General features: G+C 36.9%; 8 protein-coding genes and 1 long non-coding RNA gene across 18 annotated transcripts; 3 read left to right on the plus strand and 6 right to left on the minus strand.

Moving 5' to 3' along the window:
• Positions 1–6,949: 6,949 nt before the first annotated feature.
• LOC147759749 (uncharacterized) lies at positions 6,950–20,175 on the plus strand. 5 transcript variants are annotated; one of them, XM_086995223.1, is made up of 4 exons: positions 6,950–7,872; positions 16,507–17,313; positions 17,620–17,731; positions 18,773–20,175. In XM_086995223.1, exons 2-4 carry the CDS (start codon positions 16,960–16,962, stop codon positions 19,855–19,857), a joined length of 1,551 nt encoding a protein of 516 aa, XP_086851349.1. In that variant the 5' UTR covers positions 6,950–7,872; positions 16,507–16,959; the 3' UTR covers positions 19,858–20,175. The 5 variants fall into 5 exon arrangements, with proteins under 5 accessions (XP_086851349.1, XP_086851350.1, XP_086851353.1 ...); XM_086995224.1 differs by having other exon boundaries at positions 6,950–7,669; XM_086995227.1 differs by having other exon boundaries at positions 6,950–7,568.
• Positions 12,441–28,897, minus strand: LOC106171869 (DNA damage-binding protein 2). Its single transcript, XM_013552364.2, has 10 exons — positions 28,730–28,897; positions 27,850–28,448; positions 27,313–27,504; positions 26,849–26,997; positions 26,597–26,696; positions 26,175–26,352; positions 25,659–25,801; positions 25,192–25,356; positions 14,083–14,128; positions 12,441–13,290 (listed from the first exon to the last, which is right to left on the minus strand). Exons 2-10 carry the CDS (start codon positions 28,444–28,446, stop codon positions 13,067–13,069), a joined length of 1,794 nt encoding a protein of 597 aa, XP_013407818.2. The 5' UTR covers positions 28,447–28,448; positions 28,730–28,897; the 3' UTR covers positions 12,441–13,066.
• Positions 28,898–28,982: 85 nt separating this feature from the next.
• LOC106171872 (triosephosphate isomerase-like) lies at positions 28,983–31,996 on the plus strand. The gene is made up of 6 exons (XM_013552368.2): positions 28,983–29,259; positions 29,791–29,914; positions 30,182–30,266; positions 30,448–30,580; positions 30,975–31,148; positions 31,559–31,996. Exons 1-6 carry the CDS (start codon positions 29,145–29,147, stop codon positions 31,675–31,677), a joined length of 750 nt encoding a protein of 249 aa, XP_013407822.2. The 5' UTR covers positions 28,983–29,144; the 3' UTR covers positions 31,678–31,996.
• A 2,926-nt stretch (positions 31,997–34,922) lies between these two features.
• LOC106171871 (D-aspartate oxidase) lies at positions 34,923–40,319 on the minus strand. The gene is made up of 11 exons (XM_013552367.2): positions 40,179–40,319; positions 39,408–39,615; positions 39,082–39,196; positions 38,723–38,799; positions 38,343–38,408; positions 37,888–37,945; positions 37,210–37,311; positions 36,796–36,863; positions 36,263–36,380; positions 35,593–35,691; positions 34,923–35,152 (listed from the first exon to the last, which is right to left on the minus strand). The coding sequence occupies exons 2-11, from the start codon at positions 39,611–39,613 to the stop codon at positions 35,033–35,035; spliced, it is 1,029 nt and encodes a 342-aa protein (XP_013407821.1). The 5' UTR covers positions 39,614–39,615; positions 40,179–40,319; the 3' UTR covers positions 34,923–35,032.
• Positions 40,320–42,601: 2,282 nt separating this feature from the next.
• LOC106169727 (malignant fibrous histiocytoma-amplified sequence 1 homolog) lies at positions 42,602–50,112 on the plus strand. The gene is made up of 6 exons (XM_013549328.2): positions 42,602–45,418; positions 45,775–45,861; positions 46,257–46,499; positions 47,187–47,319; positions 47,774–47,836; positions 48,128–50,112. The coding sequence occupies exons 1-6, from the start codon at positions 43,037–43,039 to the stop codon at positions 48,367–48,369; spliced, it is 3,150 nt and encodes a 1,049-aa protein (XP_013404782.2). The 5' UTR covers positions 42,602–43,036; the 3' UTR covers positions 48,370–50,112.
• Positions 50,113–50,562: 450 nt separating this feature from the next.
• LOC106171850 (uncharacterized) lies at positions 50,563–59,227 on the minus strand. Of its 2 annotated transcripts, none has more exons than XM_086995504.1 (7): positions 59,056–59,227; positions 55,279–55,727; positions 54,145–54,762; positions 53,347–53,674; positions 52,828–53,012; positions 52,416–52,481; positions 50,563–51,989 (listed from the first exon to the last, which is right to left on the minus strand). In XM_086995504.1, the coding sequence occupies exons 2-7, from the start codon at positions 55,445–55,447 to the stop codon at positions 51,940–51,942; spliced, it is 1,416 nt and encodes a 471-aa protein (XP_086851630.1). In that variant the 5' UTR covers positions 55,448–55,727; positions 59,056–59,227; the 3' UTR covers positions 50,563–51,939. The 2 variants fall into 2 exon arrangements, with proteins under 2 accessions (XP_086851630.1, XP_086851631.1); XM_086995505.1 differs by lacking the exon at positions 59,056–59,227 and adding an exon at positions 57,219–57,380.
• A 3,227-nt stretch (positions 59,228–62,454) lies between these two features.
• Positions 62,455–94,054, minus strand: LOC147759750 (uncharacterized). Of its 2 annotated transcripts, none has more exons than XM_086994786.1 (11): positions 93,985–94,054; positions 90,292–90,740; positions 87,876–88,493; positions 87,050–87,353; positions 86,501–86,685; positions 86,099–86,155; positions 84,708–85,014; positions 63,448–63,611; positions 63,053–63,112; positions 62,757–62,816; positions 62,455–62,587 (listed from the first exon to the last, which is right to left on the minus strand). In XM_086994786.1, exons 2-11 carry the CDS (start codon positions 90,632–90,634, stop codon positions 62,538–62,540), a joined length of 2,148 nt encoding a protein of 715 aa, XP_086850912.1. In that variant the 5' UTR covers positions 90,635–90,740; positions 93,985–94,054; the 3' UTR covers positions 62,455–62,537. The 2 variants fall into 2 exon arrangements, with proteins under 2 accessions (XP_086850912.1, XP_086850910.1); XM_086994784.1 differs by lacking the exons at positions 62,455–62,587; positions 62,757–62,816; positions 63,053–63,112; positions 63,448–63,611 and adding exons at positions 83,091–83,230; positions 83,400–83,459; positions 83,682–83,741; positions 84,059–84,222.
• An 842-nt stretch (positions 94,055–94,896) lies between these two features.
• LOC147759751 (uncharacterized) lies at positions 94,897–96,422 on the minus strand. The gene is made up of 2 exons (XR_015330970.1): positions 95,071–96,422; positions 94,897–95,034 (listed from the first exon to the last, which is right to left on the minus strand). It is a non-coding gene; the product is annotated as an uncharacterized LOC147759751 (long non-coding RNA).
• Positions 96,423–96,473: 51 nt separating this feature from the next.
• On the minus strand, positions 96,474–105,815 carry LOC106171853 (malignant fibrous histiocytoma-amplified sequence 1 homolog). Of its 4 annotated transcripts, XM_086995968.1 has the most exons (7): positions 105,638–105,815; positions 105,358–105,410; positions 101,327–104,174; positions 100,608–100,823; positions 99,529–99,760; positions 99,066–99,125; positions 96,474–98,143 (listed from the first exon to the last, which is right to left on the minus strand). In XM_086995968.1, the coding sequence occupies exons 3-7, from the start codon at positions 103,733–103,735 to the stop codon at positions 97,956–97,958; spliced, it is 3,105 nt and encodes a 1,034-aa protein (XP_086852094.1). In that variant the 5' UTR covers positions 103,736–104,174; positions 105,358–105,410; positions 105,638–105,815; the 3' UTR covers positions 96,474–97,955. The 4 variants fall into 4 exon arrangements, with proteins under 4 accessions (XP_086852094.1, XP_086852093.1, XP_086852095.1 ...); XM_086995967.1 differs by lacking the exon at positions 105,358–105,410; XM_086995969.1 differs by lacking the exon at positions 105,358–105,410 and having other exon boundaries at positions 105,660–105,788.
• Between the last annotated feature and the right edge of the window lie 281 nt (positions 105,816–106,096).

The raw sequence follows: 106,096 nt of genomic DNA on the forward strand, positions 1-106,096 counted from the left end.
TCACGCAATATGTGACCTCATACGACATCAGGAAAAATTGAAGTACAGAACCTGCTTTAAGTGGGTTAATGCACAAGTGCTGCGGATGATGCGCTGGAAATGTAGTTTTAAAAGAGATACAAAAGTGACACGCAAACCATGGTAAATCCATACTGTTGTGCCGTACTGGTAGACCGCAAATCCATTGATTTCATGTCCCATGTTTTCTTCAGGCAGGTGCATACAGCAATTTTAAGCAAATTGCATCAAATTGTTTCTTCGCAAACAAACGTTAAAATGTTTGTGTGCACGTTGACTGCGAATTATTTTCAAAACTAGCCTAATCCACGCTTTTCACCGAAGGACAACACTATTCGCCATTAAACATGTAATGCACATACATTTATTGGCCACAAAATACAGGCAAATATCTAATATGCTTAATGCTAAGATGTAAAGGAGTTCCAGCAAACATTTTATTTCTAAACTTATGTAGTTGCCAAACAATTATGTATTGATCTGACTTTGGAATTTTCAAAACTGCTAATTCGATTTATTTTGTACAACGATAGCGTTAACCAAATGTGCAACTTACTTTTAACAAGTGCATGTATGCATTGGTACACATTTTTCCCGCTCTTATATTTAGTCGGATGTATTTCAGGTCTTTTCGTAATCTTTTGGAAAAAATAATGATAAGATACATTATTTTCTAATATTTAATGCGCGCCATTTTGGTTGCCACAATGTCCATGTTGATACATGTATATGTATAAGGTCGTCTTGCTGGTTACGATATGTCTTTTACCCTCTTTATCTCTTTGTCCTGCGTTTTACACTCAGGGACACAAAAAAATGATTACTATGTTTGTGGGTATTTACAAATGCGTGGATTTCTCTGGTTTTCCACTGGATGTGCCGTTTCAGAGCTTTCACATCTAACGCATTCTGTGACGCATGACCTGCGCTCTGACTTGCCAACCGTTTCAGTAAATCACCTGCCAAATTTCGCGTATATTTCTCGTACTTATGAGTACCTCATCATTTTTTCTCGGTCAGCAGCTATAAACTCCAAATTGCGAAGATTCTCGATTACTTTGGCTTTGGAATATCTAGCGTATAAATTTGCGAAAGTGACACATTAGCTAAAGTCTGTGTTTTGAGTGACTCAAAGGCCAAGAAATTTCAATTAGAAGTTAATGTGAAGTGTTTTGGATGTGAAGGTACATGAGTACCCAGTGTGATTAAGAGAAAGGTGTTAAAGTTTCCAGGAACAAGTCACGTCACTGTGAGCATCTCATTATATCAAAATCGATTACAGTGACTTATGACTGCACATTAATCGGGAAGTGTGGCGTGTAAACTCCTTTGCGGACACCTGCTCAAATAATTTTTGTTGATTTTGTGTATCAGATATCCTTTCCTGGTTGCTGTTCATCGACTACGAGCAGTTCCAACATCTGACCGCAAAGGTTTGTAAGAAGAGAGGGGGGGGCACATCTTTGGGAAAGGCACGAGATGCCTGTATATTCTCCTTTGTAACTTCAATATATTTACCGTACAAGATAAGATATCATCTACCAGAGGCCAGCTGGTTGACGGCGTCCTCTTGTACTTCAAGAAGTTCGCTTAGGCCGCTTTCACAACCAAAGTTGATCCGCTAACTACATGTAACAAATCCGTGGATCAAATATGGCCGACCCACTTGAAAGCTTGCCGCGAAAATTGCCGCAGGATGTCTATTCAGAGTCCATTACGGGATTATGCGACAAGTTTCCAAGTGGGTCGGCCATATTTGATCCTCGGACCTGTAAGTTCGAGGATCAACTTTTTCTGAATGCCCCCTTAGAATGAGCCAGAGATATACCTGTATCTGTAAATGTCTGGTAGGACACTTTGTAATCCTCGTAGAAGGTGACGAGAAAGGGTCAGAGGTATAACAACAACGAGGGCTCCATGTGCATGCAATATGTTACTGGGACAGTGAAACACGATTCGGTTTGGATTTCCACGACCGGAAGTTGCGCAAACTTTCGTCCGGTGACATGTTTGGGATCACTCTGAGAACTAGCAAAGCGCCACCGGTATCGCCAAATGGGAGAAGGTAAGAGATTTTTTTTTTGTACTTGCGAAAAAAAAATTGCAAGTATATTGGTCTGTTCGTTTGTTTGTTATTTGCGGAAAAAATCGCAAAAGTCTTTTGGTCTGCTTGTATGTTTGTGTACGCGGTCGCTTTTTTGTTTCACGATAGAGGCCATAATTTCAGACACTTTTATTTGAATAAAATGTATATTTATAATAGGTTTAGAATGAACCCTATTGATTTCCATTAAGATAATTTTTACTGTCTATATTTTAAAAAATCCTGAAGGTTTGAAAAATTAACATGGCAAAGTCCATTGAAAATTTTCGAGGAATATTTGTAAATTTAAATCTTGGATGCCCCAATCTAATCTTTTTTTTTCCACCTGTTTGTTTCACAGTAGAGGCTACAACTTAAGAGATTTTTGTTTAAATTTTCTTTGTAATTTACTGTGAGATCTACATGCGAATGCCCCCTATTCATTTTCATAAGGATCATGTTCATTGTCTACATGTAAAAAAGAAAAAAAAAACTGAAGATTTGCAACAAAAACGAGGCAAAGTCCATTGACATATTACAAAAAAAATTCATTTTTAATTTCGGATGTAATGTCATCAAATCGTGTGAAATGATACTTAGTGACGACTTTTGCTGCTTGGCCAGGTTTAATGGAAACCTGGCTATTAAGAAGATTCTTGAAAATTGGCCAATTAACACAATGAATATAATGTGTATTCTAAGAATCGGCCAATAAACATACAATAAAGACAATCTCAACACACTGAATATAATGAGTTTTGAAGGAATTAGCCAATCAACAAATTGGATGTAACGAGTATTGGAAGAATTGCCCATCAACACTTTGGTTATAATGAGTATTCGAAAAATTGGCCAATCAACACATTGGTTATAATGAGTATTCGAAAAATTGGCCAATCAACACATTGGTTACAATGAGTATTCGAAAAATTGGCCAATCAACACAGGATAAACACGCAATCAACACGCTGGGCCCTGAGGAAGATTGGATTACTCTTAGCACCTCTGTAGACTACTTTGTTGACTGAGACGCTCCACTTGTATCCTGCCGTGCTGGGGTTTTAGGTTTGTTAGTTCTTACGCACTTAGACCCCATTCCCATACCTAGATCGATCTAACAGGATCGATTAATCTCAGAGGGGTTTCTCGCTTAATTTCTTTCAGCATAAGCAGATTAGATGTCTGGCACGCCTGCTGAAGATGCTAAGCCATAGCTAATTTAGCCCCTTACAGCTTCAGTCGGCGTGCCGGACATCAAAGCCGCAGAAGCTGAAAGCACTTTTCGCGAGAAAACCCTCGGAGATGGGTCGATCCTGCTAGATCGATGTAGGTATGGAAACGGGGTCTTAGTCTAGTCCCAAACTAATTTAACACCACGCACTGTTATGAAACTGCACGGCCTCTTGACTTCCTTTCTTCACTGAGCCCCAGCCAGTTTCTAGGAAAGCCTGGGTCAAAACAGTGAAGACAGATAAACACTTATTTACTCATTTATTTCTGACTTGTTTCAACATCAAAAACATTTTTTGTAGTTAGTAATGATTTTATTGTCAATTATCCATGACATGTAGGATTTGAAGTTACAGGAACAAAAACAATACAGTGTCAGTGATGCAATTTATTTGTTGTGATAAGTCACCTATACTTACAGTAACATATACTGTACAAAATATTGAACCTTCAGGATTAAGGTATCTAGGTATCTCTTTTATGTATTGCAGTAAGAATGCCTTCTTACTTGCAGTTACATAAATGTTTGTTATATCTACTATATTATGGTTCGCAAGTACTCTCTCTGTTGAGAAATTTAATTAATTAATTATCTATCTATTTATTTGTTTGTTTATTTATTATTTATTCATCTAAAACGACAAGTTGATGCGTGATGTACACTGTATGCACCTGACATAAACCGTCAATATTTCTGTAAGTGTTTCTCAACAGTTTCTAATATCGCCTGAGGAAATCCGAAGCTCGTGGCGTGGTGACAGTTTTAAATTGCAACATGACTGGAGAGCAGTTGCCATGTGCTGGATTATATAGCGTCAATCTCGTGATGGAGACAGATCGGTATGTTGCACTCGTAAAGGTAGAAATTTACAGTAGAACTAAAGAAAATGGCTTATAAGATCCCCATCAGTTTTGCATACCATATAGCTGTAAATCATATACAAGTATACCCCACGACCACTGTTAAAATGTTATGTTTCCAATCTTTTCCAGGTACTCCTCCTTTTCGGCGAGAGTATTTTGTCAGTACCATTTGAGAAAATATGAAGATTTTTGATCCCTTGTCAGCTCAGGTTTAATATAGAGGCCCCATTTCCTGTCGTCAAAGAAAAATCCTGCGATCTAGAAATACCTGCTGTTAAATCATCGTGACAGAATATCAAATAATAATCGTAGTTCTAAAACAGGAAATTGTAAAAAGAAATTCTAGAGTTTTTTTCAAAGGTGGCCTCTGTTTCGTGTGCTCTGACGTTGTTGGCGTAAGCGAGAGTCGACGGATGTAGATAATGAGCCAACAAGGCAAGGTAATGATGAAGGTAAATTATGACCCTCTACCGGGGCCGCTGATTCATTATACGTGCATTTTTCTTCAGTGCCACAGCAAATAATCGTGCCGTCATTTAACCAGAGACATATCTCTGAATATCTAGTGAAAAAAAATCAATTTGTGACCCTGGTAGAGGGTAAGAAAAAGGAGTGGAGGTATACTGGGGAACAATGAGAAACATTTCTAGAACATCTTGACATTCACGTGGGGATCGCCGGGTTTCACAGAAGTACGCTAAAGGGCGTATGTAGGACAATTTAGAAAGATCAACACGTTAGATGGATAGATGGATCGAGAGCCTAGCAAAAGAAATTCCGAGAACTATACAAAATAGACGTTGAGAGTGACACAAATACATAGCTGAAAAATAAAAATTAAGCAACACAGAAAGGTAAGTAGCTAGAGAGAAAGGGATGAGTCACTCACTTCAACAACAGGTATGGCTTTTCTTTTTAAAAATTGCGTTGCGTTTCACTGTGCACGTTATATCACGTACTTTCCCCAACAATCGATGTAATTGAAGGTGTCTGCACATCTTCCGTTTTATCAAATTGTTTACCAATGCAGCATGAATCACCAACTTTATAAAACGATCATTGTCGTTCGTGACTTGGGGCTGCAAATTAGACGTTCGCAATCTAACAGACTACTAGTATTATATCCACGTATCAAATACGGCCGACCCACTTAAAAGCTTACCGCGTAATCCCCGCTGGGAATCTTTCCAGTATCTATTAGGGGATTATGCGACAGGTTTTCAAAGGTGGGTCAGCCAAATTTGATCGGTGGATCTATTAGTCCGCGGATCAGCTTGTTCTGAATGTTCCATTATAGTGATTACGACCACCGAATTTATGGCTTGAAGGGCGGGGTGAATGAAGAAGTTAACTGCAACCATCGCGTTCTTGGCGTTGTTGAACAGTTTGTGGTGTTTTTGTCGGCTTTCTTTCATGTCCCTGGTTTGTTCTTCCAAACTGCGAACTTTTTTATTGTTTCGGAAAATACGAGGAACTATACCATAGTGCTTTTGGAGATTCAAAGTCGAAAAAGAGTTACACATTTTTTCTTTCCTTGAAAAGACAAGCTTCTAGACAAACGTCTCCACCACGTTCCAGAAAAGTGGCTTGAGCGTTTTGGACAGAATTTGAGGGAAGGGGATATAAGTTGCTCACTCAATGCTTGGACTATGAAACATATTGAGGGAAGTGTGCAAAATGCGTGTACGGACTGTGCCAAACGAGCAGGGGGGGGGGGGGGGTGCGGTTCGCAGTTAATGACGCGGTGCTTTAAGTCAGTATCTTTAAAATCGAAGCATGAAGTCAAGATCAAAGTATTAATCAAATCAAAAAGATAAAAGCACGGTCAGCTCTTACTTATCTACCCGGTCTCCTGACATTAAATATGAATACTTGGCAACTGAAGTCAAGTGTTAGCACTGGTTTATTCAGAATTTTGCTGGGTGTGTGTGTGTTGGAGGGGGAGGGGGGCTGGAGGGGATCAAGGCTAAAAATCGGAGATCAACACAATTCTCCTCGTTCACTATTTATAGATTCTTATACCCTTTGTACCCCCGAGCAAAATCCTGAACCCGACATTCTGGGTAGAAATATATTGCTGTAAAGGTCATGGCTTGCGTCTTCACTAATTTCAAGTAATAATTACAAATAGAATTAATTAAGTAAAAGCCCATGCAGCGAATTATTGAATTATTGCGTGCGTGTTTAATTTCGTGTTAGGAGAATGTCAAAGTCGCATACAGTTTAATTTGATTGGTTAATTTTAGGATCATGTTGTACTTTTCTGCCACGTGTATAACGCATGCAAACTAGGCTTTGGGTGCGATCCAAGAATGATGTACTAGCAATACAAATTACAGTTTGGATCTATAATTAAAACCTGTAAGGCTCACAAAAATTGCCTAATAAGGAGATATTGATTGCTGAAATGACAAAATAGAACAGAAAATTCTGGAACCACACAAAAGACAATTAAAGTAACGAAAACAAGTCAATGTGTGACCGGTACGGAGAATTAAGGTATAGGGTACATATAGGGCAGAGGCGGATTTAAGGGGGCGTCAGAGGGGTCCTGACCCCCCCCCCCCTCCCCCTTCGATTTCTGAAAAGAAAAATCACACCAATTTTCCCTTCTTCAAATTAGAATTTTGACTATCTGAATCATAGTTCTAAAAGGCACCGCTCATCCTCTAAAATACCAAAAAATTTTCGGGGCTTTGCATCCGTGGACCCCCCCCCTTTCAAATAATCCTGGACCCGCCCCTGTAGGGAAGATGTGCAGTGGAAAGCACGCGGACTAAGACCCCATTCCCAGAGATTAGATCGATCCAACTAGATCGACCTAACTCCCTGGGGGTTCACGCTAAATAGCTGTCAGCCGAGCGGGCAGGAAAGTTAATTACCCCCTTACAGCTTGTAGTAGGCGGGACGGACATTTAAGCCGGATTATCTGACAGTATTCTAGTGAGACTCCCCACGGGGATAGATCGATTTAAAATCTATGGGAATGCGCCCTTATTTGATAAGGGAATCCCCACATGACCTCAATTAAACCTTAGCACGGTCTTAGCACATGCACAGTGCAAATGTACCAGAACTGTTTAGTCGCACTGCAACACCTGCGTCATCCAAGGGCAGACTTTATTAACACCTGACGTTTTGGTCAAAAACAAATGTAGAAACCCCACTTGCAGAATGGAGACGAAAAATGCTTCAAGTCGATTTCATCAGATATTGGTGACATTCTAGAGCGAGATCTTAGTAGGCCTACGTGCTACACGGCAGTTCCTACAGCTCAAGCGACAGAATTGCCATGTAAACACGCCAACCTCGGCAGCGGTGTCGAGTGGTTAACACATCAACAGCGTTGCCACCAAGAAAAACACCTTCGCAGGTACACTCGCGACGTCTTTAATGATCGCATGACATACAGATTAAGAAGGCTTCCTGCGGACGACTTCAGTTGGGGGAATTTTATTAATCACCTAATCTGCCGTATGTAGCAAGTATAGATTGCCTTCGGGCTTAAACTGTGATCGTTTTTTTTCTCTCAGAGCCTTATCTCCAAGACCTTAAATCTTTGACAATCAGCGGGACTGAGGTTGTATTAAATGTAAGAGTAACAATCACGGGCGTCACTGTCGATAGATGATGCAGTAATAGGATGTATTTGTTGTTTACCTGAGGGTTTTTTTAAGGTAAGTCAAATAAGTCAGCCAGACAGATCAAACACACGGGAAGATCCAGCTAAGGCATTGACCTTCCGGCACCTGCGTCTACTCCCCGTGGTCAATGTGCGCGAGGGATTAAGTCGTGGTATTCGGCCTCTTGCTGTGCGCAAAGGATAACTAGAGGATCAGAGAGGCGATACCGCCTCCGAATATTGTACCACCAGCTGGAGCAAGCGCATTCGTATAGACCCCCACATATACAAAATAAGAAACAGCCACCAGTCTTGTGCTTGACAAGCTGTAAAAATGCAATCAACAAGAATTTTCAAAATATGCAAAATATATATATATAACTAAAAATGGTACAATCAAAGTTAAGTTCATCGTAAGGTAGGTCAAAGGTCAATTCCAAGGTCACAGTAAATTGCCAGTATATGACTTCCTATTCAACTTCAATAGTAACTATGGGCCTATCTCTGCCAGGTTTGGAGTTCAAAGAGAAAGAAATTAGCAGAGTTCAGTTCATGATAATAAGTAAGTCAAAGGTCAATTTCAAGGTCACACTTAGATTGCCAGTATATGACTTCCTATTCACGTTCAATAGAAACTATGGACCTATCTCTGCCAGTTTTGGAGATAAAGGGGAAGCAAAATATGCAAAGTTCAGTTCATGGTGAAAAGTAGGTCAAAGGTCAATTTTAAGGTCACTTTTTGATTGCCAGTATATGACTTCCTATTCACGTTCAATAGTAACTATGGACCTATCTCTGCCAGTTTTGGAGATATAAGGAACTAATTGGTATAATTTTGGAGTTACCATAATGTGCCATAAATTTCCTACAGAAAAAATTAATTAAAATAAAGAAAAGGTCATTTTGGTCAAAATCCTTGAAATGGGAGGTGCTCTGAAGTTCCAGATGCTCAAATTTGATGAAATAATGTCATTTTTGACCACAAGTTGTCTGCTTTGCCAAGCCTTATGTTTTATATTTCCAGAGTTCATAATTTATTATCCATTACCGTACTGCACATTTTGCTTTCACCACCAATATGTACTTTTTGATACAGCGTAACTTTGGAGATAAAAGGGAATCACAATTTGCAAAATTCAGTTCATGGTGAAAAGTAGGTCAAAGGTCAATTTTAAGGTCACATGTAGATTGCCAGTATATGACTTCCTATTCAAGTTCAATAGAGACTATGGACCTATCTCTGCCAGTTTTGGAGATAAAAGGGAAGCAAAATTTGCAAAGTTCAGTTCATGGTGAAAAGTAGGTCAAAGGTCAATTTCAAGGTCACATGTAGATTGCCAGTATATGACTTCCTATTCACGTTCAATAGTAACTATGGACCTATCTCTGCCAGTTTTGGAGATAAAGGGGAAGCAAAATATGCAAAGTTCAGTTCATGGTGAAAAGTACGTCAAAGGTCAATTTTAAGGTCATTTTTAGATTGCCAGTATATGACTTCCTATTCAATTTCAATAGAGACTATGGACCTATCTCTGCCAGTTTTGGAGATAAAAGGGAAGCAAAATTTGCAAAGTTCAGTTCATGGTGAAAAGTAGGTCAAAGGTCAATTTTAAGGTCACATTTAGATTGCCAGTATATAACTTCCTATTCAACTTCAATAGTAACTATGGACCTATCTCTGCCAGTTTTGGAGATATAAGGGACTAAATGTTATAATTTTGGAGTTACCATAATGTGCCATAAATTTCCTACAGAAAAAATTAATTAAAATAAAGAAAAGGTCATTTTGGTCAAAATTCTTGAAATGGGAGGTGCTCTGAAGTTCCAGATGTTCAAATTTGATGAAATAATGTCATTTTTGACCACAAGTTGTCTGCTTTGCCAAGCCTTATGTTTTATTTTTCCGGAGTTCATAATTTATTATCCATTACAGTACTGCACATTTTGCTTTCACCACCAATATGTACTTTTTGATACAGCGTAACTTTGGAGATAAAAGGGAATCACAATTTGCAAAATTCAGTTCATGGTGAAAAGTAGGTCAAAGGTCAATTTTAAGGTCACATGTAGATTGCCAGTATATGACTTCCTATTCAAGTTCAATAGAGACTATGGACCTATCTCTGCCAGTTTTGGAGATAAAAGGGAAGCAAAATTTGCAAAGTTCAGTTCATGGTGAAAAGTAGGTCAAAGGTCAATTTTAAGGTCACATGTAGATTGCCAGTATATGACTTCCTATTCAAGTTCAATAGAAACTATGGACCTATCTCTGCCAGTTTTGGAGATAAAAGGGAAGCAAAATTTGCAAAGTTCAGTTCAAGGTGAAAAGTAGGTCAAAGGTCAATTTTAAGGTCACATGTAGATTGCCAGTATATGACTTCCTATTCAAGTTCAATAGAGACTATGGACCTATCTCTGCCAGTTTTGGAGATAAAAGGGAAGCAAAATTTGCAAAGTTCAGTTCATGGTGAAAAGTAGGTCAAAGGTCAATTTTAAGGTCACATTTAGATTGCCAGTATATGACTTCCTATTCACGTTCAATAGTAACTATGGACCTATCTCTGCCAGTTTTGGAGATAAAAGGGAAGCAAAATTTGCAAAGTTCAGTTCATGGTGAAAAGTAGGTCAAAGGTCAATTTTAAGGTCACATTTAGATTGCCAGTATATGACTTCCTATTCAACTTCAATAGTAACTATGGACCTATCTCTGCCAGTTTTGGAGATAAAGGGGAAGCAAAATTTGCAAAGTTCAGTTCATGGTGAAAAGTAGGTCAAAGGTCAACTTTAAGGTCACATTTAGATTGCCAGTATATGACTTCCTATTCAAGTTCAATAGTAACTATGGACCTATCTCTGCCAGTTTTGGAGATAAAAGGGAAGCAAAATATGCAAAGTTCAGTTCATGGTGAAAAGTAGGTCAAAGGTCAATTTTAAGGTCACATTTAGATTGCCAGTATATGACTTCCTATTCAACTTCAATAGTAACTATGGACCTATCTCTGCCAGTTTTGGAGATATAAGGGACTAAATGTTATAATTTTTGAGATACCATAATGTGCCATAAATTTCCTACAGAAAAAATTAATTAAAATAAAGAAAAGGTCATTTTGGTCAAAATTCTTGAAATGGGAGGTGCTCTGAAGTTCTAGATGTTCAAATTTGATGAAATAATGTCATTTTTGACCACAAGTTGTCTGCTTTGCCAAGCCTTATGTTTTATTTTTCCGGAGTTCAAAATTTATTATCCATTACCGTACTGCACATTTTGCTTTCACCACCAATATGTACTTTTTGATACAGCGTAACTCGAAAACCGTATGGAATACAAAAAAACGGAGACCAACCCCAGTGTTGGGCTTTACATGCTCTACAAAATGCAAAAAAGAATGGGTGTCTAGCATTAACGGTTCCCGAATTAGAGACAGTTTTCAGTTTCGATATCTTATGGCCGCTACTCCCGTGAAAATGCACCGATTGACCCCAAATTCACGGAGATGAAAGATGACCCGAAGGGTAACACTTTCCATTAATATTATTAGTTAAGTCTGTGTGGTGTCTGAATAAGACCGCAAATAATTTTTTTTTCGGCAAAAATTTTGTTTTTTTGAAAATTTTGGCCCGTTTGACCTTGAAATAAAGGTCAAGGGTCAAATCCAAGGGCATATTTGAAATCTACACATATGACTTTTGGAAAGCTGTCTGTAGAAATTTTTCCCATAATTCCTTCCGTAGGGGAGATAATTAGCATTTAATTTTGCCATTTTTGGACAAGGGTGCATTGCAATGAGTGCCACACCTAGACCCCAATACCGACAAAGCCCAAATTTTACGTGGAACGAGTTGAGATTATAGGTGACCTAAATACAAGAGATGGGTATGGAGGCCCTTACCGTCTAGGAGGAGAAGCGGTAACGGTGACTTGGCGGCGGAGCCGCAGGAGCCGGCGGAGCCGGCGGAGCCGGCGGAACATACGGGTCGGGACTAAAACCATGTGTACCGCCAGCGCCTACGCTGGTGGTACAATAACCTAACAGGCCTCTTGCAGCCAGATCACAAGATGTTGACTTCAAGCTGGAAATTATATCGTCTACGATATAATTCCCTGCTTCAATCAAGCTCTTGACTTCAGTAAGCAAAAGAAGTCAACATATATGTATTCATCTGCCTGCAAAAGGCCTCTTAAGCTCAATCATCCCTTAACACATTTAGCTCACGTATATTTTTATGTACCCTGTATGTTTGTGTGAGTGTGTCTATGTTCTGAAACGCCTGATAATTATTGTACTTTGGCAGTATTCCCCACCCCACCGATCGAAGTTTTAAAGTCACTCACTGACTAATTTTTGTCATTTTGATAAAAGTCTGTGCTATTCAAATACATTAATTTAGAAACTTACTATTATCTTTTTTATTTGAATGGGGGGGGGGGGGAGGAGAAATACTGCAAAACAGCCCGTTTTTCTTTGTGTGTGTGTTGTGAAATACCTGTATGCGCGTTGTAAAATACGTGATAATTTTACCAACGGAGATTCATTAACCTTCACCATTAGTTGATGTTATAAATCACATTGACAGACAAATTTCTCAGAAGAAATCCTGCCAACAGCAACATGGTTTTGGACATTAGTTCTTCAAAGCCTTTATTGTATCAGCATCAGATAATAGGGCAGCAACTGCCTTCCTCATAGGATTTTTTTTTTCATTATTCTCCATGTTAAGTCTTGGATTTTTGGAAGACATATAAAAGAAATGGGTTTCTTTGACTTATTAATTATCTTTATCTCTTGCTTCTACAACAGACTGTGGTTTATATTATTATATGGGACTGAATTTTACTTTGACCAACAAGGCATTATACTTATAGTTTCATAAGAGTGTAGAGCCACTCAGTTTCTTTAGGGACTTTCCATTATATATATATATATATATATATATATATATATATATATATATATATTCTTTATCTATACTTTATGTGGCCAGTGAGTATCTGATAATCTTGTTTCACAGTCTTTTTCTGTTATAATACAGGTACATCCATGTATCATATGTACACAGGTATATAACCTCATACACTGATTAAACTTGCATATACAATTGACTAATGAAACGTGGTTACATCTTTTTGTTTGATTTCAGTGGTTTGGCTTCCAACATCAATATGACTAAAAAATTCTGTTTCAATTGCAGGTGCCTTTTTCCTCAAATCCAATGTTTCATTCCTGATGTCAAGGTATTAACTGAACTCCTCACTTCTTTGAATTCTTCATTTTCAGCTTTACCTTCTGTGCTGAAGTTTTATCCTTGCTTTCTTTTTTGGCCTTAGTGGAGTTTGATGGCCTTGACCTATTTGTTGATGACCTTGAACTTGGGTCATTTGCCTGACCAAGGGCATTCTTTTTCATATCAGTCATCAAGAAATCTTGTTTGCTAGCAATGATGTGTTTGTCTGTCCATATTAGAATGCTTCTGCCTGAAATGAAGAAAAACATGGATATTATTTCTGCTCCACTTCCAATAGGAAAAAACTTCACATACTTGTTCTTGGCTCAAGGTCAAAATAATAATATTGTTGTGAAGGCTTACCATCTTGTCTAAGTAGTTTTTGTTCATTGTCAATGGCACTGCACATCCTTTACAACAATGATAAATGAACTTCACACCAAACAACAAGTAAAGAATGTCAGTGACTGAAAATCTAACATTATATTTGTTTTAAAAATATAAGCCCACTCAGTCTGTAAAGTCTGACCCAGCCCTGTAAGAAATATTCAGCTATTCCCCCATACAGTTCTCACCCATACCCTGTACTACTACCCCCCCCTTTCCTAGAACAAAAACTAATCTGTTCCTGTCACAGATTCATGGACTTGCCCAGCTAATTTACAGATACTAACACATTCCTTTCACATTTACTAAACCATTCCAATCCTGTATATTCACCAATGCCTACCACAAATACTCACCCAACCCTATCACAAATACTCACCCATTCCTACCACATATACTCACCCATTCCTATCATATATACTCACCCATTCCTATTACATATACTCACCCATTCCTACAACATATACTCACCCATTCCTATCACATATACTCACCCATTCCTATCACATATACTCACCCATTCCTACAACATATACTCACCCATTCCTATAACATATAGTCACCCATTCCTACAACATATACTCACCCATTCCTATCACATATACTCACCCATTCCTACCACATATACTCACCCATTCCTATAACATATACTCACCCATTCCTGAGCACAGAACATCCCCCTGGGAGTTGAACTTATTGAGCTGAAAATTTGAAGACGAGAATGTTCCTATTACCACCATATTATGTAAAAAACATTGGGGGGGGGGGATTAACAATTTGATCATTAACTGAAGCACATACACAGAGAAATAAATAATTCTGTGATTTTTCATTAAATTTCATGCTTGATACACAACAGTTGTTGCTTATAGTCTGAATACAGAAAGATATTCTATAATTTTGGGATAGGGAATGATTAATGAATACTTAATCTGAAAGAAATAATAACAAGCTGCACCTTATCTGACCTTACAATCTGTTTACCAAACCTCATTTGTCAGCTGACCTGAATTGCGGAACTGACCTTTAGTTGGGGCCGTGTTTCATAGAGATACAATGACATCTTGTGTCAGCTTAGATAAACGATGCAGAGACGAACAGCAATCAGAGACTGAGCATCAGAGGATGTTTTTTTCATGAAAAATTGACAGAGCTGCCTTAGTTTCATATTTTTTAAAAAAACCTCCTAGTATTTTGAGAAGGTGGATGACAATGTATTAGTAACAGTGTGAGTATTGACCGACTGAAGTCTGTAATGTACATGTAGCAAATATGTCATATGACAGTACCTGTCTGCAGTTCTTAACACAAACCTAAGAGGATTAAGGTAACATTACATGAAATCAGAGATTCAAAACCACTTTGGGTGGCTGGGGCAAAAGATCCAGGCATGGCCAATCTTGCATGCATTTATTTTTGGCACAAACATATGATTTGTTGCATTTGGGGCTTTAAATTTATTTTCCAGATCCACTGTGACATATGTCATACGCACTGACCATCAATGCGGTCCATGTGACAGGCACTCTTGCTTGGTACTTGTGCATGTGACATCTCCCTCGTTTATTCAGTGTATATGCAAGGGTGAATCCAGGATTATTTGAAGTGGGAGGGGGGGGGGGTCTGCAGATGCCAAGCCGACCCCCCCCCCTTTGGCATGACCCACTAAAGGGACCCAAAAAAAATTGGTACTTAAGAGGGCAATCAGTGCCATTTGGTATGATTTAGAGCTATGATTCATCTAGTCAAAATTCTATTTTCAAGAGTGGACCATAGGTGTGATTTTTTTCAGACATCGAAAGAGGGGGGGGGGGGGTCAGGACCACCTTGACATCCCCCTTAATCTACCACTGGTATGTTATGTTTAAAAACATCCAGTTCACATTATTGTCAAGACAACAGTCACTGCACATGTTAAAATTAATCAGCCTTTATATTCAGCTGAATGTCCTTATTACTCTCACTCAGTATTGATCAATCTACAGTTTGTAATAAGTCTTACTGTGTAAAATCTTTTCCCAGTGGTATTCTTTTATTATCTGAGTGAGACCAGTAAAAGGATACATGTAGTGTGCCAGGCCCTTCCAACTTTTGTCACCTAATAACAATTAATTATCAAACACACATAAAAAGGAAAGGGTAGAGGACAAAAAGAAAGAAAAAACAATCCAGGCAGTCTTATTTCAATTTACACCTAGCTGATGACAGGAAACATATTTTCCATCAATCAACACACCTCACCACTCAGGTGATTAAGTGAGCTCTTTGGTTACTTTCAGGATTAATAGAAGTAAGGAAAACCTTTTATTATATATGCTTGATTGGTTAACCTAAAACCACCTTAGGATAAAGCAAAGATTAATGAAAAATTATATCAGCAGTAATCAGAAATGACAGAGCAGGGGTGTCCTGGTTACATCCCTATACATCCCCGCACTGATACTCCTCCACAGCATCGATGCGGGGAAGCAATGATGTGGGGGAATATCCGTGTGGTGGAGTAACGGTGCACCTACTTCGGCAATTTTACAGGGGATGTATCAATGCAGGGATCTATTGGTGTGGAGTTGTATCGATGTGGTTCGGGGGAGTAACGGTGAGGGGGAGTAACGGTGCGGGGGAGTATCAACATTACCCTGGTTTCCTCAGGACCTGATGTAGTACAGGGAGACAGTACAATATATGTGAACCTGTCATTTCATCACCAATTTACAGGGAGTACAACCCAATCAAGTCAAGTCCTCAACCCATCATTTTCCTAAAACTTGGTAAGCTGTATAACTGTCTTTAAAATAGGCCTTCTTTAAGGCCAGTTGCTGTCAAAATAATGGCTGGATGGCTCTCTGGGAAAAACCTTGTGACTGAACCATGTTGTCAGTTGTCAGGTGATTTTCTAAATTATAATCAGCTATGAAACTCTGGGTCTTCAGTAGATTAGTATAAAAAGAAAGTATATTATCTTTTATAACACTTTTTAATACCAGAAGTAAACTTGATGTGGCACTCGTATAAAAAAATTCACACGGCCTCATTGATTTTACAGTGGTAAGATTCCTCATCTATTGATTTTTAATTGCAGGCTGAAGCACAGTAGCAGCATCTGTCATTCCCAAGTCATCAGCAGGCAAAGTGAAAACTCAGTGGCCTAATTAATCTGAGAAATATATCGGAAAAGGAAAGATCACACATTGGAATCTGACTCCCAACTTTATCATGCACTTTGTGAACACAGTGATTAAAGAAGAAAAAATTTCCAGACCTCTAAAAGTTATTTGGTGGTCTTGACAATGACTTTATATCTATTAGGCAGGCAGTGAATGCCCTCTTCTATCGGATGAAAGACAATCAGACAGCTGATTTTTGTGACACTGTTTAGTGATTCTTTTGTAAAGGTCACAATTTACACAAAACGGAAGACACCATGTTGACCTCAAGAATGTCATAAAGTGACTTAAGGAAGTCATCTAACTTTGACCGAAGTCAATCACCCATCTGTCTCAAAAGGCACGCACTGCCGTCCAATCATAACAATATGAACCCAAAGGAAGAAGACCAACCAACAACATCAGTGCTTGACATCAATCTAGACATAGTGGTACAAATTCTCTCCTATCTTCCCTGGGCGGACAAAATAGTTGCCACCAGGGCAATCCCTAGTTGGAAATCATGCCTCTTCACTACAATAGCTTGGAAGACCTTTGTCAAAAAGCCCACAGAGACATACAGCTTCACAAGCAAGCAGCCTGTTGGCAGGTGCTCTGTTGAGAACGATGACGAGGAGAGCGTGAGGATGACCGTGCAGAATTTCGGGCCATACTTTCAGGAGGTTGAGATGAACTACCTGGAGAGTCACGAGTTACAAGACATGCAAGGAATACTGGAGCAGGTGATTGAATGATTGAGAATGAGATATTGGTTAATTGCAAGTGAATGAGAGACCTATCACATAGTACTCAAAAATTACAAGACTTATATATTGATTGACCTTTTTTATGATGAATTTTTCAAATAACCTGTTTTTTTTAAATCTTATATAGTAATACTTCATAGCATATATTTTCCTGGAGTCTGTTGGATCAAACAGAAATCTTTTCAGTGATAAATTACACTTTTTATGTAATCCAACCTGATTTACATTGTGCCATATGTAACTGTTGTCTTAAACCTTTTTCATGCAATTTTTTATCATCAGGTTGCAAAAAGTTGCACCCGTATGAAGAAATTCTCCCAGAAAGTCTCCAATAAACTTCACCACGTAGTCCAGACTAGACAACACGAGGTCGTGCACTCTTTGGCTGACATAGGTAAGACTGAGAGTTGTGACACTGCCACGACTTAGTTCCTTCCAAAATGTGGCTTTTTTTTATCAAGAAAGCACCTCTAATGCCACCCAGAACCTCTGCCATGTGTAAGGTACAGTGGAGCGAGTTTTATTTGAAGGATGAGGTCCACGGAAGCAAAGCAGACCCTCCCCGCCCCCCTTGGCTTGGGGTTGGGGGCCAGCTAAAGGGCCCAAAAAACTTTTTGGTATTTTAAAGGGCGAACAGTGCCATTTGGTATGGTTTAGAACTATGATTCAGCTGATCAAAATTCTAATTTCAAGAGGGGACCACTGGTGTGATTTTTTTCAGAATCAAAAGGGGTGGTCAGGGACTCCCTTACCCCCCCCCCCCCCCCCCCCCCCCCTCTACATCCTCCAGTGGTTGTAACATCATGTTTCTATTAAAAATGTTTCTGAGTAACAAGTTTTCCTGGCTAGGGAACTGTTGGCTTGTCTTTCTGCACTTTCACCCATGTTCATAGTCTTTCCAAGTTCCAGCAATTACCACACATTATGCATTGTGTTATGTAGAAATGCATCAATAAATTTGCCCTGGGCAAATTGGTGGAATATGTAATGCATAATTGTATGAATTGTGCAAAATGGAACTGTTATCACTTGATTATCAGGGGAACTGGCACTCACAACTTTCACAAATTTTCCAAAAACTGGAAAAAATAAATCCCTGTTTGTTGTGCTAGCGTGGGGTTACTATATATACATGTAGATGCATGCAGTCCCAAAAATTATCCAAATGATACTTCATTAATGAAGGCTTGAAGTGGCAACAAAATAAACTATATATAATTGTTTTGAACTTTCTCATTTGCTTCATCTCATTTGATAACAAGTTTACAATCGTTAGTGGTGCTAATAATGTGCAAATTGACATTTATCTCATTTGTCATTATGTTTTATAAGCTACCTGACATTATTGTACTCATAAATACAGATGGCATTGCTTGTAACACTATGGGTTAAAATATTTCACAATCAATTTTTCATTTTTTTTTTATATCTTTAGGTAGGAAGACTAATGCCAGCATTAAAGTTTCCTTCCCCAAATTCATCGAGTTTCAAGATCCCATTTCTCACACACTCAACAAAGATAACGCGCCTGTAACCCTTCTTAATATGCTAGAGATGGACGGACCAATCGAAAACATTTCCCAACTCGAATGTTACTTCCCAAAATCGTGCACGAATTCCATGCAAAGACTTGGCAACTTTGATGTAGAAAATCTCAGTGTTTCGGCACATATCCTCAACACAGATATCATCTGTAAACTGGCCAGGAAGAAACTGTCCACCCTCTGTCTACTTGATGACACACACAGTATCGAAGTGACCACTCCCACTATCAACTGGACAGGGGTCCACCAGGTCAAGCCAGACCTTAAAGTGCACTATAGGTTCCAAGACCGTCCATTGTTCCCAGAATGCATTACAGACAATCCGCTCATGTTCAGTCTTGTCTTGGACACTTTGTGGACTCCAATTACACAAGAACTGATGGAGGCAATGGTGAAGCACTATCATTCATCATTGCACATTTTTGCCATCTTCTTCTGCCAGATGGACGACTGCCTACTTTCACGAACGGAGGTCTTCAGGATTTTAATCCAAGGGTTCAATCACATGAAATCACTTGTAATAAGCATGCCAATTGAAGCACCAGTGCTGCTTATGATCGCCAGATGGCAGCATGGTCTTCAGCACCTCATGGTGGCTTCATGTGACATCATCATGAAACCAAGTGTCCAAATTTTGACCTCTGATCACGTAAATGGCAATAATGGGAACAGCCTCCCAACAACTGATCATTTAATTAATACGCAAAACAGGAGATACAGTGATAGTAATTGTGGCAATATTTTAGAATTGAAAAGCATACCCCTAAATGATGTTCCTAAAGAGGAGGACTTTTCTTACCTCATTTCATCTTTGCCATTAGATATACAGGAGTGGGTGGAACACAGTTGCAAAGATTTAGATTCGTTAGAGGACGCCATTAGCCAGTGTCTGGGATATCACTGGAGTGCTATGTCTGAGAAGGAATTCAGCGCAAATACGGCTTTTCTTCAGAAAGTAACTTATGGATCGTTGTAGGTTTGAAATTTGAAGTTGCTGTAGTGATATCACTTATCAGGACTAAGATTTCTTTTGGCCTTCTGGTTGCCTGCACCTAAAATATTGTTTATTATAAGACTTAGTGCTTTTCTAAGAAACATTATTAAGTGATAACCCGTTTTATGCAGAATTGAAGAAAATTAGCACTGTTGTACTATGCACAGGAGAGAGACAATATGGCATGTCTGGTAGGCAGGAAGATGCACAGATTTTTTTTTTTTATTGTTTAAGAACTCAAAGGAAATACATCAGACTAATGATTGTTCATAAAAACAAAAAAAAATGATAATAATAAATAAATAAAATAAATTTTAAAATCAGAGAGAGCTTGAGTTAAGTTATAAGGCCTGTCACTGTTTCTGGTTCTGTTAGTCTGTCAGTTTTTTGGCAACATTTTGCTGAAAGTTAAAAACGGATTTTGATGAAACTTTAAAGAAAACATCAGAAATGGGTTAACTTTAAAGTGACAAAACTATTTCAATATTTTACTATATTTTAAAATATTTAAAAAGGTTAATTGTCTGCTCATGGTGAGATCCTCTTGATGAAAATTTAAATATCTACATCCTCAGTTGTCCAAACCACTGCCAATGGGCTGTTCAGAACATGTTGACCTAGTTAGGTTGATTGCACTCTACAGGGGTCTTCTGCCCAATGCAATCAGTTAAACAGATTAACACTGAAATACTAATTTATCTCTTTGCAGAAAGCAATCAGATTAACAGATTAACATGACATGCTTCCCAGTATCAAGGGGTTATAAACCTTCTATTGGTGTGAGCTCAGAGGCTCCTTAACAGTTTTGCATCTTTCTAAATGACTCTAAGACCCCATTTCCAGAGATTAGATCGATCTACTTTAGATCGTCCTAACTCCCTGGGGGTTCACGCTAAATAGCCGTCAGCCGGGCGGACATGAAAGTTAATTACCCCCTTACAGCTTGTAGTGGGCCGGACGGACATTTAAGTAAGCCAGATTATCTGACAGTAATCTAGTGAGACTCCCCGCGGGGACAGATCGATCTAAAAGCTCTGGGAATACAGCTTAAGCTTTAGATTTTAAAAATAAAATAAAATCCAGCCTGAATGATTTACCGTTTGACTGGGACTGTAGCAGAAAGTAAGACCCCATTCCCAGAGATTAGATCGATCTACTTTAGATCGACCTAACTCCCTGGGGGTTCATGCTAAATAGCTGTCAGCTGAGCAGGCACGAAAGTTAATTACCCCCTTACAGCTTGTAGTAGGCGGGACGGACATTTAAGCCGGATTATCTGACAGTAATCTAGTGAGACTCCCCGCAGGGATAGATCGATCTAAACCTCTGGGAATACGCCCTAAGAAAGAGTTTTTTAAAAATCCTTTCTGCAAACATCATATACTGTATTAAGTATCAAGACTGTTTGTAGAAAAGATGTAAAAAAAAAAAAGAAGCCAAAACAAGTATTTCCAATTCCTCTTCTTTTGACCTTTAATTCTAATAAAACTATCAAGGCAAAATCTTTTGAGTTTTATATCCATTCTGTAGACATTTCATTTTCTGAACAACATTAAAATAATCAGCTTGTTATCTTTCTTTTTTCTTTTTTTTTTCTTTTAATATTGCACATCTCATAAAAAAACAAAGTTTGGCTGAATTTGAATAGTATCTTCGGCTTCAAAAATGTCTCTTCACGTGCAATATTTATGGTAATGCCAATTCAATCTCCTTGTTTTCAGAAATTCTACTAAGTATTGTGTTACAACCGCAGGGATTGCCTGTGTAATCTGTAAAAGGTCACTCACAAACAAATACCGTGTAGCAAACATATTTATGAAAATGGCTGTATCATGATCCATGGCTGCAACTTTCAAGTTCTTCCCTTATGAACCAGGGCATGCTGGGTATTATATGAACCAGGGCATGCTGGGTATTATATGAACCAGGGCATGCTGGGTATTATATTCTCTGTTTAGTCACTTATTAAAAGATAATGATCTACCTGTGAATAACAGTAAATTTCATATCAAAACATGATATCTTCCACTAAACTAGATGATAAAGCCTAGCATATAAACAGACATAATACAACTAGTAAATCTGAAATAAATTTCATTTTGCAATTATGGGATTATGGTTCCATCAAGCTGATTTTCAAACCCGAGCTATATTTTATGAATATTCATCAGTTCTGTAAGTTTGAAGGCAAGAGGTCAAATGACCTTCCACTAATTGCGCTATCTCTGAAAGTGCATGGAAACTGCATTGCCGACAGAAACACGGGTGATGGCTTTATGTTATAATAAAGTAATAACATCTCTCCATATGAGGTAGTAAATACATTGTTAACTACTCATAAAATAATGATAAATTCTATTTTTTCCACAAAAACAGCAGTTATCACAATTATTTTGGAATATGTGCTTGCTGTCGGACCACGTGACCTCCATAGATGGCTACCTTCTGTTAAAAACCTTTTAAGAGATTATTAAAAAAAAAACTTTTCAGAAAATAAAACAAGGACTAACTTTGGATGTCTCCCATTTTTTTATTGGCAGTGTGAGAAGACAGAAAATTCCAATTACATTTGAAAAAAAAAAATATAAATTAATGTAAATTTTTTTTAAAAAATCATATTTTGTTAATGCTTCTTTTAAATGTTCATTCAATAGTCTTAAAAAGTAAGCTTGCTCCCTACTATTAGATTTTTATAACTAACTAGAAAATAAATCATAACCCTATTTTGAGCTTGAAGTTGGTTTTTGAGTCACCCATAATGGAGATTGAAACTGATGAAGTGCTGATTAGGGGATAACTACCTTAACTGCAATGAGAAATGAGAAATTGTTATTGTTTTGTGCCAAAGTAAACATTGTATGTTGCGATTATATATACCTTGAAGTCATTACAGTGTAAATGTCATGACAAAATGTGGTCTGACTGAGCTGGCTTACAGAGCAATCTTACATGTTTGTCAAAGCAAAAGTCACATGTACTGACCACACTTTCATAACGACCACACATTTCTGCAGTTCCTGATCTCATGTCTGACTGCTGCATTAAGTGCATCTATAATGAGACTAGCGTTAACACTAAACCAAACAACTCAGCTATGCAAGTAACACTTACAGAAATCATGAAATTTTTCTTCTAATTTCAGACATTTTTAATCCATTATTTATTTATTTATTTATTTATTTATTTAGTTTTGTTAATCATTTTTATTCTGCAAAAAGAGAATCCCACAAGAGCACAGACTTCTAGACTTCTAGACTCTCAAAGCTCTAACATAAAATTTTATGAATATAATTTCAATTAACACTTTTAGAAAAAAATTAATTATTTATTACATGATACTTCTCTGTCAATCAATCACAACTGAATTTATTTGCTTTACATGTGATCTTGCTTTGCTAGTTCTCTTGCTGGCTATATATCTAAGTTCCCACGCTATTTTTTTTTAATATTTTGAGGAATAGTAAAAATCAAAATCAAAATCTTTCACTTGCAAATTTAAAGAATACAAGCTTCCTGAAACAGGCCCCAGATTTCACCTGAAATAACTGAATCTTTACAATCACAAAGTAATGAAAGCTGACAATATATGTACAGTAAAGATAAAGGTTCATAACCTCTGCACACACACACACACATAGGGTGCATTCCCAGAGATTAAGATCAATCCAGAGATTTAGATTTAGATCGACCTAACTCCCTGGGGGTTCACGTTAAATTGCACGCACCATAGTTAATTACCCCCTTACAGCTTTTAGTAGGCGGGACAGACGCTTAAACTGGCTAAGCTAACAGTAATCTGTTGAGATGGATAGATCGATCTAAAATCTACGGGAATGGGGTCATAGAGAAAGCCTACCAATGAAGTTACGTAACTGTCTGCATATTCAGAACCATGTGCCATGCAAGAACTCAATGGCCGCATTCACAACAGTGGACTAGCTAGTCCAAAGGTCAAATATGGCAACCCACTAAAAACCTTGCCATCTAATCCCCTATTAGAGACTGAATAGATTCCCTGTGGGGAAGTATTCAATTGGGTTGGCCATATTTGACCCACAGACTAGTTAGTCCTCTGTTCTGAATGCAGCCAATGACTGACTGTATTCTCAGAAATCAATGCTCCACTGGTTCTCAGAAATCACGTTCCCAAACACATGCACTTGCCATCATGTCAAATTTTCAATAACGCAAATACAGGAAAAAAAAACTCTCAGGCAAAAATCAAATTAAAGTCTATTTGACACGAACATAAAGAGGATTCCTGAAATGTCATGAATCATTTACAAAGAGTTATTACCAACAGGAAAATATAGGCATTCAAAAATTGCTGGTTGCATTTTAAAGGAAATATCCTGAAAAACTGCAAGTACTTAAATTTCCTTCTGCTCAACCACCTTTCAACAAGCCCACAATTGTGGCTTGTGGCAAAAAATTGGAATGAAAAATTAAAAAAAACTCATTCCCACATTGTAAGGCATGTGACATACAAGTCTACCTGTTCCTAAAAAAGTCTCAGACCAATGGTACAATGTCAACATTCTGCATTTGTCACAGAAGTCTAACTGTTCAAAACAAAAATTTCAGACTAATGGTGCAAGGAAACTTTCTACAGGCTATCTGATTATAGCATTCGAAGATTTTATTCTTCTTGTGAAATGGATCCAGGGGTTTGGGGAAAAGCAAAAAAAAAAATGAAATTGTAAAAAAAACTTGCAAAAAATAATAAAAAATACATAAAAATTCAATTACTTCCACAAAAAAATTCAACCATGTAGATATTCAGTAGAATCCCATATTTTTAACATATGAAACCACTCAGAAAATGGGCTGTTAAATAAAATGCAGGTAGGCGGTTGCAGGGTGTACAACAGATGTGCAACAAAATAATATGATTGCCCAGACACAGTGCCCAGAATAACTGCAGACACATACAGGTTTGGAGAGCAATCACAGCCTACTTTAATGGGAAAGGGGCTTTGTACAGTTGTTGACAGAAATGCAGCACTGTACAAGTCACCAGCGTTTCTTTTTGCACATTATTATTTTTGTTATTTGTATTATTATTAGAATGTTGAAGGTTAGAGAACTGCTCATTATCACATTAAACTGCAAGGGGTCAGTACTGCAAGAGCTCAGTAAAGCATTATAAATTATATTAATAATAATAATAATACTTGTTATTTATTACATACAATTAAAAATATTAAAAAATAAAAAAAAAAATAAAAACCTTTTGTCAGTTTGTCAAATATATATGTGGAATTGTCCAACTTAATCCAAGACACTTGGCAAATTAAAATTTAATATTTCACTTACAGAAACTATGCCAGGTGCTGCAGGATCATACAACTGGTAAACCAATTTTCCCGTAGAGGCCTCGAAGAAATCGATGGACCTTGGTTCCCTGGTGGTAAATCCTGGGAAATAAGGGTCTGGGTATCTTCCAACTACTATCAAATCTTGCAGTGGGTGCCAATGTGCCTAAGAGATTGAAAAAATAGTGAAGTAATAATAATAATAATAATTTTTATGTTTATTATAATTAAAAAAGGACTAATTGCAACTAAAAGTTGGACCTAAATACATGGGGAAAATGCATCTTCTTAAAATGTTTCAGACAAAAGTTCATTACAAAGACTATGCCACACTATGTAAATACCAAACATTTATGGATATATTTTATAACAATTCTACACAAAATCTTTTCAGTCAAATAAAAGTGATCAGAAAAGGGCAAATTGTGTTAGCTGCATGGCTTAAATTGTTTCCTGCTGTGAAAATACCTTGATAGGAGTTAAGTGTTGGAACTGACGGTGTGGGTGCACTATGGTGGTCTCCAACTCCCACAATGGCGCAGAGAAAACCTTGATGGCGCTGTGCTGATCTGTCGTAAGCAAGCGGCAACTGTCAGTTAAACTGAAGTAGGCTAAGAGATGAAAAATTTTCTCATCAAAAGAGTATGGATAATTAGTAGTAAATTGTTTATGAAAAATAGCACCAATCTAAAAACTATTATTATCTTTTGGAGAACTGACAAATTTTTTTTTAATTTTCTTTTTTTTTCATGTGTGAGAAATAATAATAATAATTTTACATTATAATGTTTTACTGAGCTTGTGCAGTACCATGCTATAATGAGCAGTTCTTAACACTTCAAAAGTCTATATTTATAATACAAATAACAATGATTATAATAATATACAAAAAGAAAAGCTGATTACTTGTACAGTGCTGCATTTCTGTCAACAACTGTACAAAGCCCCTTTCACATTAAAGCAGGCCGTGAAAACTTTTCTTACCCGAATTCACCCCCTTCTCATGGTTTAGTGTCTGCAAAGTGCTCTTTCTGTCTTTGAGCATCCTCAGGTCCCAGAACTGTACTGTGTGGTCTATGGAGGCAGTGCACAGCAGCCAGTCTTCTCGCGGGCTGAACTCACAGTGCGTGATCTTACCTTTGTGAAGACGAGCTTCAAACACCTGGGCAATAAAGAAAATAGATATGTGTATTTTAGAAAAATGAAAGATGGGTATATTAATATAAGCTTAAAATTCAGGAGCACCTCCACACAGAGGCTGGGTTCAACTTGGGGGAGGGTTGGGGGGTAAGGATACACCTGAGCAAATGACCTATAGAGATCTGACCAATGATACTGTAAAACTGAAAAAGAGAGTGAATATACCACATATTTATAAAATATATAAGGTTTTATTTCAAACTGACCTTTTTTCCTTCCAGTGAAGTCAAGGCCAGTTTTCCACTATTCTCTCCTGCTACTAACAAATTTCTTCTCTTGTTCACGTCTAAGCTACAGTACCAGAAGCTGCAAAAGCACATTACACTATTTGCTCAAATAGTTCAAATAAAAGTGATATATTATGCTTTCTAAAACAATGTTTTGTTGAAAATACTTGGAAACAATAGTCACAGCTTTTGACATACAAGTAAAAATTTGTGTCTAAGGACATCACTTACTCATGACAGTTCATGGTGTCCAGTATAATCTGTCTGTGCTTTCCCTCAAAGTCCTGCAAGGTGACAGTACCGTCAATGGAGGCTGTCACCACACGTCTATCGTCATGCGGCCAGAACTTCATTGCCTGGATGGAGCCTCCAGGACCCATCTGAGAGAGAAAAAAATTCACCAAATTAACCTGTGTATATATATATATATATTGAAAATATGCAAGATCAAATTGTTCCTTACATTTTTTACAGTATTTTTCAATAATTTTGTTCAAAGCAGCCAAAGGCTGGTCGGTCAGATGTTCAAAGTGGTTTTTTGCCAATATTTGTGTTTAAAAACTGAGGTTGTCTGTAACTATTTTCGTCAATTTTTGTTTTCCCTGATAGGTTGTCCGTAAGCATATAAATTAAGAAAGATTGAACTTTATTCACTTAAGAAATGTGACCCACTTTCATCAGCCATATACACTTACTCCTGGAATGAAATAATCATTGCTGACATTATTAATATCCCACAGTATAATCTCCCCTCCTTTGTCTCCAACAGCTACGATGTGCGGCCATGATGGATGCCATTCAATGGCGGTCACACGTCGTTCAAATGGACTTCCTGTACGGTAAAGTTCCAGATCAGTCACTCTGTCAATGATCTGCTGGTGTACACTCTGAAAATTTTTAATTATCTCTTTACTTTATGTATAAGTTTTCTGTGGATTTTTCTATACCAAAAACTTCTCCTTTCACTTGTCAAACATGACAAATAAAATACATTTCCTAAATATATATTTTGGCTACAGAAGTCAAAATGGTTTTAGTCATTTTTTTAACCAATTAATTATTATCATTTTTGGGAAATCATTTTTGGCATGATTAGATCAATTACTATAACTATTATTATTATTATTATTATTATTATTATTATTATTATTATTATTATTATTTCTATGTCCAAGTGACAAAACGCAAAGAATGCATGCATTTATAATCTTATTCCTGGATTTATTATGTACCTTTTTCACTGATGAATTATTTCCCAAGGACCTTTGTAGAATGTGGTTGATAAAGTTATTTGTATTTGTAAAATGAGGGACTGATGGCTGAAAAAGTGGAAATTTAGTCCTCTCATTGAAGTTTGGGAAAAATGGCATCAACGTGGATGAAATATGATCTGATTCTAGTTTATTTTGCAATTGATCAGATTGATCAAGCAGATGTTTTTCTTGATTGTTTTGAATCTGATCCTCATCTGAAGATTTCATACATCTTTTTCTGTCTATCTCTGCAGCAGTCTCTGTTTGATTTGTAACTTTCAACTTCTCATCTTTCACTGTTGAGGAGTTTTTGCTCTTTCTCTCTTTTTTCTTGGAAGTATTTTCTTCAACTTTTCTAACTTTTTTAGTCTTCAAATTGTGCACAGTTTCTCCAATATCTGTTTCACTGATTGCTTGCAATTTGGTTGTTGAGATGTTTTCATTATAGTCAATGTCCTTCCTTTGGCGCAGCGTCCTGATTTGGCTGCCGGACTGATGATCAGTTGAGGGTGGACAGGGGTCAGGTCCATCTTGCTTTCTTTTCCTTTTTCCTTTTGAGGTGGACTTAGAAGACATGACTATCAAAGTAAAATAAGGGTATTAAAAAGAATGCAATGCATCAGATAAAAGATGTACAATAGAGGGAGAAACAAAGGAAAAGGTGATTACACAAAAAGCCAATGTATCATTGTATGTTTGGGTTTAATTTCAAGTACAGCGTACAGTACAACAAACCCATCATGATCATCTATAATGACCTTGTAATAGTATAGTCTGCTTTAGTTCTGTATTTATGCAGATGTTCAGTATTAACTGAAACCAAAAATTTATCTTCCATAAAGTGTCAATGCTCACTTACCTCAAAATGCTAACAATTAACTTGATTGCTTTTTTTGTGATGTAAACAAATCCACGTGTGTCTTTAGGTCACTTATGTAAACTTTCGCGGCACCCCATTGCATGTCGGGAAACCAATTTCCGCTTCCGTGCCGACAAACAGACAACGCTCATTTTAAAGGTTTTGTTGTATAGTAATTCTGATAGGTATTGGATCATCCCATAACTCTATTTACACCGAAAATTGACATATTAGTATTTTTAATTTTATTTTATATTTAAATATACCACTAAAAACATACGCGTCATAAAAAGTGGTCCTTAAAAAGACCGAAACTGTGGGCTCTACCTCTTCCAACCTCGGCTGCAAGGTCACAGACATAAAAGGGCATAAGTGACTTCCAATTTTTTATCACTGCTCGACAATAACGACAAAAATGGCTGGTAACAGAAAATTTATAGTTGGCGGCAACTGGAAAATGAATGGAAACAAGGCAAGCATTGATGGAATCATTCAGTTTTTACACGAGGGAGAACTCGACCCAAGCACCGGTAGGTTGCCTTGCTTTGAACTGAAGTACTGTACTTAGGGTGCTTTCCCAGAGATTTAGATCGATCTAAAGATTAAGATTTAGATCGACCTAACTCCCTGGGGGTTGACACTAAATTGCAGTCAGCCTTGCGGGCACCATAGTTAATTACCCCCTTACAGCTTTTAGTAGGCGGGACAGACGCTTAAGCTAGCCAAGCTGACAGTAATCTAGTGAGACTCCCCACAGGGATAGATCGACCTAAAAAATCTATGGAAATGGGGTGTTAGGTTCTGGTTGCCATCATTAAAACTGTTTGTGGCACGGACTGGATTGGTCATCTATGTCAAAATCTCACATTTTTGGACGACGGAAGAACAGTTACAAAGCTGAATAATTTACATTATTATAATGACTTCCTCTTCCTCGCATGTGAACATCATGTAGTCGTAGATACTGTAGAATTACACTGTAACAGAAATGTCAGACTAGCTCATTTTAAAGGTCACTTTAACTGTTTGTACTTCTCAGTGTATGTTAATCCAAATTTCAGAGGTAGTTGTGGCCCCTCCAGCTGTTTATCTGGATTATGTACGATCAAACTTGGACAAAAAGATTGGTGTCGCAGCACAGAATTGCTACAAAGTGGAAAAAGGTGCTTTTACAGGTGATATAAGGTAAGTGATTTTTTTAACATTCGAGTAAAATTCTACCTGATGAAAAATACTTATTAATGAGTATTTGTTAATTTGACCAGAAAACTTCATTTCATATGATTTAATTATCTAATATTTTGTACATGTATAAGGTAGCTTAATTTATTTACAATGGACTTGCAATGTAGAAAAAATGTCAGCTGTTTGTGCTACTCCAGTATACATTTTATTTCCCTTAATTTACTTACTTATTCTAAATTAGTAAAGTTTCAACTGTTTTGATTCCAGTCCTGCAATGATAAAAAATGTGGAGTGTGAGTGGGTGATCCTTGGCCATTCAGAGAGAAGACACGTGTTTGGAGAATCAGACCAGGTAAAACATTTTGATTTCAGTAATTATTATAGTTACAAGAAATTTTTATTCTCATATTTAAATTTATCAAATTAGTATTCTGGTTATTGAATTGAACGATAGTTCAAGAAAATATTATTTTTATATAATTTTTATAAAATATTAGTGAAAAAGTTGGACATTCCAAAATTTTCTGTTCCAGCTGATAGGAGAGAAGGTGAAGCATGCCCTGGAGTCTGGACTGAAGGTGATAGCTTGTGTTGGGGAGAAACTGGATGAAAGAGAAGCTGGTCTCACTGAGGAGGTGGTGTTTAGACAGACTAAAGCCATTGCTGGTATGTAGGCTGGGACCTGGCCCCTGGTTTCACACACAAAAAAAACTAAGAACTTAATTAACAAGGTTACATGGCCACACGGGAACATCTTACCCTATCAGAAACAGTGTAACAGCACTCTCATGGAAATCCTAGTCAACTAAGCCAGGGAACTGACTTAAGTTTTTTTGTGAAACTTGGGCCAGTTTAACTAAAGGACTTTAGCCCTAAAATTGGTCTAAAATATTAGACCAAAATGTTAGTCTACTTTTACTTGAGGTTATAAGTCAGAGGTAGACCAACATTAGAAATGAAATGTTTATAACCTAGAAAGACAATTTATATTTTCAAACTCAGTGCTATGAGAACAAGAGAAGATTATAATTTTAAAGAAAATTTATTTTCTGTGTTACAGATAATGTCTCTGACTGGGACAAAGTGGTAATTGCATATGAACCAGTTTGGGCAATTGGTACAGGCAAAACAGCCACACCTGATCAAGCTCAGGAAGTTCACGCCAGACTACGCCAGTGGTTATTGGAGAATGTTTCTCCAGCCGTGGCTAGCAGTGTTAGGATTCAGTATGGAGGTATGTTTATTTGAAAGGCACAATTTCCTAGCTGTGTAACACAGTGACCTGCATGAAATGCCAGTAAAGTTTAAGCCAGACATAAAATTCTGCAAATTTATTTAATATGCTGCCAACTGTTTGGGTCTGTAGATTCTTCTACCCTGGTCACCCCACAAAGGTAAAAAGTTCAACACAAGCTTGCTATAGTATGTATTATGTATGTTACTTTTGGGTTTTTAAATTTTATATGCTGTGATTTTCAGGAAAATAAATCATAACTTTTTTGTAGCATTTCATAAATTGATCTTGCTGCCTTGTGTGTATTCTTTGTAAATGAAATATTCGTAGCTTAAAGTTTCTTGGAATACACAGTCAATCTTGTTGTCATGCTGGAATTTGTAGTAAAGTTCACTGTGGTTGTTTTTCAGGCTCGGTAAATGCAAAGAACTGCAGGGAATTAGCTGAAAAAGAGGATGTGGACGGCTTTCTTGTTGGCGGTGCTTCTCTAAAACCAGAATTTGTCACTATTGTAAATGCAAGGAAGTAAATGGACAAGACAATTCACAATGTTGCGAATTAAAATTAACAATTTTTACTGACATCTCCTCTTTAAATGGGATTCTTTTTACATGCTTATTATTGAATGCTGTGCACTTTTCTCAAAATTATTTGATATTGACCCCCAATTTTACTCTCAATATTATTAACTTTTTGTGACAGTTTATTGTCAATTGCCAGTGCATTGTACAGGTTTTATGTTCCTGTGAAAAAAATGTTCTTGTGAAAAATGATCATTTATATCATAACAATATTCTTGTAAAGAATGGTCAGTTATATAATAATAAAATGCATAATATTACAATTCACCATATATGTGGCTCTCAGTTAAAAAGAATCGTAGGTTTTCTAACAGATTGTAAAATAAATCAGTCTTCAACAGAACTTTTTGAAAAAGGTAAACTTTTCATGAGGTGGTACTCTCAACCATAAAGTTTTCTTTGAAATATGCCTCAGATATTTTTAGGGCAAGAATAATCAATATTTTTCCACAAACTAGAAATCCCCAGTATTTGCTTCTTCAGTAAACAAAGTTGAAAGTGATAATGCTTAGTTTAGTGATACATAATATGATCCTAGATCATTTGGTGCTAGAACAATTGTGACATATAGAATATATGGTTTGTGCGTATTCTAAATTCTTAGTCATAGACTATAATTATTAATTTCACCAGCTATACTGATAAACCTGATTTATTTTTCAAGGAATGCTCTGCTGTTATTTATTTCAGAATCTGTGCATGTAAAACATGTTTTATACATATACCTCTTTTACCTTTCACCAAATTCTAAAATATTTGTGCCAGAACCTATTGAAAATGAGATGATTTGTTTTTTTCATTTGGGCTTAACCCAAATATCTCCAATCAAGCCAGTATAGAATACTATCATTATGATAATTTTTCATTGATATGATATTACATGATTTAAACTTTACAACTTTGGGAAGGGGCATAAATGTTAGAAAAAAAGGGGGTATGGACAGTTACCAATTTCACATGAAAAATTTGTTTTAGAAGGAAAATGCACAACAAGTCAGTCAGTAGGGAATGGTTTGGGGGTTGTTCATATTTTTGTGTCTTTTCATCGTCCTGTTGAGTCCTAATGAGGCCAGCTTGCACTGCCAGAGAAGTTGAGGCTGGAAATGTAGTAGTAAGGTAGACTGTTAACTGAAGTGGTAATTGTGGAAAAGTACATGTGTGGTTTCCTTTTTTTGTACATGTAACTAGTGTTGAAGCATCTACTTGCAGTCTGCTGAAGTATTGAGGTCAGAGGTCAAAGGTTAAATGTGAATGACCTTGAAGCTGAAATTTCAGAAATTGACCATATAGAAAATCTGTTAAAATCCTGTACTATGGCTCCCCCATTTCTTCCTGTTAGAAAACAGAAAAAAAGAATTTGTTGAATAAACCAGTTATCATCAAGACTTAAGTTTTTATTTGTTCCTTCCGTTTAGATATTTCTCTGCATTTGCTGAAAATAAGCGCAAAAATTTCACAATGTATTAAAATTTTATTTCTGATATAATACTTATTATATAAATTTGAAAAAAAAAACGCTTAATATTTATATATTTTAAATCATCCCTTTAAAAGAGCTGACAGTGTAACAACAAGTATACATCTATCAGAAACATTATAATTATTATAAGAATTTTTCATATATATGCACACATTACATTGCAGCTGACATAATCGAATTTGCTTACAATTATTGCACCCAATCATTAATTAAATAAGTGTAAATTATTAAAGCTAAAACATACAACTGTTTTATCACCATTTTACTGTTGCCTGGGGATTCTGACACTAACATAAGACCAGTCCGATACCCCCATCACCACTGCATATGTATATTTTTCACACAAGCATTACTAAAGTACCTTTTTTATTGCAAAATGTTATGAGACTGCATTATGGAAATCCCACCACCTCCCACAAAGCCTGTTAGTTACACCATATTCAGAACAACAGACAATATAACACTATATAAACCCACTTATAAAATACAAGTTTCTAATTTGAATCACTCTAAATTAATGGAGAAGCAAATAACACTGGCCACTGAATTTTAAAATTATGAACTGAAAAACCAGTTTTAAGATCGAAATTGTCTCAATAAATTTTGATAGGATATAACTTTAAAGTTGCTGATTAAGAGGAAATTGCTGAATCTACCATGAAAAGTATTTATTTCCACCTTCTATTGTGTATTATGTGCCTTTTGTCTCATTATTCTTGAAAGGGAAGACAATTACTTCACAATTGGTTGGGCAATATGTTGTCTTAATGTACTTGTATAATATAAAAATATAATGAAATTGAAAAAATGTCCCTGTCTGATCATCCTGAGGCAGACAAATAATATGTGCCACCTTTAACCATTAAAAACTTCATTGCATTATCTGGAACTTTCATGTATTATTATTTTAATTATTATTATTATTATAAGTGCTATCACCATATTACATATGGCAGTATTATTATTATTATCAAAGGCATAACAGTCACGCACTTTATTCAGACAAAAATTCACAAGGGGGGGAGAGGCTTTATCTGAAAAAAAAAAACAGACCCTTTTATTTGACCCAACTTATATAAAAATGGCACAGAACCTAGATCCAATATTGTCTTGGAGTGAAGTTTCTCCGGTCAAAAGTTTGGCTTGTTCACCCCCCCCCCCTCACCCCACCCCCAAAACTACAGGCCCAACACCTGTGTCTGTAAACTATAAACTAGCTATCCTATTCTTGTCAAAAATTCAATCAATGCATTACACTTTAATAAAAGCTGTGATATGCTTAAAGCTGTTTCCTTTTTAATATCTTAGCCTTCTACTAGCACTGTATACTATGGCTAATGTAGAAGGCTTTAACACACAAAACACTTCATACCATTCCCACTCCCCTTACCTGGCTTCCCTTGTTTTTTTTTCTCTTTCTTTTCTTTTTGGTGCTTATACTGTAGAAGCAAAGTATTTTGCTTTCTCTACCCCTGTGTATATCCAATGCCATATCCAAGCAGGGACATAGTGGATCACATGCCTTTCTCCATTAGATTCAGGAGTATCCCCTCCTCCCCTCCTCCCCTCCTCCCCCCAAAAAAAGGCAATTCAACATGCTAAGCAAGACAAAGCATTTTTTAATCCATGTGCCTTGCATATTACAGACAATGGTATGCTTACCTATCCCCCCCCCCCCCCCCCGTCTGAACCCCCATTGCCCCCCCCCCCCCGAATTCATATGCCACTTATTATAACTGGCAAGTTTATGTGTTTGACACCAAGTACTTCTCTGAAAATTAATCACATCTCACAGACTGCTAACATTGATCTAGGTCATCAAATCAATATTTTGACTTCAGCGCAAGTCGCCTCATTGCATCCTCAACCAACTGTGCCGCGTCCACTGCACATCCCCAGTGGAGTGTGACACCTGCACCTCCGTGTCCGTAATTATGCACAATCTGTAATTTAGAGAATATGAGACTAAATTCACCTGCAGTGTATAGATAAAACAAATATACAATGAGTGTATAACCTTTGCCAAGTCAATAGTAACACAAATAAATAAATCTTATTAAAAAAAGAGAGTTAAAAAAAGTTCATTTAAGTTTGTTGGACTCATAATTAACATGGTGTAAAAATCACTGTAGTGTCCACCCTGAGTTTGAATCTACTTATTATCCAAATAAAAAACTAACTTTTTCAGCTTATAGGCACCCAATAAGATGTTGAGTTCATCTCAGCCATTTTAGATAACACCTTCCTGAAGTTTGTGATTAAGGGTAAATTGCTGAAATTTTCATGATTTTTTTTCTTGCTTTGTTAGTAATAATGTATAACCTGTGCTTGGCTTTCAGTGCTCAGAAAGTCTGGTTTAAGCGCTAATTATATTATCACGTACCGTCAGTTTCCCTCTCCCAGAATTCACGTCCTCCAGCTCCAGTCTTACACTGGGCCTGCTGGGACGTAAACCAACAAAGTCATTCTCTATCTTTGCACCCTGAAGATCAAACAGAATTATGTTCAAGCTTGTTTTTTTTTTTTTTTTTCTTCAAATCCAATACAACAAAAAAAAAATCTTTGTGCTGCAAACCACATTACAGTATAAACTTATTAGCTTAAAATTTAGTTTAAAATCTGATTTAAAACTTATTAATAAGTCATTGAGAATAAAATCACAGCTGTTCAATTAAAGATATATAATAATCATACAAACTAAGGTAAATTCCAAGAAAAAATCAGATTTCTGATCTAAATTGAAAAAAAAAAAAAAAAACACGCTCAAAAAAATTAAATTCCAATAGTTCTGATGATCTAACCAAGCAACAGATTTCATCAGCTGTATTATATTATATTATATTATATTATATTATATTATATTATATTATATTATACACTCAAAGGGTGCATTCAGAAAAAAACTATCAAAACAATAATCATCCAACTCTGCAGGGACTCTTGTGGAATGCAAACAAATAAACTGGATGACACATCTCTTCCAAGTTAATCACCCCTTAGCTGCTTGAGGAGACAGTCAGAAGTTGATCTCTACTAACTATTCGTTCACCCACCCTGAGGCTAGGTATAAACTTGCAGACGCCTTCCCAGATGCGTTTCTTGTCTTCCTCACTAGGCTGAAGATCCCATGAGCTGACCTGGTGGGTACCGCCAACCACAACGCTGTCAACTCTACAATATGACCAACATGACAGATTGTGTTAAATGTAATGACTTTAAATTTGTTACTACATATAGGCTAATGAGGTGAAGTCATCATCATTATATCAATTGTCATCTTTGTCCTTGCTTTCTCTCCTTTATTTATAAATATAAACATACATTAAATAAAAAAGTAAGTTTTTTTTTTTCAAATCTCCAAGTATATGGTCAATTATATCACATTAATTATTTATCATTGACAAGAAATATTTTTCTCACTTAAAGTATCTGATCAATTTGTAAGAACATGTACACTTGCACACCAGCACCACTGTTTTTCATTAGGGGCTTTTTACTGAAAATCCATAAAAAACTTTAAGAGTGACCCCTTATTACTAGACTAGGACTGTTTGTCTAAAACGTTAAAATTTCCCAGAGGTCTTACACTGGGAGCAGGTAGATGTCACTGAGGTCCTCGTTGTTGAAGAAATACTTGATCCATGGTGCTTTCACCTGAAAAATTAGTCAAATATTTTCTTTCCTGAAAGTTTGAAAGTATAAAATGCAAGGTAATCTTTCTTAAAAATTCTTAAATATCATTTTCCCTAAAGAGATTTATATGATGCTGTGATTTCTCAGTTCTGAAACTGTTAAACTTACAGTCAGACTGAAAATGTAAGCTACAATAAATTTCATTAAATACATTATTCTCAATAACCTAAAATATTGAGCTTGAAAATTTTAAAATGGGGAAAACAACGATCATAAAAATATTTTTCTTGAAGATTTAAATTTGGTGAACTGTCAACATTCTCATTTTTATAAACTAATTTCTGATTGGCTAACGCATCCAGCCTACCCTCATAACCTGTCCTCTGATTGGCTGAACCTGACGGTCATTCACCAGTTCTCTTGCTCCGAGTCCAGTGCAGTTGACCACAATGTCATACTCTCCGGCTAACTAACCCAGGTCAAAACAAGACATAAACAAAACGCCATAAAACTATACTACTAGTACCGGGGGTATAACAGAGATAAAAAAAAAATTGATTTTATCTGGGGCAGTACAATCTTAATGCCACTCTTTTTTAAAACCCTGACAGCCAAAGTTGCTGCATTGTCACAGAAAATTAAAAAATTGTGATGCACATTGTATTTTGTTAATGGAGTTTTAACTTATTATCATGCATTTAAGAACAGCTGAAAACAAGCAGAAATAGTAGGCAAAATAGAATTTATTTAGTAGTCAAAACAACACAGTACTATATATTTGACAATTCATGTAATAATTGGCAACCTGCAAATGACTTATGATAATAATATAATAAGTTATTATGTAATAATTTTTAGTTTATTAATATATAAAGCAACCAAAAGGTTGAAGTTGTACATAAACTGGATTACAATTTCATTACAAATAAAAACATTTACATAATAAAATAAAGCACATACAATAAAAATAACTTCAGACTACATGTATATCAGTGAAATTAAAAATCATAAAATGCTAAATACTGCATGCATAAGCAGTGTGCACCTCAGACAAGCTGTTCAGTTTTCTGTTGAATACTTTGACATCTGGGAAATCTTTCAACCTGGAAATAATTTTTAAAAAATATCATCTTTACTCAGTATGGTAATATATCACTTTCAGCCATTTTAAACTGGTGGCTTTTCTCTTTACGAATATTTTCCTTTTTTAATTTTGTAGCTCCACCAGCTGAAATAGCCAATTCAATGAAATTATAGGGGGCTCCATCCTACATTACAGCCAGGGTCTTAATGAAAAGTTGTCAATCAACCAAAATTGTGAAAAACCAGAAATTTCATAGCAGCATGTGAAAAGGTCTTACACTGAGCTAATAATAATCATACAACACACTGTTATCGACAGGAGTAAGAGTCAGGTGAACTCATCTCCAGTAAATACAGGCCTAGATAACACCACCTCAGAGCTCCTTGGAGAATGCTTGCTAAATTGTTATTACTCACTTTCTCATTATCCAAGGCAAGTAATATTTGCTCTCAGCACCATATGTTGTGAAAAACCATCCATGTCTGAAACACACGTTTCTTGATTTTTAGCAAATTCATTGTGTAAAATCCCTGATTACAATGTGTGTTAAAAAAATGAAATTAATTTTAAATTTATTCACTGTATCTTGTAATATAAAACAAAACAGTGGTTTGTTTGTTTTGTTCTACGATTGTCATTTTATAGAGACAAATGAATATTTGTAAGAAAGAAAATGGTTTGTTTTACTTAATTCACGTGTTTGTATGTATTGCACACTGCTTATGCATGCAGTATATGTGTGCATGCTTGAGTAATGTATGTGCATGTGTGCATGTTTGTATAGGGATCATCTTACGTCTGTCCTTCAAACTGAGCTACTTCTTCCTCTGTCATGTGACGGAACCCTAGCACGATATCTTTCCAGTATGGATCCTGAAATAATAAAACATCCCAATTTCTTAATCAAACTTTAAAATATTACCGTTACATGAGAGAAATGATTTGATACCTTTTTGTGTTGTGCAAAGAAAAAAAAAGGTAGAACAGTTTTTGTTATGGGTGAAAATGAAAGGTACTTCTATCTTTTATACTCAATGTGAAAAGCATAAATAATTTACAACAATATAGAGCAGAAGACTAAGTGTTACACAAAATGACAAATCTCCCTCAAAAAGTACTGAATATAATACTAATATATAATAAGTTCCTCACTACCTCTACCCTTTCCTTGAAGGTGACGTAACCAGATATCATTTGGACGCCTGCGTCAGATGTGTCAGCCATACGGTGGACCTTCATCATATGGACAAAGGTGTCCTTGCTCCATTTTCTAAAAAAAATTAACATTTTTATATCTAAACTAATTTTAATAGTAATTGTAATTTTAGTAATAGTGATTTTAATTTTAATGATAATTTACTAGTACACAACATTTTCGATAAACTACTAGTGTTTTTTCTCACATCTAATCATATTTGTTTATTAACACAGATGCAGGTGTGTTAGCATGTGAACCACCAATACAAAACAATACCACTCACACTTGCAAACCCATGGGCGTATCCCCCAGCAAGTATGGCTGCCAGAATCCAGCAGATATGTCGCTGACGGTATAAGGGGAGAACTTGTCTGCTATGATGTGAACGGGGAGATCAGGATGGCGTTCCTTCAGACACCATGCTGTAGAAAGGCCAATTATGCCAGCCCCAACCACCGCCACTCTCTGGGTCTTGGGGGATGACGACATTGCTGAAAAAAAGAGGGAGTAACACATATTTAGGAAGACCTGCAGAATGTTATACAATATGGTACAAAGTGCTGAATTAATTTTATATTATTGCCTAATCAGTTTTTGGCACTACATGCTAAACAGGTTAGTATTTAAAGCTGCAGTAAGGCCGAACACTGAGGTGAATGTAGTTAATGAGACTTTATAATAATTAACAGAAGATTTTTTTAAATATCAAAACATCATAAAATACAGTACAGTACAGTACACAGCAGTGGCTACAAGAGCAACGACTTTCTAGTTAAAATTTTGTAAAGACTATACATTGTTCACGTCCTAGGTATAAGTACGAATACTATTAGTATTCTTATCTATATACATGAACATTGTACTAAATGTACTAGTAGCTTGTACTACTGCGCTAGCTACATGTACAGTGTACTGAGTAGTACAGTACGTGCTTTATACAATTACAGCTGTACAATAATGAGCTGCAGTATTTAACGAGGCTGTAGGTCCCATTTTTCAGTCCATTCCAGATATTTCTATCTGATTTAAAAGAAACAAAACATGCATCGCTTACCTTTTTCTAGGTAGTTCAAATGCGTTCTTGGTACTTAAAAAACGTCATTAGAATAAAAACAGCATAAACACGGTGGGAAAGTTACAGCGTAAGGGGAATTCCCTATCCCAAGACGAGCCACGATTTCCGGTAGTGTATTTCAACGTGAAAACCATCAAATAGCAAATCAACTTCAGCAAAATTATTACTGAACATGTACATTTTGAATTCCATATGCCTTAAAATTGTTTCTACATGGAATGGAAATTGCCTTTGTATTATACGCACAAGCTTGCACAGTCTAGCAGTCTACATCCTCTTTCGTTCTTGAAGATATGTCTATTTATAGAGACTCGGGAATTTATGGCACGCAGTTTCTAACGCATTCCATAGGAAATTTCCACATCATTTATAGGGAAGCAACAAATTAAACCGATAAGGGAAGAAATACACCAAGTAAGATAGTAGCAGTTATTAGAATCGTTAAGGTACGTAGATCTCTCTTTCTCTCTCTCTAGCTCTCTCTCTTCGTTCTCTCTCTCTCTCTCTCTCTCTTTCACGCCCGGTGTAACGAAACTGAGGGTCCGTGCAAAAGAAAGTCCGCCCTCCATACAGTTATAATGGTTAAGTTTAATCTGACCTGTGGGTCAAATTCTAGGGCGAGGCTTACCTGTACAAATGAATGGGAAGCGGACCCTCTGTCATGGGGGACTCTTCAAGACCTAATGTAGTTAAATCCCCATGCATACGCTCCCATTATAGAGTAGCCAAAATAAAAAAAGGTCCCCTTTTTAACAGTAGACAGGCATGGCACTCTTAAGGTCGTTTTGTGTGGCTTTTAAGTTTATGCACCCGGTTTAAAATCATGTAGCGATTTAACGAGATTCGTTTTCTAACCAATCATTGCAAGCGTGCTACTGCTAGCTTTTTCTCGCACACGCACTATAATTTTCACACAAGAAAAAAGCGCTCAAAATATATTTAAAATATATTTAAACGAATTTTTTAAAGTCGCAATGGACCCAATTCACTTTATTTTAGACAAATTATTCTTTTAGAAATAAGAATTACTTTGGCAATTATTTGAACTTAGAATTAATACGGTAGCCTATGTAGCCTACATATGTAAATGATGAAAAGAATATTCAACGAGCGTCACTGTAATTTTTCTTACAAACAATCCTCGTGATAAACTGATGAGTAACCAGTTTGAATGTTTCCATGTATGAAAAGTCGGGTATTTTGTGAGAGATCAGTCACTTATTTGCTCTTGTGTCGAGATTTGGCTATTTGATGCCTGAAAACCCCCGTTATTAATATAAGACGGTACAAGTGAACTGTTAATTAGTAACCCGAAAGGTTAAATGGGATTTATAGTATTGTCAAGGATATAAGAAATTGAGTGTTTTAGTTTAATTAAATGTTTAGTGTACGTACTTCGATAAAGTGGTACCTATTATTCATTAATTAATTTATTTATTTATTTATTCATTAAGAGCAAAATATGATCGGATGTGTTGAGACTTATATATATGCCTTTACTGCTGAGTCATGCAGATAATACCTGTATTCCGCAGCTACTTTTAAGCATTATCGGGCTTCATCGTAATTTATACCTGTAAGGACCGGATGTACTTTGTACTACTGTTAGAGCTTGTACGTGTACAGGCTGTAAAGTAGTATAATGTATTGAACAAACGTCTGGATAATAATAGCAACGGGGCCCGTTTATTTGTCACTTACTATATAATAAAAGACCCAGAGAGAAAAAAGGAATATAGCTTTCTGACCTTGCCATATTGAAATAACCTTCAGCCGAGAAGACGATTTAAGTGTCGTTTACACTGTTCGGCGTTTTGAAAAGAATTTCAGATAATGACAGGGTAAAGCTACCCCTGGTATTTACTGAGTAGGAGTTATGACTTAACAGCTGATCTCATATTGATGGGCATGAGAATAAAGGTTTATATTGGTCTCATTGCTGATCTCATATTGATGGGCATGAGAATAAAGGTTTATATTGATCTCATTATATGTACACTACATTGTGTATGTCAAGTCTTAAACCAGTTTATTTTTTATTTTTATTTTTATTTGGGGGGGGGGGGGTACTTGTGTACAAAATAAAATATACGTATGGATCAGATTTCATACAAATAAAACAGTTCAAAACTACTGAGCTATTATTTAAAATGAAAAATATCACAACGCTTAATAAATAAAATGTATGAACTCTTAAATGAAGGGATATTGTCAGTTAAATGCATAATCAACAGAACCAGATAAAAGAGTTATAACCTTCACGCAAGAGGTTTTTAATTTTAAGATAAAACCCCCTTTTCAATGGATGTGTGTTTACCGGTTTCCTACACCTTTCTTTCTTCATTATCCATTCATTAATTATTACCTCTTGCAGCTTTTTCTTTGTGTGTGTGTGTGAGTCTTTAGCATTCATTCAAGAAAACCCAATTATTTATTTATTCATTCAGACGATCCACAGTACTAGTATATTACGCCACATATCACTTAATCTGTTGTATAATAACAGTAGTTGTTTTACTTCCAGAATGCAAGGTCACATTACCTATCCTAGGGTCAGGCTCTTTTGATCGCATGCTGACCCTGAGAAATGACCAAATACTTCGCAAATGAACAGAAAAGTGAAACCTTTAAGGCTAACTAACGCAGCACGAGAGATCGAGTGCATTTGCACCACCCACTTTTGATAAATAGGAGTCACATTTGAGTTGTAATTACAAGCCCGCAGCTTAGAAAACGCTGATAACATTTGGACTAGAATATAATAAAGAACATCATTTTGATTGGTGTGGTCGAGTTTTCAAGAAACCAATAAAATTTCAGAATATTTCGCGTTGTGGATGATGGTTGTCAGTCTTTTTGACAGTTTGGTAGATGCTTTGCACGAACCGATGTCCCGGGATGTAATTTTGCTCAAACCCCCTTTCTTCATTCCCATTTTAGCTGTGCTTGTCGTTTGTTCTGTGACTGCGTTCATTCAAAGCGGTTTCCGTTTCATTTCACCATCATCTGTTGACCTTGAATACAGAGATATTGAACAAATACCGCAGGATGTTCTTAACAACAGGAGACTGAGGACATTAAATCTCGCTAGGAACAAACTGACAAATGTACCAAAATGTTTGTCACAGACTTTGGAAAGGATGCATCTTGGTTGGAATAATCTGAATGAGTTCCCGGAAGATCTTCTCCAATGTCATCAGCTCAATTGGCTGCACATCGCCGTAAACCCCATACGAACTATTCCTGAAGAAATCGGCACCTTAACCAAGCTAACTGTGCTCTGCGTATGCAGCTGTGAGCTTAGAAAAATTCCGTCGGCCATCTTCAAATTACAAAAACTTCGGTACTTAGATATTAGTCATAACTGCCTAAAGGAATTCCCCAAAGGCGTTTTGAAATTAGCAAGTTTAGAAAGACTCGATATTAATGACAATAAAATCATCAAAATTCCAGCAGAAATTGAGAAGCTGGTTAATTTGAAAGTGCTGCGTATTCACAAGAACAAGTTAACAAAACCCCTGCCACAAAATCTCGCAAAACTCGTTTCGTTGCTGGAACTTAACGTATCCAACTGTAATCTAGCCAACATTCCAGAGTTCATTCCAGAAAACCTTTCCAATTTAACAACCCTCGACATTCGTCACAACCGAATTGTAAAATTACCCTTGAACTTTCACAAACTTACAAAATTAAAGTGTTTTGTATTCGTCAAGAATCCCCTTAAGAATCCACCAATTGAAGTTTGTGCCATGGGCCTCAAAGCCATACGCTTGTATCAGGAAGATGCCGAGAAATTTAGCTCCGTCCACGTTACGAGGCAACAGGTTATGGTCGTGGGGGAAAAATCCGTGGGGAAAACCAGCCTCTGTCGGACGCTTAAGGCACGGAAACCGGAGCTCGCCAGTAGAGACGACAGAACGATCGTTTTGGAGGAGACAGTGCTCCAAGAACTGGAGGCTGGAGTTGAGCTACGGTTCACCGACTTTGGAGGGCAACGTCTCTACAAGGTACTGCACCCCATCTTCTTGAGGATAAACGCTTTGGTGCTGGTCCTTTTTAACTTAGAACTGTACGAGACCAACTGCGAGCATTATTTCAAAAGTGTGGGTTTCTGGCTGCGCAAAATACAAGCAAAAACCCCCGGTGTCACAATAATTCCAGTCGGTACCAAAGGAGACACTGTCACCAAGAAAAAGGCGAAGGCAAAGGCGAAACACGTGTTCGACCACGCTAAGAATTATGTCAAAATCTACCGGAAAAACCTTGAGAAAAGACTAGAGGAGGAGAGAAAGAAACTCCAAACAATTGTGCAAACAGATCCATCTGGCACCAGGGGCGGGAGTGAACTGCTAGCGAATATTAAAAAGGGAATCGAGAGACTGGAGAGAATGCAAGAAAGTATTCTGAATGTGCAAAAACCTGTCATCATCAGTTCGAAAGAGTTCCATGGTGTTGACGAATTGAAGAAAAGGATCCTTCAAGTGGCCGAGACGAAGTCATGCGCTTTGCCAGAAAATTGGTACCAGTTTGCCAAACTTATCGCGGAAAGGGCCAAAGAGGATGATGCCATGTACATGCCGTACGCAGAAGCAAAGGAACTTTGGGACCAAGCCACCCCGTCCAAAAAGTCGGCACCGACCATGCTGGAGTCCATAAAAGTTCTCCTGACATCTCCAATGCATGGGAAATTCAACGAAGAAGATTGCGAGAAGTTCGAGACCGTCCTCACTTTTCTGCATAGGTGGGGCGCCATCTTGTGGTATGTTTCCCCGCGTCTCAAGGATTACATCTTTCACAATCCGAAAAAGCTGACCAATTTTTTCAAAGCCGTGTTTGACCACGACATGGAGACGACCCTAGCAGCCAAGAGACGAAGAAGGGGGTTTCCAGAATACACAGACGTGAAATTCGAGGAAGAGATGTCTTGGTTCAAGAAAAAGGGCCTCCTGACCAAGAAACTTCTCCAGGGCATCCTGGCGGCGGATTTCCAAGGTGTCGACCTCGATACAATGTTTTCCCTCCTCCAGCATTTTGACTTGTGCTACGAGGTCCAGTGCAAGGAACAGCCGACTCTTTATTTCCCATGGTTCCTGTTTCAAAGTCTCCCTGATGACGTCCAGCAACTATGGCCTAAGACTATGGAATCAGGCGTGCTGCAGCTTACCGTTGAGTTCCACTTCATCACGGTTGTCCCGCCGAGCCTCTTCGAGAGGATTCAGGTGATTCGAAAAGTTGTTAGTCCTTGATATTTAAGCATGTGTCATAGATATGTTATGCCTGTTAATTGTCATTGTGACATGTACATGTTCATCATTTGATGCTCAAGCTTTAACATTTTTGAAACTTACACGAGGTTTCTTTATATTTGAAACTTTTAAATACAGCATTTTATATATAACCTCTACTTATAAATATGTGTTTTTAATTGAAAGGTACGTCCCTTTCAAAAGTTAGCCTTATCAAGATATTTTGAAAGATTTTTGTATTTTTAATTTTGAGATATGTTCACTTTATAATTAGTGATACTTTTAAGTTACAATTCTCTAAATTAAATGGTGAAAAAATATAATTCTAGGTCCTCACACATTCCAAGGGACCGTACAAGCAGTTACCAAGACGAGACTGGAGCGAAGGTTTTTACATGAGCCTTGGCGATATTAAGGTATATATGCAGAATCATAAGTCAACAAATGTTTAGCTCAAAGCGACCTCTGACGGAAGGGTGCGGTACTGCACACCTAAGTTTAATCCAGCAGATTTGTGGATAATATTTTCCCATGAAACCGTAACTGATTTATTTTTTTTATTCTGTTTTTTAAATATTATTGAAAGTGCATCAATGTTTTATTCACTTAGCAAAAATATGGGGAAAATCCATTGAAATGTGTAACGAGCATCAAGCTATTCATTTTTACCTTTTTAACGTTTATTTACCATCACCATTCTATTTCCATGTAATGTATCATCATTGAAGAGCACATTATGTGATATTAATATTTACATTGAATTTGTATCACATTTCAACAGTTAAATACCTTTCCTCATTGGCCATCACAGGTGTTCGTGGAACGGTTTCAGTACCACAACGACGGCGTCCTCCAGGTCTCCGTGAGAGGCAAAGATTTGGGAAAACTCTGGGAGGAACTCAAGACCATGGTGACCACGATGCAGGGGTTGCTTGACCAGTGTCCGGGGGAGGCGTGTAACATCTACTACATCTGTCCCGGGTGTATCAGGTCTCAGATCGAGGGCTCTCGGGCCAAGAAGGAGGAGTGGAGCTGGGTGTGCACTAGCAGACCTGTAAGTTTTGGTTCGCGAAGTCGACGGTTCGCGGGTATCCGGTGTGACAGGAATGGTAATCCGCTAGGTTCAGTTGTCCGTTGTCATCACTCTGTACAGGTGACATTCGTCCCATATACTAACCTCGATACAAAGACTAAGCCTCAAGTGGGACCCCGGACTTCCATCTCTAGGACTACCATTCCTGTCACACCGATCTCCAGCAGGCAATTTTATCATTTGTGTTATGTACACGAATATACTATAAAAATTGTCAATTTTTCCAAAACTTGTCTATTTTTCCAATCATAGGCGGCGCTCGAAAACAGGAGTTAAAAATTTAGGAAAGGACTTAATAAAATATGTTACGCCCTCAAAGTTACAAATAAGTTCCTCCAACAAAAAAAAACTTAACTTGGAGCTATTACCACTCCAATACTTAAGAGTCTAATAAGACGCCTTTATTACAAAGAAGCTACAGGTAGTATAAAGTGCGCTGCAGTGTATTAAATGATAGGGCCAGTTTTTCTCGTTTACAGTCAATTACAAATTTCCCTTATTTTGATAAAAAAACTGTTTGTGCCCACGAAACATCGATATGGGCGAAATGAGCTCTGATGTCTTTGAAGATAAAACAGAGAGAGAGATAGAGAGAGAGAGGGGTTAGTTCTTGTCTATACCTAACATCATCTGACGTCTTCCTAACAGGATGATGACGTTGCTGTGTCGGGACGCCTTGTTGCTGGGGCGACATCAGTGCCCTCTATCCCCTGTTACGATAACGCTCCAGTGGATGAGATGATTCCAGCGTGTCTTCAGTACCCGGAGATGTATAATGAAGGTAATGACGCACGTGCACGCACAAGCATATTTACATGCGTTCTAGTTAAATTTTTAAAATGTGAATTAAAACATATCAGCATGTTTTTTTGTGTCTTTGGTGTTTTCCAACGAAATTATGTGCAAGTTACTTAGTTAATTTTTTGGGTATTGTAAATTTAGACTTTTTTTATTCATTATGCAAGTTGTATCAATCACAACTTTCTTTTTTAAGTGAAAAATACTTTGCAATTCATTATCTGTATTTATTTATCGGAATATTTCATGCTGTACTTAGCGTGTATCTATATTAAAATAACTTAATAAATAACTATAAAGCTTCGGTCTGCTTCTCCGCCCCCTTTTACTGCAATTTGTTACTGTGAAATGGAAATTGGACAGGGAAATATTGTATTATCGTGATGCCTGACTTTTTTTTTATTATTAATTCCGATTTCTACTCTTTTTACTTCTAGATATGTACGAGCTTGTACGCGAGTACTTGTCTAGCCCGCAGATAAAACAAGAGTCCTCTGGTGGTGAGTATTGACAAATTAGAATTAAAAGAATACTGTACATGTATATTGTACAAATATATATTATATAAAAATTCACTTTCATCATGTAACATATTACGGATGTTTTCGTCTTTTCACATTCTCAACAGGGCTGATACCTGTACATGTATCATGTAAATTTATTTAAAATATTAGTATTCATTCATTTGATGAGTAAGTACAAATGTAGTTGGCGTATGATAGAACCATCAACGTGAACCAAAATGAATTTATTCACCGCAAAAAATCAAGCGAATTTTGACATTGTTACAGAGTGTACAAATCAAGAAGCAGCAAACGACCAGGGATCTTCACTGGATCCATCAAGTCACCACCATCACCATTACCATCACTATCATAACCACTATAATACAACATACTGCACGCACAACAACATTAACAACTGTCAGTATGTACAGGTGGGGAATGAGAACATCATGGAGAGAGTTCCCGAGTACCTGTCTGAGCCACCGAGTGATGTTGAACACTGGGACCTCGATACCGACCTTAGGTGACGAATTTGAAAAGAAAAATAGGGGTAAAATGAAGAATAACTTGGGTTGAAACTGCATTGATGCTGATGAAGAAGAGTAGAAATTACGGACAAAATCTGATGTCTCAGATTATCAACTGCCATAGTTATTGACCAGTCTGCAATATTTGAAATCTCTAGTTCATCGCGTTATTGATGATTTCGTAACAAGTATGTTCAGGCCTTATACTCATTGTGTGTCTTTGATATTTATTAAAGGTGAATTAAATGTTCACAGTCCTCCACGTACGGTCTTTAATAGCAAGGTGGTGGAAAGGGTCGAGACAATATATTAGAATATAAATTAGGTTTAGACGACCCATCTACAAACTCGTCTCAGTTTTTAATGTAAGGTTTATAAATGTACCCTGTAATGGTGCTATTTCATCTCATCCACCCACCCTCAAACACACTGTCAAAAATTGTACAAGTATCTCAGGTGTGGAGATAGACCATGTGACATTACGAAGAAAGCTCAGTTTTAAGGTAATCCAATGTGTAACTCAATCCCAGGAGTTGTACATAAATGTATATCCCCTTTGCTCAGCCAAAAGTAACTCATGGCAGTCGCTCTGGCTGTCACAGGTTAGGGTTAGGGTCATTGGCGTCCGCAGAAAATTTTCCAGGGGGGTCAAAGTCATTGAAGGGAGAATAATGATTGTCTGGGTACCCGCTTTAAAATGCAGTTACAAAATTCCAGGGGGGGGGGTCAAGTGCGGAAATGCTGCAGTAGGGTAAATATTTATTTTTTCAGAATAATTCATATACAAGTATGTTAGCTGACGAAGAAGGGTGAAAATTCATTTAACTTAATTGCTTACAGATATGTATCATTATGTATTTAAAGCTGGTAGGCTTCTACTTTAAAATTATTTAAATAGCACATGACATTTGATTGTGGAGTTCCTCTGAAGAATTTTTCTAAAGAATTGTTATTTTTGTCAGTTATGTTTTTGCTTTAACCAAAGGTAAAAAGCCGTATGTATGTGTCTGTGTGTGCATTCTAATAAACAAATCGGCATTGTTGATGCGTCCACATTTACCGACTGACATAAAAGAATACTGCTATTTATATTTATCAGTTTTATTTATCACAATATTGTTGTTACTTATATATGATGAATGATATTATTTTGATTTTATAATATTGTTATATCCGAGACTTTAGTCACAAAATTTAGTCCTCAAAAAAGGAAGAACTTTCTCTAAAATGTTTATCAATGGCCTCACAATTTCATTTCGAAACTTATTTTCGTATAAAAAATAGAAGGGGATGAGATGACATTCGAGTGAACTCACATTTACCTGAAACAAGATCGAAATAGGTTTGAATGTTACATTATTCTGCATCAAATAGAATATTTCGCACTTGAACCAGTTGTCAAAAGAATAAAGCATTTCTATTTTTGAAAGCTCCATTTATAAGAATAATCACTCAAGTACAAACGTTTGCCTCCCTTTTTCTTGTTACAGACATCTACTTCTCCATGGAAAATACACATTGTTCCATTTTAATTCCTGCTCCACTCAATTACCACAGAGATACATGCACGTGCTACACGTAATAAGTAGTACTGCGTCACTAGCAGCCTGGATAGACCGGACTCACAGTCAATACATCATAGTGTTATTTCACCTTTTTAAATGCATTAAGTAAGTATATGCTAGGGTTTTAACTTAAACAATCTTTTCTATGATAACCGGACAAATAAATGCGTTGTCGTTGTCTGCGCCTTGAAATATTGGCAGGAATCCAATTTACCGTTTCCCACAGCCAAGGTTGTACAATGTTTTTTTTCCCCATGTGTACAAGTAACTTTTTTGCCGGCCAGTCGGGTTTAATAGCTGCTCATGACGTCACGCTTCAAACTCATATACATGTGACATTCGTAATAAAATAAACACTGTATTACCCACTGGGGTGTGTTGGTGGTTTCCAGTTTGATGTATGTTCTGACGAGTCAAGGGTTTCTTATTCAATGGGCTTTTATTTTTTCTATCACACTTGTAATGTTACTTCTTCTGATTGAAGCACAAACATGTAAACGAATTGCAGTAAAAATACATATACACCAACAACAGCACTCCAACATAAAACAAAGACCTCCGCCAAGGAAAATACATGTACAATAATTTACAGGGTTAACTGAATCAAAAATTACTATAAAGCATATAAGTTTTGAATATCGCACGAATTTGGTCCCAAGCCAATCAACGGTCGAAGCAAGTAGGCCCACTATACCCAAAGGTCGATCAAAGGTAGGCCTATATACCTTATACGCATACGAAGTTACCCTAACACGTCGCGGGTTTTATAGTAGTTTATGGGTCTACTATACTCAGGGAAACACAAATGCTGCTCAGAGTTTCACACGACAGAACTGGGAGTTACCCAGGGCTGACTGAGAAAAACACTACGAGCCTTTTTTCATGCCCACGTAACTATGGCACATGTAAAACACCTAAGCTACTCAAATTTGGCGTCGCCGAAACCGTGAAACCATCCAGTTGGCATCGTGCAATAAAAAAGGTGGTTAAACGATGTCATTAAGTTGTAGTGTTGCATTATTAGATATTCGGTCAACTTTTTGTCTCTTTATCGTCTTCTTGGGGCGAAAAATTATCAGAAGGCACTGATTACCACTCTAAAAAAAGATTACAATATTTGACAAGATGCCTTCACGATGGCCATGTGATGGGAAAAAATTGACTCACCGATCAAATACGAAAATTAACCCTCACAATTCTGTCATTGTGAAGTTGTTGCAGAAAGCCGAGGAACTCCACCGGCGTTGATGCGAGGTCTTACAACACCATTATGAATGACCCGATGTTTTTGCGGTCAGAGCCAAATTTGACTTTTCCGTTCTACTAGTCGTGTTTCCATCTGATATCAACTTCACTACAGCATGACACATACATTACACCAGCAAACAAAAAACGACGGATGCAGTAGAAAGGGGGGTATAAGAAGCAAATCATTGTATATACACTGTTTATAATGTTTGCATGACACATGCATAACACAAGCAAACTAAAACGGCAACCCTTTCATTGACGGATGCAGTAGAAAGGGGGGTATAAGTAGCAAACCATGGTATATACACTGTTAATAATGTTTCTTTTTTGGCACTTTCATATTACTGGCTACTTCGTGCAAACTAAAATCTTCTGTAGCGATTTCAGGTTGCGTTATCACATGGTATTGAAAGGTATTTTACAAATGCACTTTGTGATCACCCTTGCTAGAATAAGTGCTTACTACGGTTTCAAAACTCTAAGGTGATTTTAAAATGATGAAAATTATATATACATCTTTCACACCCACTATGATCAGAATGGCAACTTGCTGCCACGCCTTTTATATGTATCCTATGAACAAACTTTTTTCGAGTTTCAGTCACAAATTGAAGATTCACTCAGCAGCTGTTTCCCTTCACATTGAAAATACCAACTGACCAATACTGGAGCCAGGGTTTTTTGTCCTCTTACCCTCAGTCAGATCGTTTTTCTTTCTTTTCTAACTACAACGTGACAGTACCTAGGTCATTGTCTACGAAACGGGACAGAAATTCAGCGCTGAGCCCTGGGCCCCTATTCCTTTTGAAAATACCCAAACAGTTTATAATACTTACAATACTTTACAATATTACAATATTTTAGTTGTAGATACTTTTTAAAGTTATGAAACATCATTCAAATAAAACATATTTGATCAATTGAAATAATGTAGGTAACCATTATTGTATATTGAAAATAAGAAAGGGTAATTTCCATATTAAACCCAATTGACCCCTTACGTTATATTACTTAAATGTATCAAATATAGAGGTGTTTCACGTGTATCATTGGTATAGAGTCAAACAAGGTGTTTAAGTATGATGAAACCTCAAAGAAGATTAATTTTTGTTGAACAGGTAAACACACAATGTAGGCTATGTCTTTACAATTCAACACCTCATTATACTTATTCTGCATATTGAACATAACATCCCAAAACACAGTATCTTTACAAACGTGTGTACTTACCCCCATTAAGCTCACACGAACATCCATTAAGTTTCCTCTTTTTCCCTCCTCGTTTTATCCCCTGGTCTGAAAGTAATTATTCACTCTTTATTTATTTTCTTATTAATTGATTTATTTTTCAATTCATGTTATCCTTCATTTGTCATGATCATTGTTTTCTTTTTCTGCAAAAGATTTCAGATGCACTTTTGACATTTTTACGCAGGCTGGAAACTCTAAATTGAGGCGGAGAAAATGCAAAATGTCCCAAATTACACAAAATTATAATACATGACAAAAATTACATCACCGTGATAATATGCATTTATCCATTACATGCATGTTCTTAAATGTTAATGATAGGAAGGAGCAGAGAGAGATACCTGTGGAGTTAGAGAGAACGCAAACGGCACCAGTACACGTGTCAACCTACCGTCACTGCCCTCAAAAAGTAGAACCTTGGCACCAGGAAAAATTTTCCCTGCGAGCAAGCGCTTCCATTTGGTTTTCAGGTCGGGGCGCTGGGTCACGTTAAGAATGAACAGCGTTTCCTTGGGTACATCTGGCATGCTGGCCAAGATCTCCTGCACCGTCTGCCCTCGCTTCATTGCATGGCTTCTAATGTAATCAAATTAAAGTTGACGACAATTATTCACATTCATTTACCGAAATTAATATTAAAATTTTGGTCGTGGAGACACAATACTATGCGTATACAGCTGGGTTTCGCCAAATACAAAACATCGGAGGATAAAACAGAATCTTGACATATATGGCATCTTTCATAGTTTGTATCTAAATGAGAGTAGCAATATTATATATTGGCCAGTGAATATGCCAAGTGAATAATGTTTATAAATATACCATAAATATACAAATTATTTCTAAATAATGCAAGTACTAGCTGAACTCAATTCAAAACTTTATCATTAAAAGTCACAGACAACTTTACCCTAAAATCTCTTCCACTGTTTCTATGTCTATGACTGCCTTGTAACCTCCCCATTCCCTCTGTCCAGATTCAGCACCGGAGTTTACCCACTGCCCACAGATAGTGGACTTCAAAAAGCTGCCATGCCTGGATTCAGTGACCTTCCAGGGGACCACACGATCCTCTGTTGTATTACGTGTGGCAGTTGCTGGCTGTGAAATGATGGATGGAGGATCTCTCTCCCAGGATATTGTAATGGGTTCTTTTCTGATGCTGATATCGTGTATTAGTTCACGTTGATCGTATCTGTATCTGGATAGAAGCTCCCATTCCAACACGGGCCAACTGACTGGAATATTAGAAAACTCATCTCAAATGAGTGTTGATAGATAACTGAATGTGGTATTTACAGGAAAAATATATAACACATAATATATAGCACTTAATGCATGCGATCATATCAGTTCTGCCGCATCACTTTGAACATCGTCTTGTGTAATTCTAAGAATTGAACTCCTCAGTTGATGCAATAAGCTAGGAGAGATAAGTGAAGACCAGTGGCTAAATTGGAATTTAAACCATAGGTATTACATGTATATAAGTTTTTTCGTCTAAATGACTAGACACCATTATCTAAATTAAGGTTCCTCTTCATACGTCAAATTCGCAGCATATGCTAGGTGTGCAAATCTTTCCTGGTTTAATAATATTATAATAGCTGACTCTCATATGTCATACAATAAACATATCAATACAACTGAATATATTTACGCATGAAGCACCATAGTTAACTTACTTAACATGCCATAGTTAACTTACTTAACATGCCGTCTGCCAGGTCATCCTGCTCTACAAGTAGCAAAGCATCATACAGATACCAGCTAATTCCCTCCCTGTCCCCTGAAAGTAGAGTGTCCAGCATCTCCTGGACTTTCTCCACTCTGGATGGTTGCTGAAGTATGGTGGTTCTTTCATCCTCACTGACCATGCGTTTGCTGACAAGATGATCAAGTACAAGATGAAGGTCTGGTTCAGATAGGTTTTCAGTTATCTCTAAGTATGCACTTAGTATTTTCCTCATACCCCTAGGTATCCAAACATCACGGCCTGCTCCTCTTTCCCATGAGTACTGTGTGGTCAGTATATTAAATGCCAACTCCTCTTGACCTGCACGCAGTAGTGCACAAGCCAAGACCCTCATTGCTCTTAGACCCTTGTTTCTTTTATTCATGACAATGTTCATCAGTTCCTGTGCTGCTTTATGACCAGATGTTCCTATTCGGTGCTGATCGTCTAGGATTTTGTGACGTTTGAGAGTTTTGGTTACATCAGCAAGTGTTGAAACTTTTTGTAGTGCTGTGCAGCTTTTCTCGTAATGCTCTTTTAAAGCCTTGACATGGTCAGGATCTCCGTCAAATACCACAGGGGGACATAACGCTTCAAAGGAAGATATAATTATAAATAAAATAATGTTGACTATAATGATAACAAATAAATAAAGGATTATTTGTTGCTCATACGTCTAACGACTACAAGTAACAAAATACTATCAATCAGACTTCTTAAAATGCTTCATATAGAACTTCCGGATATTTTAACTTTTCATATAACCTAGAATGAGAGTAGAGAGGGGCAATGTCGGGGCGAATATTCTGGAAAATGATAATCAACATAAAAAAGCTTTATTTTATTTATTTATTATTTATTTTTGCTTTTTATTCCTTTCAATTTGAATCACACATGTTGCCCTCTTCAGCACATTTCTCTTACAACAAATACACGCACTTGACTTGGAACAAAGTTTACAGATAACAAAACTGTGTGATGAATGAACATACTATAGGTTTTTGTGGGTATATACGTATACGTGTGTGTGTGTGTGTGTGTGTGTGTGTGAATTGAAAGTTTTAAATCAATGAACAGTTCACGACGTGAATGTTATATAACACTAACCTCTTTCATATAATTTCCTGATATCATCCTCCGCTTTCTCAACATTTTCTACAAGCCTCGCAACGCCAGATATTTTCAACAGTTTCTTGAGCAACTCATATTGTCCCACTCTGATGTGACCTCCATCTTCCAAGGCATTCAACAGTTTATATGTATTGTAATCCTCCATAGTACGCGCCCCACAAAAAAACTCCCCTTGAAAGTTGTTTCATAGCCTCTAACGCTTCCTTGGTAATATTTATGTTCAAATGAACAAACAGTTCATTTTGTCGTAGTCTACATTTCCTTTCTAACTCACGATTAGCCGAGTCTTGCGATGACGTAACCGGAGGTTGCAAGAGATCCTGGTACTCGTGCATCTTAGGCGACTTGAATGGCAGTAAAGAGGGGAAATAAGATGCACCCAAGAATCATTCAAGGTTGTTGAAACGAGCTGTCTGACAGTCAATCTGAAACGACATGAACATTATTGCTAAATGAGTTTTTTTTATTCTAATGGGGATGCTCCACAGTGATGGAGCCAAGGAAATTGAACAGCCTGGGTTCAGAGGTGGATGGAAACGTACCTCCTTATAAATACATATTGCATATGCTGGTACATATAGCGACATTAAAACACAAGCAACAGCATGGCCGATGAAAATTAAACCCAACTGGAAGTACAATTGTAATGAATAAGATAGGCATCTGTGAATCATGCCAAAAAACTCATCTGTGGACCTGGTAGAGGGCACTGATTCTCGGAGTGTGGATCTAGGTGCATTGGATGAAATCATGCTGCTTACAGCATCCTAAAATAATATTTTTAAAAGAAATAGGGACGATGATCAATTGGATTTTTAAAATCGTGGAATCAATTTTCAGTTGGTAGGCAACTGAGACACTACTTCGACATTGCAACCTGCAGGCAATTCGTGGAACAACCAACACTCTTGAGAGTTAAAAAATTGATCACAACGCGCGGCGGTCTTGGTCAGCTTTGAAGCTGGTGTTTTCATTGCATTAACAAGCTCGTCACAATCTCTTGCGTATTCAGGTGACAGGTGCACGCAGACTCGAATGAAAGGATAAAAGGGTGGCCTTAAGAATTCAGCCCTTCAAAGTTAAAATTCAGTTTAAAGAAGCAGTATCTACCGAAACCTACCCTTTCTCTTCAAATTGTGCATCGCAATCTGATATATGAGCAACGGATTTCTTAAAATATTAAAAATGAAATAAATAAAATAAAATAAAATGTGCATCTCCACACGTGGAAACCAATTAAGTACCTCGGGTTCGTCTATGATTAAATTAATCTGTCCATTTTATCAATCTGTTTGGGAGTGGATGGATCCCGAAAGAATGGGACAGATGCCTTATTCGTTACTAGCCGCATTATCTATTCATATCATTAAACGTTGAACTTGACGTGAAAAAATTCCCCAGTATCTTGGGCTCTATAAACTTCAGTACGAATTTTGTGCTGCGACTGGTGTTGAGGAGAGAGGTGAAGGCTGTTTTTTTTTTCTTCAAGAGAACTGAAATTGTCAAGGATAGCTGTTTTTGTTTATATTCCAATATTTTTTAAAAACATAACGATACTTCACCTGTTCCAACTTTTCGGTTCAAATAGTTTGTAATCAACTTCTGTCGTGAACAATAAAGCCTTTGAACGTTTGTTTTATCTTATCAAGAATACTTATTGATTTTGATACAAAAGAAACCCCTCCTTTTCTTCGAGAAATATGTACCCCCCCCCCCCCCCCCCCAGAAAAATCATATTCTATTAAAGAATCGTTCAGAATTTCACTTGAAAACAGTAGAGAAAAAATGCATTGGGGTACACGCCACAACCCTGAACCCTGCCTCCACCCGGAAATATACATGTATATGACTACAGTTGTGTAGCATTATCATCCCATCATTATAATAAGATTAAATATGTCATGTTCTGTACTTACAGGATGTTCTTCTAATTTGATGAACGACTGTACTTCACTTGATATTAACCAATGATATTCAATCCAAACACCAAGTGGGCGTTAAGCTCTTGGAGTCGCTTCCTAATTGTCATTGGATTTACAGAAAATGTGGCTGACAGCCATAAAAATATTTAATAATAATTTTGACACTCGCTCCTCCCACTATACGGTGATAGACAAATCAGAATTCACAACTGCTGGGCCACGTGACCTACTGAGTACTCCGTGCGCAATCGGCAATCCTCGGCTCATTCCGCAAGCTCCATACTGTCGAGTGCGGAGACATCCGAGTAGTTCCGAGTGCTCCGTGCGTAAACACAACTGCGGATAGTCATTTCATGGGAAAGAATATACATTTAAAGAATCGGATATGTATAATCGTGAAATCTGGATAAATATTCCGGCGTTTAATGATATGGCATACATATATCAAAGAACGTTAAGGGAAATACACAGTCTACAATAATTATTTTACTATAGAACAGAGAAAAATCTTCGGCAGAACTTCTCGAGAAAGTTTGTGGCTATAGTTACATGTATGACATTTTCGGTATATCTTTACACTGTACCTGACCTCATTACATAAGTTTAAAGAAATTTGGACCTAAAGGCAGCGGTATTGATATATATATACATGTACAGCGTACCTGACCCGATGACATACATGTAAGGTCGCGGATTGGTTACTAGCCGCGTCATCTATTTATAGCGTGGTACATTGATCTTGACGTGGAAAAAACCCCCACTCACTGTGGACTTGAGTGTTAGCTTTGTAGTGTAAATAGTACTGGGGAGGGGGAAATTACTGTTGATGTGAAGTAGAATAACGGTTTCTGTAACTGTTTCAGCTAATTCTAAAAAAATAACGATATTTTCCTTTTCAAATCTTTCGGTACAAATATCAGTTTAGAATTAAATTGTGGTTAGTACTTGAAGGTGAATATTTGTTTTATCTTCTGAAACATATTTACAAAATTTGATGACAAAAGTCTCCTTTTCTCTGAGAAATATTCACCCATGGGTGCCAGTAGGAGTACACAAGGAAGCATTCTGCTTCCACCCCACCACCAGGAAAAAATATGTAAGCCTCTCTCAGAAATTCATGTGAAGCCGAGTATAGAATGGCACATAGACTACACTGTAAATCGATCATCAGCCTCTGTATTCTCTCTGTAAAGGTAGAAGAACACATACAACACGGACTGACACTGCATGAAAAGGAATACATGTATACGGGTACAGAACGGACATCACACATGGCATACAGTGGCGGATTTAAAGTAGGGGGGAGGGGGGTCCTGAACCCCCCCCCCCCCCCCCCCCTTCGATTTCTGGAAAAAAATCACACCGATGTTCCCCTCTTGCAATTAGAATTTTGCCTAGCTGAATCATACTTCTAAACAGTACATGTACCGAATGGCACCATTCGTCCTCTAAAATACCAAAAAAAAATTCGGGTCTTTTAGCGGGACCTAGGCCCCATGCCAAAGGGGGACCCCCTCCCCCCTTCAAATAATCCTGGATCCGCCCATGGCATATATAACCTAGACCTCAGTTTGAATCCTTATTAAATTTAAAACACATTAAATCAGGTACTGTGCTCACAAATTAGAAAGTTTGCAGGTGCCCCAGTTACCAGTATATTTCTCTTACAGTTTGCCTTGTAGGCCTATCAGATATGTAAATGTGTTCTGATGAAAGTGGTTACCAACTTGTGTCATCTTAACGCATATGAATTCCCTTTTATGTTAGAATTCTTAAATGAATAATCATCATTCTCGTGCAATAAGATTAAAATGATATGATTTGCACTTACCGGATTTTCTTTTTGCTCTTATTTGTTGAAGTATTTCAGCTGATGCCAGGTTGGTTGTCGCTTGGACCTTCGTCGCAAACTGTGATGTGTATTTGTTGAACAGCTGAATGCAAAATGATAAAAACCTTGTAGTATTGATTTAAAATACAACATCTCGTTTTGGAGGCACCCCCTGTGTTTACCTAAGTGACTTTATCATGTCCATGGCTAGTCATTCCCAAAGCTCGAGGTTCTAACTAGATAGTGTTATCAATATTTACTCGAAAACAGCACGTCTGCTGTGGAATTTGACGAAGAAAAAGTCCCCTACGCTTTGACTGTATCATAAATGAAACTGGAACACTTAATTTTGGAGGAAAATGTTTCATTTTGATAAAGAAAAGGGTTAACATATGTGTCTTTGTAGGGTGGGGTAAAGGGGGAGAGGAACAATAAAAGGAGGGGATACTTAAAGGAGTTTTCCCGCCACGTGGCAACGTGGCTTTAGCAAGTAAATGCAGTTCACCCATTTGCAATCTCATTCCTGTGACCCGTTTGTGTGCTGATGCCAAAATACACCTCTATCAAAGTTTTTCTTCGCATTTTTTGAAATGCACCAAATGACCATGAGCAGAAGCCTCAAGTTAATATGTCGAGCTCAGTGAAGTGTCACACGACAATCACCCTGTGTGTCAGTGTTCCGCGGAAACTCAAACCTGTCCTTCCTGTACATTGTCTACACGCGTCTGCCGTTTTCCAGTATGGTTACTGATGGGTAATGACCGTTTAAGGTAATCCAATTTGATAATCAGCAAAGAGTCACATTAAGGTTAACGTTGCCGTTGTGTGCACATGAACACTGAGTTTCAGAGGCCAGTGAAATCTTGCCTCTTTTTGTCGACATGGCGTTGATCTTTTTGATGGAGGCAAAATGACGATTTACAGACAGACTTCTAGTAACCCCTGTACGATGTAATTCAGGGTGAAGAATATTGACTTTGTCTGGGTGTGTTAGCTATATCAGATGACCGCGGCTTACGACATGTACTTTCTTGAGTGCAGTTTGTAATATGAGGTGTCTGGAGGCCGTGTTCGCTGTCCCCCGGGGATACAGGAGATGGGAAGATGGGAAAGGCGTTAGGGCGTCACTGGGGGCGATTCATTCCTATTTCTTACAAGACAAAACAATGGCTTACAAATTAATAATTGATGTGATAGGTAGAATGCATTATGGAATGTATTAGTTACGTAACGTCACTGCCTTCTCGATTGCGTTTGTTTTGTTTTCGAATTTTGTTCAGAAATGCTTTTCGTCCGACGTGCCACTGAATGCGTTTGTGGTGTGTAGTATGTAGTATGTAGCATCTTCTTTGCCTTCATCATGTTTCTTTCGTCCAGATTAATTAATTTATTAATTATAAAACCGACAATAACTTATCCACAACGATTCGTTTGTTTCGTAAAATTATTTCAGGAGTAATGACATGCTCAACTTCAGGAGGAAGTTTTTAAAGTATTTCATTTTCCTTTACAAACCTCAAGTGACGTTGCGAAGATACTTGTATGTTTTACATACTGCATCTGTACATCTGTCTCTGTTTCATGAATGTTTATGTGTGCTGATGGCCTCTTTCCGGCAATTTTTACAAAACTAAATTGCTGATGAAATTGTCCATTACCATTCAACATTATTAATGAAAATAGGTTGTGAAGTTTATATCATGATACCAGCCTTTTTTATATTAATTTTCAAATAAAATAAATGTAAAAGAAAAACAGATCGCTGCTTCATTTTACTTGCAGTGTAGACGTAAAGGCGAAGCCGATGATTTTTTGCGTACCTCATAAAATAGGTTTCATGATTAAAATATCATGTGAATTGATTGTGCCACTGTTTTGGGTACTTAATTGTGCGATCTTTTTATTTACAGAAAACGTAATGTGAAATGAAAAACTACGACAACAATCCCAAGAGAAAATGATGAATTTTGTCACAAAAATTTACAGTCACATTCCAAAGCCATTTAGAAACAGTTCCCAACTATAAATGAACGAGAAGAGTTGAGATGAAATCAAAAGACCATGAGAAACAATTAAAGTAAGTTCTAAATTATTGCAGAATTATTCTGCATTATTGAACACATTTATTGTCTTCAAAGGTTTTGTCAAAAGAAAGAACAAACTTATTTTTTGTTTTTTCAAAGCTTCATTTATTAGAAACAAGTACTCAAGCACATGCACAGGTATAAATGCCAAAAGTCAAACGCATCCCTTTTTCTTTTCACATTAATCTACTTTATATGTAGTAATACATGTCATTTCATCTTAAATCCCGCTATGAAGGACATATACAATTGTACATGTAACTAATAAAGATGTATAATAATGTTGCGTATGGGTCACTAGCAGCTTTGATTGGCAGTGCTTGCAGTTCATACACAATAACCGAACAGTGGATGAGACCGTGTTTTTAAACAAGTTATTTCACTCTTTTTAAATGTATTAGAAATTCTACTTGAGTTAGAATATATACATAAAGTATCTGTTCCATGATAGACGAATACGTTGTCGATGTCTGAGCTATAAAAATTTTCAATAATTCAAACCCAATATTTCCCATGGGATTGTATTCCTTTATGACAACTGGGGTCTTTTTGTCGGATAAACAGGACGCTCATGACGTCACACGCAACCTTTATTATCCTCTATTACGAAAGGCATATATCAACAATATTGGAATGTTTTGTCATTTTGCAGTTAGATGCGATAATTGTTCTAGTAAATAATTTTTTTTTTTTTTTTGTTACTGTTATCACATTTTCACATAATTCATACTAGTTATTGTCATTTACAACCCAAAGAAATCTACTTTAAGAAAGAAAATATTTACATTAGTTTTTATACTTGATTAATATATAAAAAAGGTACCAGGTGTTAAGGTACAGGTTTTGCTCCTAGGGCTTTCTTATATCAGATGAAAAGTACTGGGGTCATAAATGACCTTACATATTTTTCATAATTTAACCATATATTATAGTCAAGCAATATAATGAGAAATCCATGCACTTCAACCAACTATCATGAGATTCGTTACAAATAATCTTACTTAGTTAATATACAAATACAACATAAGCATTTGTCAAAGAGTTATCTAGAGTAACCGATTCCCTCAAGTAAGGAACCGTCAAATATTCAATATCCTTCGCCTTCCCTATCAATTAAGATAGAACGGCCTAACATTTTCATTATCACACATGTTAAGAATAATATATATATACTCGCACAGGAAAAACACTTTTACTTTATATATATGTGGTTAAAATAATAAGCCCTACTTTTTTTTTTTTTTTTTTTTTTTGTTTGTTTGTTTGTTTGATTTGTTAATTGTTATATATATATATATATATATATATATATATATATATATATATATATATATATGACCGTGTCTTTTTTTCTTCTTATTCCTTTCCTTGACCCAAGATGGTAAGATCTTTTATTCTCTATGATATGGTGCATTGCTTACCCTTTGACGGGTCGACCCCAGTTGCTTCTGAAAATCACAAGAACAACTAGATAAAAATTTTATACGCGTATGTAACTGACACAACCTCTGCTAATTTACCTGATGCAGATGGCTGAATGTTCTGGTTATATAATGTTTATTCTTTTACTCTCAAGCAAATCGTTTTATTTCCTTTTTAACCAACATGCTCACACACCTGTCTGTGTCCCTAATGTGGTGTTTCGTTGCTTCTTTGCACTGCAGTCTTCTGTTGATTCTGAAAATTACAAAAAGAATTGCATTCGTATATAACCTTTTCCCAATCAACTGTTGAAAAACGGACGTTTATTTATTTTATTTTTTTTTAGAAACTTTCTTTTAAGATCACTAAGTAGTAAGGCAATATCGTTTCACATTCTGTAAAACGGGATTAAATTAAGGAAGTAAGTTAGGTTCGTTTTGTTAAAAGAAACCCTTGAACACCAACTATAGTCGATGGTTTTGCATACTTACCCCCACTAGTTTCAGTGGAATCCTGTTTTCTCTTCATTCCACCATGAGACATTCCTTTGCCTGGAAGTAAAAGGCACCTTATCATTTATTTGATACGATATTATTCAGGTACGCCTGATACATGTATAGGTCATAGGCGGATACACCCATTCTCCTTTACAAAAACTAAATAAACAATGATGACACAAACCAAACGAAAAAAAAACAATGCAAAGCCAAAACAATTGTTTTAAAATTTAAAAATTTTCTGAACACCACCTTTTGAATGCCTCACAAAACTATATATAAGTCAAATTAGGAAGACAATATTTATTAAGTAAATCATGGATCCTGAGAGAGAGAGAGAAAAAGAGTCAGTCCCCACGTCTTTAAGAAAAGCACACGTGTCTACCTACCGTCACTTTCCACAATAAGTAGAACCTTGGCGTCGTGAAAAAGTTTGCCAGACAGCAGTGGACTCCACTTGGTTCTCAGATCCGGCCGTTTCATCGTGTTGAGGATGAATAACGTTTCATCTGGTATGACATCCAAGACTTTAAGTACCGTCTCCTTTGACTCCCTTAAAATGGAAAATAATCTTTATATCAAACCTCCATTTCCTGTTATTCATTATCTTAATTAATCAATCCGATATTATGCACCCGTATGATAACATATTGAATTGCAAATATCAAAATAGTCTTAGTCATGTTTTGCTGATTGTTTTGTAATCTCTCCTATTAAGTTGTATCATTTATTAAAATCCACATGTTTATTGATGCACATATTCATAGAGCTAGATAGTTAAAAAGAAAAAAAATATATTTAGAAATCCAATATATATATGCTAAAAATATTTTTATTCATATCAACACTAGAAATAATTGTTATGTTATTTCCTTTTCATCTATCCAGTGCGATAAAGTGTTGTATTAGTTATATAACATATTGTAAAATCCAACTAAAATAATAATAATAATAATAATAATAATAATAATAATAATAATACACATTTTAGCACACTGACACCTGATTAATTACAAAATATTAACAAAACTCACTATTCTTAAGTTACTTCCATGAAAAGTTTGAGCCTTTACCCTGAAATGTCATCCAATATTTCCAAGTCGATGACTGCCTTGTGGCCTCCCCATTCCCTCTGTCCAGGTTTATTGCTGGAGTTAGCCCACTGCCAACAGATCACGATCTTCACCAGTTCACCATGTTCAAAATCAATTGCCGGCCAGGGGACTACGCGTTCGTCAGGGGTCATGTGGGGCAGAGTTGTGGTCTGTGATCTGTTTCTTGACAGCAGATCTGCGAGTCTATCGCTGATGCTGAGATTGCTCACTTTGTCTCTGTAACACTCACTAAGTACTTTTTCCAGTAGAGACCACCGCAATTTCGCTATCAGAATAATGAAAATCATCTTATTTAAAAGTAACTCAAAGACAAATTGTGGTATTTACAAAGAAGTCCTGTCACGTCGCATCTTTCGAAACTACATATACATCGATCGCATTCCACATTAAGTAATTGGTCGACGAGATCGTAGGTGCCTTTTATTTATTTTTCATAGAACTACAGTATAAACAATTTCAGGGGTGGATCCAGGATTATCTGAAGGAGGTCCGCGGATGCAAAGCCGTACCCCCCCCCACACACACACACACACACACGCAGACACTTGGCATGGGGTTTGGGGTATGATTCAACTTGTCAAAATTCTAATTTAAGAGGGGACCAAAAATCGAGGGTCCTGACCCCCACTAAATCAACCACTGAATTTCCACAAGTTTTATCACTTCCAAAAGCATTTTTAAAAAACGATCTATAAAACCCTCTCAGACATTGAGTTCCAAGTTTGTTCCTTTATTTTTTTAACAAATTTGGTTTTAATCTAAATCTTAGTGATAACAAATTTTTGGAATAAAAATTGGCTTTTTGCTATATATTTATATGTCTAACGCTCATGGTTTGCCTTTCATTTGAATGTATTAATATTCATTAATGTTTTTATTATACGGCTATAAAGTATACCACGTCACCTTCGAAGCCGCTTTGAATGACAGATGAGCAGCCACAATTATTCATACAAAACACACCTTTTAATGGTCATACAAACAAACAAACTATACTTCATAATTCATAATTCTCACTATTCAAATTTTAATTCTCTGATTCCATGATACGCACACAAACGCCTTCTACGTTTCAGGGCATTGAGTATGAATAAGCTGTTCTCATGTTTCAGTGTAGAACTATAGTTTTTGCATATACTTACCCAAATTATAAGCCTGTTCAACATTTCTTTTTACTGCATCCTGTGGTGAAGCTTTCCCTGAAAGTAAAAAAAAAACATTTCAATATTTTGAAGGGTGTGTGGCAGGTTTAAGAGGAAGTACTGTGTTCTTTTCAAAATCCTGCTTTATACAATACTGTACATGTCCTTCAGTTAGATATCTTCCCCTTTAAAGCAAAATGAACATTTCAATTCATAAAAAATGGGAAAAAAGACACATCTCAGGCTCGGAAAATACTCCAAAACATTGCACCAGTTAATATCTGTTATGAACATTCAACATTGCAATATCACAGACCACTCGTTTGAGGCATCAATAAATGATTGACTTTAAAGAAGAACAGACAGCAAGAAAGAACACGAGTGCACGCCTGACAGAAGGTCACGTGTGTCAACCTACCGTCACTGCCTTCAATTAGTAGAACTTTAGCACCCAGAAAACATTCGCCAGATAGCAAACGCCCCCACTTGGTTTTCAGATCAGGACGTTTCATGGCATTGAGTATGAATAAGCTGCTTTCTGGAACATCTGGTATGCTGGCCAAGGTCTCCAGCACCGTCTGCTTTCTCTTCCTAGAGTGCTCTCTAATTAAAGAAAGTAGAACGTCTATTACAAATATCTAGTTCACCATCTGCAATCTACAACCTTCAAATTTGTTTTGAATAGTCAAATCATTTCAAACCTCACAAATCTAACGCTATAGGTACTAACACTAACACCTTCAACCGATTTGATTTTGCTTAAATTGTTTTGTACTCTTCCTCAAAGATGTTAAATGGATCAGAATCGAAGTCAAAATATGCACTGACTGCCAGTGTAAATAGCAAATCAAGCAACATAATATAAATTTTCACAAATATACGCATATGAATTGTTGCCACATTGAATATCTGAAAATAATAACTAGACTAACACCCCATTCTCATAGATTAGATCGACCTACATTGGATCGACCTAACTCCCTGGGGGTTCACGCTAAATAGCTGTCAGCCGGGCGGACACGAAAGTTAATTACCCCTTAAAGCTTGTAGTAGGCGGGGACGGACACTTAAGGGGGATTATCTGACAGTAATCTAGTGAGACTCCCCGCGGTGATAGATCGATCTAAAAGTTGTGAGAACAGAGCCTAAGCAATCTACATCCCTATCATAAAAAATCAAAATATATACAGCTTACCCTAAAATCTCTTCCACAGTTTCCACATCTATGACTGCCTTGTGGCCTCGCCATTCCCTCTGTCCAGGTTTATCACTGGAGAGAGCCCACTGCCCACAGACTGCTGTCTTCAGAAGTTCACCATGTTCGGAGTCACTCGCTTTCCAGGATGTTACACGCTCATTATCTGACACACGTGGCAGTGGTTGTTCTCTCCTCACATCCAGGCCAGTGTCCCTATATATATATGTGAAGGGCCATTTTTTCTTGTAACCAATAGAAATGTGTATACCCAGCAACCTCCAACTCAACTGACAATCTAAAATTTGAAAGCATTTATACATTTTTTTTTAGAAATAAAGAAATGTGTTATTTTTTGGAAAAAATCTAAAACGCACACAACATTCAATGTTTGTCTTCATAACAGTTATGTTGCCTCACTACTTGGCCATCTTTCATTCAATAAAATTAATTCGGTCAATATGATTTTCTTAAGCTCATGCGAAGAGAGAAATGTGGAATCATATGCCTAACTTGAAACGTAATAATTGCTGTAACTTTCAGTAGCTTATAATACTTTGATGGTGGTTATACTATTTGATTGACTATAGTCACCATTACATAAGAAAGTCTGCCATCAGTTAAATACGTAAAATATGTTAGGTACAAAATCTTGCTTTTCCCAAGTTTTCTAGTTAAATAATGCAACCCCCACCCCCACCCCCAACGTGAGTATAATGCATTTGAGATGTAAACACAACTGAATATAACGAAACACCATAGTTAACTTACATGGCAATCTGTGTGTCAGGTCAACCTGCCCTGCATGTATCAAAGCATTCGCAAGAGCCCGCCCAGCTCCCTCCCTGTTCCCTGAGAGTAGAGTATCCAGCATCTCCTGGACTTTCTCCACTCTGGATGGCTGCTGAAGTATGGTGGCTCTTTCATCCTCACTGACTTTGCCTTTGCTGACAAGATGATCAAGTACACGATGAAGTTCTGGTTCAGGGAGCTTTTCGGTTATGTCTAAGTATGAACTTAGTATTCCCTTCATACTGCTAGGTATCCAAACATCACGGCCTGCTCTCCTCCCCCGTGAGTAACGTGTAGTCAGTATATTATGTCCCAACTTCTCATGACCTGCATCACATAGTGCAAGAGCCAACACCCTCATTGCTCTTAGACCCTTGTTTCTTTTATTCAAGACAGTGTACAGCAGTTCCCGTGCTGCCAGCAGAGTAGGGGGTCTTATTGGCTGCTGTTCGTCTAGGATTTTGTTGCGTTTTAGTATATCTGTGACATTAGCAAGTGATGAACCCTCCTGGAGTGCAGTACAGATGTCAACGTAATGCTCTTTTAAAGCTTTGACGTAGCCAGGATCATCGTCATATACTTCACGGGGACGCAGTGCTAAAATGAAGAAATGACCATAAACAAAATAATAATGATAACATTGATGATAAATAAGATATTATATGTTGCTCATACGTCCTACACTACACGCACAAGTGATAAATATATATTAAGCTAGATACATTAAAAATAAATAACTAGATGAAGCAGACTTGAATCCAAGTTTTTTTACACATACCTTTAATTGATAACATGTTAACACTTTTTTTCATTCAAAGAAAGACGTGCAGAGAGATTGGAGTCATTTATTTTAAGGGGTATTTTAAACATAACAAAAATATTTTCACGAATATGTAAACTTGATAAATTTCTTTTTATTTTGAGATGCTGTGAGAAACCACTCCCGCTCGCACTTTTAAAGCATTTAAAAGAAAGGAATGTCATGTCAAACGCGCCTAACTTAATTTAAACTTCAATAAGTTACTGCTGTAACTTTACGCAGATAATTAAGCTTTGATTGTGTTTATGCAATGTAATGGCTTTAGGCACCATTATTTAAAACATATATATATATATATATATATATATATATATATATATATATATATTACAAATAAAGGTATGTATGTGTTATATTTTGGAAAAAAAATCTAAAACGCACACAACATTCAATGTGTGTCTTCATAGCAGTTATGTTGCCTCACTACTTGGCCATCTTTCATTCAATAAAATTAATTCGGTCAATATGGTTTTCTTAAGCTCATGCGAAGAGAGAAATGTCGTATCATATGTCTAACTTGAAACTTAATAATTGCTGTAAGTTTTAGTAGCTTATTATGCTTTGCTGGTGGTTATGCTATTTGATTGACTATAGTCACCATTACATAACAAAGTCTGCCATCAGTTAAATACGTATGTTAAGATACTTCATGGTATATTACCACTTCATAGGATAAGAATTACTACTTCATGATAGAAGGCGACTTCATTGGTTAAAAAATAAGGACCCTTAGGAGACTTCGTAATATATTACCACTTCATGGTACATTGTTTCCAAACATGTTTCAGTTCTGGTTGGATGTGGAAATTAGGCGTAAAGGTCGATATGAAGTTTCATTCTAGACCATGATTTCCAGAGTGACGCGTGTATTTGAAACGGGGTGTGTGTGTGTGTGTGTGTGTGTGGGGGGGGGGGGGGGGGGGGGGAAGGAGTAACATTACTCAAGATAGTGCGTATTTTATCTCGTTGGAGAAGCTGTTATTTTCAGATGTTCTCGTAGATACCCGTGAGATTAACTTCTATAAATAATGTACTTAATTTCAAGAGCTCCGGTCCAGTGACGGAAAGCATAAAGCTAGTTTTTTTGTTTTACCCATTTAGTTTTGAGATATTTCAGATTTCAGGACGAGTGAAAACTGACAATATTTGGACGTTGAATCATGGCAGGTCTAAGGCACCAGATGTATGAGACAAACGAAGTGTATAAGTAAACACATTGCCTGCCTTTTAACTAGGGCATAAAACTGACCATGTGTGGTTTGATTGACGTACGGCGCAGGTTTATAGATATGGCTAGTACACAGCAGCAAGATTTCACATTGTTACTTCCTAAACCATCATAGTTAGGAACTTGATACGTCGGGGATTAATAAACCTATCATTAAAGGAATTTGCAAAGGCTCTTCGGAATTCAATTGTGACTTGGGGTGTTGTCGACCCTGGGGGTGGTCTATTCTAATTTTTACATCGTATTTTATGCTAGGAACATGAAACATGGCTACATACTATTTTGAATGTGGAATGTCACTTCGGATTTATTTATTTATTTATTTATTTTTTGGGGGGGGGGGCTGGGGGCGGTTGAGTCTAATTGACATTGTTATTCCTGCTATATTTATCCTTAAGACCAATAAAGCTGGGAACGTAAGGCTATGGGGATTGAAAAATCTGCCTTAGGGGATGTGTATGGGTCCTTCTGGGTTTTTGTGACATTGGGTGTGGCCGTCCCTGGGGAGGTTGATTTTAAATTTTACATCGTTATTCGTGCTTCTACCCTTACGCCATTACAGTTGGGAACATGAAACCTTCCGGGCTGATAAGCTTACCATTGAGGATATGCATATAGGTTTCCGGGAATGTTAGTATGATATTTCAGGTGTGGCTATCCCGGGGGGTGGTTGATTCTATTTTTTACAACTTTATTTCTGCCATCTATACACTTAAATTTTAAGGAACATGAAACGGAGATTGATGAACCAGTCATTTTAATGAATGTGCATGGGTCCTTGAGAAATGTAGAGAACAGCAGAAGCACATACAGAACTAAATGGAATGCATAAATATAGGTCAGGGAATCCAATTAAAAACTAATTCAAGGCCCCACACACTCGATCAGGAATCCTAGCGTTTAACTGCTGTTGTGTCTTAACACAAAACAAAAATGTTTATTTCCCAAGAGCAGTAATTAACATGTGTATTTTATGTTAAAGAACAATGGGACTTGGACCCTACTAGGCTAGGATTCCTGAGAGTATGGGGTCTTGAATGGGTTTTAATTAACTTGACCTATATTCAAGAATACGACTGAAGGTCTGTCATTTAGTACTGTCTGCTGCTTTCTCTACATTTCCCCTTCCTTCCTTACTCGAAGACCGCCATCAGATTCACACATACGATGTAGTACTAGCTGGGTCGGTCCATCTCTGCAAGGAATCTTAAGTGCAATCTATGGAATCAGCTTCATTGCCTGACAAACCACTAATCACTCCACCGCCTAGGGACGGCCACACCCCAAGTCACACTAATGTAGCCCACCCATGCACCAAAGACTCATGTTCTTAATTCGAATGGTCTAGGGGGAGATGAAATAAATTACGGTAATATATATGTGTACCATCCCCAGGGACAGCCACACCCCAGGTTACAAAAAAATAAAAAAATAAAATAAATAAATAAATAAATAAATAAATAAATAAATAAACCTGCCTATGCACACCCCGACATTTTAGTTTCCTCAACCTAAAGACCTATGGGTATATAGCAGAAAATACAATTGAAAGATAATAATCAACCACCCCTAGGTCACCAAAGTCACCAAAAATCCGAAGGACACGTGCACATCCCTAATGGCAAGTTTAAATATCCCCAACGTCTCATGTTCCTCACTTTAATGGATAGAGGATACCAGTAACAACGATATAAAAAATATATACCCCCCCAAAGGACTGCAAAGTCCCCCTACTAAAGGTCTACGGGTAGATAGAAGAAATTACGATGTAAAAATTACAATCAACCACAATAACAATTAACCACAATTCTGAATAAATATCAATCTACAAGCCTGTTGATCTCGCAGACCAACTACGTTAGTTAGGCTGCTAAACAACGAGTAGACCTACCCCACCCCCCCCCCTCCGAACGCCTTATTAACAGTTTCAAAATGCAGACTGTGTCGCAGATAATACTTTCGGGTCAAATGAGAGCCAGCCAAGGGCACATTTCGGGGACACCATTGATCACATCATGATGGACATTCACAGGTGTAGGACCAGAACAGAGCATCTCGGAAACCAAGGGACAGACGTAAATCATTACACTTGCGCGTGTCTTTCCTCATGGAAAAATTAGTCTTATAATCCAGTAACCTACGCGTAAATTATGTTTTCATAGCCTGGTTTACCTGATCTATTAGTTTTATGCATCAAGCGGATCTGGGAAGGGAGGGCCCAGGGGGTCTGGACCCCCTTTTCTTCAACGCTGACCATAATGTCCCATAATGTACTGATTTTTAGAAATACTGAATCCTCACCTACATACGCCTGTGTATTATAAAATTACTCAAAACATGCATTTAATACCACTAAAGAAACCCTATTCAGTCATACAAGTGAATTAAAACGTACAGTTTACCTATTTTGGATAATGTTTACAGTACAAAAACAATATATTTCAAAAACGTTCTCTCTCATAGCGTTGGGCAAACAGGTACTATTTCACCATTATCCCATGAAGTCGCAGGCAATATCTTATGTGGAGATGAAGTCGCAAAATATCCTATGAAGTCGATTTGACAGTAAAATCAGAGCATTTATCCTATGAAGTGGTAATATACCACGAAGTATCTTAACATACGTAACATATGTTAGGTACAAAATCTTGCTTTTCCCAAGTGTTTTGGTTAAATAATGCGAACCCCCACCCCAAACGTGAGTAATGCAGTTGAGATGTAAACACAACTGAATATAACGAAACACCATAGTTAACTTACGTGCCATACTGCATGCCAGGAAACCCTGCCCTGCATGTCTCAAAGCATCCATAAGAGTCCACCAAACTTCCTCCCTGTCCCCTGAGAGTAGAGTGTCTAGCATCTCCTGGACTTTCTCCACTCTGGATGGCTGCTGAAGTATGGTGGCTCTTTCATCCTCACTGACTTTGCCTTTGTTGACAAGATGATCAAGTACACGATGAAGGCCTGGTTCTATGAGCTTTTCGGTTATGTCTAAGTATGAACTTAGTATTCCCATCATACTGCTCGGTATCCAAACATCACGGCCTGCTCTCCTCCCCCGTGAGTAATGTGTAGTCAGTATATTATGTCCCAACTTCTCATGACCTGCATCACATAGTGCAAGAGCCAACACCCTCATTGCTCTTAGACCCTTGTTTCTTTTATTCAAGACAGTGTACAGCAGTTCCCGTGCTGCCAGCAGAGTAGGGGGTCTTATTGGCTGCTGTTCGTCTAGGATTTTGTGGCGTTTTAGTATATCTGTGACATTAGCAAGTGTTGAACCATCCAGGAGTGCAGTACAGATGTCAACGTAATGCTCTTTTAAAGCTTTGACGTAGCCAGGATCATCGTCATATACTTCACGGGGACGCAGTGCTAAAATGAAGAAATGACCATAAACAAAATAATAATGATAACATTGATGATAAATAAGATATTATATGTTGCTCATACGTCCTACACTACACGCACAAGTGATAAATATATATTAAGCTAGATACATTAAAAATAAATAACTAGATGAAGCAGACTTGAATCCAAGTTTTTTTACACATACCTTTAATTGATAACATGTTAACACTTTTTTTCATTCAAAGAAAGACGTGCAGAGAGATTGGAGTCATTTATTTTAAGGGGTATTTTAAACATAACAAAAATATTTTCACGAATATGTAAACTTGATAAATTTCTTTTTATTTTGAGATGCTGTGAGAAACCACTCCCGCTCGCACTTTTAAAGCATTTAAAAGAAAGGAATGTCATGTCAAACGCGCCTAACTTAATTTAAACTTCAATAAGTTACTCCTGTAACTTTACGCAGATAATTAAGCTTTGATTGTGTTTATGCAATGTAATGGTTTTAGGCACCATTATTTAAAACAATCAGTCATAGCTATTCCCTCAAAGAGCCAAATTAGACTTGAGAAAATACATCGTCACTGTGCGTACAACACAAATATGGAATAGCCTACCCGATCAAGTTGTCAGGACAAAAGGCCTCAACTCTTTTAAGAACAGACTAGACAAGTAGTGGAATGACCAGGAACTCAAATATGACAATTACAGGTCCGAAATTAACATCACCGGAAGTCACAGTTAGCTTTGGAGGAAGAGTCCGATAACGAGGATACAGTAGGAACCTGAATCGGAAATCAACGCTAGTCTAATCTAAGTCAAAATTTATTTTTCATTTCGAGACGCCGTGAGAAATACTTGTTTAGTTTATCCGTCAGTTTTTTTTAAAGCCGTAGAATTTTTTTAACTAGCATTACTTAGTTTAGCCTATATACACCTGATAATCGTAATGCATTTACAACATTGGTCAAAAAGGTTGTCCCACCTTCAGTATCATGTACTTTTATTTATATATGATCACACCACAGGAGAAGATTGTTAGAAATAGTGATTTTCATTCCAGATACCATAACTAACATTGTTAGGATGACCAGGAACTCAAATGCAACCTAGCTGTGAAGATATCAAAATTTAATACCACTTATTCACATTTATTACATGTACCCCCTCAAATCCGACGTTTCACTGTGATTTTCACAGAGGTAAAGAAATGTCCATTAAATTGAAATGACACCACCAAATGTCACCAAATGTTCACACATTTAGCATTAAGGCGTACTCGTTAAAGGCGCCATCAACAGGAGATAATTACAGTACACAGTAAACACACACGCTAATAGACACGTGACCTTTACGCATTTATAATATGACCCGACACGAGAACAATATTGATTTATCAAAACATGGACTTGGAACAACATCATGAACAACATCATGGCGGCGGAAATAAAATGTGACTGATTGTTGTCAGGTGCAATATTTTTAGAGTGGCAAAAGTTAAATTGGAAAATACTGTCAACACTGAACCAGTTATTCCAATTTACATGACACAAAAAGTTTCATTGCACTAACCTCTTCTGGATATCTCCTCTATGTCATGTTCAGCTTTCTCAACATATTTCACAATTTTTTTAACGCCAGCATCTTCCAATAGTTCCTTGAGTTTCTCGTAGTGTCCCACTGTTATAACACTACGATTATCCAAGGCTTTCAGGATGTCACTCATCGTATTACAACGCTCCAATTCTCCATCTTCTAAATAAACTCCACTTACAAGTTGTTTTATGTCCTGTAACGTGGAAGTCGTAATTGTTTTGTTCAAATGAATAAACAGTTGATTTTGTCGCCGCCGGCTCGCTTTTTCTTCCCGAGACAAGCCTTCCAATCCTCTATATCGATTGTCAGGGTGCGCCATCTCAGTCAAGAGAAACGCTGCAGATGAGGTAAATTTAGATGCCCATCAGTGTCACTTCAGGTTGCAGAAACAATGGCATGCCCCGCCGTGCCTGACACTCTTTCTGAAACAACACATAAAAAAGTATGAAAAATATCATATAAATATCAAACTCCTAGTCCAAAATATTTTAATAGAACGTAAAATAGAGCACTACCATAATAAGCATTTTTCTTACCCAGTTGGATTCCGAGAAAGTCTGTTTTTGGTACATGTTAAAAGAACCTACTGCCATTTTACCAACGCACACCGATTATGAGCTCAGTATTCACAAAAGTTACAAACCCTAAACATTAATCGTGATAACTTACATATTTGTGTTGTTTAACTAAGATAAGACATACTGAGTGCGTTGGTTATAATCCCATGCCCATTTTATCGGGTCACGTTGAATGACAAAAAATTGCCCCAGCCTCATATACATGAAAGATTATACAAATCAACAAGATCGATGTCTTTTATCTTGGGAACAAGTTTAATTTAGTATAAAGTTAGTGTGCACTATTTCCAAATTAATAAAAAAATTCCTTCTAATTTATTTACTCTATTTCCCCAATTTGTAACCCTTAGTCTCTCTTACGTAGTCTCGTTCGTCATTTTTTTTTTCTAAATGCCTTCTCTCTCACTACTGGCAAGGTAAATTAATTAGATATTAGCAGTTCATAGGTTCTATCAGCTATTTACTTGATTGCCCAATCAGAATCATTCGGGAGCATACGAAGAATAATTTTAAGTTCATCGGTTTTGATATTCATGATCTCCTGACACAGTACACAAGGCACGGATTCCTTAATAGCTGCATTATCTATTCGTTAAACATTGACGTTGACTTAACGTGAAAAAATCCCCGGTATTTTGGGCAGTATAGACGTATGTATTTCCTCTGTGATATGAATAGCCCTCTGGAGAGGAAGTTGTTGTTGCCAAATAAGCAAAAAAAAAAAAAAACGGGGATTGTTTCTGTTTCAAAAATTTGTAAGGCGAACCGAAATTTCACCTTTTCAAAAAAAAAATCTCACATTTAGCTTTTTAACAAGCATGTTACGATAAAATGTAAAGACCCAAATACGTGACCTAAACAACCTCCCCCCCCTCCCCCAAAAAAAGAAAAAAATTATAAAAGATAAAATTTTAATTTCTTTCGTACCTTCTTTCAAAATAATGGGTTTGGGTACGTCGTGTCAGGACGAGGAATCCTGCCTCCACAGACACAGCACGAAATGTACATCCAGAATTATCGTTGCAAACTATAATTACTTTTATAACCAAGTACTTGCTGGCTATATCACTGGGAGTCTCCCTTCTGAACTTAATCTAACATCTGGACACCAGACTTCATGGCTGCACTGGCACACATCAAAGGGTGAGCATTACATCACACTGTCCAATGGCAGGTCACTACTGGTCCACAAGGGTTAAGTAACCACAACTTTTACTGTCTTACAAACAGACAGCCTCTGCCACTCAGTAGGACAGCACGATAAGAAGACTAGTAAGGACTATACAACAAACCTGCTTAAGGCCGGTGATAGGGTTAAATACGCTTAAAATCATGTTTTTGAGTTTTTTGTGTGTTTATATTAATCAAAAAAGTATCTAACGTTGGGTGTAATAATTTTTATGAATTTGCATCGCAAAATGTGTCTTTTGATGAGTTTTTCAACCGGCACGCGCCCCAGTCAGGCTGACAACTAAGCCACGCCTCTGTTACTAAGGGCCGTTGCCATGAGGGGGTCGGAGCACAGTTAATGAGTTATAAGCCGATTACGTGTGCGGTAGTAGGTCATAAGTCTTACATCAGCTTAGCAGTGAAGAAGTCTAGCTAGTACACTATGGGGAAGAATAAAGTTCGTGTTAAAAGTCCATTTCCTGAGGAAAGAAAGAAAATCTTGGACCTATGCGTGGCAGTTGGGGAAAACCGGTCCTATTTGTTTAGACGGATGACTGATTTCTGAATACCTAATAAATGGGCAAAAGAGTTAATCGAATCGTCTTAATTAATTAACAAATGAAAGAAAAATCGATAATAAAAAAACGCTAAAAAGGATACTTTTAGCCTAGCTAATTTTTGCAACCGGAAATGATTGTTGGTCGCCGTTTGCAAAAGGTAAATCTAATGTTGACAAAATAAAATTTTATTCTCCAAGATATGATATCATGGAGCTTGAGAGACACGCGAAAAATTGTGATGTGAATGGCCAAACAAGAGAAATCCAAGCAAGGTTTGACAGCATGATTAAAACAAATTAAATAAAAACGCATGTTAGCGGCTTTGCATTTTGCGATGTTTGTAGAAAAACATTAGGAGCTTAGACACAAGACCTCCAAAAACAAGGTAAGACATTCCTTCACTTTTTTTATTTCCCACCTCCCAACCCAAGCAGCATATCAAAAGCCCCACCTTTAATAATTATGTGTTACGTCATTCTAACTAATTTTACTTAATTTCATTCATCAATTCCCAACCTACGTTCAATAGGGTGACTCCCGTTTTCGTCCACGTCCTCACACATAATTATAAAACTTAGCAAATAATTTTATTCCAAAAGTCTTGGTTATAAATGTATATATACGGGCAGCATGGGGGCACCGTGTGGACTTTCTATAACAAGCATAACTTGTGGGTGGCCATGTTCCCAGTAACTTTGCCTTGTATCAAGCATCACAGCATGTGTCATCTTTTAAACTAGAATTCCAATAAGCATTGTCATCCCATCGTACAATAAGATTAAATATTATATGTTCTGTACTTACGGGATGTTCTTCTAATTTGATGACCTACTGTACTTCACTCGATATTAACCAATAATATTCAATCCAAACACCAAATGGGCGTTAAGCTCTTGGAGTCGCCTAATGAATTGTCATTGAACTCACAAAAAATGTGGCTGCAGCCATGACAGCCATAATATATATACGTGATAATCTTGACACTCGCTCCTCCCACTATACGGCAATTGACTAATCAGAATTTACAACTGCTGACCCATGTGACCTACTGAGTGCTCCGTGCGTGAACACAACTGCAGATAGCTGTTTCAATTAAAAAAAAATATATCTGAAGGAGCATATATAAATACACACACATATGTATAGCCGTAAAGTCTTGTGGAAAATTAACAAAGAGATCAGTATTCTTAAAACCCTGCGCACCTAAACTTTACTTTAAATGTTTTCTAATGGTTTACAAAGATAAGGTGTACGTTATTATATATGTCTCCTGCCATCTTATCATGTCACGTTGAATGACACACAGAATATTCCCCAACCTCATACTTATACGTACATTGGGCAAATCACGTAGACCGACGCCTTTCACTTTGGTTACAAGTTCCAGTTAGTTTTCTGGTGTACAGAATTCAATAACCCTTTCCTGAATTTTTTATTATTTACTATCGCCTCTACATGTATAAAATAACCAAAAATAAATTAAGTTAATAATTTCAACTTAGGCTTTATTTGTAGTTTGGAGTCACTTGGACTCCGATTTTATTCTCAGTGTAGGTTTTTATTTGTCGTGCGATGTCGGGACGGCGCCCGTATGTTGCCAGCTTGTACTGTACACTTGAAAGTTTGTGGCTAATGAAAATAGCAAATAAATTGTTCTTCGACCCAATACAACGAGATCAGTATTGATAAAGCTCTGCGCCCCTAAATTTTAACTTAAATATTTTCTGATGTTTAAGATATATAAGGTGTATATGTTATATATGTCTCCTGGCCAATCTTATCATATCACGTTGAATGACACAATTTTCCCCAATTTACATGTTATATACATTGGACAAACCAAGTAGATCGGCGACTTTCACTTTGGTTACAAGTTCCAGTTAATTTTCTGGTGTACAGAGGTCAAGTAACTTTTCCGATATACATAATGGGAATTCATTACCGTCTCTATCTATCGAATTGGCGGCCAGTAGTGCCTCTCTGCACCCACCCCACTCCCGATAAAAAATTATGTTACCCCTCTCGGCAATTGACTGAAAAAGGTAGAGCTTAATTTGGGCTTTGGGACGCGCCAGGACGCTGAATACTGCCTCCACGCGGACCGTGCAAAAAGGAAAACATGTTTTCCGGGCAACAAACGAGCAACGTATGGACATCACAAGACTTCAGTTTGAATCCTTGGTAAATTAAAACACATTTATTCAGGTACTGTGCTCACAACACTCGAAAGGTTGAAGGTGCCCCAGTTACCAGTATATATCTCTTACAGTTTGTCTTGTATCAAACATGCAAATGTGTTCTGATGAATGTAATTGCCAACTTGTGTCAACTTTAAGCGTATTAATTACCTCTTATACTAATATTCTTATAAGAATCACCATGCTATAAGATTAAGAATAATACGGTTTCTACTCACCGAATGTTCATCTGGTTGTTATTTGATGAACTATTTCAATGCCTGTCTGCTTGTTTGTCGTTTGGACCTTCGTCACAAGTTATGATCAGTCTTTGTCGAAAAACTGCGTACAAAATGAACTGAACCTTGCGTCACTGCTATAAAAATACAACGACGCCCCTTGTGTTTACCTATGTGTCCTTATCACAGTCCCTGGCTCCAAAGCTCAAGGCTCTTAGGAACCATTCAGATCGAGAAGAGCCGAGTGCTAGTAAAACTGCGAACTAAATGTGGCGGACCTACATGAAAGGAAGACCGCTAATCCTGTAAAGGTCTCTCCGCCTCTCACACCCCTCCCCACGCGTCGTCCCTCGACCGGTTGAATTGAGCGGTTGAGATTAAATTACTGTGCCCCTGCTGGGACGACGCGTGGGGAGTGTGAGAGGCGGAGAGACCATTACATGATTAGCTTTCTTCCTTTCATGTAGGTCTGCCATATTTAGGTCGCGGCCTTACTAATACTCGGCTCTTCTCAATCTGAATGGTCCCTAAGTAAGTAATGGTTTTCAGTAAATATCCGAAAACAATGGATTTAGATAGTAAGTGACCCCAAAGTTCAAAATAACCCGTAGTACTTGCTTAAAAACAAAGTACACACCCATTGTGGAATTTTTAAATTTGATGCTAAAAAGTCCCCTACATGTAACTTTGATAAAATATAGATTAAAATTTAACCCATAACTTTGGAGTTTTAATATTTAACATATTAAGTTTTGTTATATAAAAAGGTTATCATACGTGTTTTCGTACATGTACGTGTCTTTGTTGAGGAAGCAGTGGTGAAGTGGGAGAGGAGGATAAGGGGGAACAAAGGAGTTTTCTAGCACGTAACCACACATGGGAGATTTAAAAATGTAGGTGAAATTGACCGATTTCAAACTGCATTTCGTAAGTGTGGTGGTGCTAGAACTTGGAACTGAAGGTCAGAGGTCCGTGTACACTCAGCTCTACCCTGTATTTTGTCAACGTACATCTATGCTTTCAGTATCGATATCGAGAAGCGATGACCGTATAAGGTGATCCAATTTGATAATCGACAAAGTGTCACATGATGGAGTAAGTACGTTACCCCGAGGTTCAGAGGCCAGTCGAAGATAATCTTTATTTTGTCAACATGCCGCTGATGTTTCCATTAACCCAAGTGAAAGTGTAATTAAAGGACAAGGTCTTCAGACACCCTTGTTACCAACTGCACTCAAGAAAGTAGTAAACCAAATATAGCTAATTCGGACAAAGTCAACTTTCTACACCATGTTTAACAGAGGTTACTCGGAATTTTCCTCTAATTCATCAACATGTGCTATAAATTTACGTATTTTTAAATTATGCTACATTATCTATCATTATCTACAATAACTTAACATTATTCTTTTACTAGAGGGACCTTTCAATAAAAGTCAACGGCCAAATTTCGAACACCATATTTGTTTTTGTCCTTTATTTATACTTTTCAGGGGCGGATTGAGGCCGTCTTCTGGGTCTTCCGGAAGACGGTCAGATTTTCAAGTTTACATTGACGGGTATCTAATTTTTTCTGTCGGAAGACGGTCAAAAATGGAGGATGGATCAACAAAGATAATTTGGAAGACTGTCAGAAAATATCTCTGGATCCGTCCCTGCTTTTGCTTGGGTTAATAAGATGTGGAAGGTTGCAAACCCATGAGGCAAGCCGCTGTCACAGGATGTGATTACTTCCTATTTCTTACAAAGTGATAGCTAACAAAGTAATGACTGATTTGGCAGATTAGAGAATAGCTGAATGCAGTTGTTATGTTGTTGTGTGCCGTCACTGCTGTCTAAGTTGCATGCGTTTTGTGTGCGTATTTTGATCGTCTTAGACCAAAATAATTTTTGACGGAAGCGCAACTGAGTGCGTTAGTGGTGAGTAGTATCTGGCATCTTGTTTGCATGCATCATGTTCGGGTTACGTATGTTTATGTCCATATTCATTCATTTATTATCTATTTATTTATTTATTTAATGTAAAACCGGCGAGCACTTGGCACGTATTCACAATGATTAGTTTGTTTCGTAAAATTATTTCGGGAGTAATGACATGATCGACTACAGGAGAAACTTTTTAAAGGGTTTTATTTTTCTTTACAAACCTTAAGTGACGTTGCGAAGATACTTGTATGTTTTACGTACTGCATCTGTGTATCTGTCTATCTCTGTTTCATGAATGACTATGTGTGCTGATGGCCTCTTTCCGGTAAATTTTACAAAATTAAATTGCTGATAAAATCGCCCAATACCATTCAACATTATTCATGAAAGTAGGTTTTGAAGTTTATATCATGATATCAGCCTTTTTTCCATAATAATTTTCTAATAAAATGAATGAAAAAGAAAAACAGATCGCTGCTTCATTTTACTTATAGTGTAGACGTAAAGGCGAAGCCGATTATTTTTTGCGTACCTCATACCATGGGTTTCATGATTAAAATATCATGTGAATTGATTGTGCCACTGTTTTGGGTACTTAATTGTGCGATCTTTTTATTTACAGAAAACGTAATGTGAAATGAAAAACTACGACAACAATCCCAAGAGAACATGATGAATTTTGTCACAAAAATTAACAATAACATTGCAAAGCCATTCGAAACAGTTCCCAACTATAAATGAACGAGAAGAGTTGAGATGAAATCAAAAGACCATGAGAAACAATTAAAGTAAGTTCTAAATTATTGCAGAATTATTCTGCATTATTGAACACATTTATTGTCTTCAAAGGTTTTGTCAAAAGAAAGAACAAACTTATTTTTTGTTTTTTCAAAGCTTCATTTATTAGAAACAAGTACTCAAGCACATGCACAGGTATAAATGCCAAAAGTCAAACGCATCCCTTTTTCTTTTCACATTAATCTACTTTATATGTAGTAATACATGTCATTTCATCTTAAATCCCGCTATGAAGGACATATACAATTGTACATGTAACTAATAAAGATGTATAATAAGGTTGCGTATGGGTCACTAGCAGCTTTGATTGGCAGTGCTTGCAGTTCATACACAATAGCCGAACAGTGGATGAGACCGTGTTTTTAAACAAGTTATTTCACTCTTTTTAAATGTATTAGAAATTCTACTTGAGTTAGAATATATACATAAAGTATCTGTTCCATGAAAGACGAATACGTTGTCGATGTCTGAGCTATAAAAATTTTCAATAATTCAAACCCAATATTTCCCATGGGATTGTATTCCTTTATGACAACTGGGGTCTTTTTGTCGGATAAACAGGACGCTCATGACGTCACACGCAACCTTTATTATCCTCTATTACGAAAGGCATATATCAACAATATTGGAATGTTTTGTCATTTTGCAGTTAGATGCGATAATTGTTCTAGTAAATAATTTCTAATTTTTTTTTTTTTTTTTTTTTTTTTTTTTTTACTGTTATCACATTTTCACATAATTCATACTGGTTATTGTCATTTACAACCCAAAGAAATCTACTTTAAGAAATGAGATATTTACATTAGTTTTTATACTTGATTAATATATAAAAAAGGTACCAGGTGTTAAGGTACAGGTTTTGCTCCTAGGGCTTTCTTATATCAGGTGAAAAGTACTGGGGTCATAAATGACCTTACATATTTTTCATAATTTAACCATATATTATAGTCGAGCAATATAGTGAGAAATCCATGCACTTCAACCAACTATCATGAGATTCGTTACAAATAATCTTACTTAGTTAATATATAAATACAACATAAGCATTTGTCAAAAAGTTATCTAGAGTAACCGATTCCCTCAAGTAAGGAACCGTCAAATATTCAATATCCTTCGCCTTCCCTATCAATTAAGATAGAACGGCCTAACATTTTCATTATCACACATGTTAAGAATAATATATATATACTCGTACAGGAAAAACACTTTTACTTTATATATATGTGGTTAAAATAATAAGCCCTACTGTTTTTTTTTTTTTTTTTTTTTTTTTTTTTTTTTGTTTGTTTGTTTGTTTGATTTGTTAATTGTTATATATATATATATATATATATATATATATATATATATATATATATATATATATATGACCGTGTCTTTTTTCTTCTTATTCCTTTCCTTGACCCAAGATGGTAAGATCTTTTATTCTCTATGATATGGTGCATTGCTTACCCTTTGACGGGTCGACCCCAGTTGCTTCTGAAAATCACAAGAACAACTAGATAAAAATTTTATACGCGTATGTAACTGACACAACCTCTGCTAATTTACCTGATGCAGATGACTGAATGTTCTGGTTATATAATGTTTATTCTTTTACTCTCAAGCAAATCGTTTTATTTCCTTTTTAACCAACATGCTCACACACCTGTCTGCGTCCCTAATGTGGTGTTTCGTTGCTTCTTTGCACTGCAGTCTTCTGTTGATTCTGAAAATTACAAAAAGAATTGCATTCGTATATAACCTTTTCCCAATTAACTGTTGAAAAACGGACGTTTATTATTTTTTTTTTTTTTAGAAACTTTCTTTTAAGATCACTAAGTAGTAAGGCAATATCGTTTCACATTCTGTAAAACGGAAGTAAGTTAGGTTCGTTTTGTTAAAAGAAACCCTTGAACACCAACTATAGTCGATGGTTTTGCATACTTACCCCCACTAGTTTCAGTGGAATCCTGTTTTCTCTTCATTCCACCATGAGACATTCCTTTGCCTGGAAGTAAAAGGCACCTTATCATTTATTTGATACGATATTATTCAGGTACGCCTGATACATGTATAGGTCATAGGCGGATACACCCATTCTCCTTTACAAAAACTAAATAAACAATGATGACACAAACCAAACGAAAAAAACAATGCAAAGTCAAAGCAATTGTTAAATTTTTTGAACACCATATTTTGAATGCCCCGCAAAAATATTTCTACGTCAAATTAGGAAGGCAATATTTATTAAGTTAATCATGAATCCAGAGAGAGAGAAAGAGAGAGAGAGTCAGTCCACATGTCTTTAATAAAGTGTGCACCTACCGTCACTTTCCTCAATAAGTAAAACCTTTGCCTCAGGAAGAATTTTGCCCGACAGCAGTGGACTCCAATTGGTTTTCAGATCCGGCCGTTTCATCGTGTTTAGGATGAATAACGTTTCATTAGGTATGACATCCAAGACTTTAAGTACCGTCTCCTTTGACTCGCTTAAAAGAGAAAATAATTTTTATGTCAAACCATCATTTCTTGTTATTCATTATCTTAATTAATCAATCCGATGTTAGGCACTCGCATCATAACATGTTGAATTGCAAATATCAAAATAGTCTAAGTTGTATCATTTATTAAAATCCACATGTTTATTTATTTACATTGCACATATTCATAGAGCTAGATAGTTAAAAAGAAAAAAATATTTAGAAAACCAATATATATGCTAAAAAATATTTTTATTCATATCAACACTAGAAGTAATTGTTATGTTATTTCCTTTTCATCTATCCAGTGCAATAAAGTGTTGTATTAGTTATATAACATATTGTAAAATTCCAACTATAATAATAATAATAATAATAATAATAATAATAATAATAATAATACACATTTTAGCACACTGACACCTAATAAATTACAAAATATTAACAAAACTCACTATTCTAAAGTTACTTTCATAAAAAGTTTGAGCCTTTACCCTGAAATATCATCCAATATTTCCAAGTCGATGACTGCCTTGTGACCTCCCCATTCCCTCTGTCCAGGTTCGTTGCTGGAGTTAGCCCACTGTAAACAGATCACGAACTTCACCAGTTCACCATGTTCGGAATCAATTGCCTGCCAGGGTACCACACGTTCGTCAGGGCGCATGTGGGGCAGAGTTGTTGGCAGTGATCTGTTTCTTGACAGCAGATCTGCGAGTCTATCGCTGATGCTGAGATTGCGCAGTTTGTCTCTGTAACACTCACTTAGTATCTTTTCCAGTAGAGACCACCACCACATCGCTATCAGAATAATGAAAAGCATATTATTTAAAAGTAACTCAAAAACAAAGTGTGGTTACACAGGCCCGTTGCCAGCAAATTCAAAAGGGGGAGTCTTTTCTGGAAAAGTGGACATTTACAATGAAACTTATGTGTACCTAGATTTATTTTTACCTAAAATGGACCTTTTCCTGACAAAAGGGGCGTTCTTTGGAATCCTCCGACCCCCCTCCCCCCCCCCCCCACCCCCACCCGGCTACGGGCCTGTGGTATTTACAAAGAAGCTACATGTACATCGATCGCATTCGACATTAAGAAATCGCTCGTCGGGATCGTCAGTGCCTTTTATTTATTTTTCATAGAACTTTAAACAATTTCAGGGGCGGATCCAGGATTTTTTGAAAGGGGAACCACCGATCCGAAGCCAACCCTTCCTCCCCCCCCCCCCCCCCCCCTTGACATGGGGTTCTGTGCCCGTTGCCCGAAATATGTTGGTATTTAAGAGGGCGAACAGTGCCATTTGGCACGGTTTAGAACTATGATTCAGCTAGTCAAAATTCTAATTTAATAGTGGACCAGAAATCGAAGGGGGGTCAGGACCCCCCTTTAAATCCGCCACTGAATTTCCTCAAGTTTTATCACATCCAAAATCATTAAAAAAACTATCTACAACCCCCCCTTCAGACCTTGAGTTCCAAGTTTGTATCTTACTTTTTTCAACAAATTTGGTTATAATCTAAATCTTAGTGATTAAAAAATTGTCGAAGTAAAATTGACTTGTTGTTATATAATTGTCTTACGCTCATAGTTTACCTTTCATTTGAAAGTATTGATATTCATTAATGTTTTCATCGTACGGCTATAAAGTATACCACGTCACCTACGAAGCTGCTTTCCGAATGACAGATGAGCGTGCACAATTATTCATAAAAAACACATCTTTTAATGGTCAAACAAACTTCATAATTCATAATTCTCACTATTCGAATTTTAATTATCTGATCTAATGATAAGCACACAAACGCCTTCTACGTTTCAGGGCATTGAGTATGAATAAGCTGTTCTCATGTTTCAGTGTAGAACTATAGTTTTTGCATATACTTACCCAAATTATAAGCCTGTTCAACATTTCTTTTTACTGCATCCTGTGATACAGCTTTCCCTGAAAGTAAAAAACACATCAATATTTTGAGAGTGTGTGGCAGGTTTAAGAGGTAGCAGTATGTTCTTTTCAAAATCCTACTTCACACATGCCCTTTGGTTAGATATCTTTCCTTTTAAAGCAAAATGAACATTTTAATTTACAAAAATAAAAAAGGAAAAAAAAAGACACATCTCAGGCTCGGAAAATACTCCAAAACATTGCACCAGTAAATATCTATTATGAACATTCAACACTGCAATATCACAGACCGCTTGTTTGAGGCATCTATAAATGGTTCACTTTAAAGAAGAACAGACAGCAAGAAAGAACACGCCTGACAGAAGGGCACGTGTGTCAACCTACCGTCACTGCCTTCAATTAGTAGAACCTTAGCGCCCGGAAAACATTCGCCAGACAGCAAAGGTTCCCACTTAGTTTTCAGATCAGGACGTTTCATGGCATTGAGTATGAATAGGGTGCTCCGTGGTAAATCTGGTATGCTGGCCAAGGTCTCCTGCACCGTCTGCTTTCTTTTCCTAGCATGGTCTCTAATTAAAGAAAGAAGAAAACTCTATTACCAATGCCTAGTTCACGATCCCGATCCGCAAAAAATAATCTTCAAATTTGTACCAAATAGATAACAATCTTTCCAACCTCACAAAACTTCGTCGAATCTAAATCTTTGAACTAACACCTTCAATGGATTTTACGTTACTATTGTGTTTTGTACTCTTCCTTAAACATTTTGTAAGTCAAAATGTCCACTAACCGCCAGTGTAAAAAAAATCAAGCAATATTAATAATATAAAGATACACAGTGTGTATAAATTGTCACTTTGACTTTCTGAAAAAATAACTAAACTCGGCAATCCGAACCCTTATCATATAAAGTCAAAATATTTCCAGTTTTACCCTAAAACCTCTTCCACAGTTTCCACGTCTATGACTGCCTTGTAACCTCTCCATTTCCTCTGTCCAGATTCATCACTGGAGAAGGCCCACTGCCCACAGACTACAGTCTTCATAAGTTCACCATGTTCGGAGTTACTCGCCTCCCAGAATGTTACACGCTCATCAGCTGACACACGTGGCAGTTGTTGTCCTCTCTTTTCATCCAGGCCAGTGTATCTATTATGCATGCCAGTATGCATACTATATTTTATAGTGTAATAATGATTAAGTACCAAACTCAGCGGCTTCCACCCTAAATCAATATCTGAAATTTGAAAACATTTCATATATATATATATATATATATATATATATATATATATATATATATATATATATATATATATAAGGTATGTATGTGTTATTTTTTGGAAAAAATCTAAAACGCACACAACATTCAATATGTATCTTCATAGCAGTTATGTTGCCTCACTAACTGGCCATCTTTCATTCAATAAAATTAATTCGGTCAATATGATTTTCTTAAGCTCATGCGAAGAGAGAAATTGTCGAATCATATGCCTAACTTGAAACGTAATAATTGCTGTAACTTTTAGTAGCTTATTATGCTTTGATGGTGGTTTTACTATTTGAATGACAATAGTCACCAGTATATAAAACAGTCTGCCATCAGTTAGATATGTAACATATGTTAGGTACAAAATCTTGCTTTTCCCAAGTTTTCTGGTTAAATAATGCGACCCCCCCCCCCCCCCCCCCCCAACGTGAGTGATGCCATTGAGATGTAAACACAACTGAATATAACGAAACACCATAGTTAACTTACGTCTCATACAGATTGCCAGGTCAACCTGCCCTGCATGTGCCAAAGCCTCATTAAGAGCCCCCACAGCTCCCTCCCTGTCCCCTGAGAGTAGAGTGTCCAGCATCTCCTGGACTTTCTCCACTCTGGATGGCTGCTGAAGTATGGTGGCTCTTTCATCCTCACTGACCTTGCCTTTGCTGACGAGATGATAAAGTACAAGATGAAGGTCTGGTTCAGGGAGGTCATCAGTTATCTGAAGGTATGCACTTAGTATTTGCCTCTTACTGTCAGGTATCTGAACATAACGGCCTGTTCCCCTCTCCCGTGAGTACTGTGTGGTCAGTATATTACATGCCAACTCTTCATGACCTGCATCCCATAGTGCACAAGCCAACACCCTCATCGCTCTTGGACCCTTGTTTCTTTTATTCATGACAGTGTACAACAGTACCCGTGCTGTCAGCAGAGTAGGGGGTCTTATTGGCTGCTGTTCGTCTAGGATTTTGTGGCGTTTTAGTATATCTGTGACATTAGCAAGTGTTGAAACCTCCTGAAGTGCAGTACAGGTGTCATCGTAATGCTCTTTTAAAGCTTTGACGTAGCCAGGATCATCGTCATATACTTCAGGGGGACGCAGTGCTAAAAGGAAGAAATGACCATAAACAAAAAAATAATGATAACATTGATGATAAATAAATAAGATATTATATGTTGCTCATACGTCCTACACTACACGCACAAGTGATAAATATATATTAAGCTAGATACATTAAAAATAAATAACTAGATGAAGCAGACTTGAATCCAAGTTTTTTTACACATACCTTTAATTGATAACATGTTAATACTTTTTTTCATTCAAAGACGTGCAGAGAGATTGGAGTCATTTATTTTAAGGGGTATTTTAAACATAACAAAAATATTTTCACGAATATGTAAACTTGATAAATTTCTTTTTATTTTGAGATGCTGTGAGAAACCACTCCCGCTCGCACTTTTAAAGCATTTAAAAGAAAGGAATGTCATGTCAAACGCGCCTAACTTAATTTAAACTTCAATAAGTTACTGCTGTAACTTTACGCAGATAATTAAGCTTTGATTGTGTTTATGCAATGTAATGGCTTTAGGCACCATTATTTAAAACAATCAGTCATAGCTATTCCCTCAAAGAGCCAAATTAGACTTGAGAAAATACATCGTCACTGTGCGTACAACACAAATATGGAATAGCCTACCCGATCAAGTTGTCAGGACAAAAGGCCTCAACTCTTTTAAGAACAGACTAGACAAGTAGTGGAATGACCAGGAACTCAAATATGACAATTACAGGTCCGAAATTAACATCACCGGAAGTCACAGTTAGCTTTGGAGGAAGAGTCCGATAACGGGGATACAGTAGGAACCTGAATCGGAAATCAACGCTAGTCTAATCTAAGTCAAAATTTATTTTTCATTTCGAGACGCCATGAGAAATACTTGTTTAGTTTGTCCTTCAGTTGTTTGTAAAGCCGTAGAATTTTTTAAACTAGCATTACTTAGTTTAGCCTATATACACCTGATAATCGTAATGCATTTACAACATTGGTCAAAAAGGTTGTCCCACCTTCAGTATCATGCACTTTTATTTATATATGATCACACCACAGGAGAAGATTGTTATAAATAGTGATTTTCATTCCAGATACCATAACTAACATGATTAGTGATACGGAAAATGCAAACTAGCTGTGAATATATCAAAATTTAATACCATTTTTATTACATGTACCCTCTCAAATCCGACGTTTCACTGTGGTTTTCACAGAGGTAAAGAAATGTCCATTAAATTGAAATGACACCACCAAATCTCACCATATTCTCACACATTTAGTATTAGGGCGTGCTCGTTAAAGGCGCCATCAACAGGAGATAATTACAGTACATGGTAAACACACACGCTAATAGACACGTGACCTTTAACGAGCACACCCTAATGCTAAATATGTGTAAATTTGGTGACATTTGGTGGTTTCATTTCAATTTAATGGGCATTTCTTTACCTCTGTGGAAATGACAGAGGAACATCAGATTTGAGGGGCACATGTAATACATGTAAATAAATGGTATTAAATATGGGTATCTTAACCGCTAGATTGTATTTTCTGTACCACTGATGTGATCATTCATAAATAAAAGCACATGAAAACGGGAGTGGGACAACCTTTTTGACCAATGTTGTATATGCATTTACAGGTATAATCTGACCCGACACGAGAACAATATACATGGACTTGGAACAACATCATGAACAACATCATGGCGGCGGAAATAAAATGTGACTGATTGTTGTCAGGTGCAATATTTTTAGAGTGGGAAAAGTTAAATTGGAAAATACTGTCAACACTGCATGAACCAGTTATTCCAATTTATATGACACAAAAAGTTTTATTGCACTTACCTCTTCTGGATATCTCCTCTATGTCATATTCAGCTTTCTCAACATCTTCCACAAGTTTTTTTACACCTGCATCTTTCAAAAGTTCCTTGAGCTTCTCATAACGTCCAACTGTTATAACACACCGGTTATGCAAGGCATTCAGAATGTCGTAAGGAGTTTCACAACTTTCCAATTCTCGGTCTCCTAAATGGATTCCAGTTAGAAGTTGTTTTATGTTCTGTAGCACAGGTGTCGTAATATTGTTGTTCAAATAAACAAACAGTTGATTTTGTCGCAACCGTCTCGACATTTCTTCCTCATTCAAGCCTTCCAATCCCCTACATTGTTTGGTAAGGTACTCCATCTCAGTGAAAGAAACGCTGCAGATGAGGAGAGGTTAGATGTGCACTGATTAATGTCACTAAAGGTTGCAGAAACAATGGCATGCACCACCGTGTCTGACGCTCAATCTGAAACAACATACCGTAAATTAATAAAAGATGAATGCATGCGTTTTTAGTACCTAAAGTGATTCTCAGATTTGGAAACCCTGAGGTTTATGACAGAATGTACACTCACCCTTCTATTTGTTGTTATTTTTATTTATTTATTTATTTATTTATTTATTTATTGTTGTCCAAAGACGGTTCAGCAAAGATAATTTGGAAGACTGTCAGAAATTGTTTCTGGACCCGCCCCTGAATTCTGAAGTGCCCATGCAATCAAAGATGTTTCAAATTATTTGTCCTAATTCTAATGGTCAAGGAGATAGTAGACATTATATATAATGTGAAAAAAATCAGTATCAACCAATCCACAGGAACAGCCTAGCCTCCAGGTGCACTGAAAATCCTACTACTAAGTGCCCATGCACAACCTTGATCAAAGGTATATCAATCATCAAAGTTTCATCATTTTAATTCTTATGGTCTAGGAGGAAAAAACAAAAAATTAATAAGAGAAAAAAAAAAGGAATCTGCAACAACTCCTAAACCCGCCAATGCGCTGGACTCGTGGCTACTTTCATACAGCTGGTTTATCGACAGAATGAATTATCTTACGAACTTACTTAAAATTCGTCTCAGTGATATCTTCAAAAAGAAGTATGACATCGATAGCGTCAAGCGCTGCACTTTTTTTCACGATGGTGCTCGGGTTAAAGCAGATTACGGCGCGTATTGATTTCTCGAGCTTTAAATACACAACTGGAGATATCCCATCTTTTCTTACATGCAATTAGCTCCAAGGCGACACTTTTGTTTTATTTTTTGTAATCGCTATATTTTATTAAAAATTCCACGATAGCCTACCAGTGCATCAGCTAGGTTGTCCGGCTGTTACTTCACGAAAACAATGCGATACTGAATAATTTTTACGTCATCGCTATAAATAAACACTTGTACTTTCCATTTTTGAACAACCACTTTGTGTATTTTTTCTTTGCAAAAAATCTTCCAGTGCCTCTAAATAACAATGGTAGGCCTACACCTGGAAATCATTTCTATCCTACATGTTACTCTCTCATCGACCGTTGCATGGTCTTCAAATGGTCTTCACAACGACGACTAGACTTTGTGGATTATTTTTTTAATCGTAGCTCCTGTTCTTGAAATAAATAAAAGAAATAGAATTGATGTACGCCCTGCTTCATTTGACCGCTTTTCACTAGTCTCAGAGATGCATCCTTATTACTGATAAACTGACAAAATCAATTATTATACGAACTTACTTGTGGTATCTTCCTAGAGATTTACGCCTATGGGACCCTTTTCACGAAGGTGCACGGCCAACATGTCGCGTATTGATTTTTACCAGCCTTAAATAACAATGGGTAATAACCTGTTTCTGTTCAATTGTTTGTTCAAACAGCTGTTTTTACATGTACTAGTGCATGAACGGTCACGTCTTTGCAAACTTATAAATGTTTACGCTTAAAGACAACCGACTGTGCATAGGCCTCTCACAATTTTAGCCAAACCTCTTAACTTATCGTATTACAGAATTATATCTTTTCTTGTCTGTCCAGTTGTCGACACAGGTGAAAAGCGCCATAAAAATTCCCCCTTATAATAGTCTATAAATGAACATTGGAAATACCCAGCTGCGCACAACTCTTTTGTGCATCTTTTTCTTGACTTGCAATCAGCTCTTTTGCCACATTGTTCATTTCTTTAAACTTAGCCTACTAATTACATTTTTTTGTATTCTTTTTTCTTTTAAAAAGTCAATGATAGCCTACCAGTACTGTTAGTTGTTTGGCTGTCACTGCACGTAAGCAATGCGATACCACGTGTATTAAAATTTCCTCGTCATCGCTATTAATAAACGTGTGTCCTCGCCATTGTTTGAACAATCACTTTGTTCCCTTTGCAAAATATCTTTTGGTGCTTTTATTTAGTATCGATAAACCCTTAAGTCATCCTTTAGGTTATTTTTCCTGCCTGCATGGTCTTAATTCACAACGCCGACCAGTTTTGCGGCTTATATTTTTAATCATGCCTACGCTGTAGCTCACATTCGTTAAATGGATTATAAGAATTGAACTGGTATATGATCTACTTTATTTTAGTACTTTTCACTGCATCAGAGGTACCCGGGTACTTCCCTATCACTAGTACATTGACAAAATCAAGTATTTAACGAACTTACTTGAAATCAGTCTGAGTGGTATCTGCATAGAGATTTGTGACATTCAACGTTAGGCGTCGACACCTTTTTTTCACGGAGGTGCACGGCCATTATGGCGCGGATTGATTTTTTGCAAGTTTTTTAATGGGAAATAATCAAGTGTTTGTTTGAACAGCTGTTTTTACAGGTTCATGAGCGCTCGCGTTTTTCCAAACCTATACATGTTTGACTTCCTGAAACAAAAATGCACACTTAAAGACGCCCAATGGGAAATCGCAACTACATAACATGCTATACTACTCACAATGTTCATTATAAAAATCTTACAAAAATAGTTTCATTTCTTGTCGGTGTTCAACTAAGGAAATATTAGTACTGTGCAAATTACTTTCCATTTCGTCGCAGTGACGACCTCACTAATCTTTTTCAACTCACCAGTATATATATATATGCTTGCGGTGTTTTTTCTAAAAATGTCGCTTACTTAGCAAGAGATCTTTTCGTGCCCAGGTACATGTAAGCTGCGCAATAAAATGTCCCTTTAGGTAGAGCAATAAATAAACATTGGAAATAACCTGCGCACACATCTTATGAGCATATTTCCTGGAATAGGTATGCCTCTAGTTTACTCTTATGTGACAAGGTTAACTATTTCCTAAACTCACTAATGAAGTTTTTGTATATTAATTTTATTTCAAAAAAGCCAAATTTATTAGTCCTGTGCCTTGTTGTCTGGCTGTCGCCGAAAGAACAGTGCTATACAATTTAAATTTCCACGTCATTGCTATAATTAAACGTGTGTCATCGCCATTGTTTGAACGACCACTATATTCCTTTTGCAAAATATCTTTTAGTGCTTTTATTTAATATTAATAACCAATATGTAATCCTTTATGTTATTTTTTCCTGATCCTGCGTGGTCTTCACAACGCCGACCAGTTTTGCGGATTATTTTTTAATCCTGTCTACGCAGTAGTTCACGTTCTTTAAGTGGATAATAGAATATTGAAATGTGTATGATCTACTTTATTAGAGTACCACCTTATTACTGGTATATTGACAAAATCGAGTATTTAACGAACTTACTTGAAATCTGAGCGGTCTTCATAAAATACAGATTAACGGCCTTACAGCGTCAAGAGTCGGCGCCTTTTTTCATAGAGGTGCACGGCCAACGATGGCGTATTGATTTTTGTCGGATTTGAATAACAGTGGAAAATAGCCCCTTTCGGTTTATTTGTTTGTTCAACAATCAGCTGTTTTTACAGGTACTAGTAGCTGTGCACGAACGCTCGCGTTTTTTTTAATATACACCGTACATGTCTTAATTCCTTAACCAAACTTGCACGCTTATAGATAACCAACTGTGCATAGGCCTCTCACAATAATCTCTTATCGAATAACAGAGTAATTTACCAAGTATCTTTCCCTTTTCGATATGATAATCAGCAGTAATAAATATCGTGTACAGGTAAATGCGTCTCAATCAATGGATACATACGTACTGCGAATCTTTTTTTTTTGGTAGGGGTGGGGGGCGTCTCGATAGTCCGAAGGGTCATCGGTCCGAAAAGTGGTAATATTGCTCACAATTCTTCCAAAAACTGCAGATAATATTTTTTTGCAAGTACCTTTGTTGTAAGTAATCAATAAAAAAAAAAAAAACAAGTGATGCAATTTATGTTTATTTTTATTGTTTATTCTGAATATTTTCGTGACTTCATTTTACACTTCATTTTACACCCATGAGTCAAGGGAGACGGCAACATAAACTGTAGAGAAAAACTGCATGAATAATGTCAGGTTTCTGAACAGAAGTCACAGGAGTTTCTTGACTAGCATAGGCCATGTGAACACACGTCAGCTAAGGCAATACCCTTTACATTGACTTGAATATGACACATTTGACTGCATTTGACTATATAATATTATCACAATGTATAAATACCCGGTACACTAATATACTTAAAGGGATAATAACTCTTCATATGAAATCTGTATTTCACAATAAAAACATTGTGAGTAACTCATAAAAATATAATATATTCTGTTTTCCCACAAAAACGGCTGTTATAGCTATTATTCTGATATCTGAGCTTGTCTTTAGACCACGTGACCTCCATTGATGGCTATACTCTGTTAAGATCTCTTAAGAGATTTTAACAAAAAAACAAACTTTTTAGAAAAAAACCAGGGACTAACTTTGAATGTAAAAATGGATTCATTAACCATTGGTAAGTATGGGAAAATTGTTGTTTACTCCAGGAAAATTCATTTTTTGGCCGAAACGAAGAGTTATTATCACTTTAAACTATGGAAATTATATGACACGACTTTACCTTATTGAATTACCCCTGATATAAACTGAGTTTTGAAAGAAAAGGGAAATATTTAAGATTAAGGTCTTGCAAATGAATCACACCAACAGAAAAATATTTAACACAACACAGTATTTTTCCATCATAAAAAAATAAATGTAAAAAAAAAACTTATACAATAAATGGAAAACTGTCTATCTTATGAAAATGTGTTGCATATTTGCTGATGTTTTGGAGTCAAATCATCACTTAATGCCCACTTTTAACTGCACCCTTTTTATTCATCTTTAAGCAAATAAAATTTCATACTTAAATAAGTATCTGTGTATAATTTTTTTTAAATTCACCTCATGCAAAACAAATCAGGAACCTTTTGCCATCTCACTACGTACGTCATGAACCTCAAAGAATTATTCCTATTTTTCTTTTCCTGATAAAATTTTTCCTTGCATTCAAAGTACAAATCATATGAGGCTTATGAAGTACAATTATAGTAAGACCAGTCATTATTTAAGTCAGGAAGGGGTGGTGAAGGAGAAAATGCCTGTGGTTAAAAAAATTCAATACCCACCTGAAAGCATTCAAATTTTGGGGATCCCCCTTCTGCATTGATAGAAAAATTCAGGCCCCTCTCAATAAAAAATATGCAAGCATAAAAACATATCAAAAACACTCCACTCATGTACATGTACTTCAATTTCATGTATAAATTGAATGGTTTTACAAAAGCCAGGATTTTGAACACATTCTAAGAGCATGAACAGCTTCTTGTTGAACTCACCTGAGGACAATTAAAAATTGGAAACAAAAATAGATGGCCTTATTATCTCAAAAAGTAAACATATTCACTGTCACTTATTCAAACTCAAGCGCAGGCTTGATTTTTTGCTTTTTTTTCATAATTATAGCACAGTGTCAGAAAAGTAAAATTAAAGGCTGGTTAGACAGGGGAAGATGCTCTTTACCCCTTCAAAATTTGTTAAATTAGGTAAAATCCTAGCTAGTGTCCTTTTAATATCAAGCATGATGAGAAGGTGTAAAAAACATTTCATTATTATGGTTAATTTTAGCAAAAATTTAAGGGAAATGACATTAAAGATGAAAAAACTTGAATTCATATAAAAAGCCAAGGTCACTTTTCTCAAGACCCCCTTTAAATGTCATTTTCAAATTTCAAAACTCCCTAATTTTTACTTTAAAAAATTCAGCCCTCCCCCTTTTTCTCCTCCCTCCCCCCCCCCCCCCCCACCTCCCCTCTGACTTAAAAAATGACTGGTCCCTTACTCCTTCTTTTCAAACAATAAATTACTTCAATTTCTTAATTAAAGCTATCAATAAAAATGAAATAAAATAATAAATAATAATAAAAAAACAATACTATATCTGTGCCATGCATTTAAACTATATCCTATATTGCTACATAAACATGTAGTTCTCAGTTTGTTGAAGGGAGATGATTCCCTAAAAATCCGCATAAAAATACATACGCCCAATACCAGTACACAGCACTGGGTGCAACATACAAATAAAAATTAAAAATTTAACATTTCTGATTCTATTGATTGATTGATAGATAACATCATATCATAACAAGTTTAAAAACTGTTAATGAGGCATAGCAGCCTTTAAAAAAACCCATTATTCCATAGAGCTGAGTTAATAAATGAAACATGTTAATCCACACTCATAATTATCAGTAACCATTGCTCTATACCTTAGACCTCTATATACAGAAAATTATATAATTTAGTCTTTTATAAAACTTTGGGTGTATTCAGAGTAGATGAACTGTGGATTCACTGATCCATGGAGTAAATATGGCAAACCCACTTAAAAGCAAGCTGCCTAATCCTCTGGTGGTGTCCCCGCTTCCACTTCCGCAATTAAACAGATTAAATCTCGACTCCAAGGCTTAATTGCTGGACCCCTGCAGGGATGGAGAGTGTAAATGCGGGGAGACCATCAGGGGATTAGTCGGCATGGCTTTTAAGTGGTTTGGTCATACTTGATCCCTGGTTCTGTTAGTCCGCAGATCAACTTGTTCTGGATGAGCTCTTTGTAACAGCTAGACTGCTAGTGTTCACTGGCCTTCTGCAATGTTCATGTGCCTTAAGAACTATGTATTAAAGTTCAACACACAGAAGAACACAACCCTAAAATCATTGATGAAGACTTGCAAGTCTTAAGATGATGATTCAATAACAATTTTTAATGATACTTATACTTGAGCATTAAATGTGTATACATATAGACTTTCCAAAATACTTTTTATACACGTCTTCTATAAGCGTCCTACAAAAATAGCTATTGACTAAGACCACACACAAACACACACACACACACACTCAAGGACCATAACATGGTTAAACAAGTCATATTTTCAACATATACGATATAGGTCAAATATGTGCTACCACCAAAAACTGAGCTGTACTTAGAAGTCTTCTAGCTGTCACTTTGTCAGTTATGTTCCTCTCATACATGTACATACCCTGTACCTCCTCATGTACAGTAACAGGAAGGAATGCTACAGTAATAGTTAGTAATGTCCACAAAGTCATCATACAGTACTGAAAACAGTGCATATACTCGCACATATACTTGGGTATACACTGTGCATATTGACTTACTAAAATTGGGCAAAATATGACAATAAAAATTTAAAATGTCATAACATTAAAATGAAATAATAATAAAAAAATCATTGTGCATGTTAATAAAGGTGCGCATCTACTAGTATTAACTTGTGGTCACTTGTGATGGCTGAACATTGGTAATGTTTGTATCACCAATATGAACTCCATTGCTACCAGAAATGTTGATGGTTTCATTATGCTGATGATGGTGTTCTTCCTTCAAATTCACCACTGTAGCCTTCTTCCCTCTTTTTGAATTCTTTTTCCTGACAGAGCCTTTCTTAACCTGGTCTGGAAATTTAAAAGACCACAAAAATAATTATTAGGATGAATGACAGTATTATCTTTTCATGACTTGCAAGTGGACCAACTTCAAATATTATACAGTGAGTCAATGACATATAAAGCATGGATGCTGTTTTATTTTATTATGTGTGCCTTAAGTGTTATTATCATTATTTTTTTGTTTGTTTTTATCTCTACACTTTGTTTTAAAAAATTAAAAAAGGCATATACAATGATACATATAAATACATATACACAAAGAAAATATATTTCCAGTTGGAAAAAACATTAAAATATTTGTAAAACTTTTCCCATTCAAAGAAACTTGCTGAAAAAAATCTACATTTTAATTTTAAACTTAAATTGTGATTGTCATCTTAACCTGTATAAAAGCTATCAAATATATTTAATTTAATCAGTTTTAATAAATATGCTAATCTATCACTCAAAAACTTTCCTTACTATCCCTACACCGCACACAGTCATCCATTTTCACATAGCACTTCAAAATAAACCATGTTATCAGTACTTTTTTTAGTAGACCTTAACCATTGAGAGATTCCATATAGTTTTTCTAAAGGGGTGATGGATGAATTACTCTTTGGCTTTGTCTTGTTTCACTCAATTTTTTGGGGGGGAGGGGGGAGAGAAAGGTATACAACCCAGGCCTGTAGCCAGCAATTTCAGACATGGGGGGGATATAGTCTTTTTCTGAAAAAGCAGAGCTTTTACTCTAAAACCTTCACTAGATCAAATTTTACCCAGAGGGAACCTTTTCCCAGCAAAAAGGGCAGTCCTTTCTAACCCCCTGAAACCCCCCCCCCCCCCCCCGGTTATGGGCCTGCAACCAAAACCGGGGGAAGAGGAGGGGCCATATGCCCAATGTGCCTCCTGGATCTGTCTTCAAAACATTTGACCTAAATATTACCTTTTTGAACACATTTCTTCCTACAAATCTTCTCATAGTCTCTCAGTTGTTTACAGCAGCCTGAAAAGAGATATTTGTTAACTTTTTCTTTTTGACATATGCAGGAAATGAGAAAATGGTCAATAAAAAGACATTGAGGAATTATAGCTATTTAAAAACATGAATACACATTCCAAACATAATTAATTATAATAGTGAAATAATACCGATGTGTGCATCTGATTTAAGTGACCTCTTCCTAAAATTCAATGTTTTCCATCCCTTTAAATTAAAAAGGCCTAGGGTGCAAGTGGGGATATAAAGCAAAGCATGAATTTACAACAGTAAAAACAATTAATAATGTAATTTCCTTAAAACTATGTTTTAAATTCATTTTTAATATTTTCAGATGATTCAAATGGGCATTTTTTTAGTATATCTGAATGAATCCTAACCATCAACAACTGATAAAGTACAATTATACCTTTTGAACTAAGCATAGGGTAGTGAAAAACAGCAGGGATTTGGGGTGCATTCGGCTGTCCATGGCACGCAACTGTGTTACTGATGATACAATGGCGAAAGCTGGCAAAGGCTGGTAGGGTTGTGACTGTATCCCAGGGTAGTTTTAAAGGCTTCTTGGACCCCTCCTTTGTGCAGGCTGGACACAGGTAGATGACATCTGATGTCTCCCCTGGATATTCTGTCAACAGGTCCTGAAAGAAGACATTATTTTGTGTTGTAAAGAAAAGTGTGAAGAAAAGGCTCGGTCAGGTACGTGTCACTCAATCACCTGCATTTCTCAAGTAGTCAGGTGGCTACGTCCCAAATATTTCCAAAATTGTGCAAAATTTGAATACAGCATGCAATTTTCCATGATGAATGACCAATGGATGTTTGTCAATTCTGGATAGGTTGGCAACTCCAAAATTTATTAGAAGCTGGATGAGCAGGTTTGTTAAAATATGCTTCCTCTGTACACATATTTTTATACACACCCAGATCTCACTAAAACAAAAGCTAAATTTGTTAATTTTTCTGTATGTAATCGCCAGCTTTTCAGCAGGAAGAATCATGTTTTATGTGTCAATCTAGCTGACAGCATTCAGGAAGAGTCTACGCAGAGTTGGGTCAATCAACACTTTATGATCATTTCTTTGGGATGAGCCTCATGGTAATTTTTGTCTTAACATTTATAATACTGTGTGTCAGTTTGGAATTTGAGTTTATTAAGGTGACTAGGACCACATTCCCAATGCCATACATATTTAGATAAATCTATCCCCCTGGGGAGTCTCACTAGATTGTTGTCAGCTTAACAGGCTTAAATGTCTGTCCCTCCTACTAAAAGCTGCAAGGGGGTAAGTAACTATGGTGCGTGCTCGACTGATAGCAATTTAGCGTGAACCCCCAGGGAGTTAGGTCAATCCGGATGGATTGATCTAAATCTCTGGGAATGCACTCTAAGGCTGTGCACTGATCAATCTGGCAAAACTGTAAGCTAAAGAGAGAAAGAGAGAGAGAGAGAGAGGGAGGGAGGGAGGGGGAATTCTTGTCACTAACCTGCATTTCTGTATGTATCCAGCAAAGAATCTTCCACAGTTCTTCAAACTCCACAATCTTGCCCCTCACTGCAACCTCGATCTTGGCTTCATTTTGTTCCTGAACTCGTCTGATCAAAATTCTAGAGCTGCCATACCGGGTGAACATTCCATTGCACCAGTCTCTTCGCTGGGAGTCCTCAAATGAACAAACACTGCAGTGGAGTCGGCCCTGAAGCTGGTATAGAAAATTATTTTATTCATGAGGTGTCCAATTACACTGAGACAGAGTATGACAGCAAGGTCATTCTATGTGCTTGGCTTCCTTCTGCATCACCTTCAAGAAAAGACTGATATGGTTTGAATCATAGGCCCCATTCATAATAGGGGACTAACTTGTCTGAGGGTCAAATGTGGCTCACCCGCTTGAATTCTTCCCCGCAGGATATCTATTCAGTGTCTATTAGCGGATTAAATGGCAAGCTTTGTAGTGGGTTGCCATATTTGACCCTCAGACTAGTTAGTCCCCTATTCTGAATGGGGCCTATGATAGAGTGTTAAGTAAGTAAAAAATCTCACCATGTCCTAGCTATTTGGAGCCCAAGCTTCTTATAACATCAATATATTGGATTAATACATAAGTAGTCCTGCAGCTTCAAGACAAGAATGAAACAGACGAAGATCAACAAGATCCACATGTGCCTTAAAATATTTCAAAACTTTATCAAAATGGAAGTTTACCTTTTCAAAATAACTTATGGGGACCACAATGAGGAAATGGAACTCCACTTGGAGTTGAATCTGGTCATCTTCTAGAACACTGGGCCAGACATGTGGCAGGTCTTCAGGTTCTTCTTGCTTGAAAAGGTACCATGGAAAATACAGCCCTTGAGTGCCCTTGCCAAAGTGAACTTGGTAGCAAAGGTCGAACTCCTGCAGGAGTGAGAACAAAAAGTCCTGTTCATTATCTTCAAAATCAGCAAGAATGTTGGCCATCAGTCTTGGAATCAGAACACCTTTCTTAAGCAGATGCATTTCTCTGTCAAACCGTGTCTTTGTGCAGGTGTACAATCCCCTGGCCTTCTCTTCTTTCAGGGTTTCAAAAAGTTTGTAATCGAACACCCTTTTTAGGAAATCTATCATTCGGCCAGTGTCATGGATAACTGAGTCACAAAGTCTGGAGTTTTGTCTATGCCACAATATACAACCCCATTTGTGAAGAAAATCCAACTGGGTCTCAAAGGCCTTTTTCTTACTGTGCGTTTTTATGAATTTAGAGACAGTGTCAAAAGCATCTTTTAAGGGTTGAAACCAGGTGCGTTGGGTTGTTCTGTATCCATTACAATGTTCCCATATTCTGTAGGCATCTCCAACAGACATGTGCAGCGACTGGGGTTTTAAATTCCCTTCTGTCTGTGCTTTGGTCTTGTGCTTCATGACCTCATCTGCAAACTCTACCCAATTGGGTGGCAGCAGCAGGGCATTTTCATTAGCTATGCCTTGGAGTTCCTTTCTGATTTCAAGAATCCCATGGTACTTCAAAGAGCTTATGGTAAAAAATTTCTTATTAATGCAAAGCATGTTGTCTAGTTTATTCTCCAGACTCTTCCTTTTCATTTCAAGCTTTTGGCGCTCTTCTCTTTTCCAAATGCGTTTGCTTTTAAGTTGAGTTTCAACTTCCTTCAGTTTGCGACCAATGTTCTTTTTGTACACTTGTTCCTGGTAGTGATTCACCCTCTCTGTGACATGCTGAATCCTACTTTTGATCTCTTCCTTGGTGAGTAAATCAGATTTTGAACCTACAATCATAACCTTCACACCTGGGATTCGAGACTGCAATTTGAGGATCCAAAAGCCAATGCTGTTAAGATAGGCATTCGTGGTACATGTACAATCATACTTCGAGAGGTCAAACATCAAAATCACCACTGCATTTTGTCTAAGAAGCAACGGGCATATAACTTTATACATTTCATGGCCACCAAAGTCCCAAAAATTAAACACTGTGTTTCCATCACTAATAAAGGATTCATTTACAACTGTAGTGTAGTCTCCCCTTTCAGTAACAAAAGCGTGACAAAGTCTCAGACTTTCACAAAAACTGGTTTTCCCAAATTCAGACTCTCCAACCACAAATACTACCTGCCTCCTGCCATACCTTGCCCCTATACGATCATAAAGTTTCATATCATGTTGGTACTGCAAAATGGCTTCCACACCAAGCTCACAAACCTCAAGAGGAGGTTCTTGAAGTGGGTTTTTAACAAAATCAAACTTCTTCAGCTGCACAAGCTTTTGCAACGATGGCAAATGTGTAATTTGGTTGTGACGGATATCAAAAATCTTCAACTTGGTCAAATTATCCACAATGAAGACAGGAATTGCTGTAAGTTGGTTGTTTGAGACATTCAGTTCTGTGAGATTTGATAAACGTCCAACAGCATCAGGAATGGTTTCCAACATATTTTTGTGGATGCGAAGTGATTCAAGAAATTGCAGGCTTGCAATTTGTTCTGGAATTTCAGTAAGCCTGTTGTTATTTATGTCTAACCATTTCAGATTTTGGAGCTTTAAGACACCTCTAGGAAAGTGTGTGATTGCATTGTGACTTACATCTAGAACTTCTAGATTTCCAAGATTCCCAATTTCATCAGGTACTTTCTCTATACCACAACTCCAAACAAAAAACTGTTGGAGATTTGTCAATCTTTTAATACGCTTGGGAATTTTCTTGATTGGGTTATTGGCAACATGAAGCCATGTCAATTTCTCTAGTTTTGTAACAGAGACAGGCAACTTAGAGAGTCTGTTCCATCCCAAGTGAAGTGTTTCCAATAGTGGTGGAAGTGTTTTAGGAAAACATGTTCTTTTGTTTCTTGACACATCAAGAACCCTAATGCTGTTAAAATTCTCCAAACACTTCAAATTGTTTATGGTACCAAGCTCTGTTCCACTCCAGTCAACCTTATTCCTATCATCATTTCCAAGTTTTCTGATATTTCTTTTATAATTATGATTGTCTGGACGTAAATTGATAAAATAAAGTACTGGTAATAGTAGTAGTAGTAGTAGTAGTGCACCACCAAACACAATGCCATCCCCACTGTTACTTAAAACTTCATATGCATTCTGTGCATGTTGCAGTATCATAATTGCACGAGTGCTTATTTTCTTCTTCTAAATATCTTTTTTCCCCTTTTTTCTTTTCTTTTGTACCAACTAATGTTCTCTTGATCTCTATGAGTTTAAAATTTTTGCTATTGTGTTTTTTCTTCTTTTCTGTCATTTTTTACATTGGGGCAAAATTACTTCAGGGATGTCAACTTTTTCACAGTAAAAACTGTATCAGATTTCAGAACACTGTTGTTAACTGATTCTACTGTTCATCAAGTACAGGTGTGCTTATATCAGTATATAAATGGGGAACTGTTGCTTGTTTATCTCTTATGGCACAATGGTTATTATTGTGCACCTGTTCTTGTTTTCCATGTATCAATCCTTCTTTTAGAGTCCAATAAATGCTTCAGAAAATAGCGTAGATTGTCTTCTGGGTTTACTGTCCTGCTGATGGATTTTGGTCAATAGTTTGCTGCAAAGACAAAAAACTGAGTATACGATCACCTGCATCATAAACTGGCTATGTTGCTTGGTAAAAATAAAACATGTACATGTGCAACTACTAGTAGATAGTGTTGATGGGTATAACCATCCTTCGATGATCTGCCCTTTGATTTCCGAAAAAAAAAAAATCCCACCATTGGTGCCCTCTTCAAATTACAATTTTGACTAGCTGAATCATAGTTCTTAACCCCACCAAAAGGCACCATTAATTTGCCCTCTAAAATACCAAAAGAGCTAGGGAGGGGGTCAGTTTCGCATCCCCGGACCCCCCCCCCCCCCCACTTCAAATAATCCTGAATCCAACCCTGCTAAGTGTACTATACTTAAGAAAATACTAGCTGTCATTTTAAAATAAAAGGAACAACTTGACTGACCTCAATTGTAGCTGAATTAATATAAATGAGATGCACCAGTAATTGAAATAATGTGCTTTTAAATACAGTACTGGTGTACCGTGTACATATGTAGCACGACAGAGAGTCCCCCATGACAGAGAGTCTGCTTTCCATTCATCTGAACCACTTACGTCACGCTAACCCTAACCGTTATAAGTGAATGGAGGGCGGACATTATGTTACACAGACCCTCAGTTTCGTTACACCGGTGTGGCGTGTACCGCCGGGAGCGTGAACCATCCGTTCTGCTCATGCGCACTAAGCGCATGCAAATCTGTGGGACTTCCGGCGTGTACAGTCCGTCTCTATAGAGTCGTAAATACATTCTTAGCCCTTAATAAACACGCGCTGTTGAGAACATACTGCAAATTTAAACATAATCTTTAGAAGTTTTCATATCTTATAGACGTCCACCTCTACTGCTATTTCTCTCAGGTGGCCATATCAACACACTAGCCTAGTAAAATAAATACTAAAATAGTAGCCCGAAGCTAAAAAACGACGGCCCGTCCACGGTAGGTTACTCCATGCGTCGATTCTCCATGACGCTGATTCTCTAACACATGAATTTTATCCCCATCATAGTTAATGTATAATGGGGTAGGAAATGAACTAGCCGAATATAACAGTACAGGTGAATAACAACGGATCATTCACAGAACGGCTCATACACGCTGCTGCTGCGTGTACAATCGGTCAGGACGGATGGTTCACGCAGAACGGACCGTACACGTGACACCGGCACACTGTACTTACTCATTACTGCTGTTACACACAGGCACAGATCAAGGACAGGGGATAGTGGGGCACTGCAGACAGACAAAATTTGATTTAAAACTTACATGACGTATAACCTAGATGAGACAACACGATTTAGCGGTATATTAAAAAGCGATGACTGATGTTAATACAACATCCGGTGAGGTTTCCGAAAACGAAAGGGGATTTCCCGAGCTATGAAAATGACAAATATTCTCAAAATCAAACGTTAATATTAACCTTACAAGGTCTACATACGTTAACAAATATTACTTACAAAAATACGAATGAAGTCTTGCCTGCAAAGAAGTCACAAAAACGGCAACTAAGTGGGAAAATTGGAGGTTTTTTGCCACCACTAGGAACAGAAACTCCGATGTATTTCTGGTTGAGGTTGGTCACTGGGTGGCGCTGCTATATCAAGAGAGCACAGTTCAAATCTAATATAGTTGAATAATTTTGCAGCACGAGACCCTAACTGATAACCCCTGGTAAATTCAATGTTTTTCGCGCGTCTGACTGCAGAAGAATAGCCAGAGATCTAAAAAGAGAAATTTAGCTCATCTTGACAGAATCAAGAACTACATATAGGGACCTCTGTAGGAAAGATTGACAAGCTACAAGTAACATTTGTCTCAATGGAAAAATTTCATAAAAAAGAACAATTTTTTCATAAAAACATTCATATTTGGGAAAATCACCATTTACTAATGTATTTCTGTCTAGGGGCATCTAT

This window comes from Lingula anatina, chromosome 9 (assembly GCF_051362555.1).
Source record: "Lingula anatina isolate TDL-2025a chromosome 9, LinAna3.0, whole genome shotgun sequence".
NCBI classification, from domain to species: Eukaryota; Metazoa; Brachiopoda; class Lingulata; order Lingulida; family Lingulidae; genus Lingula; species Lingula anatina.

Coding starts and splice junctions, on each gene's coding strand:
- LOC106171871 (XM_013552367.2), bottom strand. CDS start 39,613: ATGTCGTCATCCCCCAAGACCCAGAGAGTGGCGGTGGTTGGGGCTGGC. Junction 38,409..38,722: donor GCTCAGTTTGAAGGACAGAC/GTAAGATGATCC, acceptor CGTGTGTTTCAG/ACATGGATGGTTTTTCACAA. Junction 35,692..36,262: donor AGTTTATACCTAGCCTCAGG/GTGGGTGAACGA, acceptor TTTGATCTTCAG/GGTGCAAAGATAGAGAATGA.
- LOC106169727 (XM_013549328.2), top strand. CDS start 43,037: ATGATGGTTGTCAGTCTTTTTGACAGTTTGGTAGATGCTTTGCACGAA. Junction 45,862..46,256: donor TGAGCCTTGGCGATATTAAG/GTATATATGCAG, acceptor TGGCCATCACAG/GTGTTCGTGGAACGGTTTCA. Junction 47,837..48,127: donor AAAACAAGAGTCCTCTGGTG/GTGAGTATTGAC, acceptor ACATTGTTACAG/AGTGTACAAATCAAGAAGCA.
- LOC106171872 (XM_013552368.2), top strand. CDS start 29,145: ATGGCTGGTAACAGAAAATTTATAGTTGGCGGCAACTGGAAAATGAAT. Junction 29,915..30,181: donor GCTTTTACAGGTGATATAAG/GTAAGTGATTTT, acceptor TTTTGATTCCAG/TCCTGCAATGATAAAAAATG. Junction 30,267..30,447: donor TGTTTGGAGAATCAGACCAG/GTAAAACATTTT, acceptor TTTCTGTTCCAG/CTGATAGGAGAGAAGGTGAA.
- LOC147759750 (XM_086994786.1), bottom strand. CDS start 90,634: ATGGAGTACCTTACCAAACAATGTAGGGGATTGGAAGGCTTGAATGAG. Junction 85,015..86,098: donor TGAACAGGCTTATAATTTGG/GTAAGTATATGC, acceptor TTATTCTGATAG/CGATGTGGTGGTGGTCTCTA. Junction 63,113..63,447: donor ACTTATTGTGGAAAGTGACG/GTAGGTAGACAC, acceptor TTTTACTTCCAG/GCAAAGGAATGTCTCATGGT.
- LOC106171853 (XM_086995967.1), bottom strand. CDS start 103,735: ATGATACTGCAACATGCACAGAATGCATATGAAGTTTTAAGTAACAGT. Junction 100,824..101,326: donor CCATAAGTTATTTTGAAAAG/GTAAACTTCCAT, acceptor TTTCTATACCAG/CTTCAGGGCCGACTCCACTG. Junction 99,126..99,528: donor CCCTATGCTTAGTTCAAAAG/GTATAATTGTAC, acceptor ATCTCTTTTCAG/GCTGCTGTAAACAACTGAGA.
- LOC106171869 (XM_013552364.2), bottom strand. CDS start 28,446: ATGTCTTCTAAGTCCACCTCAAAAGGAAAAAGGAAAAGAAAGCAAGAT. Junction 25,357..25,658: donor AACACTTAACTCCTATCAAG/GTATTTTCACAG, acceptor TCAATCTCTTAG/GCACATTGGCACCCACTGCA. Junction 14,129..25,191: donor CAGCACCTGGCATAGTTTCT/GTAAGTGAAATA, acceptor TCAAATTTTCAG/CTCAATAAGTTCAACTCCCA.
- LOC147759749 (XM_086995223.1), top strand. CDS start 16,960: ATGAACCCAAAGGAAGAAGACCAACCAACAACATCAGTGCTTGACATC. Junction 17,314..17,619: donor TGCAAGGAATACTGGAGCAG/GTGATTGAATGA, acceptor TTTTATCATCAG/GTTGCAAAAAGTTGCACCCG. Junction 17,732..18,772: donor GCACTCTTTGGCTGACATAG/GTAAGACTGAGA, acceptor TTATATCTTTAG/GTAGGAAGACTAATGCCAGC.
- LOC106171850 (XM_086995504.1), bottom strand. CDS start 55,447: ATGGAGGATTACAATACATATAAACTGTTGAATGCCTTGGAAGATGGA. Junction 54,763..55,278: donor CAGGAAATTATATGAAAGAG/GTTAGTGTTATA, acceptor CTTCCTTTGAAG/CGTTATGTCCCCCTGTGGTA. Junction 52,482..52,827: donor ACTTTTTGAGGGCAGTGACG/GTAGGTTGACAC, acceptor AATTACTTTCAG/ACCAGGGGATAAAACGAGGA.